This window comes from Pseudonaja textilis, chromosome 2 (genome assembly GCF_049901715.1).
Source record: "Pseudonaja textilis isolate UNSWEBS1 chromosome 2, rPseTex1.2, whole genome shotgun sequence".
NCBI lineage: Eukaryota > Metazoa > Chordata > Lepidosauria > Squamata > Elapidae > Pseudonaja > Pseudonaja textilis.
In genome coordinates this window covers 160,582,047-160,701,369 of record NC_141991.1, presented here as the reverse complement: position 1 = coordinate 160,701,369, position 119,323 = coordinate 160,582,047, and the positions used below count along the sequence as shown (strand labels likewise).

Below are 119,323 nucleotides of genomic sequence, written 5' to 3'. Positions count from 1 at the left end.
TTATCTGAGATTATCAACTTGTATGCAGCAGGTTCCTTTGGGGAATCGGACTAAATTAATCTGCAAACAGCGGCATCTTTTGATTTTTCCAGCATATTGGTCCTGGCATAAGGGTCAAGACATTCTTTACTCGGGACCTGATAAGGATATTATATCTTCAGCCTGTGCTACAACTCTGATCCTGTTTAATGTTTCTGTTTCAGACTATGGACAATATTGGTGTCAATTGGAGTTGCCTAAGTTACTTTACACAACTTCTTTTCCATTCGCCTTATGCCTCCACGGACTCTAATACGGAGGCGGAGAGCTGCTATTATCTCAGAAACTAGAGACCTTGGTGATAATTTAAGGAAGGAAAATTCCTACATCAAGGACGTTCGGATTGCAGCAAAGAGTTTAAATGTAATTAATTGTTGGCTTTGTATGCATGTACCCACTTTTTGGAATAGCTATGAACTATAGAGATATTCATATTTTAAATAATTTTACTGTTGCTATGTTTTATGATACTGTTAAGAATATTAAGATGTTAAATGAAGAAGTGTCTGAAATTCACCAAGTTACTTTACAAAATCGTTATGCTTTAGATATAATGTTAGCTGCTAGAGGAGGAGTTTGTGCTTTAATTCATTCACATTGTTGTATTTTTATACATAATTATGAGCCTAACATTACAAGAACTGTTCATGATATGGAAGACCGCATAACTGAACACGAAGCAGGGAAAGATGGCTTCAATAAGTCATTTTGGGCTTTGCTATGGGATTGGCTTCCTGACAGCTCATGGTTACGTTTATTGTTTCAATTAGTTGTAATAATTGTTATTATACTTATTATGTTATGTTGCTGTATTCAATGTATTCCTAATCTATTTCAAATGTGTGCCTCAGCTTTAAGTGTACGGAAACCAAGTTGCGAGGGAACTGTGTATTATGCCACTAAAACACCCCCTATCTTTGAATAAATAAAAAAGGAGGGAATGTGGTAATATATCCATCATATTCTGCAAGTTCTTGTACAGCTTTGTATAGATCTGGGGGTATCACAAACGCTCCTCATGAGGGCAGTAGTGTCTTTATGATGAGAGTTTGATCCTGTTATGGTCTGCAAAGCTCAGAGACCAGGAATGTGCGTGGGGGTTCACAGTACCTAGCTGAGCCATTCCCATGAGACCTTTGGTGCCTGGATATTCTCACGGGAACTTTATCACCTTCGCCGAGGCCTGGCTGAGATAATGCTGCTGAGGTAATTGTTTTGATTTTGTATTTGCATTTTCTTAATAAATACTGCTACCCGAGTGCTCTCAGGGCTGGCAATTGCTCAGACGTTTCCCTGCGTCTCCCATTTTTCAATTGTCAGACCACCACAATTCTACAGTGCTAAAAAGAGTTGGAAGTCATTCTTTCTTTTTACTTCTTTCTCTTTTTCCCTTCACCATTTTTCCACTATTTTAATTTTCATTTGTATTTTATATTTTGATAAGTTTAATAAAATTAAAATTAAACATGATGGCAAAGCATGAGTAGGTCCTACACATGATGAAAAGGTGAGCGCTCCAATAGTGCCTTGGACTAAGGTGATTTGACCACACCATGAACGACAACATCCAATGTTGACTGGGAGTCACACCAACCATAACCAAGCCATGGAAAGGAAGACTTAGATCAGGGGTGTAAAACTCACATCTTCATGGCAGCATCACGTGCTGTATCAGGAGTTTTTTCTCCTTTGCCACGCCCATGCCTTACACATCTCACCCATGGGCTGGGAGTTTGACAGCCCTGGCTTAGGTGGTATGGACACATCATAGATGGTAAAGAAGGCTCAGTGGCAAGGAAGCCATTCACCTTGATGGCTGGTGACCCCATGGCAGACCCAAGAAACAGTGGATGGATCTCATCAAGGATGACATGAAATGCATGGGCACCACCCCTGAAGATGCCCTGAATCAACTCAAATGGAGACGGCTTTGCCAACAAGCAAACCCTGTCATAGTGTGGGAATAACACTGGGAGGAAGAAGTTGTTTAATAAACATATTTAAAAAGAGGGGATGAGTCTGGTTTTCCCCTTATACAATCCTGTTTGTTGCATCAAGGAGTGGAATTATTTTTGCTGTTATTACATAACATCTCTTAAAGAGGATAATTTAATAAATAAACCAGATAAATAGACACATAAATAGAGCCTGATCATTTGTAGCTTGAGTGCGAGAGGGTTGATTGGTTCAGTGATTCATTGGTTTGCTTTCTTAGCTGTCCATGATATTCTCAGGAGTCTTTTTCCAACACCGTCTCCCCAAGTTCAAAAGCAAAAACTCTTCCTATCTTATTTCTGCAAAGCCCAACTTTCACTTCAATAAAGTATCACAGGGAATACTGTGGCTTGCACAATTTTGATTTTTGTAGATATACAGGTGAAACTCGAAAAATTAGAATATCGTGCAAAAGTTCATTTATTTCAGTAATGTAACTTAAAAGTTGAAACTTATCTATGAGATAGACTCATTACATGCAAAGCAAGATAGTTCAAGCCGTGATGTGCCATAATTGAGATGATTATGGCTTACAGCTCATGGAAACCCCAAATCCACAATCTTAGAAAATTAGAATATTTTAAAGGTTCAATATTCCAGGCTCAAAGTGTCCCACTCTAATCAGCTAACTAAGCCATAAAACCTGCAAAGGGTTCCTGAGCCTTTAAATGGTCTCTCAGTCTGGTTCAGTAGGAATCACAATAATGGGAAAGACTGCTGACCTGACAGTTGTGCAGAAAACTATTATTGATGCCCTCCATAAGGAGGGAAAACCTCAAAAGGTAATTGCAAACAAAGTTGGATGTTCCCAAAGTGCCGTATCAAAGCACATTAATAGAAAGTTATGTGGAAGAGAAAAATGTGGAAGAAAAAGGTGCACAAGCAGCAGGGATGACCGCAGCCTGGAGAGGATTGTCAGGAAAAGGCCATTCAAAAGTGTTGGGGACTTTCAAAAGGAGTGGACTGAGACTGGAGTCAGTGCATCAAGAGCCACCACATACAGATTGACCCTGGACATGGGCTTCAAATGTCATATTCCTCTTGTCAAGCCGCTCCTGAACAAAAAACAACGTCAGAAGCCTCTTACCTGGGCTAAAGAAAAACAGAACTGGTCTTTTGCTCAGTGGTCCAAGGTCCTCCTTTCTGATGAGAGCAACTTTTGCATCTCATTTGGAAACCAAGGACCCAGAGTCTGGAGGAAGAATGGAGAGGCACACACTGCAAGATGCTTGAAGTCCAGTGTGAAGTTTCCACAGTCTGTGTTGATTTGGGGAGCCATGTCATCTACTGGTGTTGGTCCACTGTGCTTCATTAAGTCGAGGGTCAACGCAGCCATCTACCAGGAGATTTTGGAGCACTTCATGCTTCCTTCCACAGACGAGCTTTATGGGGATGATGACTGTACAATCCTTGTTTTATTGATTGCATGTAATATTCTAATTTTCTGAGATTGTGGATTTGGGGTTTTCATGAGCTGTAAGCTTTATGGGGATGCTGACTTCATTTTCCAGCAGGACTTGGCACCTGCCCACACTGCCAAAAGCACTAAAACCTGGTTCAATGACCGTGGGATTACTGTGCTTGATTGGCCAGCAAACTCACCTGACCTGAACCCCATAGAGAATTTATGGGGCATTGCCAAGAGAAAGATGAGAGACATGAGACCGAACAATGCGGAAGAGCTGAAGGCCTCTATTGAAGCAGCCTGGTCTTCCAGAACACCTCAGCAGTGCCACAGGCTGATAGCTTCCATGCCACTCTGCATTGAGACAGTAATTGCTGCAAAAGGGGCCCAAACCAAGTACTGAGCACATGTCCATGCTTATACTTTTCAGAAGTCCGATATTGTTCTATGTACAATCCTTGTTTTATTGATTGCATGTAATAGTCTAATTTTCTGAGATTGTGGATTTGGGGTTTTCATGAGCTGTAAGCCATAATCATCTCAATTATGACAAATCACAGCTTGAACTATCTTGCTTTGCATGTAATGAATCTATCTCATATATTAGTTTCACCTTTTAAGTTGCATTACTGAAATAAATGAACTTTTGCACGATATTCTAATTTTTCGAGTTTCACCTGTATATCATGCATGACATTTGACTAACTTTTCCAAGTGCATGACTTGTCTGCCAAGTGCTAGACAGCAACATATTTCTTGATGCTTTTTGTGTAATAGGCTTTAGCTCTTTTCCCCAGGTGGACTTACTGGGAATGTATGACTTTTCTAAAATACCATTGCTGCTGGCAGTGATAGCACTGATGATGTTACCTAGTTTGGGTAATGAAGCATCTGCAAGAAAGCAACCAAGCTCAGAGAACACCAAGGACCCCTCATGTTAGAAGTGAGTCAAGAAGAAGATTCATTTCCATTTGAATTTTCTAAAGGACTTGATGTTGCTGAAATGAAGGTGATTCTGGAATACTTGAAATGAGCTCTATAAATGTGATCTTATCTTAGGAGAAGGACAGAGAAGGAAGGATAATAAAATGATATTTCCATTCCCTTTGCAGCATTATCTAATTCTCCCTGCCCATTTCTGTCCTGTCAGGGCCACTTATAGAACCAGATGTGGATACTCTTTCTAAGAGGAAGGCAAGTGGCCAGTTTCTTTGTCAGGATATAGGTACATGTGAGAGAACCTGGCCTTGAAGCGTTCTGGTGGCTACCTCTGCCCCAAAAGTGGCCCAGCTGATTAGATTGATGGCTTCCTGACGTCAGATGCAATCCGTTAAAAGGTATTTATCTCAGGCTTGGGCCAAAGCTGTGGGTGAGATTAAAAGAGATTGAGGGCAAGATAATCCTACAGCAGCATCCCAGAGCACACCACTGCCAAAATGCTTTTGCCAGCCCACCTTCTTCTTCTGGTAACAGACAAAAAAAATGGTCAGAATCGCTACCCGAGAAAGTGAGATCCCACTGTTACCCCTTCCCAGGTGCATGAGGGGAAGCCTCGTGGCTGCCTGCCTTTGCTTGCTCAATCCTTTTCTAGACCCATTCAAAACTGCACATATGATCTTCTCTCCGGATTATCTTAGCTGTATCAGTGCAACATTAATGCAACAGAAATCAATTATATCAGCCTCTCTTGTTTTCTTTTTTCCTTTTAAACAAAGCACATTATCATCTATCCTTTCCCTATCCACCTGCTTTGCATTAAGTCTCAATCCGATTTAGCCAACTCACTGGTGTCTGATTTAATTTGCCTGATGCTGCTCATGGAGTTGTTCCCACCCCTTGCCTTACAGCATCCCAGCTCCCCCAGAGAGATCTATCCAGGATGAGGATGAGACACTGAGAGTGAACGAGAGACATCAAGTGTGTAGACTGACGGCTAGTGCAGGAACAGCTGAAGGGAACTAGCGGTGTAGCCTGGGTCTCCTGCCCAGAGGGATCTGCTTTCCCCCTCTTCCAAGGAGCCACCCCTTACATTACGGTAAGACTGCTGTGATACTCTCTTTTCTCTGTGTTCTTGAGAGTTGGTGCTGTTGTACTCTTTGGCTTCTCTTTTTGACTTGGAGTGCAAATAAGGTTCCTGAGTACCTGCCTTGGAATGTGTAAAAAAAAAGGCTACTGGGTATCTGCTTGAAGAGGAAGACTTAACTTGAGAAGATGAATGTTAGGCCATTTCATTAGAATCATGGTCTTTCTCAGGGCCACCTTCACATATTAATTTCAAAACTATAGACATTGTGGACAGGGAAATGTGCCTTTTTAAAAGTGATGCTACAATTTTCAACCATGAACCAATATCCTGAGCCATTAAGGCTGTAAATTAAAGACTCTAGTAAAGTGGTATTACAGATGTTTTTCCATCCAGATGTACTAGTATGAAGAAAGGATCTCAGAGACAGACAGAGCAATGCTCTTCAGGGCAGAAATGATCACAACTCAAATATATAGGAACTTGGTTCCCATCACAGGATCTTTAGTACATGTGCCTTGAGCGTACCCATCAAATAAGAAATTATAAACAGACCTGCACAGTATGTTTTGTGTTCCCATTCTTTTGGAGAGAAGCAGTTTTGAAAGAAGAGCTGTGGGACAGAAAATAGATAAGGGTAATTTTTTCATCCTTTCTAGCAAGATGTGGGTAATCTATCCAGTTCTATAGGAAGTCACCAGGGTGATCAATTACTACCTGCCCAAAGATTATATGGACTTCCAAGTCCTCTAATAATCTTCCTTTTATCATGTTTTTCCTTTTCTGTTTTGTTTAGCATGGACCTCACAAAAAAGGCCTCCCTCAAGAGGGAAAAAAATGGGTTGTTGAATGAATTAAAAGTGGAGTTGTTTAGGTTATCTATTATGTATTCTCCTGATATTGCTCTGTTTTGTTCAGCCTAGAAAGAAGTCATTTCAATTAGTGAGTATGCTTTGGATCTGTCCAAAAGTCCTTCTACCATACATGAGGTTAAGAATCGCATACCCCAAATAATGTCTTAATGTCTCTACCCTTACTTGTCTTTATCTGTTATCGGATCCAATAAAAGGAAGCATATAGGAGGTTAATGTGATGTCAAATAAATTCCCGGTTTAGAAATAAGGGAACATACAGATGGAATAAGAAGGATCCAATCTTATTTTTCTTACCACTCTTCAATGAAAGCCTGAGGAGTATTTGGATTTAGAAAAAGCAATTCAAGTCCCTTGGAAGTTCACTGTTGAACAGCGAAATACACTGCAGCAGCTGGTAGACGATTGCTTTTTCAGACAGAACAAGCAATTAAGACAAGTCAAGGGTCTTATTGCTTTGCTTTCAGTGTGCTTCCCCTTGATAAATGGGTAATTACTCTGTGGACACCTGTATTCCCATCACTGTTCAGCCAGGAAGTGCTCTAGGAGAATTTCAACCAGAAATCTTTCAGCCAAACAGATGCAAGGGACTTATGTATGTTGTACCTAGCGGCATAGAGGAAGGATTCAATGCAAAAAGAATAAGCTCCTTTTTGATTAAAGAGAGAGGCATGTGAAACTCTGAAATATTTATCTGACTTAAGTCCAACTATTATACCTTGTCCAATTTAATAGTCCAAAAACTGCAGGCAACTTTGTTGCTCTGGAAGAAAATATCTATCCCAAACAATCTAAGCCTATTAATGTTTTAATATGACGACTAAGTTTTAACTTGTTTAAAATTACCATTCAGATTTAAGCAACAAAAACAGAGATATTGGAAGATGCTACAATAAATTCAGGAAGTGTTGTCATAAAACTGGTTTTTTTCCAGATTGGATTGGTATTCTGTTTTATTCTCCCTCTCTCTTTTCCAGTTTTTCCTCTTTGAATGAAAATTACGTGATACACTCCATAAAGCTTTAGCTGCTTTAGGATTTATACTTAGTCCCAACATAGGCATTATAATACTGTTTCAAATGTGGATGTGGATAATACTGTTTCAAATGTGAATGTCCACTAAACTTGGATAAGTTTAAGGCATTGTATTATTATAAATTATAAATTGTCCTTATGATCCAGTCTATGTACTATTACGGATACTTGACCAATTACTCATCTGCCCTGAAACCTGCTTGATGAGCAACTTTCTTCTTGTATGTCCACCCAACTACTCCCAAAAGGCACCCCTACATTTAAAGGCCAGCTTTCACTTTATGTAGCTGTGGGACAAAGCTCGTAGGGAAATAGATGGAAAGTTATTCTTTTTTTTTTTTTGTAAATTTTATTGGTTTTTAAAAACAAACAAACAAAACATAAAAACATCAAACTTTCTTCCATAGGTATACAAACAGTGTGCCGGTTGGTTTACAAATCATTTTGTGAATCCATTCCGTAGTCTTCAATTACAGTTACATTACATAAAAGCTCATATTATCAATCAAAAATTAAATACCCTAATATCATTATTAATCAATCATTTGACTATAATTTTATTCACTCATATTTTATGAGATAACCACGATTTACTTAGTTTATTTTATAACAATTCATATTATCCTCCCAAATCTATCCTAAAAACATTTTGTAGATATAATAAAAAAGAGATACATCTTTGTATATTTATTATTTTCTAAAAATCTACATATTTCATTAATGTATTTTATTATCTAACCATTGATAGAAAAGGTCTCAAATTTTATAAAATTGTTTATCCTCTTGTTCTCTAATTTCAAATGTTAATCTACTCATTTCAGCAGATTCCAATATTTTCTTAATGATTTCCTCCTGTGATGATATTTTCTCATTTTTCCAGTTTTTAGCAAATACAATCCTAGCTGCTGTTAATACATTTACAATCAGGTATTTCAAATCTTTGCTATATGTTTCAGGTATGATTCCCAATAAAAATATTTCTGGTTTCAAGTCTATATGTTTTTTTGTCATTTTTTCCAACCACGTGTGAATTTTAGTCCAGTATTTTTTAGCATCCGCACAATTCCACCACCTATGGTAATAAGAGCCAGGTGTCTGATGACATTTCCAACATTTTTCGGATTTGTTCTTGAACATTCTTGCTATTCTTGTCAGGGGAAAATGCCACCTGTAAAACATCTTATACAAATGTTTTTATAAGCTGTTGACATTGTCATTTTATAATTTTGAGACTACAATTTTTGCCATTTCTCTAAATCAATCCCATATCCAAAGTTCTTCCCCCAAGCAATCATAGTTTCTTTAACTTGTTGTTCTTCTAGTTTAATTTCTAATAAATATCCATACAATTTTTTAATCACCTTTTCATCAGTACCTGTCAAAATCTTATCTAAATCAGTCAATTTATCATAAAAACCTTCTGTTTTAAAATCTTTATCATATCTTGAATGTATTTGCTCATATGAAAACCAATTCATCTTTATACCTTGTTCCTCTAGTTTTTGTATAGATTTAAGTTCACCCTTTTCATTCAATATTTCACCATATCTAACTGTTTGTTCCTTTTTATATAAAATGCTTTGATAGACGATAACCAGACTGGAATTTTCAAATAACATTGTCTTTTAATCTTCTCCCAATTTAACCACAAAGACTCCCATATAAATGTCTTCTAAAATACCCCTGAATTTTAGTTCCCTTGTACCATAAAAAAACATGCCACCCCAACAATAAATCATGTCCTTCCAATGTCAACAATCTAGTATTTCTTAATGTTATCCATTCCTTGGCCCACATCAGGTTTGTAGCTTGGTAGTACAACTCCCAATTAGGTAGACCAAGTCCTCCTCTAATTCTAGCATCTTGCAAAAGCTTTAAATTTATTCTCGCTTTCTTACCTTGCCATATGTATTTCAACTCAATTTTATGTAAATCTTCAAAATAGTCTTTTCCAAGCCTAACTGGAATTGTTTGAAACAAATATAAAATTCTGGGTAGTATATTCATCTTGATTGTTGAAATTCTCCCTATTAGTGAGAGTTGTAAGTTTTCCCATTTCGCCAAATCTAACTCTATCTGCTGTTTAAGTTTAATATAATTATTCTCTTTTATTCTCTCTACATCTTGCTGTCAAATATATCCCCAAATACTTGATCTTATTCGTGACTTGAATTTTCAATAGATCTGCCAATTCTTCTTTTTGTCTTGATAACATATTCTTTGTCAAAATCTTTGTCTTGTCTTTGTTTATTTTCAAACCAGCCACCTTGCCATATGCCTCTATATTTTCCAATAATTTTGGTGCTGTTTCTAAGGGGTCTTCTAAGATAAAAACCAAATCATCTGCAAAGGCTTGCAGCTTAAATTCTTCCTTTTTAATTTTCATTCCTTTTATACTCTTTTCATCTCTAATATTTCTGTTTAACACTTCCAAAGTTAACACGAATAGCAAAGGTGATAGTGGGCACCCTTGTCTTGTTCCTTTTCTTATGTTAATGGAGTCTGTCAATTCTCCCTCTATCATTACCTTTGCTGTTTGTTTGTACTATATAACTTCTATTGCTTGGATAAATTTTCTAGCAAAACCCATCTGTTCCAACAATAATAGCATAAAATGCCAATTCACATTATCAAATGCCTTTTGTGCATCTAGAAATAGCAAAGCCATTTGTTTTTCAGGATGTGCCTCGTAGTATTCCAAGGTATCCAAAATTACTCTCATATTATCTTTAATTTGTCTCTTTGGCAGAAATCCATTTTGATCAGAGTGAATAAAGTTATTTAAATATTTTTTAAGTCTTTCTGCCAATATTGAAGCCAAAAGTTTATAATCTGCATTTAGTAGATAAATAGGTCTATAGTTCTTAATTAGCAATTGATCAGCCTCCTCTTTTGGAATAAGTGTGATATAAGCTTCTGACCATGATTTGGGTATCTTCTTCTTTAGCATAACTTCATTCATAACTTCTAGCAATGGGAGATTCAATTATTCTTGTAGTGTTTTATAAAATTCTGCCAGGAGTCCATCTGGGCCTGGTGCCTTTCCATTATTTTGATTCTTAAGTGCTTCAGTTAACTCCATCATGGTTATATTGCTTTCTAACATTTTTTCAGTCTTTTTAGGTATCTTGGGTAAATTAGCATTCTGTAAATACTGCTTAACTCTTTCCTCATCAATATTCTCTTGTTTATATAATTTCCCATAAAAGTCTCGAATGATTTCCTTCTTCTCTTTACTGCCATGACAAACTTAGCCTTGATCATTTATTAACTGCAATATTTTCCTTGATTCTTTCTCTTTTCTCAGTTTATATGCTAACCATCTACCTGGTTTATTTGCATCTTCAAAATAGTTCTGTTTAGCACCGCTAATTTTCTGTGCTAATTCCTCTTTCTCTATTTGACCCATTTTATGTTCAATTATATCCATTTTTAGCTTAATGTCTTTTTTCTGTGACATTTTCTGTAGCTCCTTTTCAAGTCTTTTATACTCATCCTCTAGAGCCTTAGAGGCTTGCCTTTTCCTAATATTCCTTTTCCTTATATAATCTATTATCAAGCCTCTAATGGAAAGTTATTCTTATCCCTCGCTGTGGCTTCGTGTCCTAAGGTGGGAACAGTTGGTCCCTTGGAGAGATTTAAAGGTTCTCCTGGAGACCTGAGCCTAAGCTCTTCCGTACTCTTCTGCTATATTTAGCTCTTCCTATCCCTTCTCAGAAGTGACCCTGTGTCCCAGAATCCTATCTCCTGACAGTTCATTAACTCTTCCACCAGGCGAGCATGACTCCTTCTGCAGAGGAATACTCAGACCTAAAAACAGAACAGGAAGGAGAAAGAGAGAGAAAGAGAATATAAGAAACATCAGGTTAGGAAAACATAAAGCTACATTCATCTGAAAGAAGTAGCTATTGGCCAGTTAAACTATTGCTCCAATACATTTTGGTTGCAAATAAGCTCTATTACTGTAGAGGCCTTATTTCTGAGTAGGTTCATTTAGCCTTGATATTGATTGCAATACATACCTCTAACATTTTTCTGTTTTTAACCTGTGTTATTCACAGGACGTACCAAAAAAATAAAATAACAGTAAAACAATACTGCTTAGTACCTGCATTATTATTCCAGTAACCCTCACTAAAAGTCTGTGGCTAAGAAAGAGCAACATACTAAAGATCATCTCCTTTCACGATCTTGGTGATATCTGAACCAAGGGCTCTCCAGTTCACAACTTACACATTTGGACACAGTGCAATGTTGCACTGACATTGGAGAAACATGAAATCTCTTCCCACATCCCACCCGCCCAAAACCCTCCACTTTTCTAAGCTGTTTATTTATTCATTTGCTTGTTTGTTATACTCGTATTCCTTATTTCCTCCAGAAACTCAAGGCAGCATTTGTAGCTATGGACTGGAATATTTTCATAGAATTTATATAGCATGTATAATGGAGGGAACCTCTATATTGAGCACTCTCCCATATTCCGGTCTTGTAAATTGCTGAACATATCCAAGAAGGGAAAGGACCAGCAGGTAGATTGTGCTAGTTGGAGTACAGCAAAATCTCAAGCCAGATCTCAAGCCAGATAAGTTGGGTCATGATTCAGATCAGGTCTTAAGGCAAAGCAGGAGCAAAGCAAAACCACACTTGTAATACTGTGCATAGTTCTGGTCAGCACAATAAAAAACAGATACAAATAAGTGATGGGTTGAACGCTTATTAAAGAGAAGTCCAGCCTAGGAATAAGGATGAATTTTCTGACAGTGAGAACAATTAATCAATGGAACAGTTTGCCTCCCAGGGTTGTGGATGCTCCATCACTGGACTTTTTCAAAAATAGACTGGACCACCATTTGACCAGGATGGTATAATAGGATGTCCTGCCTTGTGCAGGAGATTAGACTAGAGCAAGGTCCCTACCAGCCCTATAGTTCTATGTTGTAAAAGGTGGTATATAGAAAAGAGGCGAGGACAAGTCAAGCTGTGGCTTTTGCCCAGTCAGAGAAACTTCCAACCATTCTGTTGCATTAGATCTACAGCAGAAGTGGACATCTCTACATTTTTACAACTTTGCTTAGGATATATTTTCAACATACACAGCCACTTTTTTTTTTAATTCCTTCCTTTCACACTGCTTCTCCCACTATCAAAAAGTACAAGAGGCATTTTGAGCTCCCTACTATATTTGAACCAGTTTCCAAGAACAGAACATCTTGAATTATTCTCCTCCAGAACAGTATGAGAATTCAGATGAGCCCCTATGAGCAAAACCTTGCCAAATGTTGCAGATTCAGATGAAAATGGACCTCCAAGCCTTTCTACTGCAAGAGGATTAGCACTGTCAGGCAGAAGAGCAAAGGCCCAAAGAAGGCAAGAGAATGACTTACGCTGTGCCCTGGAAAACACGAATTAGAAATGTCTATACTTTGAAAAAGACATCCTTTGTGCACCTTATATTTTAGTGCAAATCTAAAGGGATTTTGTGCGCACATTAACTAATCTACTGTACATAAAGGTAAATTGCAAACATAGAGACAGAAAAATCCTAGCAGACTTAAAAATGCATCAGAGAAACAACTGCATTGTGAGAAGCCAATTCTTATGTCCCTCCAGATGGCCCATCTTTCTAACTCCCTTAATTGTCTGCCCTTTGAACTCTCCATTTCAATATTTCAAATGCCTTCTGTCCTATGTTCTTTAGAAAGAGTTAGGCATACTTACTAGAAATATTGCCAAGTTTTCTTTCCACTACATCAAAGTGCTGGCTCTCTAATTATAATATAATAAATAGGATAGAAAGGATAGGACAGGATAGAGTAGAAAAGAACAGAACAGAATAGAATAACAACTAATGGAAGCAGAGATGGCAAAAGGTTACACATACTTTACCCATAACAAACTAAAAAACTTTTTTAAACCCATAGATGCCATGTACATATTGGATTTTCCAGATATGATTATGGCTGTGGAATCTTACATGGTCATCCAAATTTCCCCCAGAATTTCATACACCAAAGTTTCACCGAAGTTTTGGAAAAGCCACACTACCTGTCAATTATCTCAACTTCTCTTTGACTTCTTCAATGAGCAGCTCATTAGCAAAATCAATGAGCCCAGTGAGAATGAGTCCTGCAGCAAGATCCTTTGTGGGATTGGTGGATCATTGCCAATGGAAGGTCAACATGATGCACATCAATCTCCCTCAAAATGGTTTGCTAGCTGTTTTCTGAAGTTTTGAGGAACTTGCTGGAAATTAAGGGATGCATACAGAGATGCAATGGATAGAGCAATACAGCAGAAAGAACTTTCCTCCCACTGCAGAAGGAAAAGAACCTGATTTACAACAGTCAGCAGCTGGTAGATGTGAGTGTTTGCAATAAATTGACAAACAAATATGTTTATGTGATGGAGGTGCAAGTATGGAATTAAATCTCAACCATCACAATAGGAACAATATGTGCTGTACACTGGCCCTGTTCCAAAAGGGATTGACATTTTGTTGAGAGAATATTTGGAGAATGTAACCACATGAATAAATCAGAAGAGGGTCTTCTTTGTCTACCTAAGGCATAATGTGTGTACGTGTGTGTGTGTGTGTGTGTGTTGACCTGAAAAGGCCTTTCTCAGTGGTGGCACACCAGCCAATTAGGGGATTCTCTTCTGGAAGAAATCCACAGAACCAAGTTTTATTTTAAATATCCAAGATTTAGATTTAATGTTACAGATAGTTTTTATCTTGTAGGTCTTGGTTTCCGTTAATCTTTGTGTTTTATGAAAATTCTCTTTTTGTAGTATCTTTTGTTGCCTTTAGAAAGGCAGTATATGCATTATGACTGACTTCATTTACATTCCTTCTTCAGTAACATAAAGATTAATGTCAACAATAGAAAGTCTTCTGTCCGCCTTCAAGATTTTCTTCCTTTGCTTTGCATCTTTTGGCTGTCATAAGTAATGCAGGGAGGAGGGGAGACATGGTTATGGGAAGAGAGCTGGAGGTGTTACAGAACAGAACTGTATAGTTGGGGTGGTGGTGAAGGTTCTTGCTTAGGCTTCTATCCTATGCTATGTGCAGCTGCAACTCTTTATCAAAATATGTCAAGGTCAACGGACAGAGGCCTTATCACCACCTGGAGATGCCCACATGATGCTATACACAACTTTTAATTGGATGAGCCAATTGAACTATTGGGGTAGGAACGTTGCCATCACTTTGTATATGTGATTTACGTGCTCGTTTTCTCAGATTCAGAATTCTTTGGTTGCTACCACTTGACTTCCAGTAAAAGATATCTTTTCTCTAATTAATGGAGTCTAAGTATTTCTTTTTTGGATTTTGAATGGAGCACCATCTGACATCTTCATTTCTTGCCACTTCCCATTTACTCAGATCCTTGTGGTATTTTATGGACAACAATTTCCAGGAAAAACAATGTGAACAAATGAGAGCTTAAGATAAGGAATACAACTGACTGGTTTCCTGGGAAAATATTAATCAGCCTTGAGAGTTGAAGTGGGCTGTCAAGATAAACATTGGAAAACTGGTGAAGCTAGCAGATCTCATGAGACAGAAGTGCTAGTGAGGTGATGGTTCACATCTCCCAGTGCCCTGAAAACAACTGAAAATCAAGCGTTAGATGATTGGCTTGTTTAGGAAAAACAATAGCTGAAATAAAACAAGCTCTTTTTTAACAATTCCTAACAGACAGTTCAGAATAAACTTGAAATACACTATGAATTATTGTCTCTCCCATAGAAGAAAATCTGATATTTATATGCCGATCCAATATTTATGAATATCATCTTCCATCAAGGATTGTAAGGTTTTCTTTGATCTTCACTGGTTTGGTGACTCAGGAATGAAGTGTAGATGTCAGGATATCAAGTATAGTATTTTATGGCAGCTGAACTAAAATTCTCATTATTGTCTTTTATCATTCCATGCTGACTTATAATTATGGGACGTGTAGTCAACATATATGAGGGCATCAGCTTGCAAAAAGCTATCTGTGGGTTTTTGTGTTTGTTTTAAGTATAAAGTTCTCTATAGCGGGGTCCCCAACCCCCAGTCCACGGACTAGCAATGGTCCATGGAATGACAGTAACTGGGCTGCACAGACAAGTGAAGCCCCATCCATGGATGCAGGCAGCATATGAGAAACCATGCCCTCTCTAGTCCATGGAAAAAACTCTCTCTATGGAACTGGTCCCTGGTTCCCAAAAGGTTGGAGGACCTGAACAAAGACAGGAATATTTTTTTATACTGTAGATTTTTTAAAAAAATCTTGCTTTCAAAACCGTAACTTGCCTTGTGGGGATAAAATCTGCATCTGTAACACTGCATTCAGATTCAATCTCCTCCAAAGAAAAATGAACAATTCTGATTCTGAAACTGCTCACGCTCAGTGCCAACAAGAGATACAGTTTTCCAATGCAAGGCTGGAGTTCTCCAAATGATCAGATGTCTTTGTCCATGTCTTGTCTTCTCTTACTACTTCCTTGCTGAATCATTTAGATAGTGTGAGTTCAACCACCTTCCCTGTAATCATCAAGTTAGATGCAAATCACTCAGAGATCACCTTGAAATCTAACCTGTTCATGGGACTCGGAGGGAAATTTCAAGGGAACCTGAAATTAAAAAGAATGCAAGACTGGAGAAAACAATGAATGATGTATTTCCATCCATTCAGATAATTTCCATACTGTATCCAGGCTTCTGAAATATACTCAAGTTCTCTTGATCTACCTAAAAGTAAATCTCAGTCAAACTTTCCCCCTCTAACCATGTATTGGACAGAATTATAGCCTTAATCATTCTGCTTCTGCTATTTAGTAAGCTTCAACCTTGATCAATTATTAAAATGTTTGAAATATTTTAAAAATTGATTTAAACAGCATTTAAACAGCAGATTATTTTCACATTGAAAGTAATAAGGTACCTAAGAATACATCTGTTGCCTCAATATACACACACACATATAACACACATACACACAAACACACGCACATGATTTATTTTAAATTTTCATATGGCACTGTTTGGCTTAACAAATTTTTGGATGCTGCTAACAACCCTAATTTCATAACATAGCTGAAGTTAGACAACTTGGTCTTCTTTGGTCAACCCATGGTCAAAACAGTGGATGAGGTCATGAGGACAAGAGTAAACTAAAATCTTCAAATTCAATTTGGATATAAATGGGATAGTTGATTAGCATTTGAAAATGATTTAATTAGGTGAGATAGAAGCTTAACTGAAAGGATTTAATAATTATATTTACACTGAGGAATGTCAATAGTTAGGAATAAGCCTGATCAAATAGAGGAGCCAATATTATTTCAGAGAATGGTCTTACCAGTTTAGAATTATACTATTATTAATTAATAACTGAGAAAATGGCTCTTGTTCCTTCATTTGCCAGCAAAAAAAAATTATTGCCTTCCAGTGAATTTAATGAAACAATTACCAATTACTACCAATACTGAATGTAAGGCTGAAATGTTTGGCACTTGAAATGGGGTAGCATTTCCCACTGTGAATTGAGGGTTTTGGCAGATTGGGTGTGGCTTTTTTTGTTGGAGATGGCTGTGTCTTTAGGGGCCTTCCCACCCAGTTTGTGAAATTGAGTTATAAGGATCAATTAGTTTGCTGCTTAGTTACTTTCCTTCCCGTGATGTGGAAGTCCTGCCTGACACTGTGTAACTGAATTGGTAGCGGAGTTTTCCTGGTTGATGGTGTTGTGGGACTTCCATCTGCCTTGTTTGTGGCCAGAGTCAGAGCTAGAAATTCATGAACACCATAGCAACTGTAAGACTTTATCCAACTTATAGAGAACAATAAAAGAGCAGGGGTCACACATTAGACCTGGCTTTTAGTCTTGAGGCAGTGGCATCATGATCTAGAGTTGGAGCATGTTAATATGTAGGGGGAGTGCATAAGCGCACCAATGTGCCTACCATCCCTGTCCTATTGTTCCTTTTTATTTTTATTATATATATCCATTTCATGAATTCATAACTATGCTATACTTATACCTGTTATGTTATAATCGCTTGACAAAACAAATAAATAAAATAAAAAAATAATATCCCTCTCGGCACGAGTTCACTGAAATGACCTTCTACAGGAGGGAGAGGCCTCTGTTCAGTCACCCTACCTAAGCAACTGATAGAACCAATAGGATTTGGGGTTATTCCTAAGATTCTGGTGCATGCTTTGTCCCTAGTACTTGGAATTTGACAACGGGACAATCTAAATGGATTCTCCAGGTCGTCCTTACTATGTGGGAGACTGATATTGGAGCATTGGAAAGATAAAGGTATGGTTCCATTTATTCAGTGGATTGAAAACCTGATTGAACTTGCCATCTACGAGTGGATTGCCTATAGACATAGACTTTGTATGGACAGATATAATGAAACACTTCACACATTTAATCAATATACAGTAGATCAAAGACATGAAAGTTATATGTTTTAGAAATGTATATATACTTGAATAATAATTGCATTAGAAAAGTATATAGAGAATTGTAATATTTACTGTTAAAAATTATAAATACTTTTCCTTTATTGTATTTTTCCATTAAAAACATTTTCTATGTATTTCTTTTCTTTGACATTACATGTATTTTTATCACAATTATCTTGATATTGTATGTTTCTTTCCTTTTTGTCATTATTTTAAAAGCAATAAAAATAAATAATTAAAAAAGGCTATGGTGCATAGTGTCAGCTCCTATGGGAGGTTGCTGAAAGTGGTTCAATAAAGCACTTTACTCACAGTCTTGATGTAACAAAGTGTGTTTATTTTGGCTTCCTCCACCAGCAGCAACAAATGGAAAGTCCAAGTAAAGCCAGCGCTGAGATCGTCTGCCTCTCAGCGCTGTTTATATTTCCCGTTCACCCCCCCATTAATTAGCTAACATCCGCCCTTAGCAAAACACCCAACATCCATCTATAGCAATCTCATGCGCTACCAGCCAACCCCCCAAATAACACCTTCCCCCTCCCCAAGTGTCATCCGTCCAACCCAATCCACCCAATATCCCCTATGTGGAATGCTGACCAGCCAAAACGATATCCCAAAGTATTTCCTGGCTGGTAAAGGAGAAGAGTGGGAGGCATTGTGCTTAGAGCTTTGCAAAACGCCGAACAGCTGATAAGGCATTTTCCCAGCCAGTCGCACTGAAGTGGGGAGAGGCGGTTGAGGCTGGCTTTGTCAGTTGTCATCGACTTGGGACCTTCAAGGTAGACAGCTCTCCCCCAACCATAATGACATGTTGGGCTTAATTCCGTTGGCAGCATTGTTGAAGCCCGACATGCGGCCCCCTCTACCATGTGACTCTCTGAAACAAAATATAGGCAATAATTATCTTGAATATACAATTTCCTCCTCCCCGCCTGCTTTCGTGGGATATTTCCTATGGAACCGCTGCCGCAACCAGGGAGCGGACACATCTGTACATGGTATCCATGCTGCATGTGATAGTAGATACCCCTTCCAGCTAACTAGATATTGCAGGACACCCCGTCATCGACGTGAATCAAGTATCTTGTCAATTTCATAATGATCATCACATACTGATCCTGGCAGAATTGCTCCCGGTTCTTGTCTGGCCATATTAGCCAGTTTTAGTAGAGCAACGTGGAATATAGGGTGAATTCATTTAAAACGGGATGGCAGTTGAAGCCTCACTGTTACCAGATTTATGATTCGTAATATTCGAAATGGTCCAATAAATTTTGGTCCTAATTTCTTCTTATTTAAACCCAGGTGTATGTATTTTGTTGATAAATAAACCCAGTTTCCAATATTATGTGGCTTTTGGTTGGATCGTTTCTTGTTGCTTTGGATTGCATATGCTTCCTGGGCTTTTTAAAATGTGATTCACATTGAATCCCATTGTTTCGCTATATTGGTTGCCCACGTAGTGGTATTGGGAGTTTCTTGTGACTGTGCAGCTTGCGGCCATTCTGGTATGGGTGTAAATTCCATCCCATTAACTATTTGAAAAGGGGAATAACCGGTGCTACTATGAACCACGTTGTTGTATGTGACTTCAGCGTATGGCAGTAAAGTTGTCCAATTGCTTTGTTGATAATCAACATAACATTGGAGATATTGTTCGATGGCCGTGTTCTCTCATTCGGCTGCACCATTGGTAGCTGGATGGTAGACTATACTTAACCCTTGTGTCGATCCAATCGCTTGAGGAATTCATGCCAAAATTTGGATGTAAACTGAACTCCTCTATCAGATATAATCCATTTGGGTACTCCATGTAATCGATATATTTGTTGTATGAATAACTGTGCTAGCTTTTTAGCCGATGGTATTCCTTTACATAGTATAAAATGTGCCGGTTTCAAAAATAAATTGATAACAGTCCATATAGCTTGTACCCATTATTTTCTGGTAAATCCACTATGAAATCCATTCCGATTTCTTGCCATGGTTTCATCGGTTCCAATACAGACTGTAATAGACCCATCGGTTTCCCTATTTTAGTTTTATTTATCATGCAAGTTGGACAGGACTTCACATATGCTTTGATATCCAATCGCATGCCTAGATACCAAAACTGTCATTTTGCTAAATGTAAGGATTTCAGGAATCCATAGTGTCCTGCCTGCTTAACATCATGACATCTTTTCAGTACCACTGATCTCAATACGTTTGATACATAAATGTTGTTCCCATGCCAGGCTATACCATCTTTCATTTTGATTTGATTTATGTTATGTGCCAGCCAATCATCTTCTGCTAACAATACAGGCAGATCTGGCACTAGTATAATGGCTTTAGTTCCTGTGACTTGATCAATTATTGGTATAAGCGGTTGGATTGTGTCCTCGCGTTGGCTACAATACTGTGGAAGTCAGGATAAAGCATCTGCCATAAAGTTTTTCCCTGCTGGGACATGTTTCAATGTGAATCTAAACCTCTTAAAAAATAAAGCCCAATGAACTTGTTTCGGCAATAAACGACGTGGATTTTGGAGGGCTTCCAAATTTTTATGGTCAGTCCAGACCTTGAACGGTTTTGGACTGCCCTCCAACAAATGTCTCCAGGTCAATAATGACCAACAAACTGCGAAAGCTTCCTTCTCCCATATCGCCCAATTGGGCTGAACTTACGAGAGGTATATGCACACAGGTGTAAAAACCCATCTATACCCCTTTGAAGTAGCACCGCTCCTACTGCTACGTTGCTGGAATCTGCCTGGATTACAAAGGGTAACTCAATATCTGGATGTTTTAACACTGGTTCCTTTGCTAAAATACTCTTTTAAGTTGTCGAATGCCTGTTGACATACCTTTGTCCATGGCAGCTTAGTATTTGCCTTTGTATCTTTAGTTCCTAAAGGTTTTGTCTTTAATAAATCTGTCAGCGGTAGAGCAACATCAGCAAAACAGGGAATGAACTGCCAATAAAAATTTGCAAACCCCAAGAAACTCTGCAGCTGTTTCCTAGTGGTTGGGCCTTGCCACTTTAACACGGTTTCTACTTTCTTTGGGTCCATCTCAATACCTCATTCAGGAATATGGTAACCGAGGTAATCCAGTTGTTGGGTATGAAACTTGCATTTTGAGAGCTTCATGTAAAGTTGAGCGTCTAACAGTTTTTTGAGTACCTGTCTGACTAATTGGATATGTTCTTGTTCAGACTTTGAATAAATTAAAATGTCGTCCAAATAAACCCAAACTCCTCTATATAAATGTTCATACAACAAGTCGTTTATCAGCTGCATAAATACAGCTGAGCCCCTTGCAATCCGAACGGCATCACCTTATAACAATAACTACCCAATGGACAATTAAAAGTAGTCTTCCATTCATCTCCTTCACTAATTCATACTCGATAATACGCTTCTCGTAGATCAAGTTTTGTAAATATGCGACCTTGTGCTGAGGTGGTAAGTAGGTCTTTCATTAATGGTAATGGATATAACAGTTCTGCACAGATGGCATTTAACCCTTGATAGTCTACACATAAACATAAGCTGCCATCTTTTTTTTCATGGAATAACATAGGTGCTGCCACATGTGATCTACTTGGAGTGATGAAACCCCTTTTTAAATTTTTTTCGATATATTTTCTCATTTCTACTAATTCTTTGTGGGACATGGAGTACATTCATGACTTAGGTAAAGGTGCACCTGGGATCAACTCTATATGGCACAATCTGTCGAGCGGTGTGGTGGTAAACAATCAGTGCCATCTTCTTCGAACACCTTGGCCAAATCTTTATATTCATAAGGGTAGGGTTGTATGGTTGATAATTCCTTTATCAATGCATGTTCAGGAGCCCGCTGTGCTCCATGATGACTAGGTGGATGAGGGCCAACTGCTAGCGTCAATTTCTGATACCCTCCTTCCCATTTTATAGTTGGTATACTTATCAAGGCAAGCTAAACCCAAGATTACTGCTTCACTCATGTGAGGAACCACCACAAAAGAAATCCACTCCCAGTGTTCACCCATCACCATTTTAAGATATTCAGTTCTTTGGGTGGCTGGAACCCCACCTAATATGAACCCGTCCACCTGTTCAAATTTAATGGGTACATCCAATTTGATGATGTTTAAACTTAGTTTGTCCACCACCCCTTTAGTTATCAAACATCTCGTGCACCCAGAATCAATTAGTGCCCCCACCTTGATTCCTTGTTCAGTCCACTTATTCCATAGAAAAACAGGCAAGATAAAAGGATGGATTGATTTACTCACCATCAGATCATCAGGTATACCACCTTTTAAATCACAGTCGGCTGGAACTGTAGTCGGTATACTGGAACTGTTATCCTCATTGTGATCCTCCGGTGATTTGCTTCTAACACCCCTCACTTTCTCCTGTCCATGCCAATCACTCCTAGTTGATCTGGTTCAGGCACTCTCTAGACCGAGCCGAGGCATTCTCTCTAATGTCAAAGTGGGTATAGGGCATGCTACAGCTTTATGCCCCGGTTTATTATATCGGAAACATTTCATTATTCCTCTACCACTTGGATTAATCGCCCCTTCAGTCTGGGGTTTTGTTACTGGATCCATAGTTTTACATGTTTGGACATCACTTTCAAGTTTAGGTTTCAAGCGTTGGAGTCCATCATCTAATTCTATTGATACCTGATACCATTCGGTGAGCCTAACATGCGAGCCCCTGTACAGACAGACTTGATGCAACTTAGGGTCCAGACCTTCTTGAAATAGATGTATCAATAGACTTTCAGGTAATAACAGTAGTTTGCTAATCACCTTCGAAATTCATTGACATATTCTCTGACCATTCTTCCTTTCTGTTTTATGGCCAGAAGATCTTCTTTGGCTCATTTATCAGCTGTTGTGTCCTTGAATCTAGTTCGTAAGGTGGCCAAAAATTGCCCTATATCTCCTTACTCCTCTGCCCTGGTACAAAACAAATCGGCTGCCCATTCGTATGCCTCCCCCACCAATATTCCAGTGATTGCAATAATCATTGACCAAGTGGAAGGATAACATTGACCATATAAGTCAAAATGATTCAATACCTGACCCAGAAATACAGCTACTTTTTGTGCAGACCCATCAAAGTAGCAGTCAGGGGAGGTGGTCCCCATCTTCCTGGTGCCTGCCCTCCCCATACTCCGGATCTCATCTTTCTATAGAGCCAGATCTTATGGAATAACTTTTGGATCCCACACTTCTCTCATCTAATCCTCTAGTATGCAAATCTGACTGTTCCAAGCCTCTTCCTACGTCAGATTCCCTGAATCCCATTGATTTTGGTGTGCCCAAAGAACTGCTATCAGGAGTTAAGGCTTGTTTACGACCCAAAGAGCCTCTATCTATGGGCCCTGGCAATGTCATCTCTCTGAACTGCTGATGTAAAAGTTCCAATGTGTCACTATGTGGAACCATCCACTGGCTGTCTTCTGCTCCAGGCCACCATTTCACTTTCCAGTTCAATGTTTGTTCCATTTGGGGCAGCCCTTTTGGAGCGTAACTCCATTCACTCAAATGCACTTTTGGCCGCATGGCTGGCTGCGCTGCTGGCGGAATATCCTCCATCTTCTCCCTAATATCCTCATGGTTCTGTCTCTGCTCACCTCTCTCTTCAACTTCCTCACAAGCCTCTTCCTCCAAAAAATCAGGGTCTTTACTTTCTGCCATGATGATTCACCAATGGAGTAAATAGTAAGGGTCAGCACTGGCTTTCGGTCAGCTCTTACGAGAGGTCACTGAAACTGGTTCAATAAAACACTTTACTCACAGTCTTAATGCAGCAATGTGCGTTTATTTTGGCTTCCTCCACCAGCAGAAACAAACGGAAAGTTCTAGTAAAGCCAGCGCTGAGATCGTCTGCCTCTCAGCGCTGTTTATATTTCCCATTCACACACACCCATTAATTAGCTAACATCCGCCCTTAGCAAAACACCCAACATCCATCTATAGCAATCTCATGCGCTACCAGCCAACCCCCCAAATAACACCTTCCCCCTCCCTGAGTGTCGTCTGTCCAACCCAATCCACCCGATATCCCCTACATGAAATGCTGACCAGACAAAACAATATCCCGAAGTATTTCCCGGCTGGTAAAGGAGAAGAGTGGGAGACATTGTGCTTAGAGCTTTGCAAAATGCCGAACAGCTGATAAGGCACTTTCCCAGCTGGTCGCAGCGAAGTGGGGAGAGGCGGTTGAGCCTGGCTTTGTCAGCTGTCATCGACTTGGGACCTTCAAGGTAGACAGCTCTCCCCCAACCATAACGACATGTCGGGCTTCATTCCGTCGGCAGCATTGTTGAAGCACGACACAGTCTGGCTAAGATCTTGGCTGCAGATGAGGATAAGCATGTGATAAGGGCCTTGGACCAGTTTTTGCCTATGTGGATTCTGTGATTGCAGATCCTGTAGAGCTCCCTGATTTATAGAGCAGCTCTGGGAAATGAAACAATGCAGGAGGTGCCTAGAATGTAGCTGGAGGAAGACCAGGAGTGAAGCTAACCAAACACAGGTGAGAGCCTTTGTTAGCACTTACCTTGGGTGATATATTCATCCTAGCCCTTCTGGATGTCTCAGCAGCTTTTGAAAACATTAGCTATGGCAGGGGTCTCCAACCTTGGCCATTTTAAGACTTGTGGACTTCAACTCCCAGAAGTCCACAAGTCTTAAAGTGGCCAAGGTTGGAGACCCCTGAGCTATGATATCCTTTTATACCTGTACAAGACATTGAGAATGAAGATACTTTTCTCTTTGTTGTTTCCATTATGCCACATTCCATTATGGCACATGGCAGTCTTCACATGGCATTTGTTATGGTCTCATAAGGTCATTGTCCTTAAGCTGCCAAGTCATTTTTTTCTGGAATTTCATTGAATTTGGGATTGGCTCCTTTCTCTGTTGTAGAAACTCTGGTTTCTCCCAACCTCCTGCTGTTGAAATCCTTCTAGTCAGAGGTGGTATTCAGCAGGTTCTGACCAGTTCTGGAGAACTGGTAGCGGAAATTTTGAGTAGTTCAGAGAACCAGCAAATACCATGTCTGACTGGCCCCGCCCCATCTATTCTCTGCCTTCCGAGTCCCAGCTGATCAGTTAGGTCTTCTTTTGTTGCCCTGCACAGGAGAACGGAGCTGGAAAGCAGGTTAGTGGTGTGGGGAGGGAATGGGGATTTTACAGTATCCTTCCCCTGCCACACCAAGCCACACGCACCAAGCCACACCATGCCCACCAAGTCACACCACACCCACCAAGCCATGCCCTCAGAACTGGCAATAAAAATTTTTGAATCCCACCATTGCTTCTAGTAGATTTTGTAGCAAGCCTGGGCTTAATCCCACTAGCTGATCCTGCTAAACTCTTATAACTATGGTATAATGTTGTGAATGAACAATAACTCCACAGTTAATCCTCGCCTGAAAGCAACCTGATTGATTTGGTGCAATTGGTTGCCAAAAGATAATTAATTTCTAGAGCAGCATTTCTTGAGTTTGGCAGCCTGAAGATGTTTGGACTTCAACTCCCAGAATTCTCCAGCCAACTAATTTGTTGGTCCACACATTTTCAAGCTGCTGAAGTTTAAAAAAACAACAACCTGCTCTTAATAGAATAGAGTAGAGTAGAGTAGAGTAGAGTAGAGTAGAGTAGAGTAGAGTAGAGTAGAGTAGAGTAGCATAGCATAGCATAGCATAGAATAGAATAGAATAGAATTCTTTATTAGCCAAGTGTGATTGGACACACAAGGAATTTATCTTTGGTGCATATGCTCTCAATGTACATAAGAAAAAATAAAATACATGCATCAAAAATCCTAAGATACAATATTTAGTGATAGTCATAGGTTACTATAAGCAATCAAATCATACATAGGTTATTAATACGCAATCAAAACATACTAGGAAAACAAATAAAACAATATAAATTGTAAAGATACATGGTTATAGTCATAAGTGGGAAGAGTTGGGTAATAGGAAGGATGAGAAGAATAATAGTAATACAGTCTTACTAAGTAATTTGACAGTGTTGTGGGAGTTATTCAAGTAAAAGTAGGGTTGCCAACTACTCAGTCTGCAAAAACTGGCAGTTGGACTTCTTTCCTAGCATGGAGATCTGCCCCCCAGATGACATTCACATTGATGTCACAGCAGCAGGAATCAATTACAAATACTAGCACATCAACAGCAGGCTGTAGCTGGAAGCAGCAGGGTAGACAATTGAGGGAAACCTGGTGGAATGATGTGGCTGAAGGCTAACATTATGCAAATACGAAGAAATATTAAATGGACTGGCTAAACTATTGCAGAAAAAATATTTGGCTTTGCAACTACAGATATCAGTTGGTTGAGTTGGTTTCATGTTTAAATGAAAAAAAAAACAACAACAGCCCCAGAGCAGATACATAGAATATTTTTTTGTGTAGTGTTATGGCTTTCCATATGAGGCCCCATTTTTGTTCCCAGCAATACATGACTCACTTGCAATCATATTATTATTGTGCAATGACTCATCCTGCTTTCTTACATAGCCAAGTATGCATAATAAGAAGTGGTGGCAACATAACATTTACTGGAGTCAAATTTGGCTAAGTGAACTCCTTCCACTGATTTGTGGCAGTTTGCTAATTTGCTTTGACCCAGAACTATAGGAAGGTGTGACTTCCATTTTTTTATGCCTTCTGTTACATAAGGGAGCGCTGTTGATTCACTATTGGAGATCTTGTAAACATTAAAAAAAAACCTGATGGCGCAGTGGTTAAAATGAGTATTGCAGGTTAATTCACTTCTCACAGCCTGGAGTTCGATTCTGACAGGCTCAAGGTTGACTCAAGGCCTTCCATCCTTCTGATGTCAGTAAAACAAGAACCCAGACTGTTGGAGGCAATATGCTGACTCTGTAAATTACTTAGAGCGTGCTTTAAAGCACTATGGAGTGGTATATAAGTCTAAATGTGATTGCTATAGCTATAAAAATAAACCAAGATTTCACATTCTTAGGGTTTTTCCTCTTTCTCCTTTAATCTCCACAGGGCCGAGGGGACTGCAAGCAAAAGCTGAAAATTAGTCTCTCACGATGGGTGAAATAGAGCAGATGAAGCAGGAGGCTGAGCAGCTGAAGAAGCAGATTGAGGTAATGCTGAGAACAAGAGGGAAATGGCTGAGATAGGACCGTTTTCCACCACTTTAAGTAAGGATAAAGGCTGACCTATGAAACCCACATTCATATTTCATCTATAACATCATAAGCAATCTCCTCAGCCTCAGCTCACTATCTGCAACACGGAGGATGGTGTTGTGGAGCGGCGGAATAACCTGAGGCAAACACGGAGTGAACTTCAGCTTTTACTTTATTGCAGCAATAAAGGGTTGCCGTGGCTGCCACGCTAACAAGGTAGCCAGCCGGCAGACAACAGCTGATGCCGTTTGACAGCTCACTTTTATAGCTGGCTGTCAAATGGCATCAGCCAATAGGAATGGTCTGTTTTCCCACTGGAAACACAGACCGGAGTGAAGACTTCAGCTCAGTCTTTTCCGAACGCCACACTCCTTTCCCCCAGAATGGAGCATGCGTAGTCCTTCAGATAACTCGGGCACTTGCGCAGGCGGGCAGATCTTCTAAGTCCTGATGAAGCTGCTGCTGGAAGAAACTTTTCTGCTTGCTGGGCAACCTCTGGTGCCGTCGAAGCTGGCGTCTCGGCTTCAGGCGTTTCTGGGTGAGGGACAGATGGCTGTTCAGGTAGGCTTGCATTCCTGTCGGATCCGAGGGAAGTTTCTTTGGGTGGTGGCGGTTTCTCTGTTGCAGAAACGTCTTGAGGGCCATCTGCAGACGCACTCCAATGCCTTCTAAGCTGATTGATACGGCGGTGCCAGATGCCCCCATCTTGCAGTTGGACCCTGTAAGACTTAGGACCAGTTACCGCCACAATTTGCCCAGGCATCCACAAAGGGTGTCCCGCATAGTTCTGGGCATAGACCTGGTCATTCTCAGCGAACTCCCTTGCCTGGCTTTTTGACCCTAGGGGTGTGACTGGGGCATAATGCGGATGGAGTCTGTCTAGGGTGGTCCTCAGATGTCTACCCATGAGAAGTTCAGCCGGAGACCTATTAGTGATGGCACAGGGAGTTGTATGCTGGGTCAGAAGATACTAAGTGAGCCTAGAGTGCCAATCTATAGGCCCAAACCTTGCCAGGGCCTCCTTAACTGATCTGACTGCCCTTTCAGCCAGGTCATTACTGGCAGGATGAAAAGGAGCTGTAAGTGCGTGCCTTATTCCTAGGTTGGCTAGGAAGATCTCAAACTCACAGGAAGTAAACTGGGGGCCGTTATCAGACACGATGGTGTCAGGGAGGCCATGGGTAGCGAATATCCTTGATAGAGCCTTAGTGACAGCTTCTGAAGTTGTGGTGGTCATCAAGGTCAGTTCTACCCATTTAGAAAAAGAATTAACCATAACCAGGAATGTACGCCCATGAACAGGGCCAGCCAGATCAATATGCACCCAGGACCAAGGGGCCACAGAATCTTCCCACCTGCCTGGAGTGGATGTGGTTGGAGCAGGTCTCATAGTTTGGCATGGCTGACAAGCGTTCACTCGACTTGTAATCTGAGCATCCATGTCTGGCCACCATACATAACTGCGAGCCAGGGCCTTCATCCTGATAATGCCGGGATGGCCCTCATGCAGGACCTTTAAAACTGAGTCTTGCAACTTAGAAGGGATAACTACCCTCGTTCCCCAAAGTAAACAGCCTTGCAAAGAAGATAGTTCTTGCTGGTGAATTTTGAAAGGCATGAATTCGGGGGCATAAGGAATTCCTGGGCACCCCCTTCCCACTCAGTCAAGAACTTGGGCAATTACCTTGTCCCTGGAAGAGTGGGCAGCGATATCGAGGGCTGTGATGGGGAGCTTGAGATCGTTGATCTGGAAAACAGCATTAGTTGGTGCAGGATCCTCCACAGGAACAGGTAGGGGGCAGCGACTAAGAGCATCAGCGTGGCATAGACTCTTGCCAGGTCAATGAACCAGTGTATAGGAATAGGCAGCCAGAAATAAGGTCCACCTGGTCATTCTTGGAGACAAAATCTGAGGAGTTTGTCTTTTGCCAGACAGAAGGCCTAACAGAGGCTTGTGATACGTGATCAACTCAAAATAGTGCCCATATAGAAACTCATGGAATTTTTTGACAGAAGCAACTGCAGCCAAAGCCTCCTTGTCAATTTGGCTGTAGTTGCACTTAGCTGGGGAAAAAGGTTCTGGAGAAAAAGCCAATGGGTGCCTCAGAACCATTAGGCAGTCTATGACTTAAAACAGCACCTATGCCGAAAGGAGAAGCATCTGCTGCTAAAACTAAAGGTAAATGTTCATTAAATTGTATCAGGACAGCATTGAATGTAAGTAATGATTTGACAGCATGGAAGGCATGGGCTTCCCTAGGTCCCCAGTGCCAGGAGGATTGCTTGTCCAAGAGTCTGTGCAGAGGCTCTGCAATGGAAGCTTTATGAGGCAAAAATGAAGCGTAAAAGTTAAGAAGTCCTAAAAAGGCCTGGAGCTCAGTTTTGTTAGTTGGCGTGGGTGCCTCATGAATAGCCCTTACTTGGGATTCGATTGAGTGAATACCAGAGGTGTCAATTCTGTATCCCAAAAATTCTATCTGTGGGGTGGCAATTGTGCTCTTCTTTTTCTTTAACTTAAGACCATGCTGTCTGAAACGATTGAGGACTCCTCTGACTCTTTGCAGTAACTGAGGCTTGTCAGGGGCAGATATTAAAATGTCATCAAAATACAGAATTACGCCTGGTAATCCTTGAAGAAGTCTTTCCATTAAGGATTGGAAAATTCCTGGGGCTACACTTACGCCAAATTGGAGGCGCCTACATTTGAAAGCGCCCCTGTGCATTACAATAGTTCGTAGTTCAGCGGCTGTGTCATCAACAGGGAACTGTTGATAGGCCTGTGACATGTCTAATTTAGCGAAAATGGTTCCTGGCTCAAAAGAATGTAGTAGGTACTGGATAACAGGGACTGGATAGGTGCTGATTTGTAAATATTTGTTCAATGACGTCTTGTAATCCATGCAGATTCTTACGCTCCTGTCTTTCTTCAGGGGTGTCACTATTGGGGTTTCCCATTTTGCGAAGTCCACAGGCTCTAATACACCTTGTTTAAATAATTTGTCAAGCTCCATGTCTAATTTGGGGCAGATTGCAAAAGGTACCCTTCGAGGCTTTAAATCAGGCTTGTCCAACCCGCGGCCCACGGGCCACATGCGGCCCAGGTCGCCTCTTAATGCGGCCCAGTGCCCACCCCAACCATGGTGCCACAGCCAGCGAGGAGGAGGAGGAGAGGCAGGGGCGAGGCGAGCGCCAGGCCAAGCAGCAAGAGAAAAGACGGGCGCCGTCAGAGCGCCACCTCCTGCTGTTACCGCCACCGCTTCTGCCCCTGCCACCGCTGCTGCTTCTGCCCCCGCCACCGCTGCTGCCCCCGCCGCCGCTGCTTCTGCCCCGCCGCCACCCCCGCTGCTTCTGCCCCCGCTGCCACCCCCGCCGCTTCTGCCCCGCCGCCACCCCTGCCGCTTCTGCCCCCACCGCCACCCCCACCGCTTCTGCCCTGCCACTGCTGCTACTTCTGCCCCCACCGCTGCTGCTGCCCCCGCCGCCGCTTCTTCTCTCGCCGCCACCCCCGCCGCTTCTGCCCCCGCCGCCACCGCTTCTTCTCCCACCACCGCTGCTGCTTCTGCCCCTGCCACCGCTGGCCCCGCGGCGGGGGAAGAAGCAGTGGCGGTGGCGGGGGAAGAAGCGGCGGCGGGGGTGGTGGTGGGGGCAGAAACGGCGGCAGCAGAAGCAGCAGTGGTGGCGGGGAAGAAGCGGCAGCGGCGGCAGTAGCGGCGGCGGGGGCAGCGGCGGCGGGGCAGAAGCAGCAGCGGTGGCGGGGAAGAAGCGGCGCAGCGGGGGCAGAAGTGGTGGCAGTGGCGGGGCAGAAGCGGCAGCAGGGCAGAAGCAGCAGTGGTGGCGGGGCAGAAGCGGCGGGGGCAGTGGCGCGGGGGCAGAAGCAGAAGCGGTGGCGGGGAAGAAGCGGCGCGGCGGTGGCAGAAGCGGTGGTGGTGGCGGGGGCAGAAGTGGTGGCGGGGGCAGGGGCGGCGGGGCAGAAGCAGCAGCGGTGGCAGGGCAGAAGCGGCGGGGGCAGCGGCGGGGCAGAAGCCTTCCCCGCTGCTGCTTCTGCCCCCGCCGCTGCTGCTGCTGCTTCTGCCTTCCAGTCCTGCCTCATCCAGCCGGGCTATTTGCAGGAGGAGAGGTAGGTGTGAGGCAGGCGAGCTTTCTCCCCCTCCTCCCCCCGCAAAATTTGGCCAGAAAATAAACTGTGATAAAAAAACTGATAAAAAACCGTGATAAAAAACAAATAAATTTTAATAAATAATTAATAATGAATAATAAAAACATCTCACTAACTTTATTTCCAAATAAATTTAATATGTTAACTATGTTTTCTATGGTTTTTTGGAATGATCGGGTATCGTTACTGTTATTTTATTTTATGTGCGGCCCAAACCAAAATTTCATCTTCTAATGTGGCTCAGGGAAGGTGAAAGGTTGGACACCCCTGCTTTAAATGGATTGTTACTGCCTGAGGGTCCAAGTTGAAAGATATTGGGATTCCTGAATAACAGCCCAGCCCCTCGCTGAACACATCAGCATAGTCATTAAACAAGGTGTCCACTTCAGCATTTGTAATAGAGTGGATTCCGCTTATATGGAGGCCAAGGGCAGGGAACCAGTCTAACCCCAACAGGCTAGGGAGTGCACCATCCACTACTACTAAAGGCAAGTGACCTTTAAAATTTTGAAATTGTACAAAAAACTTGCCTTTTCCAATGACTGGGATGGTTCTGCCTTGGTAGTCGCGTAGGGTTAACTGGCAGCCACAAAGCTTCTTCTTAGCCATTCTGGGAAGTAGTTGTTTCAAGGGGCTCCATGAGATGATGGACAGTGCTGAGCCTGTGTCAACCTCCATCCTGCAAGGTTTCCCTTCTATAGAAACAAAAACACTAATTTTGTTAGAGCCTTTGTTAGTCAGCTTGGCTTGATAGCAGGTAAAACAGTCTTCAACTTGTTTTTGGAAATGTTGGGTTGTCTGAGGCTTTGGGGCAAAAGTCTTTCCTGCTTGACAGACCCTGGCTAAATTATCCTTCCTTTGGCATTTTAGACAAATGGCATTCCTGAACTTGCAGGATGCCCTGAGGTGGTTTCCCCCACAGCTTAGACAAATGGGCTGATGCCGTGGAAGTAGATTGGGGTTTGGCCTGTTTTCCCCTTGACTGGTTTTTTGCTGCCTGAGGTGATTTACATCATTAGCCTCTTCATAGCCTTCTTCTGAGGAGGCTTCATCGTAATGGATGGCTGAGCTGCCCTGGCTAATTGGATTTCCCTGAATTTCTGCTGCTGAAAGTGCTGATAGTTCAGCAGCTTGAGACTCTTCAATTGCTAATTTAAGGGTTAAATCCCCTTTAGCCAACAGACGCCTTTGTAGCCTTAAATACCTGACTCCACAAACTAGTTGGTCTAATAACATGTCTTCCAGATAGTCTCTAAACCCACAATGCAAGGCAGCTGTTCATAGGGCAGCCATGTACCCACTAATAGTATCTCCCTCAGCTTCAATCCATCTCCTAAAAGCATGATGCCTGGCAATTTGGGATGGCTTAGGGGAATAGTGGTTGGAAAGAATTTCCTGCAATTCTTCCCATGGAACAGTCTTAATTGAATGTGGAGCCAATAATGCCATAGCAGTGTCAAACACTGTGGTTCTGCAAAAATTTAAAAAATAGGATCCTATGGTCGGAAATGTCAGCAAGGTCTATGGCATCTAGGAAACAGTCAAATCGGTTTCTGTAGGACTCCCATGTTTCCGCTGTCGGTCTGAAAGGCAGGAATGCAGGGTTCGAAGTCATCTAGACTCAGCGGTGCCGGATCTTTCAAGGAAAGTTGAAATTCGCGCTCACGAATAGTGACAGTAGCTCTGAAAGTGACATTCAGCTCGGTAGTGACTTCGGCTCTTTTTGTAGTGACTTCGCTCAGCGATTCTTTGCCCGGTTGCCTCTTATAGATATCCCGTCCTCGTCGCCAGTGTTGTGGAGCGGCGGAATAACCTGAGGCAAACACGGAGTGAACGTCAACTTTTACTTTATTGCAGCAATAAAGGGTTGCCGCAGATGCCGCGCTAACAAGGTAGTCAGCCAGCAGACAACAGCTGATGCCCTTTGACAGCTCCCTTTTATAGCCGGCTGTCAAATGGCATCAGCCAATAGGAACGGTCCGTGTTCCCGCTGGAAAGACGGACCAGAGTGAAGACTTCAGCTCAGTCTTTTCCGAACGCCACAGATGGTATCTCACACAATTATTTTAAAGATTACAGCTCAGATAATGCACGTTAGTCAGTGTTAGATAAGTTTAAACCTGTAAGCACCATATTCCTGAAAATGCCATTGGGACCTTCCAGCCTCATTGCTGTGGTTAATCAGGTGGTTCTTATTTTTTTTTTTTTTTTTTTTTAGCCAATTTGCTCTAGTGGTGAAGGTGGTGATCTAGAAAATGGGAAGCTGTGAGTTCTAGGCCCACTTTAGGCATGAAAGCGTGCTGAGTGACTCTAACAGATTTAACAGATAATCAGAGTTGAAGGGACCTTATAGGTCATCTAGTTCAACCCCCTGCCCAAGCAGAAGACGCTACAGCATTTCTAACAAATGGCAGTCCAATTTATATGAACTGTTGTAAGTTGAGGACAGCCTGTATTGTTTCAATTTACATTTGACTCTATCTGCACACACCTAAGATGTCTGCAGCTTTACATTGCTTAAGTGCTTTGCAACTACAAAAAGAGAGAAACTGACAGAATCCTGGATTTGTAAAACCCAAGTGGATCCTAATCTTCAACCAGTCCAGAAGCTAATTCAAGACTTTTGTCCAATTACATCTTTTTTTTGGCCTAATCTTCATCACAGGGCTGTTATGAAAACAACTCATTTTACCTACTTAGGAAGAAAAATGGTGAAAAAATACAGAGTTTGGCAACAAGTGGATTGTTATCGATTGTTTTTCAAAGAAAATTGAAATGTTGGTTATTGAAGGGCAATTTCATCATACAGGAGCCACAATCTGGGAAGTGTTCTTTGCTATACTTTTCACTCCAAAGTCTAGTTAATGCTGCCCCGCCCCACCACCCCATATTTGGGATTGATTGTGATCTTTGATCTCATCATGTTATTTCTTTTTTGGGAGCAGACTTGATATTTTTGACTTTGTTCTGGCTTATTTGAAATCACAACCAAATGATACTTTTTTTTTTTTTTTTACTACAGACAGGCCATGTTTTCACTCTCAGGAATATTGTTTCATCCCACTCTTTCACTCTTTGGCCCAATTCATTATTTTCTCCTTGTACCCAGGATACCATTCCTGCAGCTGGTCTATTCCTGCAATATGTAGTTTAGAACTTAGCTTCTTCCAGCCAAGGTAGCCATATGAATCTATCGTCATGATTACTTGGACATGTGCACAGCAATACAATTGCCATATACTCTCATGTAACTTTAACAATTCACATGGACTTTTAAAAGACAAAGGAATGATGGCCAAGCAGCTAGGAAGCTGTGGGAACATTTCAGTACTTCTCAAATCTTATTTGTAAACCACCAGATAAATGCATGTCAATATAAGTATAAAATACTGAAAAACATGGGTGGGGGTGGGGGGAAGAGAAAACAATTGCTTGTATTTTGTTTTTGTAGGGATTTGGATTGAGGGAATTTTGTTACTCCAAGTCACCAGTTGCATTACATTCTTTCTGCTCTCCTATTGGTCAGCTGGAAGGGGAAAAAGCCTGAATTCTGTTTGAGTGAAGGGTGTTCTCTGCTCTTAAAGGCTGAGATAAATGAAGATGGTCACAGATTAGTTTGAAACTGCTTCATAAAGGATAGCAGGTAGAAATGCTGGGGGTATAAAAATTTCATCTCTTGCCTTTTTTCTTTCAGGAAGCTCGAAAAGCTTGTGCTGATACTACACTTGCTCAGGTAGGAAATGCTAACAGTATATTACTCTGTTTAAATCAAGTTTGCCTAAATGGTTATGTCTAACACAAGTTCAAGAGAACTGCAGGTTCAGCAACTGACTTGATACAGCCCATTAGTGAAAACCTTTAGAATAAGAGTTAAATTTCTTCTTCTCTGTATAGCTTGTTGCTGACATGGAAGTGGTTGGGCGCATACAGCTGCGGACACGGAGAACTCTGCGTGGACATCTGGCCAAGATCTATGCTTGTCACTGGTCCACAGATTCCAAGTAAGTAATGGTATATAGCAGTGTTTCTCAGCTTTGACAAATTTAAGTTGTATGGACTTCAGCCCCAGAGTTGCTACCTTATTCCATTGAGTCCCTTCCCAGTGAACCAGCTCAGCTACTCAAACAAATTAGCTCACCAAAGGCTCTTATTATCTGTGCTAGAAAGCACCAATGCCTCTATAATAAGTTCCTGTCTAACTGTGTGTAAAATATACATCATACATTTCATGAAGTCTATACTGAAAATGTAAATTGGTTATCATACAATAGAAATAGCAGCAAAATGAATAATTCTGTATTCTGAACTATACATGTAAACACACACACACACACACACACACACACACACACACCGGTCACACTTCTACCTTCCCATCCGTTGACTATGAATTCTTTGCTGTAAGATGGAGAACAAACTTTACTATAAGATGGCGAACAAAATTACCTTGAAGATGCATCGTATGAGAAGGTTGTGGGGTGGAGAGGTAGACTTGATGCAGTTTAACCTTTAGATCCCAATGATAACATCTTTCTTCTCTTATAGACTTCTGGTCAGTGCTTCACAAGATGGAAAACTCATTGTATGGGATACTTATACAACTAACAAGGTAGGAGATACATCAGCAAATAGATGATATGTCCACAATCTGTTCGCAAGCAATGCTAGGAATGAAAAGTGACTGCTAGCATTTTGCCTCTGAGTCTACTTTCTAGAATCTGGACTATTCCTATTATAGCTGTTGCTTTTCTCATCTCTGACCAAGGAGCTAATGGTGGATTTCTGTCCTACTCTTTAATTGCAGGTTCATGCCATCCCTCTCAAGTCTTCTTGGGTCATGACGTGTGCCTATGCTCCATCAGGGAATTTTGTGGCCTGTGGAGGACTTGATAATATGTGCTCCATCTATAACCTCAAGAGTCGTGAAGGAAATGTGAAAGTGAACAGGGAGCTCGTAGCTCATGCAGGTGATCTTTTGCTCTAAGTCTTGGTGAAGCTGTAGCTACAATCCATGGGGGAAAAAAAAGGAAAGCAAAATATTATATTGCAACAGGAATGGTTGAGAAACTCTACAACTTCCATTTAAAACATGGTTTTGTAGCTCTCCAGATGAGGAATAAAAAAGAATTTGAGAATTTATACATTGTTGCCCCAACAATGAAAAGTTGGTTGCAAGCTTATGGAATTACATCTGAATTAACATCTCAGAAGCCAGAGACTGCTCCGGATAGGGTGTCTGATGGTTCCATGTGACCAGCAGAAGCAGGATAAAAGATAATAATTTAAATATAAATAGTATAATTTTATAGAATGAAAAATTCTCATTTTTTTCAGCCACATAATTAAATTACAGTGTGCTGCAAAATCCAGCTTCTGTTGATAAAAAACAAAAACAAAATATCTCTGGAAGAAAATGTGCCCTGTATAAGTCTTAGCCTCTTTCTTGCCTTCAACAACATTCCTTACTCCTGCTCTGCAGGCTATCTCTCCTGCTGCCGATTCCTGGATGACAATAATATTGTAACTAGCTCTGGGGACACCACTTGGTGAGTACTTCTGTTTACGGTGTATGAACTGGCCAGCAAGCAACCATATGGGTATCCTTATTTATTTAGCAATAGCAATGTCATTTAGACTTATATACAGCACTTATATTTGCACAGTTTACAATGTCAGCATATTGCCCTCAACTATCTGGATCCTCATTTTACCGACCTCAGAATGGAATCAACCTTGAGCCCCGTCAGGATTGAACTCTAGGAAGTTGGCAAAGTGTGCCTATAATACTGCATTCTAACCACTGTGCCACCAGGGCTCCTACCTATTTTTTACTTTTATTACTTAACTCAGCTAACTGCTACTATGCCTTAAATCTAGGTTTAATACTCTAACCCATGGGTGTCAAACTTGCCATGTCATGTTGCCGTCATGTGACATTTTGTGATGTTTTTCCCATTCACGGAGTTGGGGTGAGCAGGGCCTGTGTGTGACGCATCCGGCCCATGGGGGAACAGTTTGATACCCCTGCCTCACCTATCCCACCCTTCTCTTAAATTGGAGGTCTTCAGATATGTTCTATTCCCACAATTCTCAACCAGGATGAGGTGGCCAGTCTGAATTAGAGAAAGCTAAGGGAGGACCAAAAATCAATTTTGTTCCAAAATGTTAAGACTCTGCTGGTGGCAGTTCCTTGCCTCACCCAAATTCTTCCTTTGAAGGGTATTGTAGCTGCTGCTTTCTTTTTTCTTTTTTAAAGTATTGTTTGCATAATCATTGCATGATGATTTCATCTCTACTTGGTTCTAAGGAATCAATGGGAATAGCTGTTTTCATCAAATTCTGACAGCAGACTCTGCCACTGCTATTTCCTTTTTATGTCATCCCCTAGAAGAATCTGTCAAGCATAGACACCCAACCTAGGCCCCATTTGTGAAAGCCAATAAAGAAAAAAAGTCTGCTGAATTTTGCTGCATGAAGAGGAAAAACCGGTGAAGAATGTTTAGCTCCGCTAGCTTCCACAATCTATTAAGTTATTCTGCCTCTCAGTCACTCATTCCCATTTGGCACAGTTTTGGGTTGCTCTTCCAAAGGGGTAGAAGTGATTAAGAGATCTTTGGCTGAATCTAACTTTAAATCAAAATGTCCAAACTGCATAACGAGAGGACCCTTTAGCAATTAGGAGGCTGTTCACATATTTAAATGTGGGAAAAATAGAAGAGGGAAGATATGCTGGATATGTTTGCGGTCTTGAATTATTTGTAAAAATAATAAAAGCAGGATACAAATGAATGAATGAAAGAATGAATGAATATCCTACTTTATGTATTATTCACCCTGAGTTTGTAGCAATTTTATTGTTAGATTACTTTTGAATACAGCTGCCCAGATCTGTAAGTATTCCATGCCTGTACCAAATATGAAGATGATCGAAATAGCTACTCAGTTCAGCCTAAGCAACTTCTTCTTCCTCTTCAGCATGCTGTGGGATATTGAAACAGGGCAGACGAAGACCACATTCATAGGACACACTGGGGACTGCATGAGCCTGGCAGTCTCCCCGGACTTCAAGCTTTTCATTTCAGGAGCCTGTGATGCCAGTGCCAAGCTGTGGGACATCCGAGAAGGAGCTTGCCGCCAGACATTTACAGGACATGAATCAGATATCAATGCCATTTCAGTAAGTTTCTGAAACCCTTCCTTGAACTGAGGGTGGAAGTGAGCTGGACCCTGAAACAATGTCAAAGATTAGGGCAGAAATAACCTGCAGAAGACAACAGAAGCAAATGATATCTTTTTCTGTGTGTCTCTGTCTCTGTGTGTATGTCTGTCTCTATTTCTGTCTCTCTCTCTCTCTCTCTCCCCCCACCCCTCACCTAGTTCTTCCCCAGTGGGCAAGCCATTTGCACTGGTTCAGATGATGCCTCCTGTCGCCTCTTTGATCTTCGGGCAGACCAAGAGCTCATCAACTTTGCTCATGAGACCATTATGTGTGGAATTACCTCAATCGCTTTCTCCCGCAGCGGGCGCCTCCTCCTGGCTGGATATGATGATTTCAATTGCAATATCTGGGATAGTCTGAAAGCAGAACGTGTGGGTGAGTCATGGCAACAGTTTTTTTTTATATTCACAGAAAACTGTACACAGAGTAATGCATATCCATTTGGGAACAGGCTTTTTTAAAAAACCAAATCATGACCTAATATAATCTAAAATTAGAAGAATGGGAGACTGAGCAAAATCAAATGTCAGTTTCCCTTATTCGAACATGCAAGTGTTCCTTTTTCCTGACCACTCTTTAATGCACAGCTCAGTTCTAACCAATCTGTTGGTTGTTGGAATGCTGGCATATAGGTTGCATGTTGTTCCTCTCTGAGTTATCAAGAAAGATGAGTTATACTCCACTGCAGATGGATTATCTCTTCATACATCCCTTGTCTGTGTGGAGCCTTTCCTCTAGATAATTGTGCCATCAGAGGGAAGGTGAATGACAAGTGAGGGCCACCTGTGCTACCCAAAATTTGGAACTCTGCTTAGAGATCTGCTGAGTTCAGGCAAAATAATTTTCCTCCAAACTAATTCACTGCCTCTCCCAAAACTGTGGGTCTTGTCTTTTCATCTCATCAATATTGTGGTTCTTAGGGTGTTTTAATATTGTGCTTAAAACATTAAATTATCCACCTTAATCATCACAGCAGATCATGAACCATTATTATTTAAACCTACAGGCCTTCTGTCTGGACACGATAATAGGGTGAGCTGTTTGGGAGTAACTGCAGATGGCATGGCTGCAGCAACTGGCTCTTGGGACAGTTTCCTGAAAGTTTGGAACTGAAGATGCTGTGTGAAAAGAAGAGTGAATTTGGAGAGGCTTTTTCAGATATATCTTTGAGTACCACAATTGACATTTTTATTCTATGCAGATATTGGTTCATACAAACTTACCTCCCTAAGGAGAAGCTCAGGGAAAGAATCCCCACAAGGCAATTCTTCCGATACTCTTTGAAACCATCCCCAAATTCAGAGGTCCATTTCTGTGACTGCCTCCAGATGTGACATCAGCAAGATAACAGTTCCTATTGACCCTACCCAAATTAGAGACTCTCAAGGTCCCTTATTTCCTATCCCTCAACTTCTGATTTTCCATGTTATGATTACCACAGACTTCAGACACATCCAACTATAATTTGTCCTTGGATGTGTCTTCAAGTGGTTTATCACAGGAAAGTATTCTACAATGAACTTTATTCACTTTTCTCTTGGAGAAATATATTAGCTCATTGTTTGTTGCTCCTGTTTTGAGCACCAGAGCCAGGAATGCTTAATGTCATCTTATTGATTATCCGCGTATAGTTATTTTTCTCATCCCACTTAATTCCATATCTTGCACACTTAGCATTCCAGCATCCTTTAGGTTCTTCCTAGTCACTGCTTTATGATATAATTATTATAAAGTTGTTATAGCCCAGGCAAAATAAAACTGAAACATTGGAAAGACTGGCTCAAGTTGCATTATTTGAGGCCATGTTCTGGAGCTCAGGCTTGGACAGAATTGTTCAGAAGATTCAGAATTCAGAACAATTATACCATTAAGCTCTGTATTGGATTGCATTAACACTATATTGTAATTAGGGATAAAATACAGAACTTTAGAACCTGCACTAGGAACTTTCTGCTGTCATTTATTTATTTATTTATTTATTTATTTATTTATTCTGCTGTCATTTATTTATTTATTTATTTATTTATACCCATTTAGATGAATTTCTTTGAACATTTTGACTTTTTTTCCTCAGCTTTTTGTGGCCTGGACCAAACTGTTGTTTATAAGATAAGATTCTAACATCTGTTGGCTTTTATGTCTTTCTTCCTGTTACTTCTCACAATCCCACCTTCTCACAATCTCTCATATATATTACCATGGCATTTAAGAATCAGATCATTTTAAGAGCAGATGAAGATATATCTTAATGTACTCGCTTTTCTATGGGCAGTAAGAAGTTCTAGAGACACCAGTTTAATTTCCTTTGGAGCAAAACAATCTTTGATGGTTATAGTCTGAAACCAATAGAATGGATTCACAGAACACTCTATGACAGGGTGTCAAATTCACAGCGTCATGGCGGCATCACGTGACATATTGGGACTTTCCCCCCCTTTGCTAACCCAGGTGTGGGCATGGCTAGCACATGACGCATCCAGCCCACAGGCTGAGTTTGACAGCCCTGCTGTATGACATGATCATCAACATTTCCAAGCAATCTTTCAAAGTAGCATCTGAAACAAAACTATTTAGTTTAAAATATGGCCAAATTTTATGAGATCTGATATACCTTATTAGATGAAAAACAATGAAATCTCGTGATTGATAAATCTGTAAGAGTTTGGCCATTTGTTTTTTAAAAAATATTTAATTTGTGGGCTTTATTTATAGATTCCTACTAGCACATTTCTAGTCTGGGTATTATGTCATAATATTATTACTGTTTTAATTTGTGTTGACCTAGTAGTTGTGTTCTGTAAATCAAATGTGACTTAAAACTATGGCCTAAAAATGTGACTATCTCACAGATCTTACCCTATTTCTTTACATCATAGAATCATCAATCACCAAATCACCAAATTTTCACATGATTTATTAGTAGCCTTAATGTCTCCAGTAAGTCATTCAACACCCTCTAAATTGAGAAATTGAAACAAAAACCCACATCCATATATTTTAAACCAGGGAAATTGCATTTATGTATCCCTACAAAGTTACTAAATTAAGCTTGATTTTGGGTAGAATTTTTTAGTTGTATTTTACATCAAAACTGTTTATACATGTGAAATCTTAGCTTTCAGTTACCCTAAGATATGCTTCTCTAATTCACAAATGTATTCCTCTTTGCATGTTATCTTAACCAAAACCAATATTGCAAGACAAATCAATTACATCACTGCTTTTGCAATGGACTAAGAAAGTGATAGTAATTTGCCTAAAATCATCAACACATTTTTGTGCTCTTATGTAAGAATTGAAGAACTGTTTCCTGGCTTTTTAAAGCATGAATCAAAAGCTTATGAATTACTAAGATCCATTCCATTCTAATTAGTTATCTATCAAATGCATAGGTCCTTCCATCTCACCAGGAGCAACTCTGGACGGCTTAGAACAATCAAGTAAAACAATATATAAAATCATGCAATATAAAGCAACCATTCTTAAAATATTACATTAAAATATATTTGACCAGTTTGCAGGATACCTTTTGAAAAGATAGAAAGGACATAAGAATGTCTCCTAATATTCTCCACACACACTGCGATATTTGTAACTCCATGCAGCCAAGGATATGAAGAGAAACGAAGCATATATATCCCTTAGTCTCAATGAAAATACAGTATTTTTTCAGAGAACTTGAAATGATTGGGTAGTGTCTTTGGCATTCAGAAGTGAAAATACAGTATTTTTTCAGAGAACTTGAAATGATTGGGTAGTGTCTTTGGCATTCAGAAGTTGTCTTTGACATTCATAAGAATGTCTCAGCTTTTTATACATTGTAGGATGCATGATCATGTTGTTGTCTCAGAAAGCAGAAAAACACACAAACATGCCCCCAAAGATCTAGTTTGGAAAAGATTAAAGGAAGCATTTAAAATACATTCACTTCTTTTAAGATACTTGAAAGATATATATCCTGTCTTTGCTTCATCATATAGACAACTTATGACTACAATTGAGACTGGAATTTCAGTCATTAGTAATGTAATTGTTAAGCAAATCATCATGTGACCAGATTGATACCCTGTTTCTCCAACAATACGGCCTCCCCCAATAGGAAGTCCCAGCATGTTTTATAGGCATGAAATGAAATTAAGCCCCTCCCCCCAAATTAAGGCCTATATTAAAACATGCGAAATGGGGGGAATGTGGGGGGGGGGGGCCTGCTGTTAGGAAGTACTTTTGTTGCACACCCGGATATGGTGCTGCCTGCGTTGACCCTGATACGAAGTGCCCCACCAATGCCGAGGTCAACATCCAAACCATCGCAGCCCACCCACCCGAAGATGCAAGGGTGGGGGGAATTAAGTCACCCCCCGAAAAGACGGCCTAGCCATTTTTTCGGGGCTCAAAAAAAAAGACCCGGCCTTATTATATGAGAAACACAGTATTACAATCATTTTTACCATAGTTAACTGAATCAATGCATCATTAAGTGAACATGGCTTTCCCAAGTGACTCTGCATGTCAGAAGCTGGTTGGAAAAGCAAACTGATCACTGACTGCAAGACCTACAACCATCACAAATGAGAGCTAAGTGCCCAAATTGCCATTATGGCTGTAACTTTTGAGAACTGGATGCAAGTCACTTTTTCTGAGTGTCGTAACTTTGAACTGTCATTAAACAAAAGACAGTAAGCAGAGGACTGTTTGTATTCCATTAATTTACATGTTACAACTTAAACACAAGTTCTGCACCCAGTCATATGATTGCCCTGTATATTGCTATCATGAAAGCCACAGCATATTCCATATGGCTCTGGCTCCCACAATGCCAAGTAACAGAAGGGTACTATTTATTCTACTACCCAGAGACTAAAGGCAAATAGGATACTTGTCCACTAATTCCACACTTTGGTCAGCGAGGCACGTCTGCTAGCAGTTTCCACATTTTCTCACACCCCACACATCAATTTGTTCTTCTACCAGGAGTTTCCAAATCTGGCAATTTTAAGACTTATGGACTTCAACTCCCAGAATTACTCAGCGACCCATGTTGAAGTCTGTGGATTCCACGTTCAACATCAGCTTCTGCAAAGAACAATTTTAGCCCAATTCTTAACAGATGTACTCCTTGGGTAGTTTTTTTCCAACTGTGGCGAAAATTTTAAAACAATGCAGCCGGGAACCACAATCTCATTCTAAAGTGAGGTTTATTTTCCAAGCACAGACATTTCAGACGACTTTTTTAAAAAAAGTAGTTACACAGAAGAATCTATACAGTATGGAATCTAAATATGAAAACGAAAGACGGAGGAAAGTAGCAAGAGGGAAATGGGCAAGAAGCAAAAAAACAAAACAAAAAACCAAACCCCATGCTACTTCAATCGTCTTCATACTTGAGCCATCAAACCTTCATATTAAAGGGCGGTAATCCACAGAGCATCTGAAGCTAATTTTCCACCCAACGACACTGTCGATTTTCCTTATTCATGAGATCCCAACCGCAGCTATCTGCTGGAAAGTTTGTTCCAAAGCTTAAGGTTCCATCCTTTGTCTCTCTTTGATTATCTGTCACTGATGAACTCCTTTTACTCTGGAATAAAAAAAGTATCTTGTTGAAGAAATGCTAATATATTTGACTGTTCTGTCTGATGGCAGCCAGGTTTACAGGCTGTATTCAGACAGTAATAACTAACTTGATTTACTCATGTACATATACATCTTTTATCAACTGACATGTTTATTGACATATTTTATTGTACGCTAAAAATGTGGTTTACTTTTGTTTAAAACATATGAAACTGTGTTTTAGAACTTCACTCTGACAAAGTCAATTACATAATACATAAATTACAATTTATGAACAGAACAATATTTTCATTGATTGCCATTTATTTTAAAGGGAAGATAAGGCAAGTTTGAAAGGCTAGTAAATTTCTTACAAAGCTAGAAAATAAATTAACTCTAAATGAAATAAAAAAACTTAATTTATTCTGAGCAAGTCTACTATCTTGCCGGCTTGTGCTTTAATATTCATATTCATATATATATATATGTATATATTCAGTGTAGCTCTTGATTTGAAAAGTTTACACCTGAAGAAAACCAGTGTTGAAAATAATTCTCTAAAAGGTGCTAGCAATAAAGCAAAGAGAAAAACCGGAAAAGCACAAAGCACCCCATCCTGCTTATATTGGATCTGAGACTACCACTTTCCTAAATGTCTTCTTTTTCAGGAAAAAATGGTAACTAGCTAAAAGCACTAGTGGAAAAACACCAACTCTTCCCCCATATATTGTTACCTGATGAGAAGCAAGAGAAATTGGAGAATTGTCACCATGGAGGATACCAAGTGGGGAACGTCCAGTACCAGTTGGCATTCCCAGCATTTTGTTACTAACTCTGCGTTTTACTGACTTGATCCCTGATGAGTAGGAAGAGAAGAGTGTGTAAATCCATCACAATGTTTCTTATTCTTCAGAACAGAAGTTCAAGTAGCATACCTCCCACCTTCCCTTCCTAAGTGGGCAGATTGTTATCCTTATGTAGTAAAAGAATTAGTTTGTATGAATTTTGCTAACATAGTTAACAATATAACCATACTACATTCCTCTTTCTTCCTTAGCTGCGGCACTCTCAGTTTAAGTTCACATGCTCACAATGGCTGCTGAAGTAGACTATCATAATCAACACAAACATTTATGTAGACAGAAATAATACTGATCAAATTGACTTGCTTCACTCAGAAGATCACTGTTGGAGGAGTGGTGGAGCAGCTGGACAATTAATCTCACCTGTAGGGTGAATAATGCGGGCAGACTGTACTGGTTTTGTTGCAGCTGCAACAGAAACCATGGAAAACAACTGTTTGTTTTCCCCTTCTGCTTGCTGAGAATCCTCTAGGAAAATTTCCCCAGAAGAAACTGTGCTCCTTGCAGTCCTCTCCTCCATCCCAGAGGTGAATTCAGATTTCTGATCTTGATGCTGAGATTCATTCTGAGGTAGCTCTTCCTCGCTATTTTCTCCCATAAAGTTTTCACAAAACAACTTCACTGGGTAGTTTATGGCATCTGGACAGAAATCAAATTCCAGAATGAAAAATTTACACAACAGCACGTACCAAAAGGAAATTTCAAAGACTAGAATATGGCCCACAAGACCTTCTATTTCACTGATCACAGTATCCTTTTGGACCAGATCCAGGAGTTGGATATGGGTGAGCAGAGTGTAGTCTCCTCCCTCCGCAGCCAATTCCAGTCAGTGTTGATGTACAGGGCATGTGTGAAATCCCACTAGCAGTCTCTGCTTTGCAAAATGCCATAGGGCTCAATACACTCTCATATCCTGTTTAACATCTCCCCTCTAAAATGTTGGGTGTTGGTAACATCAGTATGCTGTCTGCCATATGTCTCCATCCTAGGCCACCTGAAGGTCTGTCTCTACATCTGGAAACTGGGTGGGGTACTGAAGACTGAATTGGCTTTGGGATTTTGGACCTCTTGGTTCTAGGTACTTTCCAACCCTTGGTTCTGGATAAGAAGGCCTTGCCTAGTGTGCAATTTGGAATCCTCCTAGATCCACAGCTCCTGCTCAAAGAGCATGTGGCATTTGTGCCTAAGGAAGGCCTTTGCACAACTTTGGGCCATATGTCAGTTGTGCCAGTTCCTGGAAAGGGCAGCCTTGCTCATGGTCACTCATGCCTTCATGATTGGATTACTGCAATGCGCTTTACAGGGTGTTATCCTTGAAGCTCCAACTGGTGCAGAAAGCAGCAGCATGGGCAACTACGGATGCTACTTACACAGCACATGTAACACCATTACTTCATGAGCGTTGGCTTTTAGGTACAATTCAAGGTGTTGGCTCACCTTTAAAGCCCCTTCACGGCTTAGGACAGGATTACTTATCTCTCCCCAGTTGTTTCTACCTATCCTACCCAAAGATGGGATAGACATGTTCTGAGTACTATTGGTTACAAACTGACAAGGCCAAGGAAAACTTTTTCTGTTATGGCACCAACCCTTTAGAACATCACCCATCCTAAGATTCCTTATTGGCCTTTCGTAAGTATCTGTGATTCCCAGGAAGGAGAGAGTGTATTCCAAAGCAAAAGACAAAGAAATCTAGGTAATCTTTGTGGGAGAAAGTGTTAAGTGTTTCTTTCCTAGTAGTTTTTAAGAGTATACCGTATGTTTAATGGTGCAAATACTTTGCTTTAGTTTGGGCAAGTTTTCTGTCTTGTCTGGTGAAAAACAATATAAAAGTGCTTAGAAGAACCTCAATCTGTCATTCTTGGTTTTTGGACTTTTTTTTGGCATATAAATTTTTACTTTTTCTTGGTTTTTTTACAAACATATTGTGTGTACAGTGTGGTAGTAGAGTATCTTACATTTTAAAACAAATATAATATTCTTCATATTCAATAGTTGATAATCTTATAAGATTATAATCTTATAAAGATTATCTCATATTAATACATATTTTCTTTGATTATTCACCATTTCAAATATCTTATTTTGTCACTCTCCACACTTTAAATATCCTTTTTACTACAAATAAAATATTAATCATATTTGTAGTGTTTAACGAACTTATATGATCCTAATAATTATATTAGTTACATATATTAATTTATATTGAGTTACAATCTTCCATTATTTATCCCCTTTCTGATTTTTAATTATGCCATTATATTTTTAAAAATCCCCTTTCTAATCACATTTTACAAGTTATTTAATACAAATAAAATATTCATATTTACATTTGATAAGTTATATAATTCTAATAGTTATCAGATTATAATTTTTCATTATTCTCTTATTCGATATTTCAGAATGTTTTTATGTCATTCAAATTCTACATAGCATTCTTTTTTCTGCAAATAGAACGTTAATATTCATATTTTTACATTCAACAATCTTAGTTTAACTAATACACATATTTGTTAAGTTGTATTTTTCAATTGTTTGATTATTCAATATATATTCAAAATTACCCTCATTGAAATCCTAAAATCCCTTGTTAATTCACCTTATAATGTAAAAGTATCTACTCCATTAATCCCCCTTTCTCTAACTTCTAGCTCTTTTTTATTATCCCTCATCTCCCATTCGCATTAAAACTTTAATTATTCATTTCTTGGCTTGTCTCCCGTATTCCTCTCTTGGATCTTTAGACTATCTGCTACCACTTCTTGGCCCATCCTCTTAAACATTTCTTCCTTCTCTACCCATTTCCATTGTCTCATTTTGATTTTTGGACTCTGATATTAGTCTACAAAGTGGCCTTGAAACCTTGTTTTGTACTCACTTGTACATTAGCAAGCCCACTGTCCTTTTGGCATATAAATTTAAGCAAGCCAGCCTAGGAAAGTGCAAGACTTTCCACACAGCAGTTCTCAGATTTAAAAGGCCACAAATATATCCCTACTTACCAGCTAACACATCTTTTAGAGGGGTGCGTGAAATTCCTGGTGTTGGGGAACGAGGATCCCAGTTCTCATGCTGGCTTTCAGCTACCAATTCCCCTTGTTTTGGAAACTGTGTGTTGTCTTTGGGGGAACTTTCGACCTAAAAGCAGAGAAAAGCAAACGGAAGTTAAAACAGCAGATATACAGGGAAGGGAAGATGGAAAAGCCAATCCTGTGTTAAGACAGGCTTCCAAGTACCTCAATGGGTGTTCTCAGGATGCCAGCAGTAGGTGACCTTGGGTCACGGACGTTTTTCAGGTGCTTATTCAGCAAAGGTGTGCAGGTGGGTGTAGCTGGGAAACTCTCAGAAGCCCCCATGGCAACTGTTTGGGAACGCAGGAACCCTGAAAAACAACCATCAGCCTTACAACCCAAGGAAAAAGACAGCAAGACGCAGCTGAAAGCCCCTACTGCAGCAACCCAGAGTCTCTTCTACCTCCGAGAGAAGGAGCGGCCATAAATTCGTCTCACCAACCTGCCCCCTCCGTCTTCCCACTCAGCGCAAGCTCACATTCCCCTCACTCCACCCCAAAGCACCCTCTTCGCTTTTGTTGGACTCGGTCGCCGAAGCTCAGGCTCGCTTGGACAGACTAGACTAGGATTCGAATCTCCCGCCTTCTTCCACCAGCTTCTCTGCGGCAGCCCTGATTGGAGCAAATGCCTGCCAATCGCTCGGACGGCTCTTTTTTCCCTACTCATTTGAAAACGCGACATCCACTTTCCTACCTTTCTGCCTCCCTTTCCTCTTGCAATTGGCTGGAAAGTAATTTTAACTCTTCTTATCTGCCTTTTTATTGGACTAGAATGCTGTCAATGTAGTGGAAGGCTAAACCCACCTGCGTTATCTCATTGGCTAGTTTAGACAAATACAAATACCAATCTCCCAACTTCTCATTTTGAAGACTAATAACATAGGGGCGGAGCTAAGAACCTAACCAACGTTTCCATTTGTAGAACGTTTATCTCCAATCCTATTGGCTACAATGGGTGTCCGTTTAAAAATAGGCATATTGGAAGGACAAATCAAACAAAAATATCTTGCGTTCTTGAGGGTTTACGGAGTACACGCCCACTTCCCTTTGTGCCCCCATTCATTGGCTGGAGAAGCTTTAGCGTATGTTGTCTTCTGATTGGTAGGTGTTCGCTGTGGGCGGTGTTGGAGAAAGCAGCTGTCATGGCGGAGCTGAGTGAGGCGCTACTTTCTGTGCTACCGTCTATCCGGGTGCCCAAGGCCGGGGACGGCGTCCATAAGGATGAGTGCGCCTTCTCTTTCGACACTCCGGTAAGTTCTCATGTGAAAAAGATGGGATCTGGTGGGGATTCTGTTGTCTTCACAGTCTCCGACATACCGGGCGGGGAAGGTAATATGACCCGCGCAAGGCCTCACGGGACTTGTATTTTTCCAGGGAACGGCATCTCCTGCAAATCCCCCATTAGGAACCAAGTGAATACTACAAATCCCAAGAGTTTCAGCGGCCAGATCGTTCTTTGGGAAAATACATGGCTTTCTGGGGAATGTAGTTTCTCGTGATCACATCTCAGGTGGGGCGTTGCTGTCATGGTCATCTTATTCACCGGACCGTATGGCCAGACGGGGCGGGAGGTCTGTTGAATACTGAGCTGCTTTACTATATCCCACGATAGAGCAGCTTAAGTAGAACAAGACGAGAGCCTCGTGGGGCATGCCGGGCACTGTCTTAGTCTTAGTGCCTGGCTCTGCCACTTAAGAGTGAAAGATTGAGCCCCGCCGCCCGACTGAAGTATCTGGAACTATCTAGGCATGCCTCGCGGGGCATGATGGGAAACGAAGTCCCTTTCCCCATTACTTTGAGTGCCAGACCTTGCTCTCAGGAACTGCTAATCCCACAGACCTTTGGTGGAAAGGACGTGTCAGCCCTTTTGGTTTTTTAATCAGACACATGGGCTCTAGGTACCCCTCCGTCACCCGATTGCTCTTGCCTCTTTCCAATTTCGGGCTGTGGAATATCCAGTTTCTTTCCTAACGTGTGTGTGGGAATCGCTCCCATTGTTATAGGTGATGCTAATGTCGGTAGGTGGTATCCCCTTGGCTGGGAGAGAAACCTTCTGGCAGCCACGCCTTTTTCCCAGAGTGAATCAAGCAAGCCTAGCTAGGCTGCTCGCGAGTTTTAACGGAGGTTCTCAGAAAGATTCATAAATGTTTGCTTGATTTACTGATTCATTTGTCCTGCTTCGTCTTTCTCCTAAGCCCTCTGTCCGCTCTGTTGCTTTTTTCTTCTGACTATGAAGAGTGGAAAAACATCCTATTTTGTTTGAGTGTGTCTTGCCCTTCCCAGAATTCAATATAAATTAGACCCCTGCTATCAGGATCTGTTGAATTTCCTTTCCAAATAATTTTAAAGTATAATTTATTTCCTTTTTAAAAAAAAATCTTTTGAAGTAGGCTGATCATATCAAAGAGAAGGGCTGCATTTTGTGAACGTTCACAATTTGTATGGGACACTTTAAAATTCCTCCTAATGATATATATGCAGCAAGGCTAATGAGCTGCTAGTTAGGAAAAGAAGAATATTGTTCTACAAGAGGAAGTTTTGACATCCCTGCAATAGAAGCGCTCCTTTTATTAGACATATCTGCAACCTTCAAAACTGCAATGAACAATATTTGTTAACATTTAAGAATTATCTGGGATAATTGTGTAAGAAAGAGAATTATTTCATGTAATTTCTTACAAATGATAGGATGCTGCTTATCATTTGGAGTGCTTCTAGTATAACTATCATATAATCCTATTAAACAGTTAATCATCTCTTTTGAGGGACTAGGTCTGTGCTCTTATAGAAACAACTATATTTTTAACTGTCGTTATTGTATACTGTAGCTCTGTTTAGCACTCTTGTAGGTAGTGTGATGCCTGTGGACATTTTCCTTGCTGTCTATCAGGCTCACTTATTGTCTTGTCATTCCCCTCCTCCCATATGTGTTTTAATAAAAATGTAATGCAGTGCCTCATGCTGTTTATGTTTTTAAAAAATGCTTTTGGATTCCACATGGATTTCATAAGAGGAATGGTTGAAAATCAATGTCTAATTTGGAAGAGTGTCCAATTGCTGAGAAAAAAAAAACAGTAAATGTTCAGAATTTTCTGAACTATTCTGTTCAAAATTGTATTCCTTTCCCCTGCTGTTAACTCTATTGTTGCTCTGTAGACTGCACAAACATCCAGTAAAAGCCAATAGCCGTGTAAAATGTTTATTCAGTTGAGGTGGAAGAAATAATCCACATGTTCTGTATTCTGGACATATTTACATAAACCAAATTGAAATATGTCAGAAGATTCACGTTCACATTTTCTCTACATTGGAACAGGGGACTTGTGCCCTTGAGTTACTAATACTAAACTAAAACAACCACATTAACATCATAGTTAGTAGGGATATATTCTGAGAGTTTCAGTTCAGCAATGTTTGAAGGACCATAGTTTCCCCATATTTTCTCTAGATGGCAAAATGATGCAGAAATGTGAATATAAACGCTTCAGGCTTTCTTCTGCTAAAATAGGCACTACTGTTGTATGAATATGTCATGGGTCTCTAGAGTAACCAAACAAGATCTGTAAACTGAATTACTGAAGTCATTTAGTTCCTGGAGCATAGAGCAGTTTATCTGGTGTGACTGCAATAGCATTGATGCCTAATTATAATCTGGGAGCCACATAAAGAGGTTAATAAATGGATGATGATTTTCAATGACTCTATCTTCATATGAAATAATTTTATAGTGTCCTATTGATAAGGGACCACTAAGGATCATCGCAACAAACTGCTTCATCCCCATTGCTGAGAGCAGGTTTGGCGGGTGACAGCACCAAGGAATTCTTCCTCCTATTCTGAACATTCAGATAAATCCAAATGTGGCCATAGCCAAAACAACTAGGAAAAATTTAAATGCAAGTTTCTAGACCTCATGACTGCAAATGTATATTTGTGTATTTTTTATCTTAACCTACTAAGCTCTTGGAAGGAAGAGATCTCACTGATACAAGATTCTCTGAGGGGGAATTTCAGTGCCTGATAGAATTTGGGAAAGTATTTATAAAGAGGGATGTCTGTAAATTGCATTCATGAAATTATGTATTTGAGTAATTTATCCGGGCTACAACATTTTATACACAGCCTTAAAATGTTGGTATTCTGGGATTGGCTGAGCTCTCTTCCTGTTGAAGTCATGTCTTTCTTTATTCTGTAGGAATCTGATGGAGGAATATATATCTGTATGAACACATTCCTGGGCTTTGGAAAGCAGTATGTGACAAAACATTATGAAAAAACAGGCCAGCGGGTCTATTTACATCTTAAGAAAACACGCAGATTGGTAAGAAGGGCAATTTGTTTTGCCTTGTGCAGAACTCGCTTATTTAAATTTCAGAGCAGATGAAGAAAGACGGTTCAAATTGATGCTGCTGTGTACTTTCTTGTTACCCATTTGGAATGGCTGGCTTGCTAACCAATTCTCTTCTGATTCTTCTCTAGAAAGAAGAAAATAATTCCAGTGCTGGTGATCCTCCCCGGAAGAAACCAACCCGTCTAGCTATTGGTAAAAATCTAGAGTTACTCTCCCATTATACTATGGGAGAAAACGTTGAACAAGGATAGACTTTAGCTTTAAGACTGTCAGAAGATCTGAGTTCATGTTTTTTTTATCTGTAAGCTTACTCAGAACTTGAATCATTCGGCATCTTCTTTAATTAAAATGTGATGGTTCCGAGTAATGGGCCCAATTAATTCAAGACTCTGAGGCTGTGGCTTTCTCAAAGATCCATTTTATTGGGTACATCATATCGGCAAGTTCAAATGTGAAATCAACTCTGAATAATTCCCATGCTTTGGTACAATTAAAGAATAGATATTGTCTATAGGTCACGTTAACCAACCAAGCAGGCAATGAACTTCTCATCACTCTTTCCTGCCGTTGCTAGGGTACTTTGAGCTGACCTTGGTTGTCATGAGCCTTATCACTGTTATGTCTGGCACTGTAGAGAAAAACATTCTACATTCTTCAAAGCCCCCCTCCCCCACATATGCATGGCAACTTAAAAACGAAGCAAAGTAAAAGTATGATTTCGGCTAAAGTTGTTTCAAGAGTTAACATAAAATTTCACAGCACCCAGAGTTTATGATGTTGCTTCTTACACTTCTCAACTGCTACTGTTGCATATCTGTTTTGATAGGTGTAGAAGGGGGATTTGACCTCCCAGAAGAGAAATATGAATATGATGAACATGTCAAAATAGTTATTTTACCAGAGCATTTGGAGATCCCTCAGGATGGACTAGATGGTCTGCCAGATATGGTGAAGGACAGGGTAAGCACTGTGATTCATCCAGGAGGGGGGAAAAAATCACATGGTCTGATTGGCTTTGCACAAGAGGTAGAGTTGACGTGATGCATCAGCCTTGGATGTATGGGGATTTCTTTTTTAGTTAAAACGGTATGTAAGACTTCAGATCTCTGTTGATAGTAGATATTTTAGGAGCTATTTGAAAGTCTGACTCTCCTTTTTTCTTTTGGCATTCCAGATCTCTAGTGCAATTGAAGCTATTCTGACAGCAGATTCTGCTTCCCGTAAACAGGAGGTACAGGCTTGGGATGGGGAGGTTCGACGTGTGTCCAGGCATGCCTTTTCTCTTCAGCAGCTCCAGAATGGTATTCGTATCCCTCCTTGGTGAGTTGATGGTATTCCTTAGTGTTTCTTTTTCTTTTTCCACACGTGGAGCTCTTTCATAGTTTACTACACTTTTCTTCCAGATTTTAATAGAAGCATGTAAGCTAAAATCTTATGTTCACTCAACAGAAGATGTAGAATGAAATTTGGGAAGTTTAACAAAATGGAGTCAGGCTTAAGACTTGTTCAGTAAGAGAATTGTACTGATTGAGGCCTAATTACTGCCTAATTGCTTGTATTGACAGTGGCTGGAAATGCAGCAAATGTGACATGCGGGAGAACCTGTGGCTCAACATGACAGATGGCTCCATCTTGTGTGGACGGCGTTACTTTGATGGCAGTGGAGGCAACAACCATGCTGTAGAACATTATAGAGAAACTGGTTATCCATTGGCTGTAAAGTTGGGAACCATCACTCCTGATGGAGCTGGTAGGACTTCTCAACATGTAGATGCAGCTGTTGAATAATTTTAAAATTCCCAATCAGAGAATTGCTGAATTTCTGTTCCCATCTTACACTCTGAGGAATTCGTTCCTTTCTATTGAGCTAGCATTGTGATCGTAGGGTCTGGAAGGAGGAGGGAGAATAGTACAACCTGGCTACCTAGGTTCAAGTTCAGTCTTATCCCAATTCATATTCCTCATCCCTCCCTCTAATTTCAATCTCCTGTTTGCTAGTCAGGGAGGATCAGTAAACCTACATAGTTGTATTTTCTTGGGAGTGGTAGGCTTGTTAGGGCAGCTGCTTTGATAAATGTGACAAACCCAGGTTCTTAGGAACAGGAAAGTGAGAAATGAATTTTGCAATTTAGCTTTTCCACTTCTTAAGTTGCTAGTAAAAGCACATGTATAAAATGCATGTAATGCATGATGTGCTCCCAAATATTTATAATTTATCTGTTCATATTTGTGTGTGTGTGTGTATATATATAATATATATGTTTGTGTGTGTAAATAAAAAAAACCTAACTTTCAATATGAATGCTGTTACTAATAGTTAAATCAGTTCATTTAAAAATAAAAAGTATGTAATCTAATGTATGTGGTTGTTTTTTTAAATATCTTCAGATCAAGACTCAACAGTAGAAAGAGTGGAGAGATTTTCAGACATTTGTATAATTGAAAGAGAATGAGCAGAGATACATGAGAGATAATATCAGACACCTTCTGAATGTTATCAATATGATACATTTTAGAAAAATTTAAATAGCCATTTTTTTTATGCAGAAAAGGCTTTTCACAGTTTGGAGTACCCTATCATGCGTGCAGTTTTGAAAAACACAAATGTGTCTTTAAAGTTTTTATTTCAATAAAGCATATTTATGAAGATCTAAGGCCAGATGATAGTAAATGGATTTTTATTACAACAATTTCTATACTGAAGGGGTCAAGAAAAGAGTGCCTTCTTTCCCCTTCTCTATTTTTATTGGAACTAGAACTATCAGCAATAAAAGTACGTCAAGAAAAATGCTTCAAGAAAAAAACATCAGTCATTAAAATGTCAAGGACATTTGAAGCTCTTACTTTACAATAGTCAAGTTTACCCGTTTGCTTTCACTATCTTGAAATGTGTATCGTACTATTAAAACAATTGCAAAAATCAGGAAGAACACTGAGAGAACTGACTGAATTTGAAAAACATAACAATATTCTGGTTTTAACGTATTTTCTTTTTTCTTCCGTCTCTTTGTTTTTTTTCTTTCTTTTATACTTCTTTTTCTCCTTTTTCGGTCGCAAGACCGAGCGTTTTTTTTTTTTTCCTCTCTCTTTCCCTTCTTTCTTTCTTTTTTTTCTCTCTCTGTTGCATATGTAATGTTGTTATGTTATTTTTTAATTGTAAATTCAATAAAATTTATATATATATAAAAAAAAGAAAAACATACAATATTTAACTATGAACTGGGTCTTAGTTATAGATTGTTGAAGTATGATTCTGAAACCGACCAATCAAATTTTTTATGATTAAATGAACATGAAATTTGAATGCAATAATTGAATTAATTTCAATAACATATTTACTCCAAATACTCTATTCAAGAAAAAAAAGTATATCGTACTGTACAAACAGTATATTTTGAGTAGAGTCAATACCTGCAATTAGCTAAAGCCACCAATATCTTCCTTAAAAAATATCCAAAATTAAAATAATATTTTTGCATTATTTGTAATTTTAAATCTATAGCTATTAGAAATCTGAGTATCCAAATAATACTTCATTCTGTATTTGTGTACCAGACAATCCAATTTTTTATTCCATACCTCCCTATATTTTTGAACATCTACTTTCATATATTCTGACAACTATCTCTGAGGTTAAATGTGGGAAAGCTGCAGGAATAGATTCTTGGCACTTCTGTCTTTTTTCTGCAAAGTGCCATTTTGGTTCTAGGGTAAATGATGGAAAATTTAGGAAAAGAGAAATTGCTTGTGATGCAAAGAGTCTGAAAAACCGGTTGTGAGATGTTGATTGATTTCTGCCCTTGTTCCCTTCACCTGTAGATGTCTACTCTTACGATGAAGATGATATGGTTCTAGACCCCAATCTGGCTGAGCACCTGGCTCATTTTGGGATTGATATGCTTAAAATGCAAAAGGTGAGAAGAGATGATAGAATGAATGCTAGCTGCGGTAGATGCTGAAAGAAGCTCATGGTAACTTATGGAACCAGAATGGTTCTGTTACCTACAAGCACTATTATCAATGGAGGTGATTTCATCAGCTTCTATTAACTGTTTCCTTCTGTATCTTAAATTCTAGATTCTTTATTTAGCAATGTGAATTTCCAAATGGGACATAATGTAGAAAGCATTTAGATTCATAATCATTGTTTGTTGTCCTTTTTGAATCTTTCTGCTACGAAATTATTTCAAATTTTAGGCACAGTTTCGGATAATTTTCTATATCCCTTCTCTATGCAGACAGACAAGACAATGACAGAGCTGGAGATTGATATGAACCAGCGAATTGGAGAGTGGGAGTTGATTCAGGAGTCGGGGGTGCAGCTGAAACCACTGTATGGCCCTGGCTTTACGGGTATCCGTAACCTTGGAAACAGTTGCTATCTCAATTCGGTAGTGCAGGTGTTGTTCAGCATACCAGACTTCCAACGAAAGTAAGTGGGTCTCTATTGTTCCTAGCTGCAGAGGAAATATTCAGGTTCTTTCCAGTAGTCTAAACAGAAGCCACTTGTACATAGCAATTGATAACAAGGAGTGTCTTCTGTGCCTCAGAATATCAAGATAAACCATTTGTTTGCCAAGGTCAGATAGTCCCAATTTAAATAGAGTTCTATAATAGTAATTAAGTACAAATTTCAAAGGTATATTTTGTAGCCAACTTGAAGCCTGTCTCACTTCCTTGGCTTTTAAAATAGTATCTCCATGCAGCTTAAAACTCTATTATAGTGCTTTTATTGTGTCCCACATTGGTCTATGTACATGGATGAAGCATGGTATATTTGACCAAGAAAGACAGACAAGCCAAAACCAAAGAAAAATGATATTAATGAAGTGATTCCTTGATTTGGTGCATAAATACAGCAAGCATAAGAGAGTCTTCATTAACATGAAAGGCAAGCCAGGAGAGAGATTTTGTTATACTCTTCTGGGTCCTCAGTATATGGTCTTGTAAACCTCAACTGATGTTACTTGGATCCCAGACTCTGAATTTCTGACCTTTCCAATTGCTCATATTTGATTGCCAAATTGGGGTTGTTGTTGTTTTTGCTTCTTTATAGGTATGTAGACAAACTAGAGAAAATATTCCAAAATGCTCCTACAGATCCTACACAAGACTTCAGCACCCAAGTGTAAGTAATATCATAAAGGGGTTGAGCTTCCATTTCAATATTAATGATGTTCTCTAACAGATGGGACTGTAGAGGGACACATCTGTCAATTGCATTTTGCTCAGTTTTTCATTTTTTCCAGTCCATGTTGTTTCTCTGTTAATTTGAATTTTTTTAAAAAGCACACAGAAAGATGCATTTTCTTATTTATTACATGTTTTTATGTAATACACCCATTTTTGCAAATAATATTTTCTCGATATAATTTTGGTGGGCATGTGTTCCTTTGAAAGTTCTTTTTGTGAAATCAGTGTAAGATTTACAACAGAGGATTATGGTATATTTCTAGTTCAAAATCAGTTTGAGAAACCAGAACCAAACCAATTTCTTACCATCCCAACTCATAGGTGAACCACACATGAACCTAAACAATCATGGTTTTTCTTGTTTTGCATTAATATATTGTATAAAGAAAGTCATTATGATTTGTAAATGGTAGTCTTTCTTATGCACCAGCCATTGGAGTTTATTCAACAAACCCCAAGTAAAAGAAGGCATGATTTAACACAGTGCCATTATTTAATGTTAAACTATTCAAATTGTAGAACAATCTGAAACCAGCAGTGTGTGTAGATGAAAGTTGATTATGCTGAAAATAAAAATATTCTGTATATTATAATTCAAAATGAAATATTTTTATGCATTTTTTTTAAAAAAAATTAAGATCCCTTTGCTTATTTATCTTAAACGTATTTTTATGCATGTATATAACTGTACAAAATTCACTCCAATAGGATTGATTATATAAAACTCTTAATCTATGTTTTGACTTCTCTGTAAGCAAAAATGGAAAACATTTAATAATAGCATGCTCATTAGATGTTCTGCATATTCCATTGGAGTCATGAAATTTTAGAAATTAGGCTGCCAAAATGAAACCTGGACTTTGTTGATAATCTGTGTTTCTTTAAAAAAAACCTGAGTGAGGCAATCAACTTATAGTTCCTTAGAGGGAAAACTAGTAAACATAGTGCAATAGAAAGGTGGGGAACTTTTAAAAATTGTTTTCAAATTGTATTGATTACTATATTGCTTAAGATTCTTTGGAAATTATTTGAGGCATGGAAATTTTTTCATTTGTTTGGGTAAACTGGGGAGCTCCCTGGAACTGCAATGGACTGCAGTCTTTTTAGTCCCCTCTTGTTCTTCTTAGGATTAATTTACATTTACCTGCTTTTCCAGAGCTAAACTTGGCCATGGGCTTCTCTCTGGGGAATATTCCAAACCTGCTGTTTCAAGTGGAGAACAACAGTTGGACCAGAAGGTAGGGCTGAGAGGTTAATTGTCCCTGAGGACGGAAGGTAGTGTTAACTGTGGCTAACAGTTACCCAGGGGAAGGGGAAATGTCATTTTACAGACTCATCGGAACTCTTTTGTCTTTGCAGGGTATACAAGATGGCATTGCCCCGCGTATGTTCAAATCTCTTGTTGGCAAAGGTCATCCAGAATTTTCTACGAATCGGCAGCAAGATGCTCAAGAATTCTTCCTGCACTTCATTAACATGGTGGAGGTAGCGACTTTAAGGATCAAGGGTTTCATTGCTGGGTATTGTCTTCAAAATGGGAACAGTGCTTGTGCTGATGACTTGGAAGCATGGGGAAATATACACAAGATAAATACTCTAGCTAGCACATAATTGACATGAAAGTCAATGTTACCAATGTTGCTAATTAAATAAAATGTAGCTTGTTTATCTAGAGGAAAGCCTGCTTTAGCATCCCCTCTGGGGTTCAGGAAAAATAATTTTGAATGGTGAAATATCCTTAAAAGCACAGCCATTCCACAGTGTATTTTATTCCGGAATGCATCCCTAAATTGTGCGTTGTAACTAGAATGATGGGGTTCTTAGAACAAGGTAGTGTGTAGATCAGTAGGGTTCCTTAGTGAAAAGCTTGATGGTCACGGACAAGCTACCTTGGAAAGCAGTTTGCATTTTACTGCTTCTTTTCCCTTGAGATAGGCAGCAGTGGAGAAATGTTGGCTCCATACTAAGCTTGGATATTTTCCAAGGTTAGAATAGCTGTATCAGATGTTCCACTTTGTTCATGATCCTTCCAGTGTTCCAATGTTTGTAATTATTATTATTTAAATCTCCAAGTACTGGAAAGGACCTTAACCAATACAAGAGTTGCCTCCTACTGTTGATTGAAGCTAGTTGAGAGTAGATTAATAGAAAATGCTGCAAAATAATTAGAATTCACGCGCACGTTACTATCTATGTATGTTTCCTGTGCATTATATTTTGTTCAGGAAAATCACCAGGTAAATGCTCAAAATGTGTAATCATACAAACAGTACAGTCTATTCTACAGAATGCTGTTAGACTTGGAAGCTGCCAGCATATCCACGTACATAAAACCATTTATTTTGATTTTTTTCAGCTACATCATCAAGAACCCCAAATGTGGCCTCTATTAAGTCTTAAACCAATACCCAAAAAAGATTATCTATTTTTATTATGTTCATGGACAGTGTTGATGTTTGTCTTTTGTCATTTATTTCTTTGTTGAGATATGTTTTGTTGTTGTTTGTGCCAATAAAAATCATTCTTAAATTTGTTTCTATTTTTTTTTCAATGACTTAGCCTTTTTTAATGTAGGTTAGTGATAGATAGTAATAGGACTTAGTATGAAATTAGAGGAGGAAGTACATTGTATATCACTGGAGAAGGTGGAATATAACCAAAATAAATGAAAGTTAGAAGGTATATTTTTTCTCATTTTGAAGTAGCCTTGTTTATACAGTATATCTTAACCTCCAGCATCATACATGTGTGGGTTTTTATATTTTTGCTTCTCCTGTTTTTCACTCCTTGTTAAATATTTTTCTTCCCCAGAGGAACTGCCGTAGTTCTGAAAACCCAAATGAGGTTTTTCGCTTCTTGGTGGAAGAGAAACTCAAGTGCTTGGCCACAGAGAAAGTGAAATACACCCAGCGTGTGGATTACATTATGCAGCTGCCAGTACCTATGGAAGCAGCTCTGAACAAAGGTGGGAGCACTTTTACAAACCATTTATAAACCATCCTTTATAAGTCATTTCTTAAAATTCTTTTGTTTAATGAAGTGTTGAAATCTTGTACAAATGAATGTCTGCACGTATCGATCCTCTTTACCATGCACTATAAAATGTGGATGACAACCATAGCAGCCATTTCACTTTGCTTGCTCTATACTAAAGCTGGAATTGATTTTATTAGTAGATTAAATTATTAGATTAATTTATAACGTGATCTATTTCTTTATGACTTAACTTGTTACGGGAACCCAACCATTGTGATTTAATCAATAAATGATAGTTAGCCAGTCATGTTTTGGTACAAAATGTGAACTAGATGGTTCTCCCATGATTACATCTTCTGATTGGGTAGCACATCCCTCTACTTTATAATGTTTTAATTGGAAATTTTAATTACAAGAATAAAAGTAAATAAAACTAAATTCCAAGAGAGAAATAAAAGTGCAACAAATGAAAAAGAAGAAAAAAGAAAAAGAAAAAGAAAAGAAATATTTAAATAAATGATTTCTGATCTTCATCACAAGCATAAACACACTTTTTTTTAATAAAAATTTTATTAGTTTTTAAAAACAAACAAACAAACAAAACATAAAAATATCAAGCTGTCTTCCATAAGTGTACATACAGTGTACCGGTTGGTTTACAAATTGTTTTGTGCTTCCATTTCGTAGTCTTCAGTTATAATTACATTACATATAATCTCATATTGTCAATCAAAAACCAAATACCTTAATATTATTAATCAATCATTTGACTGTACTTTTATTCATTCATGTTTTACAAGATAACCATAATTTACTTAATTTATTGTATAACAATTCATATTATCATCCCAAATCTATCCTAAAATCATTTTGTAGATATAATAAGAAAAAAGTACATCTTTATATATTTATTATTTTCTAAAAGTCTACCTATTTCATTACTGTATTTTATTGTCTAACCATTTGTGGAATAGATCCCAAATTTTATAAAATTGTTTATCATCTTGTTCTCTAATTTCAAATGTCAATCTACTCATTTCAGCACATTCCAGTATTTTCTTAATTATTTCCTCCTGTGATGGTATCTTGTCATTTTTCCAGTTTTTAGCAAATACAATCCTAGCTGCTGTTAATACATTTACAATCAGGTATTTCAAATCTTTACTATATATTTCAGGTAAAATTCCCAATAAAAATATCTCTTGTTTCAATGTTTTTTCGTCATTTTCTCCAACCACATGTGGATTTTAGTCCAGTATTTTTTAGCATCCGCACAAGTCCACCACATATGGTAATATGAGCCAGGTGTCTGATGACATTTCCAACATTTTTTGGATTTATTCTTGAACATTCTTGTCGGGGGGAAAATGCCACCTGTAAAACATCTTATACAAATTTTCTTTATATGCTGTTGACGTTGTCATTTTATAGTTTTGAGACCACAATTTTTGCCATTTCTCTAAATCAATCCCATATCCAAAATTCTTCCCCCAAGCAATCATAGTTTCTTTAACTTGTTCTTCTTCTAGTTTAATTTCTAATAGATAAGCATACAATTTTTTAATCATCTTTTCCTCAGTACCTGTCAAAAGCTTATCTAAGTCAGTCAGTTTATCATAGAAACCTTCTGTTTTAGAATATTTATCATACCTTGAATGTATTTGCACATATGAAAACCAATTCATCTTTATACCTTGTTCCTCTAGTTTTTGTATAGATTTAAGTTCACCCTTTTCATTCAATATTTCACCATATCTGTTTGTTCCTTTTTGTATATTATAGGATACGAGAATGCTTCAATAGTCGATAACCAGACTGGAATTTTCAAATAACATTGTCTTTTAATTTTTTCCCAGTTTAACCACAGAGACTCCCGTATATAATGTCTTCTAAAATACCCCTGTGTTTTAATTCCTTTGTACCATAAAAAAGTATGCCACCCCAACAATAAATCATGTCCTTCTAATGTCAACAATCTAGCATTTCTTAGTGTTATCCATTCCTTAACCCGCATCAGATTTGTAGCTTGATAATACAACTCCCAATTAGGCAAACCAAATCCTCCTCTAATTCTAGCATCTTGCAAAAGTTTTAACTTTATTCTCGCTTTCTTACCTTGCCATATATATTTCAACACAATTTTATTTAAATATTTAAAGTAGTCTTTTCCAAGCCTAATTGGAATTGTTTGAAACAAATATAAAATTCTGGGTAATATATTCATCTTGATTGTTGAGATTCTCCCTATTAGTGAGAGTTGTAAGTTTTCCCATTTCGCCAAATCTAACGCTATCTGCTGTTTAAGTTTAATATAATTATTCTCTTTTAATGTACTACATCTTGCTCTCAAATATATCCCCAAATACTTGATCTTATTCGTGACTTGAATTTTCAGTAGATCTGCCAGTTCTTCCTTTTGTCTTAATAGCATATTCTTTGTCAAAATCTTTGTCTTATCTTTATTTATTTTCAAACCAGCCACCTTTCCATATGTCTCTATCTTTTCTATCAATTTCGATGCTGTTTCTAAAGGGTCTTCTAAGATGAAAACCAGATCATCCGCAAATGCTTGCAGCTTAAATTCTTCCTTTTTAATTTTCATTCCTTTTATATTCTTTTCATCTCTAATATTTCTGTTTAACACTTCCAAAGTTAACACAAACAACAAAGGTGATAGAGGGCACCCTAGTCTTGTTACTTTTCTTATATCGATAGATTCTGTCAGTTCTCCCTCTATCATTACCTTTGCCGTTTGCTTATAGTATATAGCTTCTATTGCTTGGATGAATTTTCTAGCAAAACCCATCTGTTCCAAGAGTAATAACATGAATTGCCAATTCACATTATCAAATGCATTCTGTGCATCTAAAAATATCAGAGCCATTTGTTTTTCAGGATGTGCCTCGTAGTATTCCAAGGTGTCCAAGATTACTCTCATATTGTCTTTAATTTGTCTCTTTGGCAGAAATCCATTTTAATCAGGATGGATACAATTATTTAAATATTTTTTAAGTCTTTCTGTCAATATTGAAGCAAAGATTTTGTAGTCTGCATTTAATAAAGAAATGGGCCTATAGTTCTTAATTTGTAATAGGGTGGCATCCTCTTTAGGAATAAGTGTAATATAGGCTTCTGACCATGATTTAGGTATCTTCTTTTTTAACATAACTTCATTCATAACTTCTAACAATGGAAGATTCAACGATTCTTGTAATGTTTTATAAAATTCTGCCGGAAGTCCATCTGGGCCTGGTGCCTTTCCATTATTTTGCTTAAGTGCTTCAGTTAACTCCATCATTGTTATGTTGCTTTCTAACATTTTTTTTTCAGTCTCTTTAGGTATCTGAGGTAAATTAGCATTCTGTAAGTACTGCTTAACTCTCTCTTCATCAATATTCTCTTGCATATATAATTTCCCATAAAAGTCTCAAATGATTTCCTTCTCTTTGCTACCATAGCAAACTTGGCCTTGGTCATCTATTAATTGCAATATTTTCCTTGATTCTTTCTCCTTTCTCAATTTATATGCTAACCATCTACCTGGTTTATTTGCGTCTTCAAAGTAGGTCTGTTTAGCACCTCTAATTTTCTGTGCTAATTCTTCTTTTTCTATTTGACCCATTTTGTGTTTAATTATATCCATTTTTAACTTGATGTCCTTTTTCTGTGGCATTTTCTGTAGCTCTTTTTCAAGTCTTTTATACTCATCCTCTAGGGCCTTAGAGGCTAGCCTTTTCATAGTATTCCTTTTCCTTGTATAGTCTATTATCAAACCTCTGGCATATGCCTTCATTGTATCCCATACGTTCTGCATTGATGTGTCTTCTTTTTTATTTTCTCTAAAGAAAAAAGCCAGTTCTTTTTCCATCCTCTGTATGAAGTCTTTTTCCTTTAATATAGTATTATTTAACATCCATCTAGACCTTCTTCTTTGTCCTTTCCATTTAATTGTCATTGGATTGTGATCTGCCCAAGTACTTGTTTCAATATTTATTTCTTGAATATTAATTATTAATTCTGTTGACATCCATATTGTATCTATTCTGGACCATGATAAATGTCTATTTGAATAGAAAATGTATTGTTTAGTTTTAGCATTTCTTTCTCTCCATGTATCTTTTAAGTTTATTTCATCTACCATCTTAAAAAAAGATTTAGGGAGAGTCGTTCTGTTTTGCTTTGTTGTTTTCTGTGCTGTATAATCCAATTTGTTGTCTACAATTCCATTAAAATCTCCCATCATAACTATATTAGCATAGTCCAATTCAATTATTTTCATATGTAGTTTTTTGTAGAATTCTTCTTGTTTCTCATTCAGAGCATATATTGCAATCAGGAGTGTTTTCATATTACTGTCCATTATTTCCACCATTAATATTCTTCCATCATCATCAATATAAATCAGTTTTGCTGGGGTGGTCTCTTCAAAAGCATAAACATACTTAATAACTCTTTACCTGCATACATTTACAAATACTGTATCTCTTCTTCCCCGTAACAGATTCCTTATCTATATACAAATCCATAAACCATTAACTTTTCAATCATATTGTCAGATTATTTTTCCACTTTAATCTTTAAAGCTTCAACCTATTCCAAGTCATTCTTTTGGTTTGTTATTTATGTTTATACTTTAGCTACCTTCTCTGCTTTATAATCTACTTTTTTATTATTAGCCAGGAGTTTTAGTTCTGATATTTCCACATCAGGCAAAATATGTTTGTCGTCTGCCATCTGTCATGTTTGTTAACATCTTTTGGGCATTGTCTGACCATGACAACAGATGTCTTTGTTTATTTATATAATTATTCCAAAACTTTTAATAAAAGTCTTAATACCCCAAATTCATCTGAATCCTTAATTTGTTTTTAACTTTCTTGGTTAAAATCTTTTAACATTTATTTCCACTTCTTTACATTCCTAAGCTTGTATTTATTTTTTTCTTTTATTCAAATATGAAAGTAAATTCATCAGGTGTCTTTTTCAGGCTTGTCATTTTGAAGATTTCCAAAAGCCTTAAGGTAGTAAATAAACAATTTTTGAAAGATATTAGAAAATGAGGTCGGGTAATCCAGTGTCCAGTCAAAGGCTCCATTGCAGTTGTGAGCATGATGGACGTTCCGTTCATCTCCTGGTGCTCAAATCCACAGGAGACTGTTATCCTGTGGTCTCTTCACAAAGAACAGCCATCCGGAACACGTACGGATAATCTCCCATCCTCTCCTTATTCAGAGAGGCTTCATAGAACTGGTATACTCAGTTCTTCAGTCTTTGCCATGATCATCGTATCTGCTCATGTGGAGACAGTTCACTATGCTTCCCCTCAGAGACTCCCCCACCATATAGCTCATTTCAAGAATATATTTGAATTGTAGCTTCCTGCAGCATTGTTAACACGTCCTTGCAGGTCTCGTCAATTCCACAGGAAGGGCAGCTAACACATAAGTAGCATTTGTGAGCAGTGGATTTTTCAGGAGAATGGCTTGCCATGTTACTTTTTCATGTTGTACAAGCCTAGTATGCAGCTACCTGATATTGTATATCAACATTCTTTCTGCAAGAGACTTCTGAAGGAGTAGACCATGTCCCCCCCTTGCTTTCCTTTGCAGATGAGTTGCTAGAATATGAAGAAAAGAAGCGACAGGCAGAAGAAGAGAAGCAGCCACTACCTGAATTGGTTCGTGCCAAGGTACCTTTCACCTCCTGTCTGGAGGCCTATGGAGCCCCAGAACAAGTGGACGACTTCTGGAGCACAGCCTTGCAGGCCAAGTCTGTGGCACTCAAGTGAGTGGAAAGAGGCAGGAGATGGGCTCACTATAGGAGGCACAAATGGGTGTACAAGAAAAGAAAGTCAGATTGGGTAGAATTGATCAGGTCACTTTTAATTTATTTGTTTTATTCAATTTACATGGCTACCCTTGTTGCTATGAGGATAACAACATATAAACATACCATACAAAATAAAAGCTAATATATAAAGCATATAGCAACCACTGAGGTAAAAACCTCAGTGGTTGCTGAGTTGATGGTAAAAAAATGCAGTAAACTAAAACTTCCTTATGGGCTGCCACTTAACATTGGATCCCTACATCATTCTAATACTCCCAATTGGAACATGACAAACACAGAATGTTTTACTTACTCCATTCCTTTAATTTTCATTGTAATGCCACAAAAATAGTAAGGGTTGTAGTCCCTTACATGCTGAATATGCAGTCACACAATCTATAAAAAAGTTGGTCAAAGGAATATAAAATTATAGCAAAAAGTGGAAGCAAGAGGCAGCATACTTTTCTACATATTGTGCTTAAATAGCCACAGAAAATTGAACTTGACAAAATCTTAACAAAATCAGTTCATCAAAGCTTTAGAAGCAGCTTAAGTTCTTGACTCCTGGTTTGAAGCTTTTTCTTAAAATACGTTCACACTCCAGATATTTATATTTGGCAAGCTAGTTACATAGCGCAACAAGAAGCAAAGTAATGTTTATGTAGTTGGCACCCTTTAAACTCTACAGGATAGCCATCACTTTTGTAATATGCATTCACATTGCAGAATTTTATATCTGCAAGGCTGCCTGAAAAAAATGGACAAAATGTTTGCAAATCTATTTAAAATGGTAATGAAATTTGGTTACCAGGGAGGCATCAGGTATGCTCAAAATGGTTCTGCTTAATCTGAATATGTTTATATTCCATTTTTACTGTTTCTTTTGCCAAGCTGTATCTAGTGCCATCCAGGATGAAACCCATGTGTAATTTTTATTGACCAATGCACTTTTCAGGACTTCTTGAATAAGAGAATATTTTAAAATCTGAATGAGTGAACCCAAAACAATATTAAAAAATGTTTTTTTATTTAGATCCAAACGTTAGACAAAAGTTTAGAACATGGGGTTTCTGTTCCATGCTTCAGAATGTATGAGGCAACCATAAGGAGCCTAGACTATTCTAAGTACAGAATGCTTTGTGCAACCATCCTATAAAAATTAGCCTTTTCCAACCAATTGTACTCTACAAAAGCAAAACATCTCCGATGGCATTCAGAATCAATGGGACCAAGGGTGGGATTCAACCGGTGTTACTACCGGTTCAGTGATTACATTTTGCGGATGCATGTGCGCTTTGCGTGCAGGTGTAGCAGACATGCGCTGTGCGTGTGTGTAATACACCTTGTCTGCTGCTCTTCAGAGCTACTGGTTCTATAGAGCCGGGCAGAACCAATAGCATCCCACCCCTGAATGGGGCTCTTTAAGCTGAATATTCTGAAGGGCATTTTCAAATGGGATGCAAATTCATTGTGTCAGTAATTATTCTGATATACAGGTAGTCTTTGACTTACAACCACTTACAATCATTCAAAGTCACAACAGCACTGAAAAAAAAAAGATTGATGGCCGTTTTTCACACTTAGGATTGTTGCAACACCTCTATGGTCACATGATCAGAATTGGGACACTTGGCAACAGCATGTACTATTGTAGTGTCCCAGGGTTATGTAATTGCCCTTTGCAGCCTTCTGACAACAAAGTCAATGGGGAAGCCAGATTCACTTAGCAACTGCGTTATTAACTTGCCGTGGTTCACTTAACAACCGTGGCAAGAAAGGTTGTAAATGGGACACAACGCACTTATTTAGCAACAAAATTTGGGGTTCAGTTGTGATCGTAAGTCAAGAACTATCTGTATTCATTACAAGTGTTTTATAACCTCTTCTATATGATTGTAAGCTTATATACTTAATGTTTTAAGATTTGGGAGCAATTAATGTAACTTGATACCTTGGATCGTACTTGGCCAAACTCCTGTCATTATATATTGCTTTTGGCTTTGTTATATGCCACCCAGAGCCGTTTTTGGTGAGATGGGCAGCAGCTATATAAATTAGATAAAGCTTGAATTGTGGTATTGATCTGTAGTTCAGTAAAAAACAGAACACTCAACAATACCCTAGTTCTCATTTAATAACTTAGTCAATAGTGTGTGGTCATTTATGCCTTTAGTCACAGAGATGAGAAACTATCATCTCTAGTTTAATGAGTGCACATTTCATTTTTTTGGGGGGGGGAGGGGGATATCTCAGTCATCCATGTTCTTGCATTGCTCTTGCAGTTTGCTACATGTGCAGCTTAACTGTTCTTATCTGTTTAGTACAGAGATGTATAAACAGTTTTCCATGAATTATAGCAAACAAAGAGTGGAATGTTTACAAGCCAGTTACTAGCTATGGCTTGGAACATTTCGTGAGGAAGACCCATTTTCTATTGGGCTTTTTCCTGAACTATTGAAAAAAAGTGCTTTAATACTGTATCGTTTTCTCCTTTCAGAACAACCAGGTTTGCCTCCTTTCCAGATTATTTAGTGATCCAGATCAAGAAATTCACTTTTGGCCTAGATTGGGTGCCCAAAAAACTTGGTAAGAGTATTACTGAGAAATCATTTATGTTTTAGATTCTGGTGTGATTGATCCTAATTCAAGCTTTTGGCATCCAGTGCTATACCGGACATAAAGTGCTTGTGAGAATTTTAAGTGCTATATCTGACTCAATTATTTTCAAAATTACCCTGTCTGGCTGGCAATATTATCTGCAGATCCAAATAGGGACTGTTGAGGCTATGAGATAAATATGAAACACTTGCCTAAGGTAAGTGGAAGGTTGATTGCAGTATTTGTTAGTATATGTTCTGACTTCATTCTGTTCATGTCCATAGATCATGATTTTTAACAGATACAGTTCTTTCTACCAGTTCTTCTTGGATTGGATGCAGTTCCAGATGTGTTTCCAGTATTTCTTTTTGTGTTACTTGTATTATCAGATGTTTCCATTGAAATGCCTGAGGAACTGGACATCTCTGCACTTCATGGGACAGGACTGCAGCCTGAGGAGGAGGAGATGCCTGACATAGCCCCACCACTGGTGACACCAGATGAGCCCAAAGGTAGCCTGGGTTTCTATGGCAACGAGGACGACGACTCCTTCTGCTCCCCTCACTTCTCCTCTCCGACATGTTAGTGACTCTTCTCCTCTCCTCTCTTCCTTGGGCATCACTCACTCACCCATCTTCTCCTTTGTTCCCCTCCCCCTCCTCTCTCCCTTCTGTGCTCTGTTGTCTGGCTTGGTCTCTTTCGTCCTCCTGGCTTAGCCTGTCATTCTCTCATCTTACTACAGAATAACCTTCGTGTTCTGTGCCTGAGAATATTTTCACCGCAAAACAGCTGTTGAATCAAGAAGATTTTAGTGATGAGAGGATAAATATTAAAACTCATCAATTGTACCCCTTGAGTATCTGCTGATGATGCCTCTCTATTTATATCATTTAAATTTTTAATTCAGACAGAGGCTCCCACATCCTGATTGTGAAATAGTCATATCATGAGCCATTTTTCTGTTGCATCTTCTCTGATTGGTGCTATTATATGAGGCTAATAGAATTCAGAAGGTTCCAGAACATTTCATCAAGCTGAATGAGCCCTACTAGTGTGTTATTTATTTATATGTTTGTTTCATTTCCATTTGTCTACTCAATTCGAGTCATATTGACATCTGTTATCATAGTACTACATTATAAATAAGGAGGAAGATTGATTTATATGGTAAGTTCATCCCGAATTGAGGGCATGGTTGCACCTTTCCTAACTGATTTGTTTCATCCGGAAATGTGACCCTCTCTATGATTACAAAACCAAGGCTACAACATTGGTATTAAATTTGGAAAATTATGTAATAAGAGCATGCAGAACCAGGATTACATAAGGAATTAATTAAAGATGATGTTGTTTGAGGATATTTTGAATGTTTTTTTTCCTATTGCAGCCCCCATGTTGGATGAATCTGTGATTACTCAATTAGTGGAGATGGGTTTTCCAATGGACGCCTGCCGCAAGGCTGTATATTATACAGGAAACAGTGGGGCTGAGGCAGCAATGAACTGGGTCATGTCCCACATGGATGATCCAGGTATGTTAACAAAATGGAAACCCATGTTCAAATCCCATGATCTAATTCCTATCAAAGTGGTAGTATCTTAGGGCACAGTTTTATAATTTATGAGAGAAGTACAATTCAGAACCCAAACAAGTCAAAGATTGTGATTAAATGGATGCAGAATTTGAATATAGTTAAGAGATGGAACTGTAGGAGTTTGAATGGAAAAAAATGTTAAGTTTATCTTGAAGAATAGATAGAACTGATGTGTTTTATTGTTGGTACATTCGTCCAATCATGATTGCTAAGATGAATAACTCCTTTTCCCTGAAATGCTTGAATTGCAATGAACAGATTGCATCTTTCTTCCATAAGCAGTCATGATGTTGCAGAGCTTAGCAGTACTGGTAATTAATTCATTACAGAATGGGACATATTTTGAAAGCTGTAATCCCATTTCTGTATTAAACTTCACTAAATTATATATTCCTCAAAATTCACTAGAATGGCATTAGATATGATAAAAACTGCAAGAATCTTTAATGCAGAAGTTGTGATCCTCCTCTATGGGTCATTAAACTGGGAATATTCTTCAGTGTCTAAAAAAAAGTAAATCTAATGTACAATTTCATTTGGAATTGTGCCGCGTAAAGTCCATATTTGAATTTGACATATCAGTAGTCTATACATTATTGATAATATTTTTCAATATATTTATTATTTGTAGGTTTTTTTTCTCTTAATTGTGCTAATCAAATACTTTTAGAGCTTAATATGAATTGACTACAAACTGGATATAAAATATCTATAGCGCTCTTAAATAGTTAATTATGTATTAGAATAAATTAGATATTTTAGGTTTGATGATTACTCAAGGTGTATTTGTTACCTATCTGCACTTTATTGATTATATTTTCTCTTCCTTTTTGCTATATTTTCTATATTTTATAATCTTTATCTGTATCAATATAATTTCTTTTCCTTCTTTGAAATTGTAATAGAAATAAATCACTAAGCAAAGAAGAAAAAGGACGGCAATATCTTGAGAAAGAAAAAAGGGGAGAGGAGATAATATGCATACTTTTAAAAGTATTGTTCTTTTTTTTTCCTTTAGATTTTGCAAACCCTCTAGTTCTTCCGGGATCCAGTGGACCTGGTTCCACCATCACCTGCCCAGATCCCCCACCTGAAGATAGTGTAGCAACCATTGTCTCTATGGGCTTTTCCCGGGATCAAGCTATGAAAGCACTAAAAGCTACGGTGCGTCAAGAGAGAATAATTAGGCTTTAGAAAAACGGCAATGGGGCTCCTGGCTTGAATTTTTTTCTACCATCTCATCTTTAGAATAACAGCCTTGAGAGAGCTGTGGACTGGATCTTCAGCCATATTGATGATCTAGATGCAGAAGCTGCCATGGACATCTCAGAGGGGCGTTCAGCTGCAGAATCTATCTCTGAATCCATCCCCGTGGGACCGAAAGTTCGGGACGGACCTGGAAGTAAGCTTGGAATGGGGAAAAAAGGGCTTGATAGTTGAATAGCTTTAATTTTCTAGCTCTTTTTAAGAACATTTTTCTAATATTTCAGATGTCTGAGCGTTCCATTTAGTGTTTTTTTCACAGTTTAAGATAATACCTTCAATATTTAGGTTCAATGATACATTGTACGATAAGCTATAAAGGCAAAGATTATTGCCTTCTTGCTACCTGGTATTGGAAAGAAGGCATTAACAATATCTTTGTCCGATATCTTTATGTAGTTTGGGCATGTGTTTTTATGCAATCATTTTATGCAATTCTCATGTATGTTTTTTTACATTATCAATGTATTCATAACACTGCCTTTTATTCCTTCAGAGTACCAGCTTTTTGCTTTCATCAGTCACATGGGCACATCCACTATGTGTGGTCATTATGTCTGTCATATCAAGAAGGATAATAGGTAAGAAAAGAATGAGAATGAGGGGATTGAAGAAGATGTGTTACTTAGCAGTGTTATCATCCCATCTTTTGCAGTAGAATAGATGATTGAAGACCAAGAAATACCTCTATCTTCACTAAGAGAAACAAATGGGCTTCTGAGATTTCTCATAAGGGTTGTTTCTGTGGCTTCCTGTTTGCAAAACAGAATTTTGCAAACAAGAGACTATAAATTCTATGAAGGGCAGGATACAACTCTAGTATTTTTGTTTCTTTGTTTCAAATAGGTGAAAAGATTTTACTATATATTTTTGACATAATTTTTTCCACATTTGTTTGAAAGAGACTAGATGCGAGGCATGTTTTAGCTCACCTCCACCTTTAGGATTTTAGCACATTTTACCTATGTTTACCTATGTTGCATAATTTTGCAACATAAAGTGATTAAAAACAAGGGTTTTTTTAAATTACAATTGTGATTGAAGAATTCTATACACACTATTCTGACCCTCAAGCAGAATTATAATATAGGGTTCTTGCTGTTTTCTCTTCCTCTCCCCTCTCTCCCAGGTGGGTGATCTATAATGACCAGAAAGTTTGTGCCTCAGAGAAGCCCCCCAAAGATCTTGGGTACATCTACTTTTACCAGAGGATCCCCAGCTAGGATATTCTACTTCAGGGTTTGCAGCAAGAATCAACTGATGATGGGAGGATGGGAAATTCTAGAGATGAATATGAAGAAGAGGGACAACTCTCCATCCTTAGGTGTTCATATGCCACTGCTGCAGCCCCAGTGATGGGATTCCTTCACAAGAAAGCTGGAGTCTGCTGCCCCTTTGGACACTGATGGAGGGTTGGGGGGCTTGGGTGGATTTGAACCTCTGTGTAAAAGCAAGAAGAAAAATACCATCTTACTGAACCAGTCATCCAAGGCTCATCCATGCACATGGTTTCTTCTTGGTGTAGCTATAACACTCTAGGGCAGTTTAGAGAATGGTGCGAGTGAGAGGAAGCAGTTTACATGTGGATTTACATACTAGATGGGATGGGTTTCCTCACTTGCCTGAAAACCATTCAGGAATAATCTGGACATAAAGTAGTTCCTGTTACTTATGTGCCTCTGAAATGCCAAAAACACACAGGATCAAATAAAAACCTTTTACTCTCCTTCAAAAGTGGACTGTTCATATTGCTTCCAGTCTCTTCTGTTCTTTGTTATAAACTAGCTATAGCATTCCTGAACCATTGTTTTGCTGGAAAGAATGTGTGTAAGGACCTGCCTCAGCTATCTTCTCAGGAAAGCATAACTCTTGAAACAACTGGCATTTCAAAAAGAACTTTTACTGAGAGAAAGCGATTGCAGAGAAGTCAGGTGGCGTCTGAAGATTCCCATGCGTTAAGCTATTTTCCCCTTGTTCAAACCCCACCCAGAGCCCCATATCCAGTAGCCAATGTGATGCCATCAAGGTCCTATGGCAAATCCGATAGCTCCAAGGCTGGATGGTGATAGTCCAGATGGCCCATTCCTCCTCCCTAATTCCCAAGCAGTTACAGCAAAAGTGAAAATATGCAAAGCCTTCAACCCATGAGCCTTCCCCCCTCCCCTTCAAAATGGTAGCATTCCGACAGGGACCTGACAATGTGTTTGTTAGCAAAAATGTAATGCATGATGAATTTTAGTAGAACATAATTTGGTAACTCCAAGTTGCCGTACTAACACTTTAAGCCAGGGGTGTCCAACCTTGGCAACTTTAAGACTTGCTGGCTGAGGAATTCTGGGAGTTGAAGTCCACAAGTCTTAAAGTTGCCAAGGTTGGACACCCCTGCTTTAAGCGATATCCCCTTCTTGCTCTTTCTAGTTTCCTCCTCCAACAGAAATAAGAATCTATTCCTTAGAAGATTCCATTGTTGCCTGAAAATGTTATTTTAGACCTATGAATTACGAAACTGCCTACCTTTTGCTTTCAAGGTTATATACAAACTACAAGTGGAGCAATGTAAATGCAAAAAAATATTTTCACTGCAAGGGTTTTATGCCTTTAAACAAAATGCAAAAACCAAGGTCCCAGGGCTATATTCAAAAGTCTTTTTTTAAAAATCCAAATTGTTAATAAAATAGTAATTCTTAAAGTGAGACAAAGGAAAAATAGGAACTGTGTAACAATGATCTTAGTAACTGTCCCTGTCCCCAGCATTTTAGTGAATGTTACAAATATGCAATTGAAAAGTCCAAATTTGATGGTCTGCACAAAAGAGGTTGAGCATCCCTGCTTTAAATATAAGGATCAAATGCACTAAGATTGGTCTAGTCCATTTGTCAGTCCTGTCCTGAGGATACACTACCAACCTGGCAAAAAAATTAAAGTAAAAATCCATTACAATATTTACTGAATTGGCTCAGGGGAAGCAAAGTTTGTTCTTTAACAGATAAAGGTCCCCAGATTAGGAAGTTGAACCTTTGTACTTTGTTGAAGTGGAACTGCATAGAGGTTGTAGCTGTGTTTTAGCAAAATGGGATAAAATTGGCATGTACAATATTTTGGAGCTTTATGATAGAACAAAGCATATGGGCTTTACTGATAATGACACGGGTTTAAACCACATATCTTACATCTCATTCTTCCATAGCTTAGTATAAAAACTCCCACTCTTCACTAAATTTGTTTTTCTTTCAGAATGGAATGAAATATAAGCTAAAGCATTATGAAAGCAACCATATTGCCCATTTTTCATTACAGCTGTTGCAGGTGCATAGAACTATGTATCTTAATAAGCTTTTATTTAAAAATTGGGAAATTTCCAAAAGTTTCCTGTAACCAGTCTTTTTACTCCAGATTTTTGGTCTTGTTTTCCTTGCAGGCATTTAAAACATACTTTCAAATCAACAAAATGGTTCCAGAAAAAGAGAGGAGGTTTTGGAATGTTCTTTATAGGAAAATCTTGAAGATCTGGCTTTTTCCCCTCTAAGGTGGGGTTAGGAAAGAAATTGAGCCCTCATTGTTGATATATATTGCCTTCGGCAGCCACTTCTTGCTCTGCTGGTTTTGATATATAAATAAATCCCTTCTCACCCTATGGGTGGTATGTGTTGTTCTCAATTTTCAGTTTTCTGTTAGATGCCTGAGAGTTTGGAGGTTGTACACAATATCTTAGCTATTCCCAGCACTGCACTCTTCTAGACAGAGAACTCTGATACCTCCTGGGATCTTTTGGAAATACTCTCCCAGCTTAGAAGTTGCAGCCCAAGTGCTCTACCATCATTGGGATCATTTTGGCCTTTACTTTCCATGTTCTCTAATTCCTTCTCCGGCCCCTGGGACTTCTCCAACTTCTCATACTCCTCCTTCCTGATGTTGCTATTGCTTGGTACATTTATCACCACCCTTGTCTGGTTATGATAAATATAGTGGTAGTCTATTACCACGATGTTTGGTTGACTGGCCATCAACCAAACAGTACCTCCTGTCCATCTGGATCTAGAAATCCCACAGGACCTTAGCCCTCTTATTCTCCATAACCTGTGGAATCTTCCATCTGGACATGGGAGACTCTAACCAATTCACTGTGCAAATGGTCTTGTACGCAATGCCAGCTATTTAGTTGTGTAGTTCAGTATATACTGTCCCTGCCTGAAAATTACATCCTGCCACTTTGTGTTGGACTGTTTTTGAGGCATTTCTGCACAGTCTGTACCTTGGGTCCTATCTAATATGATAGTTTCCCTTTTTATGGATCTGGTACTTAGTGCCTATTCTGATGCTACCATAATCAGTGCCTCCGTCCTGTCTTTTAGTCTGGCTCTTCCTAGCCTCTGGTAGGATTTCACAATGTCACCACCACAGCTATCTGTCAATGGTTTGATACATCCCATGCAAGGGGATAGCATGACACCTCCTCTGCTTGATCTTTCTGCCATGTTTGCTGTTGTCTCGTGCATTCTCTCTGCAGCTCATATTTGAGTGCCATCTTATTACTTATATTAAAAAAAAGATACCAAATTTATCTGGCCTGGAAGAGTGAAGAAATTAAATGTACTGAGTGTCTCAAATTTTGCATTCATATTCACTGCTTATTTTGAATCTGTAAATAACTGCACATAAGTATACATTTGCAGAAAGTTTTTCAGTTGAAAAGTGTCCTGTTCGGAGGTGGTATCAATTACTTAGGGATTCGGTTGAAATGTATGATTTGATTTGGCATGCAACTATGTATATGAAGAGCCTATTCTCCTTACCCAATAATTTAAAAAGCCACTTATATGTGCAAAAAAGAGGAAGCCATGCTGTGAAAAATCTGAATCCTACTTTTTCTCCTACCATGTTTTACATGTGGCCATGTAATCCCAGAAATGTAACGTTTCCAAAGACAGAGACAATCTGTAAATAGTCAAATGGAAGTCAAGAGCTAGGGCATCCATCCTTAAGATTTTTTTTTCCCTACATGAGTATGAACTCAGTGAATTTTATTCTGGTCATTGTCCCATCAGAGAAGAATGAAATTTCTGCTTCCTCAACAGCTTGGAGTAAGAAATGCTGGTGTGCATCATGCAGAGGAAGCAGTAGTTGGGATACTGGTATATGTATGCACGTGTGAGACGCAGGGCGCAAGTAATGAAGATTGATTTAAAAGTGCATCTCTCCTAGGTAGCTTGCTATATACAATGATAGCTAGTGACAGGTCAAAACCATATACATTAAATCTGATATTTTGTCGCAATCTGTGAAACTCAGCAAACTTTGTCCAGAACGGCTGAATAATATATGTCAGAGTAAGTAGGGGTGGGGGAATGCTGAATTTGCTTGGGTAAACCAATGTATGCATCTTTTATCCCTAAACAGGCAGGGATTTGAACTGCGCGTGCTGCTGATTTCGGGCGATTTCTACCTCAGGGCCAGATTATAAAATACGTAATACTGTCGCTCAAAGCGTAACCCGTACAGGAATACCCACCACCCCGTCTCCGCAAGAGAAGCCCTCGCTTCCTCAGTCACAAGCCAGAACTCTCGCGATTACGCCAAAACGGGAAAACACGGCCTCCGCCTCCCATTTTGTTACTGGCCAAGCGAGAAGCCAATCGTGGGAGCGCGCTCTTGCGCAACGTCGCTGGTTGGCGGGGCGGGCTTCCCCGGGTTTCTATAAAGGCGCCTGGAGCGAGGAGGCCCTCGCTGCCGCTGCGTTCTTTGACCTTCTCCTCTCCTTCGAAGCTTCCGAGCGGACGGCCCAGGCACCCCCATCATGGCACCGAGGAAATTCTTCGTGGGCGGGAATTGGAAGATGAATGGCGACAAGAAAAGCCTTTCGGAGCTCATCCACACTCTCAATGAGGCTAAGGTCCCTGCAGAGACCGGTAAGGAGGACTTACTGCCGGCTGAAAGGGAAAAGGAAGAGCTTTTGTCTTGGGAAGGGATGGGGGGAGTACCGTGAGTTCTGCCTAAAGGAGGAGCCTTGCAAGAGCAGCAGCCCCGTTTCCTTCGCTTGCATCCCGTCGCTGTCCCCCATTATCGACAGCGGACAGTGGGTTTCCTGGGCGTGGGAAAGGGGCCTCACCTAACCTCAAGAGCTCCTGCCGGTCCCCCCTCCCTCTCTCCAATTGGCCGGGGAAGCAGCGTTTTCTTGTCCGGCGGGCAATTGCACAGCATCCTTCGCCACGCGGAGGAGGTACCCGCCGTGGCCGCGCCTAAATAAAGCCCTCCTGCTGCTTGTGTGACCGCCTGCACGTACCTCCGAGACCGGGGAGCTTTATAAGAATGAATTGAGGACAATCGGCTGTTTGAGAAAAGCAGATTCGGGCTGGGCTGGGCTGGGCTGGGCTGGAGAAGCTATTCGATTTATATTCCTGTCAATCTCACAAAATGACTCCCTAAAAACCTATATAAATCCTACTATGTTAGCGTTTGTTTCTTGTTGACAGAATCAGGCTCTGCAGAAGCTGGTGAGCCAGGAGTCGTCTGTTTTAACTGCCCGTGCAGCTAGGTTATAACATTCAAGACCAAATATAAGAAATGATAATTTTAGCTAAGCTAATGAAGCTATATAATTTAAACTTTTAAGTAAAATACATGAATAACAAAAATCATAAAATTGGTTTCAAGGAACCAGTTTAGAATGTTATCTTCCTTACAACTTGCTTCCTGTATTGGCAGGCCTTATGATGACTAGGCCTATTTGCAGCCACAGCTTTGCCCAAATCACAGTAATATTCATGTTTAAAGACTCCATCTGGTCTCTGAGAATGAAGCAATAGGATAGGGATTGCTAAATTAATCTGCTTGTGAACCTTCAGTTCTTTCATGTAAGTGAATCCAACAGTCTTTTAAGTGATACTAAGTGAAACAGGTTGCCCAACAAGAATTGTGCAGAGCGGTCAAAGAGGATGATACATCCGGTGCCTTTTAATACTAGAGCCCATTCTTTATAGGAAGATAGCAACCTGGCATGTTGCTTTGAACGCTAAAAAAATGCCTTTTAATGCTATTTGCAAAACCCAGTAAGAATTCCTCTGGTAGCAATGACTTGAAAGTATCAGACGGAACCAGACCCTTCTGGCAAGTTCTCTGCTAGCTCGGTCAAAACGGAAAGGGCAAGGTGGATTGAGAAAGGAGTGCAGTTTCTGAAGTGATATTAGAAGGAAATGTCAAAGGCTCTGGAGGAGAAAGATTCCTAAATATAGGTGTTAGAGTATTGCCTAAAAATATCAGCTACTGTACTTGGAACTGGAAACTTTATCCCTATAGCCTGCTAAAGGTCAGGAGAAGGGATGAAGTATAAAAGATACAATTTATTGACCCAGATACTCATTCTATTAATACCTCTTCTATATAGTGCTGCTTGCTTGATTTAGTTGGGTAAACTACATTTGAATGGTTCTGCATTTCCTGGTCTACATTACTAATCTGTATTGAATAGAATACCACAATAATAGTCTCTTTCCTATGATTTTTCAGCCTGGTTTTTAAAAAAACACAATTATGGAGTATACATAGAAAAAAAATCATCAAAACACAAGCGCTTACCCCTCCTATATTTTCCTAAAATATAAGACATAAAGACAGGCCTATGTTAACTGAGGTTATAATTCACTATTATAAAGAAGCTACTAGGCTTAGCTTTATTTTTACCTTCTCTTTTTCATTCACTCACAAAGTTTTCTTCCAGCTTTATAACTGCATGGCACATACAAAGTATGCAGCTGCAGGCTATTTGTTCACCTAAGTGGTAACTTTTAATTGATGGTTAGCCTTCAGGTTCTTAAATGGAATGAAATGTTTTCCTATCACTAGTGCAACAATTCATTTAACTTCCTGCTGTCTTTCATTTGTGGCTTTTATCTACACAAAATGACAAATCAATGAAGCTTATGAACCTTAGAATAGAGCTGGCAAGCAGAGCCATACAGATCAAAAGAGTTACTATAATTCTTCACTTCTTCATTTAAAAACCTTTGATTCTGTCTGCCTAAAATAGTTAATTATGAAATTTTTATGGAGAAAATCAAAGGTACTTAGTGGCTTCTTGCGTAGTAGAGTGCATGCAACATTTTATTTGCTCAGACTGAACTGTAATAGCAGATTATAAGCAAGTATCAGCAGATGGCATTTGTTCTTAGGTTCTGATGAATATCACCTCTTAACTTCAAACCAAGCTACTACAACAATAGGTCAGGCTGGTATGAAACTTATATGAAAAGCACCTCTGCTATTTCTGAAGGATAACAGTGGGCTGGTAAGAGAAATGTATAGAATATTTGAATAGCAGTTATGCGCAAGATATAGATAAAACTCTTCCAAGGTGCTCCTCCTGGTTAGGGTGCCTGTGCTGGCTCCAATCTCTTGATTGTTGTCAGATCCCAAAATCAAGAAAGACATGTAATGAATCTTCCAACTAAATTTCTTTGTTCCACACCTGTAAATAGAACAATGCCCAACTAAAGCAAACTATTACCCACATGAAGCCTATACTTAAGGAACCATTAGGGAGGGTCTGTTTTTACCCTCTTTTTCTCAGAAATCCTCTGAATTAAGTTGTTGCTTCTCTGGAATGCATTCTTCTGAGAATCTACCTTCTTACTACATTTCATCACAACTGATTACCTTTAGGCAAATATACTCAATTAAAAATACATTGATTTGAGTAGTAAGATCAGAGCGTTAAGTGCAGGTGATGCTTTATGACAGGGGTATTCAAACTTGACAGCTTTAAGACTTGTGGACTTCAACTCCCAGAATTCCTCCTCCAGTCATGTTAGCTCAGGAATTCTGGAAGTTGAAGTCCACAAGCCTTAAATTTACCAAGTTTGAAGGCCCTTGCTTTATGATATAGCTGTAAGGTTACACCGGTTATAAAGGCCAAGGGCCAATAAGGGATGGGATTTGGGGATTACATGTATCCTATGAATGCCATAAATGAATAGAAGATTTGAATGCAAATGAATAAATGGTAAGTCTGCAATTGAAAGGGCATTTTAAGTTTCTGCTTTATCCCACATGGTGTTCTTTTTCTTGTTCCAGAGGTGGTTTGTGGTGCCCCTTCCATTTACCTTGACTTTGCCCGTCAGAAACTTGATGCCAAGATTGGGGTGGCTGCACAGAATTGTTACAAGTTGCCTAAAGGAGCATTTACAGGAGAAATCAGGTACGTTACCTGGCCTATGGAAAGCCACACGTTTTAAGCTAGCAGTGTGCTAAAACCTCTGTTTTCTTTTTCTAGCCCATCCATGATAAAAGATGTTGGTGTCACCTGGGTGATCTTAGGACACTCTGAGAGAAGGCATGTCTTTGGTGAGTCAGATGAGGTGAGTGATTTTACCTTTATGTATTTCTTTTCCTTCTTCACCGCCATCTATGACAGGCACTGGGCTTTTTAAACCCAGGATATGCACCAATCTTGTATAAGTTTTCTTTACTTTGTTTCTGCCTCTTTTCAGCTCATTGGACAGAAGGTGGCCCATGCCTTGTCTGAAGGGCTTGGAGTCATTGCTTGCATTGGAGAGAAACTTGATGAGCGAGAGGCTGGTATCACAGAGAAGGTGGTATTCGAACAGACCAAAGCCATTGCTGGTAAGAGACCATGAGAGGAACTCTAGGGAGGGAGTTACTTTTTTTTTTTTTTGAAAATTTTATTTGGGTTTTCACAAAAAGAACATAATACAAATAAAACATCTTTTTTTTAAAATAGCATGGTCCCGGGTTACACTTCTTCATACAGACACAAACTCAATTTCATGTTTATTTCTGTATTCTATTCCATATCTTATTACTGTTTTACATTTTCTACATAGTTTTTCCCCTCTTTTAATTTTCTCAATTTTGTTTTGATTATCTGATCTCAATTCAAATCATTAGATTTATACTTTTGTCTGTTCTGTTTCAATTTCATATTATCTTATTAAACAAATTTTCTCCTGTAGTTACTAATTGGAGTATGACACCTTTATATCTTTTAATTTTATCCATTCAACTCTTATTTAAGCTTCAATGTATACCTTTAAGATTATAACATTCAATACAATACATAACTTCCAATTGAATTCTGCTTGGTACATTCTTAAAATACACACTATATTCTTAAAAAAAGATTATATATATATATATGTAAATAAAACACTCATTCCATTCCAATTCAATTCTATCATTAATATTCATTAAAATCTTAACATCTTTTACCTTTCTTTTCAATTAAATATCATACTTCCTTGGGAACACTTATAAACTTTTCATAATTAATTTTTTTTCCATATTTCTCTTCACTTATATTTTATAAATCATTAATAATTAAAATGTTTCCATCCTTTTCTAATTTAATTCTCTTATTCACTTTATTTCATTTATTAACAAACATTCCACTAGATTATGATAAATATTTTATCCATCATTTTAAGCATATTTTCTAAAATTATTTCTATTTGTAATATAACAATACTATCTTATGTACCTTTGCAGAATCCCTTTTACAATTAAGTTTTCACCCATTATCTCTAAATAGGCTTATACTTTCAATTCTTAGAGCTTTGCCCTATTTTTCTATATCTTGTTTCTGTCCTTTATAACTTCTTTTCCTTTCCTTCTTCCCTCTCTTCTTGTCTCTCCCCCTTTTACCCCCTTGTCTCTCTACTTCTAATTCTCTCTTCTGTATTTCCTTCTTCTGTTGCTTTCTAATATACTTATTTTTCAAACTATTCTTCTTTTTGGTTGTTTTTTCAAACAAATCTTAAACTTTTTGTTCTCTTCCCCCCTCTTTCCTTTTTTCCCCCCACATAAAATTACTTGTTCATTAAAGATGGCTTCTTCTTTGTCTCAATCTTCTTGTTCTGCAAGCATTTCCTGTTGTTTCTCATAGTTCCAGATCTCCATTTCTAAGAGTTGAAGTACGAAGCCAAAATAACTTCTCTTTTCTTGTGCATCTTCTTTGTACTTTCTAAAGTTCCATTTTCAATTCTTCTTAAAGTGGTGCCATTTTAAACACTTTTAAACAACCACCCGATTGATTTTAGTCATTTAAATGCAATAACCAAAAATCCAGAGATCACCAAGTAATCCAAATAATCCCAAGATGTTTCTTACTTCTTTTTTCCACTTTCTCTTCCTGGGGTTCTATTTTGTTGCCAAGTTTCAGTTAAAATGTATCTTTTAGGAATCTTGTTGGTTTTAATTCCAGGCAGTCTCCTCCATTTTTCCAGATCCTGCCCTTTTATTCTTTTTCTCTCCTTTCCTGCTTTTGAAAGCTTTTAAGTATCCAGAAATCTTTATTATCCCTTTGACATTTTATTTTCAGCTTAAATGCCTGTTGATGTCAAAGTGGATTTTTTTTCCAATTTCTTGCTTAAGTCTCTTAGCTGTCAGTATATGGAAGGGAAGAGAGAAAAAAACAACACCAAATCCTTTCCCTTCTATCTCTCCTTCAAAATCCTCTTTGGGAACAATGTTATTTTTTTTATAGTTTAAATTCCAGGGTACCTTGCATTGTTGCTTTTGCAGTTTAACCCGGTCAACCAAGACTTTCTCTTATCTTCCTCCTGCACATTCTTTTCCGGTCAAGATCTTCTTTGAGGTGACCATTTCTGACCACCACTGCAACCGCCTTCAGGAAAGGGAGTAATGGCCAGCTGAGGAGGAGAGATGCGGCTCTCCTCAACCCTGCTGGCAGTCTTCCCCCTCTTCACCACCTCTACGGGGTGGCTTAGATCCGATACCATCCGGCTCAGGGCGCTCCGGCGGCGAGCACAGATCGAAACCGTGCACGATCGCGGTTTCGGTCTATCAGCGAAGGAACTCAAGCCGGAAGTCCCCTAGGGAGGGAGTTTCTCATCTCTCCCCCATCCTTCCTGACTTATTCAAAACAGCAAAAGTCTCTTGGTTTTTGTTTTAATTAAGTTCCCACCAACTAGGGAGATTAGAGCAGTAAAACACATTTATTGCTGTTAAAGTAATCAGACAATTATTCTAGATTAGGCATAAAATGCCATAGTTCATGCTCAGAAAGTCTTACATCATAGATCTTAACAGATCTTTTAGGTAAATCAGAATGTGTTGCTTGTTATGTTAACTGCTGGATATACTAATGCCCATTGTCAAAAACAAGGGCTCCAGAGGTAAAGAGTCATTGCTATGACTGATTTGTTGTTACTTAGGGTAACTGTCCTTGTGTTTTCATTTGCCTCACTTGTTGTCAGTCTTTGTTGGCTAACCATAGAAATGCATGGAGGGAAGCTGCAAGACACAATCAGAGGACTAATCATTCTTCCCCTCTCTACCATGTGGGATTTTTCTCAGTTCCTAAATAACATTTATTTGCTTTGTTTTTTTCCCCAGACAATGTGAAGGACTGGAGTAAAGTGGTTCTTGCCTATGAGCCAGTTTGGGCCATTGGAACTGGTAAAACGGCAACTCCCCAACAGGTATGAAAGTGTCTAGGGACATCCTGTTTTCAAACCTTGGGTCTCTTTTTTAGAGACTCCCCAAGTGAATAGCATCTCTTATCTTCACTTCAAGATGTCTGCAGCTACATGACAATACAACTTCTTAAAAACCCACTTTTTTTAACCTACTTTCTCTTGCAGGCTCAGGAAGTTCATGACAAGTTGAGGAACTGGCTGAAGACCCATGTTTCCGAAGCCGTTGCACAGTCAACTCGAATCATCTATGGAGGTATGTAGAATCTGTCCTCGATCATTGCATAATGATGCTGTGGTAACAATTTGCCAGTTTGTTTCCTGAATGCATATCAAGCTCCCTATTTCTGATGTCTGTGTAATAATAGAGCATTGATATTTGACGGATTCATTTTTATAAACAATGTAACCCTGAATTGGGAGTATACTTAATGATATCCTGGTCACCCTCACCTACACAGAATTGGGATCTGAAAAAAGTTTTTTTTTTAATGAAGAGAATGATTCGAGATGATATTTTATGGAGAAACAAGCAGCTGAGAAGTGATATACAGTAAGACTATAGATACTTCCAAAATTATTTGGAAAAATGCTTCATTCAGACAAGCACAGCATCTCTGGTATTCGTTGAAACAGCTTTATTTGTTTGAGAGTAATGTGGCTCTCCCCAAACTTTGGGGGGATGGGGGAAATCGGGGTTCAGATCTCTTAAGTAAATTACAAAGCTTGACGTATTGAATAGGTTTCTGATAAGAATTTAAAGGTTTGACTGCGTGTGGTATACAGTGTAATGCTGTGTGACTAACAATACCTAAATCCATAAAATATATTAAATACCTTCCCTCCTCCATTAAAAGCCATCAAGCTCTAGCCAAACAGCATAATAATTTGATTGATGTATGACATCCAGAGTTGCTTTTTGTAAAATGGATGGGTATTTAAACATAAATAACAGCCTTGCACCAACTGTGTCTGCGCTGGGTTCAATTCATGTCTTGGCCCAGTGCTAGTGGAAAACTAGATTTGCCTCCTAGGCAGAATAGGTCCTACGAGATCATTTGATAGAGGGGACCTGAAGCATTCCCATCCTGTTGGATCTGGTGGGATGGGCAGATATCCTCAAAGACAACTTGACCCTGTGCCATTCAAGACTTTAAAAGTGATAACTAACACCTTGAACTGCACTCAGAATGTGAGAACCAGTGTGGTTTATAGTGCAGGTGAATTTTGGAGCTGCATGTGCCATTGCATTGTGGATCAGATGAAGCTTCTGGATGATTTTCAAGGGCAACCTGTAGTCCAACAACCACTTTTTCAGCAACCTTTCAGTTTGGACAGGGCTGAATGAACAAAACTTATTACTGGCCCTCAAACATTCTGGCTATTGCACTGCCCCTGTGCTCACATGATTGCAATTCAGGTGCCTGGCAACCAGCTTGCACTTATGATGGTTTTGATGTCCTGAAGCAATCTGATAATCTTTTGTGACCTCACCTGCTAGCTTCCCACAAGCAAAGTCAATGGAGAAGCCAGGAGGGAAAGTTGCAAGTCATTCTGGTAAATCCCCTCCCCTGCCTTCCTATGAAGCGTGCCACACACTACATGGCCTTTCTGCACTCGTATCAACCCTGGCCTCCATGCACTTGTATGGACCCACGCCCTCCTCTGAGTATCTCTTGTACTTTCAACCTCCTTCCCTTGGTATCTCCACACTCACATGGACTTGTGCCCTCAGCTTCTCTACATTCACACGCCACACCACAACACCCTCATTCTCCAACTCTCATGCAACCTTCACCAAGCCTCCAGGTTTCCCCCAGGTCCCTCTTTCCTCCCCCCTCCCAGGTAATATCCCACCACTTCCCACTTTGCATGTTTTGGGGTTATGACAGCAGCCAGGATTGCTGTCACTAATCGATGCAGTCATGTAATAGGCTTTTTTATTGTATTGTTTAGCTATGGCAATCTTGGTCCCAATAGCCATTGTAACTTGAGGATTGTCTATATATCTCTTTCAGATTGTACTCCACCATATGCCAGTTGCCTAAGCCCATCTGATTAAACTAAATTCCATCTTTCCCAAAAGCTTTGCATGGGGATTTGTTAGGGGCATTATCTTTTTTAAAAAATGATGAAACACCTTGCATTTTTTGTTTCTACTTACTGTATTCTACGTTCTGCATTTTTTTTTCTTTTCCTAAATGAAATTTTATTCTTTCTAGGTTCAGTTACTGCTGCCAACTGCAAAGAATTGGCCTCTCAACATGATGTAGATGGCTTTCTTGTTGGTGGGGCTTCCCTGAAGCCTGAATTTGTAAGCATCATCAATGCAAAACAGTGAAACCTACTCTATAGAACCTGAAATAAAAAAAAGCTGGAGGGAGAACCAACCCTGGTTGGAAGAGAAATACTGTAAAGATACACTTGCACTCAAGTGAAATGGCCTCACCTTCAATCCCTTTTCCCACCTTTATCATTCACCTCTGCTGCTAAACATGGATGCCAATATATGAATATTGTGTTCCTTCATAAAAGCAATATTTCATTTGCTTCCTCTGTACTTGTGAGAGGGGCTTCCTGCCTTGGTTTTTAGGCTCTGTAAACTAGTCAGGCCTATTTTCTTTCCACTCCAAACTTCTGCTCTAGAGGGACATCTGCCTTGTTAAGGAAGGTGTTCACCTCATGGTTCACCTAATTTGGACTCTGTGCCTAGTGGCTTGTAATTGCCTGTAAGTTGTATATTCCTTCCGTGTCTCCTAGGCCGTTGGTATAACTAGAAATAAACAAATGGAAAGTAGTGTGTAGGAACTATTATTGTTGTTTGAGGGAAAACATCTCAAAAGCTTTTGATATACATAAGAGTTTTTACACATTTTTAGAGAATGCTGAATTCTCATTCCTTATCATGCTGGTTCTGTTCCAGCGAGCTAGGAATTGGAACTGGACATAAGAAACTATGCATATGCTTAAGGGAAAATGCCTGTAACACACTGACAGGATTTCTCAAGATCTTAAGGCAAGAATCAAGGCTCAGTTCTTCTTTCCCTATGCCTGACATATCAGTGGTTGATAGTCAGCTCCACAGCAGTGTTATGAAATGTCTTCAAACTCCATCAAACACTACTAGTTCCATTTCTTTGTCTTTCAAACAACACCTAACCACAGATAGTTCGGTGCAAAACTGCTCTCCCTGTGTTAAGAATGGGATTCTGCTTAAAAAGTGCCTCATATCTCCCCAAAGTTACATTTAGGCATCATGGATTATTCACAGAGTCGTCATTAGGATTATATGGAAGTCAAAAGGCATTCACAGTTCTAAATGTTTGTTGCCCTATTCTAAAATTGAGAAGGCTCAATACTGAGTAGGATGAGAATATTTGACATAGGGTCTGTCGCTTTCAAGCCTCTTGGTTGTCATAAATGGTGCTGTAAGGGTAAAAGCTATTAAGAAAACAGTTTATACTGAGAACATATCCAAAGTAATTGTAGAAGCAAACATCCATGCATGTTGGGGATATGGTTTACATGTATATATCATTGGGCCATATTCAATTGGTTGAAAGCAGGGATACGTCATTACAACCGGATGCAACCAGTTACGACCACAGAATGGGGTGCTTTTTATCAAAAGCAGGCATGAAATAAATTTTAATTATTCCAAGATTTAAGTTTTAAAAGAGGATGCAAAAAGTATAGCTTGGAGAAGTCTACTGCAGAGCTTCATTTATTCTGTCCCTCGTGAGAGAACTTTTGCTAGAGGTAAAATGTGGATTGATAAAGGAAATGTGAGGTTGGAGTTTTTGTTTTTGCTTTTACTGGGATATAGTCATGTTTCAAATTATGTGTCTAATTTCCAAATAATTTTATATGACACTACTCAAAACTAATCAGTATTTTAGGCAGAATTGTAGGCAATGTGAGAGTGTTGTATTGCCCTTTGAGGTAGTCTGGAAAGAAGCACAAACCATGAGTACTAAGATCCTTTTATTGTAAGGTTAAAGTAACAAAATCTTGCCAGTCTTAAAGGACTTTCCTCCTTTCCAGAAAAATGGTGAGGATCCCTTTTGAGGTGCTTCCTGTCCCTTCTACAGACTGAGGTAGCTTTTGCATATCTAGGCTATGGCTCTTCCTCCTGTTTCCCAGGGTCATTCTCACGTACCCATTACATACTCCTTGCTCTCTCCCCACATACATTTGAAAACTTTTAGAGTAACTTAAGATGCAGATGGCAAAAATGGTATCCTGTAGTATTTTTTGTGACCCCACAAGACAATATTTGCTTATTCTGGAGCACTGCCCCTTTTTTTCCTAGCAGGCAGAATCGGTTGCAAAAGGCCTACAGTGGATTACTGGAATATGTTTCACTTTAGGATAGAAACAAAAATAATATCTGACTTTTATATTGCTAAAATTTGAGATTAACCATTCCAGCTGACCAAGACTATAGTTCCAGGTTTTATTTTAATCTAGCCAGAGTTCTTGAGAGCTCCAAAAAGTTTTGGGTTGTTTCTAAGAAAGCTATCAACTAACTTTAGATTATGGTTAAGTAGGAATTTCAGACTATTTTCTATCAACATCTTCAAGTATTACCTGTGTCTTTGCAAAAATAATTTGAGCATTAGAGGGAGAAATTAAAGACATAATTGCTGGAAGTCCCATTGATTTCTGAACTTTGTCTCACTTCTTTAATTGTTATTAAATACTTTTTCAAACAAAATGAAATTTATGAAGTAAGAATAAAGATTAAAAAAAATAAGAGAAAAATAAAAAACATGGCTTCTGACTTCCTTTGCAACAAAAATTAACGTGTTATCCAGTCTCCCTCATTAATATTATAAAAATCCCTTTGGCCCCTTGATTACTCCTTATTCTCTTATCAAATCTATAAACCACTTCACTTTTCTCTATTCTCAATAAAAAGTTCATAAAAGGTTTGTTTTATCCATGCTCATGGCATATCAGATATCTTCACAACTCATTTCTCTATTGTGCATTTAATGCTTGTCACATTTTTCGTGCACATTGGCAAAAGCAGATATATAAGCAAGAATATAAGTCAGTTAAAGATATTTGCTGAATTAAATGCTAAATTGATATAACATTCAGGAATTAATTTGCAAAATTGGCAAAGAAAATATTGGTAGAGGCAGCATCTATTACAGCAACTGCACTTTGAAATCAACTTGTCTTGTACAAATTTTATCAAGGTGAAAATATATTTTATTCAGTCACTGAATTTGGATAAAGCTGTTTTTGATGCTCCTCTGTTTAGATCAGTGTTTTTCTTGCCACATTTGAAAAATGCTGATCTAAATGTTTATTCCATGTCCAGATCAAGGATATGGTAATAATATTAGAAACTTGGGCTCTTTGCTGGGCTGTGATCCTGTCGCATTCTTTGGACATACTTTGGCTCCTGCCCCAGATCTGTTGAATAGATTACAATGTGGTTTGCACCTCACTGGTTTAATTCAGAGAACAGCCTGTTGTGATACTGGATTTGTTTGAAGAGGCTGTCAGCTAAAGTATCTGTCAGTTCAATTTGTTGGATTCAAATCTTAATACAATGCCAAAAGGATTAAACCTACTGCATGTTTTGTTTTTTAAGTTGACATAATCAAGGGGTCAAACTTGAATCTGTACACCCAGCAATTAAGCCCCACTGAGATCAATAGGACGTGTATATATAGGATTCAAATATACAGTATATATAAAGAGCTAAATTGAAGAAATCAGATTATCTGTAACGTATCATCTCTAACTGGGTATTCAGAAATTTATTTTTAATCATAGCCCTTACTAGATCAAAAATCATACATGAATCAGGCAGGTGTTTGAATTGGGCTTTTAATCTGTACACTGCATAGAATTTAACAAGATGAATGTGACTATATAAATGTCTTAATTTTTGGAACTATATATCAGGTAAATTGCATTTTGGTGGCCAAGAATCTTCTCTATTAACAGTCACATCACAGAAAAATTGAGCAAAAGCCTTGTGACCTTTGCTACGGCATATCAAAAATAGTTGTAGCCTGATTTCTTAATATGTTCACAAAGTCAAATATTAAACTGATAAGTTATTTCATAAACACTTTATTCAGCAGATTGCATAACTTTTAATCCAATTACAGGGAATAAATAATTGAATTGTCATATTTCATTTAGTTTGATCAATCCTATGTCTTATAATGGTAATGTACGAAAGAGGACAGATGATTTTGGATTTCAGACAATATTACATAGTGGCCATCAAGAACAAGGGCAAAGTTCATAAAAGAATTGGAGTTGACTTTCCCAACTGAGGGCATGCTCAGAGTAAGAAGGGACAAAGAACATACGGAGATGAGATAGGAAAGTCTTGACAAATTGTTTGGAATCTTAGCTTCCAGGGAGGAGATAATTCCCAATTTTTTAATTTGCTGGGATTTATTAAGACTGAAATAAAAATGCCTCATGTATAGTAACTGATAAGAACAAAAACATTCACAAACATTTTTTTAAAGTATGAAACTATTCTCCAAAGAAGAAACCCATCTTACACAAGATACTAACTAAATCATAAGATCTGTGCAAACTAGTATAAAAGCTACCACAATATTATAAACCAGAAACAAGCCAACTACATTCAGATGTAATAAATGAGCTCAGACTTATTCTTAAAATCCAATGCAACCCTAATCACAGTGAACCTGTCCAGAATACTACTCCAGTGTTAATCTTCATGCACAACTGATTAAATTGTGATACTCCTTCAGGACTAAATGCAGACACACCCTGCATAATTGGTGGCAAGTGGTCTCAAAACATTCTATATGGCTTGATAGAACAGCTTTTTTATTTCCCACTTTCTTTTGATGTTCCTGTTTTACCATACCTAAGGTATATCTTGGGAATAGTCTTAACAGAATCCTTAAATCTCGTTCAATTTTTACACTGTCTTTCTGAAGATCTTATCAATTAGTCTTCTAGTAACTATTTTGTGAGTATTCCCAGCCATAGCTCTTACGTGAACAGGCAAATATTCATATATTTTGTATGGAAATTTACAACAGGTTCTCCAACTTCTAATGTTCCCACCAGTCAAAAAAGACTGCTTACCCTGATTCATTAGCTGTGTTTACTATGTACATGGAAGCATTCAAAACTATTTTAAACCATCTTTTCCACACAACTTGCTTGTGGTCTTTCCTTAGGAATCCATGCACAAAAGATTCTGTAGCTCTATACCTTGCCATACGTTCCTCTTAAGTCTTGGAGTCTTCATCTCATTGAGCTTCTAGATGGTGTAGCCATTTGGGTCCCAAGCACTAGATAAACTCCCTGTTCAGCCCTCGAGTTACACTTGATAGTGCCCAGCATTTTATCTTCTTTGAACTATATGTATTTAGCTTTTAGGAAGGATTTTTACCCATGTTGCAAATGTATTTGCTACACAAGTGTATTGGATTTCTCAAGAGTGCAGTTACCTGTTCTGTAGATGTAACCCTACTACATGTTTTATGTCTTCTGTCACTTCACTGACATATCCTTTGGGGCACGCAACAAAATCATATTTTCATGTTAAAAGAGCAGGGGAGAGACACCCTACGATATTTGAGTGGAGGAGATCCCAAAATAAAGAAGTGGACACCAGAGTGTTTGGTGCCATCATCAGACTAATGTTTTCAGTATTCCATTCTCCCCAGAAATCATACTTCCTATTTTTGATGGTAGATAACAAAGAAATAGCAACTTTTTTTGCCAGAAAAGCATGTTTCTATTAGGAAGGTCCACGCCTAATTTGGACCTGCCTAGTCCAAATGAACATAATTAAATCAGTTCTTCACCTGCCCATTTCAATGATTTCACCATGTCAGTGTTCACTCATTGTGACCTTTGACTGCTGTTGAAGGAGCATAGTAAACGTTTGGTTCATACTGGGGACATAGTCCCTCAATTACTTGCAATTTTATTAGCAATCGAGTTGAAGTAGAGATTGACCAAAAAGGGTTGTTTCATTCAACTGATGGCACTATGCTCTGTACTGCATCAAATCCTCTACAAGTTGAAATCAAGAACCAATAACCATGATGATTTGTAGCCCAACATTATACATTCACAGGACACACAGCTTCCTTCCTCACCCAACCTTGTGTATCTAATTAAGTGCTCTTTATTTAATTTACTAATGCAGGACACTTTTGCCAAGTGACATGCATGTTAGATTATTTACTTGATTTACCTGAATGTTCCAGGTAGTATTCTGCATTAAAATAAATGCAGAATAAGTTCAGTAGCATACATTAAAAGCAATAATAAAACGAGATAAAAGTCTGACAAAAGTCCATGCTGCGGTAAAAGCAACTTGGAATGCTATGGCTCTTAGGCTTGTTCAATTGATTTGTAATGCTGATTCAGCCTGTAATGTAAACTGTGGCAGGGTGAATGAATCTATCACTTCAGCTTAATATATTCTCTCAACAGCACCCCAATTTATTATCACACAAGCCTTTATTGATGAGGGAGATGCAATGGATCCTCAGGAAACTTATTTGTCATGCATCTGTAAGCTAGTTAGCTATGCAACCAAGAAGTGATAGAAGTCAGAGGAAATAAAATGGGAAAGGTGAAAAACCGACACAATAATGACAGCATTCATAACAAGTTAGCATTACTGAATAAATTTGACAAAAGGTGGTAGAGAACAGTGATACAGAAATAAGTACTGTACACGTGAAAAAGACTACTGTACTGTACCCTGAATGAAGAACACACAATTATAGAGTTGGAAGGGGACCTTGGAGGTCTTCCAGCCCAACCCTCTGCTCGAGCAGAAGACCTTGTACCAGACAAATGGTTATCCAATCTCTTATATCCAAAGTGGCAGCGTGGGCATCCTGCTATTTCTTGTCTTTTGCATCCCATCGCTTACTGTCGACCCGGCTCTGCTTCGCTTCTTCTGACTCTTTGGAGGGGGGTTTCTCAAGCTTAGCAACTTTTGTGGACGCCAATTCTCAGAGTTTCACAAACGCCAAGCTTGAGGGACACAGGCTCCCTTAGGACGCTTTTATGCAAATATCGCGGCTCTCATCCAATCCGCTTCTCCCGCGCTTTCTGCCAGCCAGCCTTTGCCTCTGCGGCCGCCTTCGCAAGATAGAAAAACCTGACAGTCATTCGGCGGCTATCGGAAGAAGTAAAGGCGTCCGCGACGACAGTGCCCGCCTCCTCCGGAGTTGCCCTAGCAACCAAGTAATCCACATTTAGCGGCTAAGTCTTGCACCGGGGTCAGCAACTCGGAGTAGATAGTACCGTAGTAACTGTTTAGGTACCGCTTCTTGGAGAGTTGAAGGAATGCGAATTGGGCAGAAGGAGGCGCTAAAGGGCCCTCAGGGGTGGTTGCCTTGGTTTTCACAACGCTAAACTCAACAACAGCTGGGCAACAGCAATAGAGAGAAATTTAACCGGTGCAGCTTCTGTCCACGGTACGTGATAAAGTACATCGGACAGTTTTCTCCTTTTTAGGGGAGCAAGGGCTTCAGTTTCTCTTTTGCTATTTGAAACATGCCAGTGAAATCCTTGTTAATTATTTATATATCTGCCCTCCTGTGTTCTAGTTGGCCTCAAAATTGTCACTTCAACCCTCTTGTTGGGTTTCAATAGATTTTTCTGAAGCTTCTGACCAAAATAAGATTCTAGTCCACATGACAGCTGCCTGGAAGATGTTTTAAAAGGTTTTCAAAAGGACTCGATGCTAAAAGACCAGCTGAAATATAGGACATTTCCTAAAAGCATTTCCCTCTCCCCTCCTGTAATGGTGTCCTCAAATGAGAACATTTTGCCCTTCTCACCAATACCCACACCAGGTTTGTTCATAATCAACTGAAATAAGATTCTGGCCAGTTGCTAGAAATCACTTGCAATTTTTGTTATTTATAGCCTGAAAGCATTAACTCTGGAAAATGTCAGATGAGGAGCCTGATGATGAGAATGAAACTGAAGAAGAAGTTGAAGAAAAGAAAGAAGAGAGAGAGGTGGAGGGGGAAGGGGAAGGGGAAGAGGATGAAGCAGAGGAAGAGGTAAAGCATGTAATATTTATTGTATTTTTTTCAAAAATATTTAAAACACAATTCCTTTATTCATTCATGGAATTTATATGCCATCTCAATCCAGGCAGTAAACAATTTATTGAAATTGCATAACTATTTTCTCTGCCCATCAAACTCAATGCAATTTAAAAGAACTTAATGTAGCTCTTAGCATAGCCTCTTTGTAAAAGATACCACAAGTTCCCTTTCTAAAGCAGCTTCTGTTTTAAAAATTTATAAAACAAGAAAATCCTGACAAAAAAAGAAAAAACAGGGAACAGGTTAACCCTTTTAGAAATAAAGTAAATGTATGTACATCTCTGAGTGAGATAATGGATGCTGATTTTAAATAAAATTGTCAGATTACAACCCATAGTTCACTCATTTCTACCCTGAAGTTTTTATCTCTCTCTCCCCCGTTCCCCAGCTTGTCTGCTGTAGTGAAGAAAACATTAGTAGAAGGAAATGTGTGAGAAAAATAATTATTGCCTCATCATTCACTCTTCTGATACAAAAGGATTGCTGTGACTTAGTAATGTTTCCTTGTATCTTTTCTTGACTGTGCTTTTCCCCCCACAGCCCCAAGTTTCAACCTCTCTCAATGAGGAGATGGTGAAGGAAGGCCTCTCACTTTTATGTAAAACTGGCAATGGCCTTGCACATGCCTTTGTGAAATTAGAAGTCAGAGAAAAGTTAAGTGCACAGATATATAACTTATTTTTCTAAGAATTTTGTCTGGGCTGTTATTCCACTTCTTAATGGAATAGACATATTTAGGGAAGGCACTGGAAAACTGATAATTGGGGTATAATGTAATTTTCCTCATTTTGTGACAGGGAATTGACAGATATCACATTCATCCATAATTACATCCATCTACGATATGTAGACTTGTCAGACAACTTGCTCCGTGACCTCTCTCCATTGGCATTTCTCAGACATTTGCTGTGGCTGAAAGTGGATAATAATCGGTTAACCAGTGCCAGCATAGAAGAGTTGCCCTACTTGCAAATTGCAAGCTTTGCCAACAACCATATCAAGGACTCTAATGGCATTTGCCACCCACGTTTGACCAGCCTTAACCTGAGAGGTGAGTGGGTATATACTCAAGGATTTCTCTGAATCTAGAAGGAAAATGTCTCCCTTTATGTTTTGCCGAAAAGGAATCCTGGACAAATTAATTATCTTATTGCTGCCTATTGTTCTTATACCCAGGCAATGCGATTGAGGTACTATCAGAACTGAATCCAACTATCCTGTCAAATCTGCACACAGTAGAGTTGCGAGGAAACAATCTAAAGTCTACAGCTGGAATCTACCTGCCCAAACTCAAAAACTTGTACTTGGTAAGGGGACTTATCCCCAAACAGCCTTTTCACTATATATCAAACTAGACATGGTAATTGTGTACATAATTATACCACATAGTATATAGTTATAGAGGCTACAGAGACGCCTGAGAAACTCTGATGATGTGAAAGGTAGGGCATGCAAATGAAAATCTTCCCTTTTTTGCCTTTTTAAAATAAATTTATCCAGGTTTTCCTTGCAATACATATAGCAGCTTCAAAGACACAGTTTATGCCTGATTGTGGCAGGTGAATTTGGTTAAACAGAAGATATGTTAAATTGCATAGTCTGATCTTTGTATTTCAAAGTGGATATGATTTCAATCATTAACATGTAGAATTACAGTCCAATGTTAGTGCACAATTTCCCAAGCTTGACTCCAATTTCTGTTGATGTACTGTAATGATTTTACAAAGAACTCCAGAGATCTGGGTTCAGATTCCCATTCTAGTTCCCATAAAGTCTACTGAATGAGGCAGCCACATTCTCAGCAGTCTAACAGTGTTATAGTGAGGATAAAAAAAGAGTGGGAGGACAGAAATCATGCTGGGCTCCTTGAAGAAAGAAACAGCATAATTTTGAAATTAAATTAACAATAACAACAAAATGCCAGTGTTAAAATTGATCACTGGGGAATATAAAGGAGAGGGAACATTAGTGTTGACTCGATTTTGTGACACATTGTGCCAAGAATGTGATTGTGCTCTTGCATATTTATTCATCTTAGACAATATCTTTATTACACTTGAGATCACAATAGAATGCAAACTATCAAGATATTCGTGACCCTTAATCAGGCAAATGTAACAAAAAGATTTATAGGAGACAGAGGCAAATGCTGACTTGATTCTGAAGCCATAGAATCTATAAGTAGTGATGCCTAACCTTTTCTGCACCAAGTGCCCAAAGCATGTGCACAATCCCAAAATGCAATGTGTGTGTGCCCTGTGCATTGTCCCTCCCCCCTGCATATGCGGCACAACTCCTTTGCGTGCCCTGCCCCCCCATGCATGCGTGGCAGAGACTTAAAGACCAGCTGGCTGGTGGGATGTGCATGCGTGCATGCACTAGGACAATGGCACATGTGCCTAGAGAGGGTTCTGTATGCCACCTCTAGCATGCGTGCCAGAGATTCACCATCATGGATCTATAAAGTTTAGATTTTTCTCAATTTTCTCCTAAACTGTTGTAAAGCCCAAGTAAGGCTTGGAAAATGATATCCCTAACATTAATTAGTTGCAAACACATGACTGGTTTATAAGGTCTCTTATTCCTCATTATTGGGTGACTGTACTTTCAATTTAACTCTGATATTCTGTTCTCTACAGCATACCCTACAATACCCTCTTTTTTTAGGCTCAGAATACTATTAGTCAGCTAGAGGACTTAGAAAATCTGGAGCAACTCACAACTCTACACCTGCGTGACAATCTAATTGAAGTGTTGGATGGTTTCTCAAGCAACATGAAATCTCTTCAGTACCTCAACCTACGGTGTGTGAGCTTCTGTATCAAATATCAAAGTCGCCTTGGAAATAAAGAGAATAATATGAGAAGTTATGTTTAAACCAAGTCTTCCTGATAAATATCAATTTTTAGTTTTTTTAAAAAGCACTATAACATTACTCCTATTGGCTGCATTAGAGCACAGTAACAGGGACAACATTACATGGCTGTGGTAAAATTATTGGATACAAAGTGGGGAGAATGGATTCTAGTTTATAGTCACATTCATTCCCACTGGATTTTGAATTAAAAAATATGAGGGAACTTTATATATGCCAGCCCCACCCTCGCCCCCAAACAAGGTACAAAATGAGGCAAAGGCACAGAAGAGGCATCTGAATTATATAGCATTTATAAAAAACAATAAATGACATCTTTTGTTCAAAATGAAATGTTAAGGTCAATGGAAATTAAAAGACTTACTTGCAACTATGGGAACTCCCATTTTGCATCTTAAAATATATTCACAGCATGTTCCCATTAGTGACTTCTAAAATCTTCCTAGCATCACTCAAACATAATTGAGGCAATATAAAGCTTGCTCTCAATATAATTACATCAGTACAATGATTATTCAGTGATTGTAGACAATACTACAGCTCACTAGTAGGATCTGATATAAGGTACCCTGATATAAAGATGTTAGATTTATAGAAAATATATAGTAGCGGCCAACAGACTTTTAAAGCTTCTAAGACATTTACTCTATCTGAATAGTGTGGTTTGTAATTTAAACAGTTGCAGTTTACAATCATTAATTCCTACTGATCCCAACTGGCCCTAAGGTGATGATTATTTTTATCGTTGTTGATATTATTAATAACTTAGATTTAAATGTCCTGTGCCAAGAATAGCTTATTATGACCATAGCTTAATGGGAAGATTCTGACCCCAGATGTCTTACAAAAGTAAATGATTGTACAAGTAAAGTAGGCCGGCAAAGGAAACATTTAAAATTCAGAAAAACTCCTTTTTTAAATATGCCATTTATTCTTCCCATTTCCTTCTGAAATTTATTGTTTTCTTTAAATGATTATTTTCCTAATAAGGGTATATTGTAAGGCAGATATCTCTTTCCCATTTCTGCAGGGGAAATACAATTGCACAAGTACAGGAGTTGGAAAAGCTGCAAGTGCTGCCCATGTTACGAGCCCTGGTCTTGTTAGAAAATCCTTGTTCTGATGAATCAGAATACCGTCTAGAAGCCCTGGTCCTGCTCCCAAACCTGGAGCGCCTTGATAAAGATTTCTTTGAGGAAGAAGAGCGCAATGAAGCTGCAGATATACGTCAAAGGCGAAAGGAAGAAGAGTTAGAGTTACAGAAAGAAAGAGAGAGAGAGAAGGAGCTTGAAGTGAGACAAGCAAAAATATATTTTTTTCTGATTAGAGGGATACAAAATATAAAAGAGCCAGCCCTTTTGTCTTTTGTTACAATTGCCTTAGAAGTTTTTCTTTTAAGTCTATAGAGGTGCCACATATGGATCATAATTGAGAGTGGGCACGGGCAGACTATATTATAAGCACTGGAGGGAGATGAATTCTATATGGATAATAAAGTTCCTTGTCAAGGTTGTTAAACTATTTTGTGCAGTTGCTTAGTCTTGAAAGATGCAACTGGATAGCTCTCATTAACTATAATACATTTTATATTACCTTAATCCTTAATCCTTAACAGTATTCCATTATAGCATAAATTTGTTGCAATACAAATCTATTTTAATTGAAAGCCTACATTTGATGAAGGAGATATAGCCCACAAAAGCTTAATTTCATAATAAATTGTTTACAGTGATCTTTAAAATTCTACAGCGTATGTTATATTTTTATGCAGCATATTGTTATGACTTTCCTTTGGAAATTTGTAAACAAATGCAAAGTTGGCAGAGGCACAGGAAGAGAAAAATAACATCTAATTTAAAGAAATACAAATATAATGGAATCAAAAGATTCTGTTGTTGCATGGATAAAATTCTGGATTCTGCAATGTCACTATCTCTAAATGAGCCTTTGGAAAACAGAATAAATCATTCCATAACAAGAGTTGATGGAACTGAAAGGAAGTAGCAGATTGTGCTGTCTATACAATATAGCACAAGATTTACAGATGCAATTTTAAAAAAAAAAGCACCAGAAGCAAACAGACATTACTGGGAAACCACTGAAAAAAAAAACCCTGATAATGTCATTTTATAAAACGATGGTGCAGCCACACTGAGCAGAGGATCTAATACCGGTATCTATAAGGAAGGTATTGAGAATCTTACTAAGAGAAGATACTACAGAAGTAAACAAGGATGTGGGTTGAGTACAAGGAATCAATAAAGGTGATAAACCGTAGCTCAAAATAAAATATGTGCAAGGAGATTCTTGAGCAAAGACTATATAACTGAATATCAAATGCATGAATATATGGACATTGTCCCTACCTTACAAAACTTTGAAATTGTACTAAGACAAATGAGTAGGAAACAGTTTGATTATTCCATTATTCCAACAGTATGTACACCCCTGATGTATAGATGAGTAAAATCATACCTGCTTAAAATAAAGGTACTTCATTGTTTATTGTTTGTAAAATCCACAATATGCCTAGAATTGTACAAAAATAAAAGGCAAATAATTCACTGAGGGTGCCTTCTTGCAGTGGAATATCCAGATTAATAGGAGCTGATACTCTTGCTACTTCCAACAGAATTTGCCAAGGAGAGCGTCTCTGAAGATTATGTTGTTCCTATCTACTATCTGGGCTATTATGATGATAGTCATGGAAAATAACTTGCCTCTGATGCAGCCTGTATACTTAGAATATCCCTGATGCTTTGCCATTCTAACATCCTCATTTGGAAATACTCTGAGGCTGTTCTTTTTCCTCATATTTTTCAGGAAGCAGAAGACACCACTCATGAAGACTTAACAACTGAATGACAAGTATATGAAAGTCCCCAGAAAGAAGTAAGAGCTGTAAGCCACCTTCCAGAGTCATTTTCCATGGGTTGTACAGCTCTGACCCAGTTAGCACTAATCTTGGCATGTTAGAACAGAACAGTATTGTATCGTTCCTGGATGGAACCATAGTGGATAGCATTTGCAGATGGTTGTCTGTTCTTTCAAATATGTTGTGATTGAAGCATTTCAATAAAAAAAAAAAGAGTCTGGTGAAGCCAGGCAAAGCATGTTGCTTTTGGCATCCCATTTCTGCAGCACTATTTCCCCCTCCCTTCCCGAGTCGCTCCATCCTCTACGTGCTGTTTGCAAAGCTCCCTAGAAATCCTGACTCATCGTCGGCTCTAGGTCACATGCTGCCATCCTGGCCCTATCAGGGGCGGCACTATCCCACCACTGCTGCTGTTGCTGCTCATCCACCTACTGGCTCAGAGGATACAGAAGCTTCCCTTCAAGTCCTGCATCTTTCAGCTCACCATCTAACTCCTCTTAGCAGCACTGCACTAGGAGGGTAAGTGCCATCCCCTATCTCCCCTGCTCCCCCACTCCCAGTGACTTAACTGTGGTTCTCAGCATTTACCTTTTTAAGATTACTCCCTTAAGCATTACAAATATTGTCTTTGCCACTCTGAATCTTTTTTTTTTTTCATGTGAGCTTTCTAACACATGACCTTCTGAGCTTTCTGTCTCACCTTTGGTGGCTGCAGATTCCTCTCTCTGGGTATTGTGTTTGTGATACCCGATCAGAACTGTAGAGTTGAGAGTTGGGGACAAAAAAAGTGATGCATTTTAACAGAGATGTGCAGGGAACCTGACAAGCCTTTTTTACCCTAGGGCTCAAGCTGAGCTTTCCCATTATCATCAGCTATAGGCAAGTACATGGTGCCATTGCAGACTGTACCACAACTATGAGTGACACAGATATATTGGACACCTGTATTCCACTTTGGGATCCTGGAAGGAAAGCAATGGCAGCCTGATAATCTCTTATTGCACCATCTTAAGATGAGGGTGTGCTTTCCATCTTTTTGCTGGCATCTGGGAAAATAAAGATGTGGATGGGTTTCATGTGACCAGTGCCTTATCTGAAAGCCTGGAGCTGCAGTCCATGCAGACATAACAACATTCAAACAGCTTCCCGTGGCTTCCTTGGGCTCCTCAACTGTGTCTCCCACCCTGGCCAATCCTTATCCCTGCTTATCTGAGCCTGACCTCCTTTCAGAACCAAATTGCTCCTGGTGCCTCTGATTTTTCTTACTGCTGGTTTGGAAAGTACTTGTGCGGGAGAATGGAAAGAGAGATGGTGGAAAGAACTGAAGAATGAGGACCACAGTGACTGGGGGATTGGGGAAACAGCTTGAATAAATCCATCTTTTCTGAACCTAGGAGTCTTTGAAGGATGGGGTCAAAACAGAAGATACAAACCAATAAAATGTTCTAACCTCAATCAGTACTGGAATAACTCAAGTGTATCAATAGGGCTGATGAACGGAGAATTCTAGATTGCTTACACTTTGGACTCTGCCAAAGAAATGCTGAAACTAATGGAATCCTCAATATGGATGCCAATCAATACATGACAGAACGTAGAGAAGAAATAAATAATCTTCTGATACTTGAACAGAGAAATTTCTGAGCTCCTAGTTGAATCTTGCTATCTCAGCGTGACAGTCTGGAATAACAGGTCAGAATGTTGGGTGGGAGGGAAATATATACTTTCAGGAGCCAGAAAATTCCAGCCTTAATGACTGACGCTTAAAGGCCCTGGGGGCTTTTCTTGCAAAGTGACTGCTATTTTTATGGATTAAAATGGATAGGAGAGAAGAAGTCTTAATTCTGCCACAGTTTATACAGTTTATATAGCCACAGTTTATGTGGCTTAGTATTTTCATTTGCCCGTTCTGGGTCAGCCTTCATCTCCAGTCTCATAGGTCTCTCTCTCTCTCCTAGATCTATTGTGGTTTTCATTCCGCTCTGTATCTGGCATCTGCATCACGGTGGTGCAGGTAGAGGAATGTCCATAAATATCTTCCTGATGACACTAAAGGGCAATATGGCTTCATCATTCTTATCTTCCTTTCAGATTATAATCATACATATATATATAGGACACGAAGGAAGGAAGCTGAATTTTGAATTCTTTTCTGGATTTGCCCACTTTTAGGACTTTTGATAAGAATGAGTAGACCCCCTGCTTTCATGCCAATGAAGCAACTGACTGTTTCTTTCTCTGAATACTTCAGTTGTACCCTTGACATCTTTATGTTCAGAATATTAGAGGTGGTCGAAGACACATAACACAATCTAACAGGAGAGTAAGAGTACACCCCTCTGTGAGACCTGGATTGGAGCCGTGGAAGAATTATGTGAGAGGTGCTCTGAGATTCATGAAGGAATTGTAGTTTTTACAATAAATATGTGGCTGTTTTAGGCATGAGTGTTGCTCTGTGTGATCACTGTATCTCTGGTCAAAAACCCATCTTTCATCTATAACGTGTAAGTTGTTCAGATAAAATGTAAATAGCATGAGTGGTAAAGAGTCTTTTTAATTAAAAATATGAACACGTCCAGCAAGGAAAAATCAAAAATTTCTTTCTAGTAAGGCACTAATCCTGAGGAGTTGCTTAGCTCTACTAGTAATTCATTTGTACATACTGTATTTGTGTATGTTAACTGCATTTGGCTTCCCCGGGGAGCTGAGAGAATAGTGGAATGTGTATAGATCTGAGATATAAAAGCAGTTAAGTTCAGTATGTCTTACTTCAAAATAAGTGTAATTAAAATTGCAACCTGAAATGGTTAAAGGAGGAAGCTGTGCTTCGTAGCAAACAAATACATGCACTGAAAATTAGTCGTTATATTCTTCATCTCCCCAGTGAAACTGCACATGCTAGGACAGGCAGAATTGAGTTTTTATCAGAGGCAAAAATGTGAATATCTTGTCTCGTCTGTGAATGCAGAAAAAAGGGGAAATGCACACAGGTAACTAGAATTCATTTAAGAAAATAACTTTTTCCCCTACTGTTCTGATTCTTAAATTGTAAAGCAACAGTTCAAAACATGTAAGTTTGCTTCTTGTAAATCTCAGAATTTAGGAATAACATTTACAGAGCTAGAAGAAGAACCAAATGTCTCAACTTGTAAACATGCTGGATGATGAACTATTATTCTTGGTATAGGATTTGGGTTCCCTGGAAAGATTTCAATCCTTGCAAAGAGCACATGCTCTGTTAAATGATGGTAACACACACACACACACAACCACTTTGGATGCTACACAATAATGGCATTATCTGGAAAGACCATTGTTACTTCCACATCATTGCAATCAAGAAGTGTGAACAGTATACACTCAAACTAAAGCCATTAAAGAACTATAAAACAAGATATAGGAAAGTATTAATGTTGTCTTGCAAGGATATTTCCATATAAGGCTTTAAAACTGCTTAGATGGAAAGGTAGCCAAACTTACAGTCTCCTGCTACTGTCTAGTGGTGGGTACCCATCTTGAAGATGGGTGGTCTACCAGATGAAAAGGGAGACCAACATAGGGGTCCTTATCAAGAAGTGCAGAGATCTGGAGTTTCTTGCAGACAACCAGAAGATTTCAAATTTCTTTTGGGCCAGAGGTGAGCTGAGAATAATTGGGTTTTTAGTTTTAATTATAGTTAAATTTATTTATACTTAAATTTAGTTTTATGCCACACGAATAGCATATAACATAGTTGTTAATATAATAGAGCAAACCTGTGGTGGATTAACAGTACCAAAAAGTGAATCCAATTTGAGCCATAAGAAAGTCCTAAGTCATGGGAAAGTCCTAATCAAATTCCATGTAGTAAACTGTCCTACTTTCCTTATGGCATAGCTCTTCTTTATTTTAATAGGATTTGAACAGGTGACCATCCTAAATAGATTCTGCCATGAAGTCCAAATCTGGATTTTCCCTCTCTAATCCTCTGTGATATACAGTATGTCATTACTTTTGCCTAGTGCCATCTGTGATACATTGGTCATGCCTCATACAGCATAATGCACCTTCATTTGTGTACAGCTAGAGTCCAAATATTTATTAACAAGGAATTTTGACAAAGAATCTGCAACTACTTCATCAAAATACAATTTCTATAATTGTTTGGAGAAACCACCATACCCAAATAGCTGTTCTTCAGCTACTAGGGAACACGAACTGCAGGATACTGTTATATTCACATACTACGCTAAGGCCTCCCACAAGCATATAGCTGGTTACCGAGAAAATAAAGAACTGGACTTGATAGGCTGAAGATGTGGTACAGCACAGCCATATTAGCTTTTAAACTAGTTTAAAATTTGCTTGGGTTCTATTATATATTTGCCATCAGTTTTAACGTATTTCTCTTTCTTTGGTAGCAAAGGGAAATACTTTGTGTTTTTTTTAAATATTTTTTTTATTTTTACTATATAAAGAAAGAGCAACAGTTTCAATGTCTATATAAACAGTGTGTTGTCTGGTTACAGTTAATTTGAGCAATCATCATCATGTTCATTAGTAGTTTCTCCACATATTAATACTTAATTGTTAATACTAAATCATATTAAAAATAAACATATAGTGAACCCGAACCCTCATGGTAAAATTAATCCTTCTCTTATAATTTTAAATGTTCTAACTTCTATTTCTGTTAGTTAACCATTGATAAAACAAATCTCATGTTTTAAAATATTCTGTATTTTCCTTTTCTTTAATTTCAAGTGTTAATATATCTGTTTCTGCACATTCTATTATTTTTTGTTATCTTTTCTTCTGTAGGGATCTCCACACCTTTCCAATGTTGTGTAAATATAATTCTGGTTGCTGTTAACACATGTAATATTAAATACATAGTCTATTATATTTTTCTGGCAAAGGGAAATACTTTGGAAGGCAAATTTTCCCATTACAGAGAATTTATTGTGCTTTTTCAAGTTTGGGTTACAAGTGGAACGTATCTTATCCATAGTATCAACCTCTGGCATAAGACCTTAAGAACCAATTGGCATGTGATTTAAGCAATTCATGTCTAAATTTACAGCATCATTTTCCAAAGAAAGTTGTAGGATTGGAGTGGAATAGAAATAGGATCAAAGCAAGAGAAAATAAATTATTTTTAAAGCCTTCTGATTCTTGAATTCAAGTAAATCAAACCTCTTCATTTTCAACTGCCTATTCTCTTTTTGGGATGATATAAAAGAAAGCACATTTAACTAACATAATAATATCTGGAAACATTAACTGCACAGTATGTGATGAAGTAGGTACTAGTCATTTGGGCAGACAGCTAGGTCTCTGGTCTTTTCCCGCCCTTGAGTCAAAATACTATCCACCAAATACTATCCCTCCTCATGTCAAGCAGAATATTAGCATGACATGCTAATATTTCAATGCTTTCTCCATTGTCAATCCCCATTCTACCTTTGCATCTGTTACTGCCAGTTACCTGATTGCCCTGCAAAGTGACAAACCTAACAGAATTCATAGGCTTGAGGCTTCTTTTGGTGATGTCAGAAAAAAGTAAGAAATCCTACATTAGCACCATGAATACTAAAGACAACTTAAATTTGCCCCAGGAGATGGAGCAAGATGAAGTCAATGCTATTGGACCTAGCAGAAAAATAGATGTTGAGAATACCTGTACACCATGGTCAGAAGCAGAGATAAATGCCCTCTGAAGAAAACACAACAGGGAATTGAGGAAAAAGCAGATGTCTCTCTCTTTTTTTTCCTTCCTTCCTTCCTTCCTTCCTCCTTCCTTCCTTCCTTCCTTCCTTCCTTCCTTCCTTCCTTCCTTCCTATGCCAAGGACAATATGGTATACCTGCATCATTTCCATAGCAAAAACCAAACTCTCAAAGTTGACAATTACATCTTATTCCACTGCAGCTAAAGGCAGAAGTTTACCATTATTTAAGAAGTGGAAGGCACATTGAATGACATCCAGCTGTTTGTCTCTTGATATTGAACTGCCATGAAACAGTTCCTTTTCCCATAGCCAGCAGTAGAGCTGGCTCTGTAAATGCCGAGGCAACATCTTGTCCCCTATAAGACATTCTGATCCATTTGGAGAGTTCAGGCCTCTGCCTTACTGCTATGAGACTGCAAATTGTTGTAAGACTGCAGCCCACTGAACAGGTGGTTACATATTATGAAGAAAAGACATTGGAGGCCAGGCCAGAAAAAAATAGGGCGCATTATCTGAAGTGCCTCTTTGTTGTGTTACTTTTCTCCCAAGGGTACAGGCAGTTGTCCCCACCACACCTCCAAAAAAAAGTGTAATTACTTCCAAGCCTATATAAAATGTCTTTCTCTTTGAAGAAATTGCTCCAGTCAAAGATAATGCTACAAATTTGTGCCGTATCTGTGCCATATCGTTGACTGCCTATCCTAAGTGGAGGAGCCCCTCCCAAGTCCTGGACTACCAGGAAAGAGACAGAGTCTTTCATTTGTGTTCCCAAGGATGCAACTTCAGTGGGTCTGTTCAATGCCAGGAACAAACCCCTGAATAGGAAGAACAGAGAGCATTTTTCTCCCAGAGAGTCCTTAAATAGAAGAATGAAAGAAAGGACTTCTGGCTGAGAGGGTCTTATTACCAGAAAAGCAAATGACTTGCTATAGCTTTTCCTACCAAATCAGATGGTAGGCAGTGAGAGTGTTCTACTTGGACTGGCTGACTCATCTGCACAGCAGCTGCAAGATTGTGAGATACGCCTTCAGCCTAAATGCACCTCAGAAAATTGCACCAGCTACTTTTAAGAGCCAGGGCTGTATGTCATATTTGTATTCACAATGTAAGACTTTTATAGCATTGCCAACCACCACCCCATTTTATCCTTTACACTCTTTGCACTGTTTGTTTTGCACTGTTCCTATTTCTAGCTGCGGAGCTTTTTGATGGGGACAGGGATGTGAAAGATCATAAGATGAACGTTTTAAAGCTCACTCTCTGTTTTCCATTCTCTTCTTGGGCTTTCTATCTTTATTCTCCCCTAGGAAATCCCATTTCCACAATGTCCATTGAGGAGATTCGTGCCCGGGAAATCCTAGATTCTCGTGGGAATCCAACTGTCGAGGTGGACTTGTATACCTCAAAAGGTACAAACTGACAAGGAAGAAGCAGTTTGTATCTTCTTCTGCAGCCCATGCACTGAACTAATGTAGTTGTTCTACTGAAAGGAAATGAGCTGGAAAGGTCAGGTGTTACCAACCCCAGATGACAGAAGGATTGAACAGTATTTTCTTTTTCCTCCCATCTCTATCAAATGCCTCACTGAAAATCTGAGCAGTAGTTTTAGCTGTGCTCACTTATTAATTCCCACTACTAGAGCCAATAGAGTAAGGAAAGGAAAATTCCTGCAATAGCGGGAAGGTATGAAGCAAAAAAGTGATAAAATAAGAATTCTTACATTTATATACATACTTAGACCTCTGAAATTGATCTGAAATTCATGGTTTTCATACTTGAAAGTTAGAAGAAATCGTGGTATTTCTTCTTTGGCAAGAAGCTAATTTTGATGCTCAGGCCAGCCCATGTACCCATCAGACTTGGCCAGCAGACAACAAGCCTACTCTAGTTTTTATTCAGGCCCAATGGGAATGATTTCTGTTGGAGGATTCTTATTAATCAAAAGGCAAAACGATGTAAATGATGGGAAAACATAAAAAAGTAGGAGGATACTATTTATACTTCCAGGGAATTCAATGGGCTTCCAATCAAAAGTTCATGAACATGAGAACAGTGATGGTGTAAAAACCTTACCTGGAAGTAAATCGATGCAATTTTCTGCCTCTATATGGCATAAAGCCCATCACATAAAGTTCCACCATTCATCCAGAGAAAAAGAAGCAGAGATTATTTAGAACAAAGGTAAGTAGTGTGGGGATATAAAACTTAAGTAGTAATTTCATCCATTTCTCTTGTAGTAAATTAGTGTGTTGTGACTAAGCATAATCAACTAGGCAGCCATTTTGTGAATGGGTACACCTTCCACAGCAGCCATTTTGTGACAGTGCCCATAACATGCCCATAAATTCAGATGTGTCTAGAACGTCAGAGACTGCCAATACCTAAGCTGGAGATAAATACAAGAAACAGAAATACCTGAAATAGATATCTATAGTCACACAAAAATGTTAACTATTAGAGAATTTAGAAAAGAAGGTATAAAATAAAACCTGAAAGAAACCAGGACTAAAAGCTGATCTTTCACCCTTTGGTGTTTTGGTGCTTCAAAGCTGGGGCAAGGAAAAAGAGACCCAAGGCAGAGCATGCAGATTGCAAGAGCTCTTTGTTAGCAGAGGATCATCCTGATCCCAAATCTTATTGAACTCCAGGGCCTTAAATCACAAAATTGAAATGTTACACTTTTAATCAATTTGCAATCAAATGAGAAGAAAAGCAACATGCTAATTTAACTTAATTTAAAGAAGGCAAGATTATATGCATTCTAGAACCCCCATCTGAAACTGTACCAAAGTCAAAGAGATCTTGGATTAAGAGAAATTAAAGCAAAGGAAGGGAAAGGAAGACAATACAGTAGTGACAAAAACCATAGTCTATGCTTTGAAAAGAAGGAGAAGCAGAATACTAAAATCAGACAAAAGGAAACAAAATGTCAGAGAGTAAACAGCCAAGCACATTCATTTTTCCAGCCACCTCCCAACAATCATAAATAAAAGTTAATAATATAATAATATAAACAAAGAAAGCAGAAAAAAATACTCTTCAAACTAGTGAAAGGTCTGCATAAGAACAGAAATGAAGTAGAAGCTTGGGAGCTATAAAAACTTAGTAAATAAGAAAAAATAAGTAAAGAGCACATTTCTAAGTAGGAATGACTTTTAAAGGAAAGAAAAAAATGATCAAAGGCTTCGCCATTGACTAAAGCCCATTTATTGGCTGGATAATTTATAAGATTCCATTTCCAAAGACTCCAAAAGACTAAGAGGCACAGGGAAGAAGAACTGTTTTTAAGTGCTTCTTCTCAGAAATATCTCTGAGGCATCCACTAGCCAAGGTCACAGTGAACTTTAAATACTTATGGAGATGCTTAAAATTGTGTATTTGTTTTCTGCAATTAATTATTAAAGAAATGATCAGAAATCTTTATATGAGATATGTACCGATCATTGCAGAAGCAATATATTTAGCATATTTTTAAAAGATAGAGACGTCTTACAGACATTCTTCGCAAATGTTGGCTGGAATGTTATATTATAAAAGGTATTCTCAAATCATTTTAAGGGAAGACAGATAGCTTGACACACGTTGAAGTATATCATTTAAATAATTATAACTGCCTTAATCACATTATAATTGCATTAATGTAATGTATAGTCATTACATTTGTAATGTAGTTATAGCTATGGCCATAACTTTGGAAAATTGGAGCACAGCTATTTCTTATAGAATAATTGGATCAATCATACTGCCTACATGGTTTTCACCATGTCTTTAAGAAATAATATTATACTTAAAATTGTTCTTGTTTTTTAAATGAAGGCACCTGTATAACCAGAAGACATAGTTCACTGCTTAGTAGGTCTAAATCAGGGGTCTCCAACCTTGGCAACTTTAAGACTTGTGGACTTCAACTCCCAGAATTCTCCCACAAGTCTTAAAGTTGCCAAGTTTCATCACCCCTGATCTAAGCTATTATTTCTATGAAAGATTCCCATGTTCTGATTTCTTCTCAGGAATGTTCAGGGCAGCTGTACCAAGCGGTGCCTCCACTGGCATCTATGAAGCTTTGGAACTGCGTGACAATGATAAATCCCGATTCCTTGGCAAAGGTAGGGGCATTAAAACTGGAATTACCAAACAATATGGAACAATTTTAGAGAACACTGGTTGTTTATGTCTACTTGTCTGTGTGTACACATAGACTGCCACTTGCTTTTGAAGTAGCAACAACAGCAGATGTTATGGTGTAAAATGTCTGCAAACCAAAATGACTCAGAAAAACTGATAGATTCACAATCTTTGTCTTTATTTTTTACTGCCTGTGTGTGACTCTGCCTCTTTTCCTTGTCTGTAGGGGTTCTGCAGGCAGTAGATCACATCAACAGCACTATTGCCCCTGCTCTTGTGAACTCTGTAAGTTGACCTTTAGTCTTAATCTTCTCATATTTTGCTTCTATGCCTGTTCTCTCTCCCTCCCTCCCTTGCACTTCCGTACAAGGATTTGGTAACAGTTCAGAAATCAGTTCTGAATTTCTGATTTCCCAAGATTTTGGTAGCACTGCAGGCACAATCTGATTCATTTTGGCTTGATGATGGTATAATTGAAACACTGCAGAACTGTGTATGATGGTGGTGGCTTGGCTTGGTTGATTTTTGAGAAACAGACACCTCGTTTTTCCATTAGAGGGAACTATTGCTTCATTTCTCCTCCTGAGCTTAGGATCGTGTAAGGGAAATACAGTTTCGCATTTTACTTTCAATAATTCAGGTGAATTGTGAAGCACGAATCTACTACTACTCTTTCTTTCTATTTCTTTCCTTTCTTTTTCTTTCCTTCCTTCTTCCTTTCTCTCTTGTAAAAGGTTTTATTTTGCTTCTGAACCTATAACTGGGAAGTAATGTTTCTCTTCATTTTTAGTTTTGCAAGCTGAGAGAAGCAGAGATATATGGATTGTATTCAAACAGTTTCTGTAGTTGTGGAGCATGAAAATGGTGACAGTTGGAAGTGCTTCCTTCCTCTCAGCCTCCCTTTCCCCTCATTTTATTTATTGACAATAAATAAAGACATAGGTATTATCAAAAGACAGAAATTCTTTTTTCAATGAAGTTCAATGAAACAGTGAATGCTACAGTACTACAGAACTAAATTTTTGGTGAAACTAAAGATAGTTTACCAGGTAGTTTTATCCAGATTTCTTCTATTAACAGATTAACTTTTCTTTCTTCAGGCCTTTTCGGTTGTAGAGCAAGAGAAGATAGACAACCTCATGCTGGAACTGGATGGCACAGAAAATAAATGTAAACCCAACTTTTTTCTTCATTAAAAAAATTGGGGGGAAGGTCATGAAGGGAGGGTGAAAGAGCAGCACAAACTAGTAAGACTAAGACTGAATAGCTAACGGTAGAGCAAGAGTGGGATACTCCTTTCGATTCACATTCAAAAGTCAACGGAGAACAAAATCATGATTAACTGAGAGAGGGAGGTTTCTGTTAACACAGCTCACAAAAGCCACTCCTTTTACATTGTATTCTTATGCTCCAGCAAGAAAGCAGATTGAGACGAGTAAACTAAAAAACATCCAAAAAGTAAAACAGGTGAAGGATTGGGACCAGCAAATACTAAACCCAGATTCTGAATGCAAGAGGGGCTTAAACAAGGCAACACAAACCGCTTCCTTAAATTCCTTTATTTTCATTTTTGAAAAAAATCTGTTTATTGGTATGGTAAACAGAGCACAAGATCACAAATATAAGGAGTCGACTGGATGAAAAAGCAACACTTATTTGAAGCTTATTTGAAGTCCCTTTGTCCCAAAAGACACAATTACATCAAATGTGTTCTTATTATCTATGCCACTTCCTACATTAATCTATTCTTTGTTGCTAAGGTTGAAGGCAAAACATTCATTTTTGTTTCTTATTTTATACTTCCTAAATACAAACATATACTGTATACTATTTTGGATTTGCTTTGACGTCATCCATTTTCCCATTTGACACTACACATCTTATCTGACAATAGCAGTTTCTGTGTGCAGCTCTCATCATGCCATGCAATGCTGAATATAATCTTGGTCCCAAAATAGATTCTTTCCCATGTTAGAGAATTAATGGGAAAAAGAATTCCAATCGAACTGAATGAGGCTGAATTCTAAATAGCGCCTCCTAGAATTGTTCTCCATTTTTTAAAATCTCTCACTCCTACATGAATCTCCCCAGTCTCCTTCACTGCAATATAAAATTCGAGTGAGCAAGGGAAATGTATGGAATTTTTCAAGTAAAATGGTGAAAGCTGAAACAAAAAAGATGAGAATGTGAAAAAAGATCAGATTAAACTAAGAAAGAAAATGATGAGTCAAAAAGAGAATAGCCCCTCCCACACACTAGAAACAATGATATCTATCTGTTGATTCTTTCCCTTCTTCCTTTGGGATTGATTTAGAGTGCAAAGCACTGCCACTGTCTTGCTAGTCTTTTCTCTGCAAAGAACAATGCAAATAATTTATGTTTGCATGAGATCAATAGAAACACATAACCAAACCCAGTAAGGCAACAGGGCAGACCAGTATAAAGCTGCTTTGCTAAATTGACTTCTTTCTTTCTCTCTCTCTCTCTCTCTCTCTCTCTGGATGCATGCTTTTGATGCTGGACTGGTCCTTATGGATTGTTTTCCTAGTAGTGCTTGGAGTGGATGTACTGTATTTTGGCAGGATCAAATGCAAAGGCCTATCAGAACTGGCTTTGGAGACACAGTGGCTCCAAATCAATACTGACTGGCTGTATGTTCTGTGTAGTTTAGAACAAATAAGCATACTCACAGGGGATGCACATAGCAGCAACAACCAGCTGAAGAGAGACCAGCAAAAATACATTTCAAGTATATGAGGGGAAACCCAGCGCACCAAAGGTGGACTTCAGCTGAAAAGCTCTGGACAGCGGAGAAGGGAAATGTTAGCCTCCCTCTCAAAAGAAAGGAACTGCTACTGTTTGCAGACTACTCTTGGGTAGGAAGCCCAATGGAAATTTTTGTGGCAAAATTAAAAGCAACCATCAAAGCCATGCAGGGAACCCCAGGCCAGATTAATAGCAGATGTTGTGGGGTACTGGATGCTGGTAAAATCTTTGGCTCAAAGATCTTTTGTTGCACTCTCTCATTATACTATATTCTAATCAATTTTGCAAAATTCACAGCTAAATTTGGAGCTAATGCCATTCTGGGTGTTTCCCTGGCTGTCTGCAAAGCTGCCGCTGCAGAGAAGGATGTACCCCTGTACCGTCATATTGCTGACTTGGCTGGAAATTCAGATCTCATTCTGCCAGTCCCTGTAAGAATCTGGTGATTTTTTCTTGATTTCACGCCCATAAAACTGAGGTATGGAGCAGAGAGTCAGGTAACAACAGATTGAACAAGGGTCCAGAAGAACTGGATTTTCCCCAATACACCATATACCTTTATAGTCCTTTGCATGCATGCTAGTTTTATATCCATATTAAATATACTGTAGGAACTTTCAAATCTTATCTTTAGGGTTAGGGTTATAAACATGGTATTTTAGTTCTTCTAACACAATGTTCTTAGCCTCTTTATTCAATCACAGTAGCTAGGATATTTACAGATGAAAGAAATCATTATGATTAAAACAATTTCAGACCATCATTTACAACTCTTGTATGGTGCTTTAAGATATGTTACTGAAGAGCCCCTCTTCTTGTTCTTGTTGCAAAATTCTTCCAGGCTTTTAATGTGATCAATGGAGGGTCCCATGCTGGAAATAAACTGGCCATGCAAGAGTTTATGATTTTGCCTGTTGGGGCTGAAAGCTTCCGGGATGCTATGCGCATTGGTGCTGAAGTCTATCATAATCTCAAGAGTGTCATCAAAGACAAGTATGGTAAAGATGCTACCAATGTAGGAGATGAAGGGGGCTTTGCCCCAAACATCCTGGAGAACAGTGAAGGTGAGGGGGGGAAAAGGACAACACTAAGAGATGCTAGATTTTGAAAGAGAACATCTCACTTAGAAGGGATGTTCTAAATTCTTGAAGACATATTCCCTTCCAAAATAACCTGCCTCCATTTCTACCTCTCAGCTTTAGAGCTGCTCAAGGAAGCCATTGAGAAAGCTGGTTATACTGATAAGATTGTGATTGGCATGGATGTGGCTGCATCAGAGTTCTACAGAGATGGCAAATATGACTTGGACTTCAAATCCCCTGATGATCCCAGCCGTTACATCTCTGCTGATGAACTGGGTGACCTCTATCAGAGCTTTGTACGGGACTATCCAGGTGAGTGACTACATATGGTCAAAGCCTCACTACTGAAGCTACAGACACTGAGACTTCCTCTATTTGCAGTCTGGGGCGCATTGTAAATTTCTCGTTTCCTTTTGTTTTTGCAGTGGTATCCATTGAGGATCCTTTTGATCAGGATGACTGGGAAGCCTGGTCAAAGTTCACGGCTAATGTAGGGATTCAGATAGTGGGAGATGACTTGACAGTGACCAACCCCAAACGCATTGAGCACGCAGTTGAGGAGAAGGCCTGCAACTGTCTACTGCTTAAAGTCAACCAGATTGGATCGGTCACTGAAGCTATTCAAGCGTGAGTTGTCTTAAGCCACTCCATTCTCCAACAGCCACTGTGCTATCAAGTACCCATTCACAGTTCCAAAGTTTATCTTCAGGAGGCAAATCCACTAAGTTTATGATATTCACTTACAGTTGTAAACTGGCTCAAGAGAATGGCTGGGGGGTGATGGTGAGTCATCGATCAGGGGAGACTGAAGACACCTTCATTGCTGACCTGGTGGTGGGACTCTGTACTGGGCAGGTAGGTTCTAACTAGTGGAAATCACGTATTGTCTCCTTTTGGAGAGAAGCTGGCAAGAGCTAGAAAATTGCCACTCTTGAGAGAGAATCTTAATAGACAGAATTGATTTGGTGTCTGATACAAATGAGCATTGTGGAAGAAAAATGTACAAAAGTGTTTAAAAAGTGTAGACATTTCAATAAATCAGATTAAAAACTTTCAGTCACTCTAATAACCAAGAAGACAGTATATATAAATGGGAATGTTGGGTACTTAAATACAGTCCCAGCAGAACTGGGACCAAAATCAGATGGAATATAGAACATATTGCTGTGACACAACAGCTAGGGTAATCTTTATTCTTTCTTCCAATGTTTTCCATACCCACAACACTGTGTGGTAGCTTGAGCAGAAAGAGAGAGTGATCAGCCTAAAGTCATACACTGAGATTTCAGGGCTGAGTGTAAGCTTGAACCTGGTCCTTCTTAGTCCTAATTTAGCATCTTAAACACTGTTTCCTTTCGTCCAAAAGAAAAGAGTGATGATGTGGGTAAAGTAAAAAAACTGGGACAGAATAAACAGTTCCATGAGGAGGCTGTTCTTTGGGTCTTGAAACCTGGGGAGGTTTCCAGAAAAAGTGATAGACGATGAAAAGGGCAGGAACATGGCAGCAAATGGGCTTGGGGTCAGCGTAGGAGTAGCAGGGGGTTGGACTAGAAGATCTCCAAGGCCCCTTCCATTATTCTATGATTAGTGCCAGTAACCTCAACATCTTCCTCTAAAGAAATACAGAAACATGTCAGCTAAGTACACTGTGCAGTGAAGATCCAGTTGCTCCCACCTCTAAAATATTCTGACAAGCCTCTAGGCATTGAACTTGTGTGGAGTGAGAAAGTGATCCATTTGCTTCCAGCTGACAGTTAACAAGCTTGGGGCAGAATGTGGAAGCAGAGAAAAATAAACAGGCAAGGTTCTGGTAACAAAAGAATGGGCTCTTTCTTCTCCCCCCTCCCCCCTCTTTTAAGCAAACTTTTGCAAAGATTGTGCAGTTAGCAAAAAACAAAGTTTACTTTAAGGTTTATTCCTCATCTCATACACCTTTGATATCATGACAGAGCTCAGATAAGCACAAAAGATGTTTATTCTTGGTGGGCTGCCTTTGCCTATAATTGACATGTTTGTGTGAATCTCCATAAAATATTACTGAATTGACGCTGACCTTTGCAGATAAAAACCGGAGCTCCGTGTAGATCTGAGCGTCTGGCAAAATATAATCAGCTAATGAGGTAAGAAATGTGACGGAAGTAAGGTGGATATGCCTGTGTGTGAGAAAAGAGAGCGAGTGAGTTTGGAGGAGATAGGAATATCAACCTGCATATCTTTCAGTAGAGGTCTGTCCTGCTGGATTGGACTAATATAACAAAGGAGAACTTTGGTTGCTAGAGATTCATTGGATCCTGTTGCTACTGCACAGCAATGCAAGCACGAACACAGCACTAGAGCATACATCTGTTCTGGTGATTGACAACATCATCAAAACAGCTTGGCATCCTCAATGTTACCTTTGTCTACACATAATGCTGGCCTTGCTTTTGGCCCAGGCCATCACGACAGCAGATTTATCCTGTTATTTCTTGATTGCGGCAGACAGCTGCCAAATACAGAGAGTAACAAGGAGTATAGGTCCTTATGTTGCAGGTCTTTCAGGTATCTGAACAAAGACTGAGTTCTTCTAAGAATCATTCTGAAGGCAGGCTTATGATGGAAACAGCAGGGAATCTCTTTCAGTTGTTATTCTAGGCCAAATTCTTAGGGGCCTCCAGAGGGAAGTCTTCTATAGTACCCAACAAAACATCCTGCACATCTGTTTTTCTCTCCTTACTACATTTTTTTATGGAAAATGAAATTTGTCAGTGGAAATCATATGCCCTTTAAGGACCAGCCCATGGAAAGGCAAGTGGTTAATGCTTGTATTTCTGGCACAGGTAGTGGGGATAAAGAAGCAGGAGAATCTACTAATAGGAAGTCATAGTCTGGGCAGAACACCATAGCTGAGCAGAACACCATGACTAAAGCAGAAGAAGAGGCTACAGCCCAGAAATACATTTTTAAGCCAACTTCATTACAGCCAGTTTATGAACCAGAGTCCAGGGAGTTAAGGTCACAGTCCAGAAAAACTGATAGTCATGAAATAAAGGTTTGGAACAATAATTAATTTCCCAAGAATTATTATTTTGTCAAAATCATACCAAGAGCATAGCACAAAATCAGGAGCTCCAAATAAAACCAAGAAATAGCCAAGGATCTGCAGACCTGTCTAACTATAGCTAAAACTGCTGTTCTTGATTTCATCATGGAAAGAGACCCGAGATGAAATGAGCTTCATTGAAGAATAGCAACATCAGCAAACTGAACTGGAGGATCAAAATAGGCAAGATGGCACTTGCAACATTGGCTGAAACTCCTCTCTTTGTACATGCATACAAAAGAGACAGAGCTTGGACTGTGATGCCACAACTGCTTTCTTGCTTATCTTAACCCCCAATGGATGTCTCAGAGCAAGGTGAAAGCCATTGCCTGTTATGAACATTGATGCTTGTGGAGGCATGTTCTATGGACAGATGAGTTTAAAGGGAAACTCTTTTAAGTAGCAAAGCTGTCAGTATATCTGGTGGCAACTGAATATTCTATTACAAGCTGGCAACCTTTCCTGACAGTGAGAACAATTAATCAGGGGAACACTTGCCTTCAGAAGTTGTGGGTACTCCATCACAGGAGGTTTTCAAGAAGAGATTGGATAGCCATTTGTCTCCTGCCTGAGGAGGGGGTTCTGTTATTCAGTTAGAACTTTGGACCAATCATGAAGCATGATAACAGTAGTAGTTTGAAGATTTTGTTACTTCAGAACCTGAATTACTGATGAAAACATTCTGCTTTGTATCAGAGAAGGATATCAGATGATCTGTCTATCAACTGAAGCTGAGATGAAAGTAGATGTTTAGCATCACTGAAAATGATACTATAGTAGAGAGCTTGATAACACTGCAGGACAGAGATGTCAAATATACAGTACTAACAAGTCAGCAAGAGAGTACATGAAAAAGAGCAAATTCATGTTTTGGGATAACCAAACCAAAGTCCATAGCTAAACCCCACTGAAATATTAGGGCACGGTGCCTACGATGAGCTATTAAAATGCTATAAAATGCTACAAAAAACCCCAATGTGACTGACACGTAGCAATGCACATGACACATTTTCCCATTGGAACTGTATCTTCCTCAGAAAGAGCCATTTAGAGCTTTGAATGTAAAGCCAGGAGCTGAATGAAAATGGTTCCAGGTCATAGCCTGTACTTTTATAGTACACTGTCATTCATTGGGTTCCACAGAAGGAAGTGTTCTGACCTTAAATTTCATGTGAAATTAACTTTTGGGGGATTATGTCTAGTACATGTGGCTGATACCCATAATATACTCCATTAACTATCTGTCTGCATTCCATAGGATTGAGGAAGAACTTGGTGATGAAGCTCGCTTTGCTGGGCACAACTTCCGTAACCCAAGTGTCCTATAAACGCATCCTGGCATACTCTGGCCATGCCTGCTATTTCAGTGCACAGACTCTGAGTGCCCATTAGATCACATCTTCCATCGTCCTTGTTCCACACTCTCCTGCTCCTGGTCTTCTCAGACCCACTCACTGGAATTGCCCAGGATATGCAAAGACTGACGCTTCCTTTTGCCTGTCATGATGCAATGCTGCAAGTCAGCTTTGTCTATGTTGCGCAGTGTCTGCTGTTTAGACCTGCTTGAGTCATCGTTATACCCAAGTACAAAATGATGTCAGCATGTTTGCCCTGGTGTTTGGCCAGTATTTTGCACATTTGAAGATTGTCTTTAAATTGGAGTCCAGATTGTATTTGCTTATTGATACAAGATGGTGTTTTTGTGTTTTTGTCCCTTGCAATATCAGCATCTATGTTTTGATCCCTGTGAGTTGTGTTTAAACTTGTGTGCTGCATATTGTTAGTAACTGGTTGCTTCATTTGTATGTGTGACAGGGAGAGTGGGGGGGAGAGAAAAGAAATTTAAGTGAGAGAATATATGTTCTTACCAGCCACAAAATACAATTTAATTCCAAGCATTGTGTGTGTGTGTGTGTGTGTGTGTGTGTGTGTGTGTGTGTGTGTGTAGGTTAGTAGTTAGTATGCATCTGCATCTGGGGTTAGGCGCCCATTGATCCAAAGGTTGAATTGCTGTAGATTTTTTTTCTGAATGTGAAGGGCAAGATGTCTGGTATGATACACTGGATTGGTGTGCCATGTTTTGTACGGTGCTGTGGGTAGTGCATCGTGGACATGTTCTTGCAATCAGCACTTTGCTCTGATCTCTCTCCCTCTCATTGCTGCCTGGATGTTTGGTCACATTTTACACTCTGCCTCTTCACCCATTTTCCTCTTGCTCTGCTATCATTTCTGCTTTAAGCCACAGAGGTTTCACATTCAACTGCCTCCTCACCAATAAACAAACAACAGAAGAAAAAAGAGAAGAAAAACCAACATCCAGAAAAATAACCAACAAGTAAAACCTCAATTCAATTAAATTGTTTCAAACCTGCATGTTCTGCCTTTGCTTGTATATCTGTTATTTATTAGGGAAACTGGAAATACTCTAAAAATGGGTGAAATACTCTAGAAGGGATGTGAGCTTCACAGTTTCCAGAAGTCTCAAGACACAAATATTCAAGTTGGAGCTTGTTGGCAATACAAGTGGAGCTAGTGGGACCAGCTGAGGAAGGTTGGTCATAAGGAGAACCTGCCTGTAC

The 119,323-nt window shown here is 38.9% G+C and overlaps 6 protein-coding genes and 2 long non-coding RNA genes across 20 annotated transcripts; 5 read left to right on the top strand and 3 right to left on the bottom strand.

Annotated features, from left to right (window-relative positions):
- Positions 1–5,289: 5,289 nt before the first annotated feature.
- Positions 5,290–39,715, top strand: GNB3 (G protein subunit beta 3). 2 transcript variants are annotated; one of them, XM_026713274.2, is made up of 10 exons: positions 5,290–5,474; positions 26,868–26,968; positions 34,864–34,902; positions 35,064–35,170; positions 35,715–35,778; positions 35,974–36,136; positions 36,649–36,715; positions 38,145–38,346; positions 38,547–38,763; positions 39,395–39,715. In XM_026713274.2, the coding sequence occupies exons 2-10, from the start codon at positions 26,912–26,914 to the stop codon at positions 39,499–39,501; spliced, it is 1,023 nt and encodes a 340-aa protein (XP_026569059.1). In that variant the 5' UTR covers positions 5,290–5,474; positions 26,868–26,911; the 3' UTR covers positions 39,502–39,715. The 2 variants fall into 2 exon arrangements, with proteins under 2 accessions (XP_026569059.1, XP_087779155.1); XM_087923029.1 differs by lacking the exons at positions 5,290–5,474; positions 26,868–26,968 and adding an exon at positions 26,981–27,155.
- A 1,701-nt stretch (positions 39,716–41,416) lies between these two features.
- Positions 41,417–42,167, bottom strand: LOC148127214 (uncharacterized). Its single transcript, XR_015741373.1, has 2 exons — positions 42,130–42,167; positions 41,417–42,065 (listed from the first exon to the last, which is right to left on the bottom strand). It is a non-coding gene; the product is annotated as an uncharacterized LOC148127214 (long non-coding RNA).
- A 1,397-nt stretch (positions 42,168–43,564) lies between these two features.
- Positions 43,565–49,018, bottom strand: CDCA3 (cell division cycle associated 3). Of its 7 annotated transcripts, none has more exons than XM_087923025.1 (6): positions 48,679–48,755; positions 48,041–48,186; positions 47,807–47,942; positions 45,168–45,443; positions 44,676–44,797; positions 43,565–43,966 (listed from the first exon to the last, which is right to left on the bottom strand). In XM_087923025.1, exons 2-6 carry the CDS (start codon positions 48,158–48,160, stop codon positions 43,823–43,825), a joined length of 798 nt encoding a protein of 265 aa, XP_087779151.1. In that variant the 5' UTR covers positions 48,161–48,186; positions 48,679–48,755; the 3' UTR covers positions 43,565–43,822. The 7 variants fall into 7 exon arrangements, with proteins under 7 accessions (XP_087779151.1, XP_026569086.1, XP_026569084.1 ...); XM_026713301.2 differs by having other exon boundaries at positions 48,569–48,712; XM_026713299.2 differs by lacking the exon at positions 48,679–48,755 and adding an exon at positions 48,279–48,566.
- USP5 (ubiquitin specific peptidase 5) lies at positions 48,982–73,412 on the top strand. Of its 2 annotated transcripts, none has more exons than XM_026713361.2 (20): positions 48,982–49,124; positions 52,070–52,195; positions 52,354–52,417; positions 53,052–53,185; positions 53,400–53,545; positions 53,791–53,975; positions 56,045–56,139; positions 56,464–56,657; positions 57,282–57,353; positions 58,575–58,656; positions 58,778–58,903; positions 60,230–60,383; positions 66,004–66,178; positions 68,721–68,809; positions 69,211–69,333; positions 70,209–70,352; positions 71,434–71,579; positions 71,664–71,817; positions 72,175–72,259; positions 72,808–73,412. In XM_026713361.2, exons 1-20 carry the CDS (start codon positions 49,017–49,019, stop codon positions 72,899–72,901), a joined length of 2,496 nt encoding a protein of 831 aa, XP_026569146.1. In that variant the 5' UTR covers positions 48,982–49,016; the 3' UTR covers positions 72,902–73,412. The 2 variants fall into 2 exon arrangements, with proteins under 2 accessions (XP_026569146.1, XP_026569145.1); XM_026713360.2 differs by having other exon boundaries at positions 69,211–69,402.
- A 3,989-nt stretch (positions 73,413–77,401) lies between these two features.
- On the top strand, positions 77,402–86,921 carry TPI1 (triosephosphate isomerase 1). The gene is made up of 7 exons (XM_026713364.2): positions 77,402–77,584; positions 80,745–80,868; positions 80,944–81,028; positions 81,161–81,293; positions 84,045–84,130; positions 84,293–84,380; positions 86,347–86,921. Exons 1-7 carry the CDS (start codon positions 77,473–77,475, stop codon positions 86,463–86,465), a joined length of 747 nt encoding a protein of 248 aa, XP_026569149.1. The 5' UTR covers positions 77,402–77,472; the 3' UTR covers positions 86,466–86,921.
- Positions 86,922–93,240: 6,319 nt separating this feature from the next.
- LRRC23 (leucine rich repeat containing 23) lies at positions 93,241–100,472 on the top strand. Of its 5 annotated transcripts, none has more exons than XM_087923020.1 (9): positions 93,342–93,588; positions 94,043–94,182; positions 94,771–94,883; positions 95,028–95,281; positions 95,407–95,537; positions 96,898–97,034; positions 98,136–98,397; positions 99,929–99,997; positions 100,337–100,472. In XM_087923020.1, the coding sequence occupies exons 2-8, from the start codon at positions 94,066–94,068 to the stop codon at positions 99,968–99,970; spliced, it is 1,056 nt and encodes a 351-aa protein (XP_087779146.1). In that variant the 5' UTR covers positions 93,342–93,588; positions 94,043–94,065; the 3' UTR covers positions 99,971–99,997; positions 100,337–100,472. The 5 variants fall into 5 exon arrangements, with proteins under 5 accessions (XP_087779145.1, XP_087779146.1, XP_087779147.1 ...); XM_087923021.1 differs by lacking the exon at positions 100,337–100,472 and adding an exon at positions 100,247–100,265; XM_087923019.1 differs by lacking the exon at positions 100,337–100,472 and having other exon boundaries at positions 93,241–93,355; positions 99,929–100,218.
- Positions 98,254–99,670, bottom strand: LOC148127213 (uncharacterized). Its single transcript, XR_015741372.1, has 2 exons — positions 99,581–99,670; positions 98,254–98,320 (listed from the first exon to the last, which is right to left on the bottom strand). It is a non-coding gene; the product is annotated as an uncharacterized LOC148127213 (long non-coding RNA).
- ENO2 (enolase 2) lies at positions 100,380–119,115 on the top strand. Its single transcript, XM_026713362.2, has 12 exons — positions 100,380–100,499; positions 106,997–107,098; positions 109,700–109,795; positions 110,041–110,099; positions 110,915–110,984; positions 112,878–113,011; positions 113,422–113,644; positions 113,777–113,974; positions 114,088–114,289; positions 114,409–114,517; positions 115,724–115,782; positions 118,003–119,115. Exons 2-12 carry the CDS (start codon positions 107,014–107,016, stop codon positions 118,070–118,072), a joined length of 1,305 nt encoding a protein of 434 aa, XP_026569147.1. The 5' UTR covers positions 100,380–100,499; positions 106,997–107,013; the 3' UTR covers positions 118,073–119,115.
- The last annotated feature ends 208 nt before the right edge of the window (positions 119,116–119,323 follow it).

Excerpts from the sequence above, each read along its gene's own strand:
- GNB3 (XM_026713274.2), top strand. The coding sequence starts at position 26,912 with ATGGGTGAAATAGAGCAGATGAAGCAGGAGGCTGAGCAGCTGAAGAAG. Across the intron at positions 34,903-35,063 it reads CTGATACTACACTTGCTCAG|CTTGTTGCTGACATGGAAGT; the intron begins GTAGGAAATGCT and ends TTCTCTGTATAG. Across the intron at positions 38,347-38,546 it reads CAGATATCAATGCCATTTCA|TTCTTCCCCAGTGGGCAAGC; the intron begins GTAAGTTTCTGA and ends CCCCTCACCTAG.
- USP5 (XM_026713360.2), top strand. The coding sequence starts at position 49,017 with ATGGCGGAGCTGAGTGAGGCGCTACTTTCTGTGCTACCGTCTATCCGG. Across the intron at positions 68,810-69,210 it reads TTGGGTGCCCAAAAAACTTG|ATGTTTCCATTGAAATGCCT; the intron begins GTAAGAGTATTA and ends TTGTATTATCAG. Across the intron at positions 70,353-71,433 it reads GTCCCACATGGATGATCCAG|ATTTTGCAAACCCTCTAGTT; the intron begins GTATGTTAACAA and ends TTTTTCCTTTAG.
- CDCA3 (XM_087923026.1), bottom strand. The coding sequence starts at position 49,018 with ATGACAGCTGCTTTCTCCAACACCGCCCACAGCGAACACCTACCAATC. Across the intron at positions 48,206-48,871 it reads CAAGAACGCAAGATATTTTT|GCTGATGGTTGTTTTTCAGG; the intron begins GTTTGATTTGTC and ends TTGGGTTGTAAG. Across the intron at positions 43,967-44,675 it reads TTTCTCTTGCTTCTCATCAG|AGTAAAAGGAGTTCATCAGT; the intron begins GTAACAATATAT and ends TTTTTATTCCAG.
- TPI1 (XM_026713364.2), top strand. The coding sequence starts at position 77,473 with ATGGCACCGAGGAAATTCTTCGTGGGCGGGAATTGGAAGATGAATGGC. Across the intron at positions 77,585-80,744 it reads TAAGGTCCCTGCAGAGACCG|AGGTGGTTTGTGGTGCCCCT; the intron begins GTAAGGAGGACT and ends TTCTTGTTCCAG. Across the intron at positions 80,869-80,943 it reads GCATTTACAGGAGAAATCAG|CCCATCCATGATAAAAGATG; the intron begins GTACGTTACCTG and ends TTCTTTTTCTAG.
- LRRC23 (XM_087923020.1), top strand. The coding sequence starts at position 94,066 with ATGTCAGATGAGGAGCCTGATGATGAGAATGAAACTGAAGAAGAAGTT. Across the intron at positions 94,183-94,770 it reads AGGATGAAGCAGAGGAAGAG|CCCCAAGTTTCAACCTCTCT; the intron begins GTAAAGCATGTA and ends TTCCCCCCACAG. Across the intron at positions 98,398-99,928 it reads AGAGAGAGAAGGAGCTTGAA|GAAGCAGAAGACACCACTCA; the intron begins GTGAGACAAGCA and ends CATATTTTTCAG.
- ENO2 (XM_026713362.2), top strand. The coding sequence starts at position 107,014 with ATGTCCATTGAGGAGATTCGTGCCCGGGAAATCCTAGATTCTCGTGGG. Across the intron at positions 110,985-112,877 it reads GGATGGCACAGAAAATAAAT|CTAAATTTGGAGCTAATGCC; the intron begins GTAAACCCAACT and ends CAAAATTCACAG. Across the intron at positions 113,975-114,087 it reads CTTTGTACGGGACTATCCAG|TGGTATCCATTGAGGATCCT; the intron begins GTGAGTGACTAC and ends TTGTTTTTGCAG.